Source organism: Emydura macquarii, unplaced genomic scaffold (genome assembly GCF_026122565.2).
Source record: "Emydura macquarii macquarii isolate MOO-44397 ecotype Brisbane River unplaced genomic scaffold, CSIRO-AGI_Emac_v2 contig_719, whole genome shotgun sequence".
In the NCBI taxonomy this organism is placed as follows: Eukaryota; Metazoa; Chordata; order Testudines; family Chelidae; genus Emydura; species Emydura macquarii.
Window position 1 is genome coordinate 18,537,001 of NW_027130856.1, and position 144,179 is coordinate 18,681,179.

The window sequence follows — 144,179 nt, forward strand, 5'->3', positions numbered from 1 at the left end:
TGGCGAAGTACTTATCTGTTATTTAGTGAAGACAAGGTTGTGCGCACTTCTAAAAAACACAAGGCAGACTCCCTCTAGACTTCCTCACCCCAGTGTGACTTGTCCATCAAACGAAGTGCAGCACGCCATACCGTGCATCTGCTCAGAGTTCTAGCTACAGGAGCTAGTTATTTTAAGCCTTCGGAACCTGGGCGTCAGAGGCTTCTTCCCCTTTTGTAGTTTCAAAAGAACACATCTGTGAATGAGTCGTCATGACATACCTCAGCCAGTGTCTGATCTGTCATGATAATGTGGTCTAGTGAGGTTATAGCTCCCCTCCTGGCTTGCAAATATTTCAGAGCTACACACACGGAATTAGACGCCGGGCAATTAAGGCGACAGGCTTTCATGCACAGCCAGAAAAAAGGAACACAAAGGCAGTGATCGAATTCACGTCACTGTTAATAGATTGTGTCTGCGTAGCCCTAGTGCAAACATAATGATAAACTATGAAGAAACTGAGATAAGGGCCGGGACTTTAAGTGTTACAAAGCCACACAAGTACATTCAGGCCAGTATATGATCTAGCCGGCTGCAGCACAACTTTATTTTCTGTTCATACTAGAGCTGGCCTGGGTGACAAAATCTGGGTCTCGGATCAAATTTTTCCAAAGTTCCGGAAGGGGCTGAATCAAGATCCAGGGCTTGGCTTGTTATAGGAGATAGGGCCCAGCCACAACAGTCAAATCCAGATCTAAACTTTCTCAAAACGCAGGACACTCAGCTTCATGGCTTTGACTCCTGGTCCATGTTATGGTCAGTGGCAGAAAACCCAGAAAAGGTTGAGGGTCTCTCCCATGCACCCTTTCCACAGCACCACAGTAAAGTCAAATACTGAGGTTCTCACTCAATTTTTATTGAGTCAAACTCTCACTGACTTTAACGAGAAGGAGCCTGAATAAAGAATAAGTGAAAACTGAGTAGAGAAGTTCAGGATTTGGCTCCATCCCATTGCTTTTCTATGACCTCATTCCCAGTGTGACTGCAGCACATCCCAGTTCACAGTATAAACAGTGGATCAGATTCCTAGCTGGGGTAAGCCGGCATAGCTGCATTGATTTCTGTGGAACTATGCAAATTTACACCAGCTGAGGATCTGGCCCCATATCCTTGTTTACAGAAACAAGATTAGGTTCATGATCACAGGTGTGTTTACTTTAGTCTGTGATCCTGCCAACTAATTAGACGTCAAAGGCATTGTGGATCTCTCTGCTTCTCTCTCCTCACATGGAGCTGCCCTGGGATCAATGACACCCTTATCCCAAGCTACACGAACTAGCTAGGGAAGATATGTTATGCCACCGCCTTTTCACTGCATGGGTGTCACTGCTGGCCTTAATCTATCTCCTTAGCCACAGCGTCACAGCTCCGGTACAACATTTTACGTCCCTTTGTCCTTTAGTGCCCCATTTCCAGGGGTAGCCCAGCCACTTTGCAGCATGACATTTCTGCCTGACACCTGGAGGTTCATTTCTAATTACCACAGTTGCAACAGCCCTTGATATGATCAGAGGTGGCAGGACTGAGGCCACAGCTGCTGGGCTGCACCAGGATCGACCTAATAGCATGATGTGCAGAGCCACAGAAAGAGGTCAGGGTTATCTGAGCTGAATTGGCCATGTGCCTCCTAAGAAGCAGCGCAGTCACTCCCAGATGCCACTATTTTTTTTGAGACCCTGTCAATTATTCTGCCCTTATGCGTAATGTTTTATTGGTTTTCTTTCCTCAGGCAAAAATGCAGTTAGCTTCCCAAACAGGTTTGGATGTGTCAAAAAAAAAAAAAAAAAATCTTGTTGGCCAGATTTACCCTACTTTCACAACGTGAGCATATTCTGATTGCTCCTTTGCTGAGAGCTTCGTTATAGAAGAGGTGATGACCGCTCCCCCCCCGCCCCCCACATCCCCATACAGCCACCCGCTGATTTTCTGATAAATGTAACAACGCAGCCCATTATTGCTCTGCAAAGCGGCCACATAACCATCTCTTACAACAAGCGTTGCACACAGACGGTGGGCAGAACTGATTGAATCCTACATCTCCTTCCTGTTACAAAGCAGATGGCTGAGGGGCCTGGTAATGGACTACAAAATCTTTCATAGGTAGGTCACTGCTCTGACTTTCACCATGTTGGAAGTGACTGAGGGACAATCCAGACCCCGTTGGTCAATGAGTTTTTTCTATTGACTGTGATCCTTGGTATCAACCCTGGCCTGGAACCTGACTATGCTCTCTTCTCTACTCCCCGCCTTAGAGTTGCCTTTGCTCTGACCCTTGGTTCTCACTGCCTGTGTTGGTATCTTGACACTGAGTTTGCCATTGGTAACCTATGTGAAATGACTCTGTGGCTCCTAGTTGAGAGAACTCAACTTGGCTCCACAAGGCTAACTGGATTAAATTCTATGGTCTGGGACACACAAGAGGTCAGACTAGATGATCTAATGTTCCTTCTGGTCTTAAAAATGTCTGAAACTGGTGGGGAAATTTTTTAAAAAAAATCTGCACCAGTGCTGAAATATTTGAAGGCTGTTTTTGTTCTGCTGGATTTCAGAATGGACCAGTTTTTTGGGGTTTTTTTAATTTCCTACATTTTTTTAAAAAAATAAAGTTTTTTTAAAAATAAAAATGTTTTCATTTTTGAAAGTTTTCTGGAACAAAAATATTCAGTTTCAAAACTGGAAATTTTCATGATCAGAAATTTGTTTATTTATCTAAGCTGACCAATCAAGATCGGCAACAGAAAAACAACTGCACCCCTGCACCACAACGAAAGGAGTTTTTGTTGAAACATGGAAGGTTCTGAGAAAAATCAAAATGTTTTTGGAAAAATGTTTATTCTCAAAAAATGTCCAAATTTCCATTGCAAAAAAAAAAAAAAAAATTGTTTTTGAACAAAATTTCAACCAGCTCTGCTGGTAGATGAACATCCATGTCAGAAAACCACCATCACAATTAGAAACTTCACCACGAAGAGTGAGGATTTAAAACTGGCCTGTAGAGTGACCGACCCTCTTGACTGACCCTCTTGTCCTTCCAGGTGGATCTTCCAGCTTAGGATTGAGGCTCGTTGGTAGTGGAGTGTGAGGAAGTCTGTCCTGCAGCTTTGCTGTGAATCCTTCACTTACATAGAACCGTATGTGTAGTGTGCTTTACATAAACACAGACGTTTTAGAAGAAAACTTTGCTCTGCTGATCTTTCTGCCTACGCTGGACAGGCACAAAATTGATCTGAACATAAGACACGAGTGTGGGAGCAAGCAAGGTCATCGTTGATCAGTGATGGAAAGCAAGGAGAAGAGGAGGATTTTAAGGAGATATCCAAAGGAGGAGACAGTGGTCACTGGAGGGCACAGGAAAGAGGAGGGCTCATGAGCAGAGACTTATCCATCCAGAACAATTGACATTAGAGAGACCAACATGGCTACGACAACAGTGCAAATATACAGAGAGAGTACAATGGGGTCCTGGGTTTGGGGGAGAGGGGGCCGCGGGGGGGCCCTTCTAGGCCTGCCGTAATACAAATAATAAGAGATGCTACGATACCGTACATCATTTCACACCTTCCTCTGGCATTTTGACACCTAAGACGTGGCATTAGATATTAAACTGTTAGCAGATATATGCTAAACGTAGCACGACATTATAGCAAGTCTTTGGCCAGGCCCCATGACCTTCGCCATGTTATGCTGGGTGAAGGTGAGTCAGTGGCAGGTTCCCTGCCTGCTGAAATACAACATTCCAAACATTAGCACTCACGTTTTCATGAATTATTTGGCAGGAGCAACTAAAGAGGCTCTTTCCCCTGCTATTCAACCAGGATCACCCCCCTACCTTGCTAATGAAGGCCCAGCCCTACCAACAGAGCAAAGGAGACACCCTGTGGCTTTCGGTCAGCTGGAGAGTTTACCGAGGGCAGCAATTTTCCAATTGCATGAAGAGTTGCCATTAGAGGGTTTAAGATCGCAGATTGCTAAATGACTTAGCAGCTGGAGCCCAGCAGCCTTTGATTGGGCATTCTTTGTTGTCAGAGTATGTGTGTGTGTGCGTGCATGCGTGCCTCCCCGTCCTTTGACTGAAAGAGAAAAGGAAATTCAGTGGTTTGCTTTGAACAGCCCGAGTTGCTCAAAATGATCACAGGTTGCAACATAAAACAGGGGAACGGTTAAAAGGACAAGAGAGTCCTGCAAGACAGGGCCCAACCTTGCTCTCTGGGATCATGGGCACGTCATTTAGCATCCCAAACACAATTTCCCCAGCTGGGGAGAATACTTGCTTACCTGAGAGGGGTATTAGGAGGCTTTAGTCATGAGGGTCCCATTGAGCCCTTCCCTACGCAGTCAGGCAGAGGAAGTGCTCTCTTGTGTAGCCTCCCTATCTGTCTGCTGCAGGCATGAGGTGAATAGTGAGAGATGGAGAGGAGCTGAGCCTTGTCTCTGTCCACCCCAAGGTGCTAGCCGGTGAAGCAGAGCTTTTGTAGGGAGTGGTTGTAGTCTACTTTGGGTCACTTCCCGGCTGGGAGCATGTGGGGAGGGGGAAAAGGCACGGGGCCTTGTATGCGCAACCCGTTGGGGCCAGGTGGTCTCGGTGGCAGCAAGGCCTGAGTTCACATAGCTAGGGGACTCTCTTAAAGCTAACAAACCCCACTGGCTCAAACCCACCCCCCAAATTTTTGGAATCACTGAATCACCTTCCGAGGGTGCCCCCAGTAGGTTATACTTCCCTACTCAGAAGCGCTGGTTGTGCCTGAAACAAGGAAACCATTAGGGGAAAAGGAAACACAGCATCAACGTGGGAAAACACAGCAACAATCTATCTATGTGAATAAGTAAAACACTCCCCACAGAAACATTGGCAATAGCCACTTAGCTCGATTCCTGTCCGTCAGTGTGAATGTCCTGTAAGCAAATGTCCCTTTACCCCATCACTTCCTACGTCCCCCTCTGCTAACTCCCACTCATGGTTTGGTGTCAGTGGGCAGGATGGTCCCAGAGTCTTGAGGTGCACCCGGCAGGCCCTTGGACTCCAGTTCCTTGGACTCGCTGCCTGGTCTTGTCCTGAGGCTCCCCCACCTAACCAGTTGTAATGATGTCAGAGTTATTTAGCGGCTGGTTGGGAGTGGCCTCGCTGGAGTTCACTCAACAGAGAACCCTATTTGACTAGCATCACAGCTGGGGTTTCTCCAGCACTTGGACTCTAACTGATGTGTTCTCAGCCAGTTTTGCATCTGCCATTGTTCCAGAGGCACTTGAAATCCTGATTCTTTCTTAAAACTATATATATAAATTTCTAAGGTTACATAATAAAAACATTTAATGAGTTTAAAAAAAAATCACTGAGGATCCACCACTGAGTCATCTCCCATCGAGGAATCTTCCCACAGATTTTTCATATCAATATTGACTTTGGTTGATTCCTGTCACAGAACTTTAGCTCTTGTAAGCTGGAGAATTTTCCGTCGCATGCTTTGCTGTTGCCCACATTAAGCATGTGTGTCTTTGCTCAAGTACAAGGTGTGGAGTTAGCCAGTTCAAGCTCTCTAACAGGAGGTAAAATCCTAGTGAAGACGAGGCAATTTGTAGCTTTCACATGAGTTTGCAGGTCGAGTCTAACTGGTTTTGGTTTTCAAAACTCACACATTTTACCCAAAACCGGAAATCTTTACAGAAAACTGTTTTTCATTACAAATGATTTGTTGTTGTTTTAAATACAAACCTAAGTTTCCATTGGAAAATTTGAAAGAAACCACAGATTTTTAAAATTTCACCCCGAAAAATAACTGGCATTTCCCCCCAGCTCTGTCTAGATCATTGATGCAGATGTTTCCTTAACTTTACATTTAGCAAAAATTAGCCCTGAGTAAAATTTTCAAAAGCGCCTCCGTGACTTTGGCTTCTAAGTGCCATTTTCAAAAGTGACCTTGGCCCTTCGGAAGCTGAGTCTCATTGATTTTCAAGCATGCTTAAGTTCCTATGTATCTAGGTCAGTTTTGAATATGGCAATTAGGCCCAACCTACACTTACCCGGCGATTCAGCGGCAGTCGATGCAAGTTATGCAAGCTACGCAGAGCAGCTTGCATAACTCCCGTCGACTGCTGTGCTTCCCTTCTGCACGGCGTCTTCACTGCACTGCGCCATACCACTGGAGGGGGTGGTTTAACTGCGTCGACTTCTGGATCAACTGAGCGGGTCTTCACTGACTGCTCAGTCGATCCAGATAGGTCCATCTGACGGCGGCGACTTTGCTGCTGTCAGTGTAAATGTACCCTTAGAAGTCTAAGTCATGTTTGGCGCTTTTGAAAAGGTCACCCCCTCTCTCCTGTCCTCTGGGGAAATGAGAGTAGCTGAGTGGGGCAAACACAGGATCTAGAAGATGAAATATTTGTTTTGTTGCTATGAGTACTGGAAGCTGGTGGGAAACACAGCAGAGAGAAGAGGAAGGTGGTCCCATTAGCAATGGCTTCCAGAACCTGAAAACAAACATTGGTACATTCTCATAAGAGCCAAAGACTGATTAGATCATTTCTTCAATCTCCCTGTCCATGCGGAATTGTTCCTTGTATAGTTATTCGTGTTTGTTTTTATACAGTTTAGTTTTACACATGCCAAGAGATGGCGTTTCCACTGCTTCCCATGGGAGATTATTCCATGGGTGTTATGAACCCAGACTATCACAGATGTAATGCTGAACACTGAGCAGTGACCTATTGCATGTTGTTGCTCAGAACTTCACACCGTATCCCATGGCTGTACCACTTGATTTGGTCTTTCACAAGCCTCTTATAAGGGCATATTGGATCTAGCCAGAGTAATGCAATGCACTGATCCAATTAATGCACTGCACGGCAGACAGTTGCATCCTCATATTTCATTCTCATCATGACAAAGAGAGCAAGACGAATGGGAATGACAACGAGCCTTAAGATTGTAATTGAGTGGGACTCTTCAGATGTTGTCCTGTTGGGAGGACCCTGGGGATCTCATTTTAGACTCCAGCTTGGCGCCCGGAGCTGTGGAAGCTGAAGACAAGAACTCCCTTCGAATAAAAATGCTGCTCTAGTATTTCTGTGTAGTTTCTCACTGGACTTGACATTCTCATCTACTCGCTGCCCCTGGCAAACTTCGCTAGTGGCGGCTCTTCGTCTCTCAGATCCATACAGGGAAATGAAAAAGCCCCATAATATATTTCTTTAATCTAGTTAGGAAGATGACTAGCTGCACTGAGCTGTGCTGTGCAGGAAACTTTCCATAGGTGAGGTTGCTTCACGCATCTCCTTCGGTAAAATTGTCTCTCCGTCAAAACTCCTTGAAACATGTAAACAAAGTGAGACTAAAAAAAAAAAAAAGAGGAAATAAAAAGCTCCTGGGAGTTCCATTTTAAACCTCTCTGGTCCCACTGTTACTGGCAGCATGCCGGGAGACTGCTCTCCTGCGCCACATGCATTTGCAGTCAACAAGGCCACTATTGTTGGAATCCAAACACAAGCACCAACCTGTTTGGACAATTACTGCGCTTGCAATTTAACACCTAAAAATAAATTGCTGGCTTGGATGCAAGACAAAAAAAAAAAGGAATGAGTCTGGATCCCTGGCCATCTCAGTTTGACAACCCTCTCAGCCCAAATCCCTCTTTCTGGTCTCTGTACAGAGACTGTTGCAGCTCCCCAGCCCTGGAAACGATGTGGAGATTTGGGCAACGACACAAGGCACTCTAAATTACAACCTGGCAGCAACCACTATCCAATGGGCGGATACCAGCTGAGGATTGCTGGAGCACAGTGTTCTCCAGCCACACGCACTCTTTATATTCCGTATAATGAGGGCTGAGAAGGGATGATGTTGGCCCATCTACCCCATCTTTATGCCACCTGGAGATCCCCAGCTGGCTGTTTAAGCCTTCTATGCAGTTACTTTATGTCACCACTCCAAAGCAGGGCTCAGGATTGAGCCCTCTGTGCATATTAACAATGAGAGCAAACGTGTCCAAATCACTCCAACTCTGGGTTTAAAACCAGGTTGTTATAAGGCTCATTAGAAAACAGATGTTGCTATTTAATTCTGTTTTAAGCAATTTTTTAAAAAAAATCTAAGGCTGGAGCAGACGCACATTCGTGTGTTCTTCTCAACACTTTTAGCTAGAAGGTCTAATACAGCATCTCAGAGCCAGCTGAATTACACAAAAAGTGATTCCCAAATGTGTTTCTGAATAAATGCAGTAAATTTGCTTAGTTGTTACCCACAATGCCAGATTATTAGATGTTTGTGTGTGTTCAGAAAGCTACCAATCTAGTCAGGAAAATTATCCTAAATTCCCAAAGTTTAATGGATCATTATTCTTCCAAAAATACCTAATCATCATGCACTAGTCTTCCATTTAAAAAGTTTCAGCCATCCAATCACAGAGCAGAAACAGCAGCAATCACACCTTATGAATAGCAAATAACTAAAGCAAACAGTTGTAAACAATCCACAGACTGAAACACACTTGCACAAGCTATTCCATGAATACTTACAAAACAAAAGAGTGATTTAGGGAAGAGAAGATCAGACCACGAACAGCAAAAAAGAAAAAAGGCTAAATTCATCAGCTACTTTCCTTGCACCAAATGAACTGGTGCCAGTCACAGCAACACTACCTTCCTGTCCAATAAATGGAAGGACTTCACAGACACATTCACCCAGATAGTTTATGGTCAGTGAACAGACAATTGACTATATGTCAGGAAATAGTGTACTGGACAATTTTGCTATCAGACATTTCCAGCAATTCTCAAAAGGCATAGTGCCAAGGAAAGAAATCAAAACTAAACTTCACATAAGTATTTGTCTACGTTGCAGGAAGCTGCTCAGAACAGACACTGTCTCCTTATGCGTTCTGGATGGTGGCAGAACGTTGTGGGTGCTCAGCACACAGCAGGACTGGTCAAACATTTTCAGCTGAGTAGTCTCCCAATGTAATTGTGTCAAAATCATGTTGGCCCATCAACCCCATCTTTATGCCACCTGGGGATCCCCAGCTGGAGCCTGATAAACTTCTAAATGGCACTGCATGATGGGACTGCCAGCAAACTGGACTCAATGATCCTAGACGTCCCTTCCTATGTTCCTTTGCACAGGCTGAATTTTACCCCGTTAGACTGTACTTGCAGTGAGAGGCAGAAATATCCATCCCACCCCGAAGCCCCAGAACACCCATTATCTGAATGAAGACATATTCTTCTAAACTGATTTAGCTCAGCTCCAGTTGCAAGCAAGGAAAGAAACTGCAGGGGAGTGACGGAGCCCCGCATTGCAATGTTGCAGTGATCAGCACATTGGGACAGTTATGGGAAGCAGGTAATTTCTCAGGACCATTGAGCCACTAGAGGAAGACCCATCTTGCTTACATCTCATCAGATAAAATCTTGGATCAATTCCTAGATTAGTTCCCCTTCAGCCCCTCCAACAATGTTTACAGCTCTCCAACTTTGATTTAGATTGTTTTCTGCGGCTCTTATCTAAGATCATCAGCAGTTTTGAAGTAGTCACAGGTGACTCATAGGATTACAAGAGTGGTGTTAAATTACCAGATATACGCAGCCCCTATGCTTTATTACCTCGTTTTTGTATCTTCTTTACGGTTTGTGATAGCGATGACCTTATAGTCAGTGGCTGAAAAACCAGTTCAACTTGTTCTCTGCCAAAATAGTAATTAAAACAATTCCTACAGGACATGAAACAAACCTTTTACTCTCCACCATCTTTCCCGTTCCAGTGAGACTCATGAGGAGGGAACAGAATACATCAGCTAGGCAATATGCAAAAAAAAGTCTCCAATGAACAAACTGAATGGCAGGCGGTGCTCAGTCATTTCAGTCATCTGCATTAATATATTAACTAAATGTGGCTTAGGCTCAATTGGATACAAGTTAACCACAGTCAGAAAAAAATAAAATGCCTCCTCCTTTCGCCCCTATTTATACTGAAGCTGGTTAAAAATGGCAAATACGTTTAGCAAAAAAGTGCCTTTTCCACATTTTTCAGTTAAAAAAGGAGAACTCAAATATCCCCCTCCCCCCTTTTTCCATTTTGCCACTAAAAAAAAAGAATGGGGGTGGGGGAGGCAGAGTAAAGAGGGGGAAAAAAAAACCCACCAAGAAATCTCGAGCAGCGACGTTTTGGAGGATTTCCTTCCAAACCTCCCCTCCCACTCTAGCAAATAAAATAGAAAAAAAAAATTCAGATAAAACCAGTTTTTGTTCCAACAATGTTGCAGCCAGCTCAAGTCCACATTTTGGAGGGTGTGTGCGCTTCCCATACAGACCTTCTCTTTCTCAGGGGAGAAGCATAAAGTTATGTTGCAGCAAGTGGGATCCAAGCCTGGGCTGGTTCTACACTGATGCAAGCGCTGGGCTATGGAAGGCCACCAAAGGGGGGAGGGGGTGCCTGTCAGAGGCCAAGCCGGCTATAAAGTCAGCCTCCAACTCTGAACCAGCTTTTAAAAATTCCCCTCTTTCCATCCTACCCCTCCACTAGCTACCATAACACAACACTCCATTGGACGCCAGCAGGAGCACAACCAGATCTGAAATCAGGTCGCTCCTGGAAGGTGCTCATTCAAAGGCTAGACAGTTGAGGTTTGGGTCACAGGATCTGAAGAAAATTTCCAGGGCAGGCAGAGTCTTGAGTGAACAGCTGGTGACATACCTGGATTTCTTCCAGGTACGTGTGGACAATTAGTCTGCTTGCTTAGAGGAGTTCCTCCCATCCACAGCAGCAGGTGCTGTCAGTCATGCTCAGGGTGCCGCTTATTACAACTCAGTGAGGTGGTTAGTCAGCCACTGAGGCAGAAGAGTGTGAGCGAGGCGCTGTAAATCCACCCACGTTGCATCAGGACAAGCAGACAGAGGTGGAGTGCAACGGCAGTTTAGAAATTGTATTTTTGAGAAATCCGGAGGATGATCGTACTAAGTTGCTGGTGAAGCTGGTGTTGCATGGGTGAGCAGTGCCTCTGCAAAGAACATAGAAACACTGGGGATAGGGCACCACCCCCTCAGTGTGCCCCGAGATCTAGCTACCTGAGCATGTGGTCCCTGACTGCCTTGTCATTTTTAATGGGTTGATCCCTCACAACACCACGGGGCAGTAAGGAAGTCCTATTATCACCATTACACAGTGGCAGAGGTGAGGACCCAGTGAGACCAAGTCACTTTCCCAAGGTCACACAGGAGGTCTGCAGTGGAGGGACTTGAACCCAGGTCTTACAAATTGTAGGCCTGTGTCCTACCATTTGGGCCATCCTTCCTCTTCAGGGAAGAGCCTGCAGAGCCTCCCACTGATCCTCAGAACGTCTATGCATTAGAAGAGCCCAACCCCTGCGTCCAATCCATGGCTAGGCAAAAGCTGACACTCCTCTAGGCAACACGGTGTTTTGGAAACGCTTTCGCCTCACTTTTCTGCCTAGCTTTGTAGCCCCCCCTGTGGGTTTCTTCCCATGGGAAGGCATGAGAGACGGGCCTTAGAACAAAAATGGAAATTCAACTTGGACAACACGGAAAAGAGACTCATGGCAGCTGTAATACTATGTTTCCCTGCAGTATGTTATTCAACCACTAGAGGTGCTGTATACAGTTCCAGAGTGCAGACACTGGTAAACGAACCTGGACCCAAGTTGTGTGGAAGCCTATTTATTTCTCTGTAGTTTTAGCTGTTTTCTTTAATTAATGCCTCCGGCTGAAGGAGAACTGTGGATCCGTATAGCATGTCAGCAACAGGGACTCCTGGCAGCAGCTTCTCTCGCCCTGCGCCCCTTCCCCCTCCTCTCCTTCTTAATATGTACGTTCCTTAAGGTTAAAGAAAGTGCATAGTTTATTTCAAGAATGAGCAATTATCTCTTGGATAAATGGGTCACCTCCCTTTTTCCAGGGCAAGATCCCCAATGGACACAAGATATTTCTATTGCTAGTTAAAAATAAAGCCTCAAAAGCAGCAGAAGAAACTCTGGATGTATCACCTCTTTTCCCTTCCCTGCTCCCCCCAAATTCCCTTTTTACTGGTGTCATTTACAGGCTACTAACCAAGTTGAAACATTCAACCTGAAGTCCAACTGTTAAAAAGCAGCAAGGCATTCAGAGCATGCTTCCCCGTGCAATTTTTAAAGTGCGACACTAAGGAAATGTTCAAAAGAGTGAAGCTCTGCCTTTTATATATCCCAGCAGACCTACACTTCCTAATAGACCCATCTAAATCAACAAAGTATTCCCCAGTCAGGGCCGAGACTCAACAAGAACCACTCGGAGGCAACTGACACAGCCACAACTTTCCACTAGAAGTTAATGAACTTTTAAAAACATTTTGGAGAGTGATATATGTGCCAGGCAGCTTAGTGTATCACAGTTAATAGAATGTGTTCATTTCCCAGAGGGGAGACCCCGTCGGAGCTGCCAGATGGAAAGCTATTCTTCCAGTTCTTTTTTCAAATTTCTTTCCTCCCTTCCTCCTCTGGTTTTGGTGGGGAAGTAAAAGAGAGCCAGATCCAGCCTGTACTAATGTTCCATTTCAAAAGTCTGAATATGGGTGGGAAGAAAAAACCGGAATGTTAGACTAAACATAAAAGAATCCTTATTGATGTCTGTGTTTTGATTTGTCCCTGGAGGTCAAGAGATTTTGGGAGTGGCTCAATGGCCTATAGTTTTATGGATACTCATACATTTATGGGTGTGTTCATATGTACACACATGTAGGAGAAAAGTGCTGGCAATCCGTTTGCTGTCATGCCTGCCCATCAGACTTACTGAGCTACTCCATTTATGAAGATGGAAGATATATGTAAATATTCAGCAGAAAAAGCTATGAGGGTGACATTCTCAGTAAGAACTGAAGAATCTCGTGGCTCTTCAGTGAGTGGTTTGTATAAGCTTGCGGTCGACCTTGTTAAGGGAAAGTTAAGGCCAGGGCAAGGGCTGGAAGCTTGCAGTTTTGGAAAGCAGTCAAAATTTCACATGCTCAAAATGAATCACCCCGCAGAAAATGAGCGCTGTATTATGAGTGGTGGATCTGAAGTCAGAGGGCCCATGTTTGCTGGCAGGGCTGATATCGAGGGGACACTAGAGGAACAGGGAATGTGAGCTGCTAACTTGGCAGCAACTAACCAGTCACATCATGCACAGAGCAGTGCACAAGTTTTTATAAAGTTCCATTTGTTCAAGGGAACCTGCATTCAGCTTCACTCTTTGCTAATGAAACAAACATAGCAAAGAAACAGACATGGGGGGGATGTCTTAATAGATCAATACTAACCAGTTTTCATGGGCCAACAACACAACCCTGAGCCACAAAGTAAGAAGGAAAGATGCCCTGCTCGGTGCACTGGGTTTTGTGTTATTTTGAAAAAGAAAAAAATATTTTAAAAAAATTAAACAACTAATTAAAACGAGAATACAAGGCAGAGGCTGGTATTTTAACCTTAGGCTATGTCTACACTGCTCTGCTGTTCAAACTGTGGGAGCGTGAATAGCAGTGTGCACCAAACTGCTGCACTGTAACTCCCCATGTGGACACTGTGGGTGCAAACTACAAGGTTCCTAGTTCACATTAGTGTAATCCTGTTTGAAGAGACTTACTGTTAATGTGAACTAGGAACCTTTTAGTTTTCTCGTGCGTCATTCACATGGGGGGTTACCATGCTACATGTTGGTGCACGCTGTTATTCATGTCCCTATAGTCCAAAATGTGGGGCAGAGTAGACAAACCCATATTATCTATCTCATATTCCCAGCATTGTCCCCACAACCACGCCTGCTTCCCCAGCATCCATCCTCCCCAGCAACATGCACCCTCCCCATCCACTCATATCACCCCACTGTCTTTGCCTGGTCCAACCATATGTCTGCTTAGGAAATATACATAAAAATCTATTTCATAATATTTGCATTTAAAATGGAAGCACTTAATGTGATATATTATTGTCTGATATTGTCATTTTCCAGCAATATTTTGACATTTATAAGTTACTAAGTTATGTGATTTGTATTTTAATTAAAAAGAGTTAACAGAATTAGTTCTTCTGGCCAGCGTCCAAGAACCTTTAAATGTACAGTGATAATATTTTAATACTGAATATTTCATTTCATTTTGTCTTTAAGTTCACATCTGTTCTACGTAGCTGGAGCAAATATTTTAAGCAAGAACAAAGGCTACTAACGGAACAACAACAGTGCTAGGAAAGCTCCACTAAATATTCAAAACTAACAAAAAAAAATCCTATTCCCTTAATAAATATGCACGTAAAGACATAACGATACATGACCAGGAAGAAACCTGCAGTCTGAAGGGTTAAGTGAAGTCATTATAAGGAGGGCTGCCGCTTGGTGCCATGTGGCCCTAATAATTACATTGTTACAATGGCAGCTGTTGGGAGAAGTGTTATTACAATACTGGAAATAGCAGTTACCTGGAGTAACAACTCAGCTTCTTCTGCAAGTGGCTCTAGAGGAAAATGCGTCATTTGGGAGACTTCTGACTTCTACTCTGTTCACATTCTGGGTGTAGGATTTCAGCTCTGTTAGAAAGAAGAAGTGGAATAGTAGTGTGAAATTCAAGGAATGAAACTTCCATCATACCAATCTATCAAAAAGGCACTGGTGCAAACATCTGTTGAGACTATATAGGACAGATCCAGTATATGGTCACTGGATAGAATATATTTGTGATGGAAACGTTTGATCTTGGTATCTGATTTTCAAATCATGTGGATGGTTCAAGTCAGCCCGTGAGATAGATTTCTCACACAAAGTTTTGTTACCTGTAATAAGGTGAGAAGAAAGGAGCCTTGAAAATAGATCTCTACCGTACCAATGACTTCTAGTGGGATATTGGGCAAGTCTGGTCTATGCTTCAGTTTACCCACATGTAAAGCAGGAATAAATATTATCTACTTCTCAAGGGTACTGTGAAGCGTATCTAACTTGTGTGTTATAGAATGTCCTCCAAACTAAATATTGACTTGTGAGACAGGTGACAAATCAAAACCAATGCTATAGAATATGAAAACACACACATGGCTCAAATGTTTTCTTTACAAGGTGGAACTAAACCAAGTTATGAAACCACAAAAATTGCTGCAAAATGGAATTATCCACCACTCAGCAATGCTTATTGCACAGGATTTTAACTATCCCATAACCACATGCCTTGGCTATTCTTGGGATTCAGCAGTCACTGTGCAGCCTCCATCGTAGCTGCACCAGTGTAAAAAAAGGAAAGCCATAATTTGTACTGGTTGAGGTTGCTCTGGTTTTAAGCAGAGGTCCATTCCACCAATTCAATTTTGTCTGTCTACACTAGGCATTGCAACATTACAGCTGCATCAGGTTTTGGTTAAAATTGAAGAAAATCTCCAGTACAGACAAGGCCTGAAAGTAGAAGATCTCTGTGGCAAGGGCTGACAAATACTGTCCTTATAAAGGTTTCCATTATGTTTAATTTTATGAAGGGTCTAGTAGAAACTGAATGATGGATTAATTAGCTAATGTCCGTACATATCTTTGAAAATATAGGGTTGTAGAAGTATTAAGCGTCATTATTGATCAACCCTTCCACTTTCTACTATCCTCGTAAGGAGAACAAGGGTCACTCGATGGAATTAATGACAACTCAACTTAAAACAATCACTGCAAAAGACATTGGCTGCGAAATCCACTGCCACAGGAGGTCAAACTGTCAAATACTGTAGCTGGATTTTATGACCCAAGATATTTGTAGTTAAGGCTTCTAAGGCAGGGGCAATCAGATCTCCTATCCCAGGGTGTAAACTGGTTACCCCCAGAGGTCAGGAATTGATCCCCTTCCATAATGGGTGAGTTATGTTGTCAGGGTTTTTATACTCTCCCCCGAAGCAGGAGGCTAGATCCAATAGTCTGATCCAATAAGGCAAATCAAATGTGCCCCCCAATACTCTGTTTCCTTTGCTGCTGCCATCCACCCAGCTGCGAATGCCAATTTACATCAGGGCTTACAGCTAAACTGAGAGGGGAAATCATTCCACAGCCATGGTAGTGAAACAGTTTGGAAATTGTTAGTTTGGTGAGCCACATGCTCCTGCTCCACAAACAGATGCAGAGACACCATGTGGGATTCTCAGCTGGAGGCAATCAGCCTCGCTCAGTTGAAGTCACAAGAGTGATGATAATTTACATCGCCTCTGAATCTGGCCCACTGTGAGTGGAGCAGGAAAGCAATGAAGTGGTTTAGAAATGTCCTTGCAGGGTTTGAGCTTCAGAGTTTATTCTCCAACTCAGTTTAGCATGGACACAATCTCTGCTGTGCTATCTATTTTTAAGCCACAGAAGCTGGAATGCTGCGTGCCAAGGGAAACCGGGACACCGGCTTGCTATGGAACCTCCCCTTGGATAGTCATTTCCACCACTGCAAAGTGAAGTGAGAGCAATTCTAATCTCAGGGCATTTTAATTCCACTTTACACTGGGGAAAGTGACTGCACAGGACAATGGATAATCAAGCCAATGGAGTGAGGGCTTAAAACCCACGAGCCCCAGCAGGAATAGCGACTCAGATCCAGGCAAGAATTTCCTACCTGCTGCTGGGTTTCCATTCCAAAGAGAGACCCCTTCCCCCATTTGCACCAATAGGTCTTAAGTAAATAATCATTTTTTAGGAGGCATCTCTCCATAGTGCTCAGCAGAGACTCTGATCTTCAGTCTCTTGCAGATTGCACCAGAACGCAACACACACCTACTAAGAGCATGAAATCTCGGAAGCCTTGTTCTGAGTTAACAGGCCCCTTCGCTCAGAAGCACTGAGTGTCCCATACCCACCGGCTCACTCCCAGTGCTATTTTTCCCTCTTCACACACCTTCCTCACTTGCGACACCCCGGCTTTAGGGAGAGTTAAAGAGCAGAAGGTGCCGTGTCTCCACACGTGTGTGACCGATGTAGATAGATAGAGTAGGTGGAGGTGAAACTTGACCACGGTCAATGCCACTGCAGCAGTGTCAGAGGGAGTGGGTTACCATCCTTCACCTGCCCCTTAAACACACCATCGGCAACCAAGCTGAGAAAATGCCACGGGCTAAAAAAATGCCCCAAATACTGGAAGGCAATTGGCCACCTCAGCAGTTCTTATACCTAAAGCAGATTTCGTTAAAAAACCGGGTCGAACATTTTATAGCCAGGGCGGCGGCGTACCGAGGGCGGGGGGCCAGGCCGGCCCTTCAAAACGTGCAGGAGGTGGGGGGCGCAGGAGGCTCTGAGGGGTACCCCTCAGCACCTCCCCCGCCCATGTGTTGTGAAGGGCTGGCCCAGCCCCCAACCCCAGGCCGGGGGGGTGAGGCTGCCCCATCTGAGCGGGCACCAGGCTGTGGGGCTGCAGCGGGAGAGGCAGGCGCCGTGTGGCGGGTAAGTGTGGGGAGGAGGGGCGGTGGAGCCAAGGCTGCATTTGCACCCTCCCAAACCTCACCCCCTCTCCGCAGGTACAGATTCCCCCTCCCCGGGGCAGCTGGGGAGTGGCCCTGGGACCCCTTCTGCCCTGAGGCAGTGGAGGGTGAGGTCTAGGGGGGCTTGGTCCACTGGGCACCGAAGACCCTCATTACACCACTGAGCCAGAGATTTTTCAGGAAGATCCCATGGTCAGAAATCAGAGCAAGGGAGGTTCTCCCTGACCTTTCAAGCCTGGGTAATTGCAGCAGCACCTCTGGAGCTGGATGGAGCCTTGCTATCCATTTCCAGAAACGTTCTGCTGATAACAGGGATTGCTGTAAGTCGCTGAATGAACACAAAGCCTGGCTGTCAGGAGATAGCGGTTGCCCCCGTTTTCCAGATAAAAAGTGATTAAAGACTCTTAACAGGTTCTAAATCTGTTCTTTAGAAATTCCATTAAGCGATCTAATTAGCTAATTCAATTAACTGATGAGGTGATATTAATTAGTTAATGTGGGGGGGGGATTTATAAAGCTATCAAATGAAATAAAAAAAGCAGCACAACTTTAGGCCAAGAACTTCCTTTCTTAACCTCTGCAGTGCCTTAATCAGCAGTTTAATTGGCCATCTGCTTTAGGTAGAGAGTCATTACCTACCACTCCACACCAGTAACCTTTCCTTCCACTCCAGTATTGACTGGCATTTCAGTTCAGCCAATGCCCAGAGAAGGTGTGTAGCTGAGATGGATGGTACCTAAAGTGATTATGTCAATACCCTACCTTTTTCCCTTGGGAATTTCCCCTTCTCAGCTGCATGAGTATTCCCTCCGCTCCTTTCTAGACTCATAGCCTAGGACAGTGAGGTGTGAAGATAAGAATCCATCAGTAAGATTCAGCAAAGCCAACACTGAAGCCATGCTACAATAAGACTCTGCACTTACGTAGCCTCTAATCTCAAAGCACTTTGCAAGCATTCATTTGCATGGCACCCCAGGGATTAGGCAAATATCTACAGTTTCACAGATGGCTATGGAGGCACAGGCACAGAGGGATTGATTTTCCACTGCCTTGCATGGTCATTTACATCAACGCAAAGCAAGTGCATATGGGCCAGATGAGAATGGAAGTGGTTCAGAGCCCCACGGTGCAGGTGTTAATGATGACAGAAGGTGTAAGCTGGAGAAGAACCAGACCCCAAACATCTTCCCCAGCAGCTGAATGGCTGCACTAGGAACAGAACTCAGCAGTGCCACCTCTCAGTTTTAATCATTGGCCAACCAGAAGTAGCTGAAATCTGGCATGAATCTCTACATACAGATTTCTGTCTAGTTATGCAGATACCAGAGGTTCAGATATGATCATCTGGAAGGATAATGTTTGGATGATCTCAACCAAACGTCTGGGTCTCAGTTTCCCGAGCTCTAAAAAAAAACATGGTGATGCTGGTAGTGACCTCCTTCGTACAGAATTTTGATGAGAAGCACCACATAAGAGCTAAACATTATTAACATTCTCTGACCCAGACTGAACCTATGAACCCAGAGGGGCCTGCCCTTCACAGTTCACGAGAGCTCTAAATACATCATCGGTACCGTCATTTTATTCATCTGATCAGGGCTGGATATTAAAGACAATCTATTACTGTAATCTGTCCCCAGGTAAATACCGCTGTGTCTGGGCATAGTCGAGAATTATTTTTGTACAGCTGTAGTGAGATCTTCTTGCAGACTCCTAAGAGCAGGCAACAAAATCAGTACCGTTGCCTTGTGTTCCTCTGATTGTGTGTATCCACCACACGGTTACCTCTGTCCCTTTTGTCTTATAGTCCAGTTATGTCTACTGCTGTTCTTGTATAAGCCATACTGGTATACTAGACCAGCAGAGCCCTCGTCGTGTGGATGCAGCTATACCGTAAAGCTGCCCTTTGTACAGATACACAGCAAACCCATCCCCTCCATGAGCAAAACCAGCTATACTGGTAAAAGTGCAGCTGTACTAGTGTAATTGCATCAACATTAGGGGCTTCTACTGCCATAGCAGTGTCAACCAAGGATCATGCCCCTCTTTACATCACTGACCAACACGGCTATGCCAACAGAAGCTTGTAGCGCAGACGTAGCCTTAGATTGTAAGTTCCGCAGGGTAGGGACCATCTTTTTTGTTCTGTGTTTGTGCAACACAAGGGGGTCCTGCTCCATGACTAGGGGTTTTAGGCATGACTGTAATACAAATAAAGATCAAATATAATATTGCCTACTCCAAACATTCAAAAAAGTCATGAGTCACATTGCTAAAAAAATCATGAGATAAAAGAAATAGATGGGTTGGGTTCTAGTAGATTTCTGCTTGTTGAGCTTTTTAGTAACACACTCAGATCATGTTTTCAAGTTTTTCTCCGCAACCACCTGGGCTAGCTAGCTAGAAAGCGGAGATTCTCATGTATTCACAAGATTCCAGGAGCTGGGGCTTTAAGAAAAGCATTGAATATAGGCAACACTGAGTGCAGCCTCCACAATCATTGTCTCCATCCTGGTTGGTCAAATGCTTTCACCAATGTTCATGTTTGACACTTTGTCTCGCCAACAGACCTTCAGAAGAGAGTGGTGGCAGCGCATGTGAAATTGTTCAAGTTGCTTAATGTGTCCGTGGTAAACTGTCCATGTTTCATGCTCATATAAGAGGGATATTATCTATGCTTCTTTCCCAGAAGTTCTAATAGTACAGATGAGCTAGAATGGAGATGAGCAAACCAAAGGTATTTTGGATCCATGTTCCATTTGATTTGGGGCCCCCAAGTTTTAGATGGGGAAGCAGTTTAGGATAAATGGGTTTGGCCCTTCTGCTTTTCAAATGGAGATGGGGGTATTTAGGGAAAAACTAACCCCTAGGTTAGTTTGGCTCTGGATTCCATTTTAACTAACCTCCTCTGCCTTCCCCCCGCCCAAACGTTTGCAAGTGTTCAAACAAAAGATTTTGATTTGGGTCCATCTGATAAGAAATCTGAACAATCAGCATTCACTTTATACAGTGCTTATGGCCTTCCAAATATATTCCAGACAAGAATTCAGACTGGCCCACAATGGGGTGCATTTGAGATGGAGCAGAAGCTTTCACTTGGAATTTCCCTGGTCCTTGTCACAAGTAGATGCAGGTGAAAAACTCAGTAAAACTCTGTAAAACTCTTTTGGGATCAAAGCTGCAAAGTCTGGGGTTCGGAAAAATACTCTTGGCAGAGGAGATTTTGTGCATGCTGTGAACAATGGGCCAGTCCTTTCTCCCTCTGCCCCCCAGCCAGGAAACACCCCACTATCACCCTGCCTCCCCAGCAATCATTAGGAAAGCGTTTTCAGGTCATGTTAGCAGAATGGACAATGATAGATTCCCAAAAAAGTTTTCTTTGTTGTGCTGAAACTTGGCAAGCACTGGAAAGTGGTCGACAAAAATGCTTCAAAGACACCCTTAAGCTGAATCTCACCTCGTGCAGCATAAATATCAACAACTTCAAAGATACGGCCAAGGCCAGACCTGACCGAAGAGCAGCTATCAATAAAGACTGTAAACACTTTGAGGAAGACAAAAGGCAAAAAACAAATCGAAAAAAGGGCCAGGCATCATACCAAATCTTCAGTGGGGGCCTGCAGATTGCCGTGCGACATCTGTTTGCAATCTTGTGCCTCATGGATCGGACTATGGCAACATCAGAACACACGTGATGCTGTGACATCATCGTCTGACAGCCATACTTTGCACAGCCCAGTACAGGTCTAGATGGGGTATGTCAAGTGATGGAGTGAGTGCGCATTATGTGGAAGTTCCTCCCTTGCCTGTTAGTGTCCAAACTCTTATTATGAGCCTAACTGTGAAGTTCTGGTCTGGAAATTCTTTGAACCCAATCATCCCAAGAATTCAGGGGTGTTTAGATCTGTAGTTTCTGTCCAACCCATTATGAACTGAACCAAGTTGGGATATTCAGCTATGGTTTCGGTGCTGTGGTCTGAGTCCATCTCTAGTCATGATCATATTGATGTCTTATCAACATAGCTCTTTGTATCCTATAGTTATTTATATCACAGCAGCATCTGAAGGCCCCAGTCAGAGATCAGGGCTCCGTTGTGCTAGGCGCTGTACATACATATAGTGAAAACACAGTACCCACCCCAAGAAGCTTACAATCTGTGACAGAGACAACTGGTAGATACAAACAGACCGGAGAAGCACAAGGCAACAGTGAGAAGATTCTGATTAGTGTTAGCAGCGGCTGTCACAGTACACAACTTGACTGCTTAAGCGTATCACAGCAGAGGTGAGTTTTAAGGAGAAATTTGAAGGAGGATAACGTAGTGGATTTTTATGGGGATGCCTCTTTATCCATCTTTTATCATTCTGAATTGACAATGAAGTATTCGCAAGGGCATGCGAACTTTTGAGAGGATCCCTTAAGCTGCAGAAGTTGATGCTAGAGTTCAGCTGTAACAAGAACTTGTTTAGTGGTGCCTCAGAGCAGAAGGTCAAACAGCAGCTGCTTTACCAGGGTTTTTAATGCTTTGTTCACCTCTACACTCTGGTCCACAAAGAGTTCTCTGCTCTCTAGTGGATGTGTTTTAGAATATTTGTTTTGCTAATCTTATTATACATTAATGTTGCAGTAGCACCTAGAGGCCAATCAGGTTGGGGTCCTCTTGTCCGAGGTGCTATAATACAATATCAAAGTGATTCATTGGTGTCTTGTCACAGTGAGGTCTTAAGAAGCACCAGGATATTTAGAGTAAAATAAAAATGATGGCACTTTTCAACAGGTGCAATGGTGTGGAATCAAAGAATTCATCATAAAATTGATTAATAGAATGCCTGGTCTGAAACTGGTCATAGAAGGCCTGGCCTGAAGTTGTAGCCTGAAACTGAAATAGAAGCCCCAGGCTAAACCATTAACAGAATGCCTCAGCTGCAATTAGGATAAAGATGTTAAAATCCCACAAGAGGTCTCTGAACCACACCCGAGAGGCAAGTCTCTGTTATGAGCCTTAAGCCTTATTGAAGTCTGAACTGATTTCAACTGTTTCGATAAGTACCAGTACCTGCCCCTTTGTCTTACTGGCCCCATAGAGACTTACTCCATAGAAATTAGCATTTGAACAGGTATTGTGTAACCACCCATCTTCGGGTGTTAGCCAGGGTCCCTGGAAACCTGATTGTATAATCAAGTGACTCATTGGGCGTTCCTGTGAGGGCGACTGGTGTGCCCCACTGTGCATTGTGATTGTCTTTCCTGTTAAGTATAAACTGTTAATCCAATTCCACTATACGATCAACATGTAAATGAACCTAAGCAACCCCTATATAAGTCTTTTGTATCTGGTAGCCAGGTGAAGTACATTTGCCCAGCATCCAGACATGCTGCTTGACTTCCCTATAGCCACCTGGGTTTTCCCTATGGCTATAGTATTCCCCATAGCTATGGCTATGTGATTGTGTGTGGGTCACAATTAAAGCTGCACCCGATCCAACTTTAAAATGTAGCAGTGTGATTCTTTTCCACGACAATGGGAAATCTAGGCAAAAGTCAGCACAGTTTAAGCTCTGAGGTTTGTTATTTTCACGTAGAGAAGTACTGAAAGATTGCAGATGGTGTGACTTATTTAGAGAGCATAAATATTTCCTCTCTAAAAAACTTCCATTTGGTTTGCTGCTTCTGCGTGTGTGCAGTACTAAAGGGAGTGCTTCATACACTGATGGCGCCTAATGAGCCGAGTAATTGTACTGCATACACGGGCAGTGGTGTGATGGGTGAAGGTTCAGAATTTAGATTAAATAAGCCCTTCAGCCTTGTAGGAGGCAACTGTGTGTAGTGGTTTGAGGGGAGCCAGGAGGGGAAACTAGGAATGCCTGACTTCTAGTCCTGGTTTTGCCACTGATTTGCTGTGTGGCCTTGGGAAAGCCATGGGCACCTCTTCAACTCAGTTCCTGGTCTGCACAATGGGGAATGACACTTCTCTACTCCCACCGCCACCCTCGAAGCATTGCAAGGACTAATTCAATAGTGTTTGTACAGGGTTTGAGGACGTCATGTGAAGTAAACGCTCAGAGGCAAATTCTAAAATGACTCTCTCTCTCTGCAACCTCACGGACATCAGGGTACAAAGCAGCACGGCATTTGGCCCTATATAGTAGCATCAAAAGTTTCTGTCGTACCAAGCAGGAAGCCTTAGGAGACTCTCGGAGCATCTCAGGATGTTCCCACAGGATTGCTGAGACTTCTGGTTTATGACCAGATGAGGAACTCTGGGCAAACAGCCCTTCCTATAGTATTCTGACACTTCTGCTGCTGCTTCTAGCCCGAACAGACAAGACCCAATTAGCTAGCCTTGTGACCCTGGCACCTCGTTGCTATGGCAATGGGTATTCTAGAAAATTCAAAACTAAGAGTTGGGCTCGAGCCAGCAGGTTCAGACCCTATGCAAGCTGCCCCCTAACTCTGGGCATGCTCAGATGAAGAAACGTGGTCCCATACACAGGGACACCAAGTTCATCCCCGGGGACTGAACGTAGGACAGGCAGAGCCCTTCTTCACACGAGCACTCCGATATTACAGCAATGGTGGTCTCAGTAGGTAGCCAGAGCAAAAGAGCTCCCTTTGCTAGAAATAAAAAGCTGCTATAGCGGCTGGAGCCCGCCCCAAAATGGAAATGCGATCACACCTAGTAAGCCAGCACTCCATACTCACCCTAGGACCCAAGTCACCAAGGAGTTCATGCCCCAGCTGCTGACATTTTGCACCGCTCTGGACCAAATTCTCTACCGGTGTAACTCCACCGACTTACATTGAATTACACCAGCAGAGAATATGATCCACCATGTCGATGGACAGCTGCGGAAGGAGGCTGATGTCCTTTCCTGCTCTGGACCAGATCACCCACCTCTAGCGTGCACATTGGTAACGTGCAGTCTTGGGCCAATCGGAAGAATCTGATTGGGATCTCCGTGTGCTACCATAACACCAATAATAAAACCTGCTTAGAACAGCCGCCTGTGTAATACTAAACCATAGCTGGTGATCAGTTTGTGCCCTGACGCATGCAGATTGATGCAATTTCACGTGATAGAATTTGCCTGTTTTAGTCATGTTTCTGGTCTTTTCAGTTCATTAGTATCCCCTGTACCTTTAAAGAACGATCCTCGGGATTAAACAAATTGCATTCCTGTTCAGGGCTTACAAAAGATATTGGCCTCTTGTGGCAATGTGTTTTTGATTTAAAAGAGGAAGTGGCTGATGAACACCCACAGTAAGATAGGCCCCTGGAGATGGTGAAGCTGCACAAAAGTCTCTGCATCTGCAAGGAGAATCCAGGGTCTACAAGACTGGGCTTTATACCACTTGAGCTGTAATAAGAATTTCCAGGGAAGTGTCCTGGGATTTCTCCCACCGCCGGTAGGGAAATAATTTTTTTTTTTTTTTCCAAAATCAAGAGTGCCGTTTCAGGAACAGATTTGTCAGCCTCAAGTGAAGTCACCCAAGAATGTGTTGTACCAACTGGATACACCTGGCAGCCCAGAATCAACAGGGTGCAGCTGTTCTTAATGGTAATCCTAACGTACCATTAGGATGGAAAATATGATCTATTACACAGCAGCTGATTAATGATGGGAACAATGCTGGTGAAGGGCCCAGTTCTCCGCCCACAGACACCAGTGTGACTCCACTGAAGCTGATGGAGTGACAGCGTTGGCTGGGATAGCAGGCTCAGGCCCTAGTCATTTTTGTTGTTATTGTAAATAGGGTCAAGCTCTCTCTCCCACTGCTCCTCTCAACTCCATATCAGCATTTCCAGTGATGGAAAGGATACGGTCGCTGCCTCTGTAGAGCCAGCTGTGACTCCATTACAAACAGAGGAAGCACGGCCTGCACTTCTGAAGAAACTCCTCCCGAGTTTGAGAGCCAGGAGACCCATAAGATGCCGTAGAAGTGACTCTGAAAGCCTCCAGGCCCTAATAGAGAACAAGCACTTTTCTATTCTGGTGTTTAAAGCATTCAGCAGCCTTACTTAGCAGTACATAGTTGTCCATTTAATTCATGAAGCTGGTTCAAAAATCCTATAGGAAGTTTATCTTCCTTTATTAAATTCTTATGAGCCAGATGCCCAGTGGGTGTAAATGGGCTGCACTGAAGTCAAGGGGGTTATATTGACTTACAGCAGGTGAAGATTTGGCCCCACTGGGACAAAGGGACCAGAGCAGGACTGGAATCTGGCCCATTAATTAGAATCCTGCAACCCAGCCCAAACTTGACAGGACCTGACTACAAGCGTCAGGTCCGGGTGGGAAAACAAACGCCCCCCCTCAAGCTTGGTTCAATTCAGTTCTCCCCCTCCTGCCCATGAGGTTGATGCAGTGGCAGGCCACATGTCCCACCCCGGCCAGCCAACACCACTTTGCTACGCGGTGTGTGCTGAGGCGTCTCAGCACCTCTCACACCCTAGCACAGCAGGAAGCGGCAAACGGCAGAAGCAGGGCCCATGGCCGCCACAGCACCGGCCCCAGGGGCAGGAAGAGGTGCCCGTGATGGGGCTGACACGGATTTGGGGAGAAATATTGAGTCAGGTTGGGTTGGAAAATGACTTGATCCTCTGGAGCTCAGGTCAGCTCTGGTGGGCTTGGACCAGGGTCAGGTTCGGGTTGGGCCTAAAGGTTAGGCCCGAGCAGACCTCTGCCATGGATGTTGTAACCATTACATGCTACTTGCATTTCCAAGCACCTTAGGAACCAGATTCATCAGTGAAGCTTTCAAAAGTATCTTTGTCCGTCCTGCTCTGCACAGGTTCTTACCGCTAACTCCCAGCTGTAATATCAGAGTAATGTCTTCTAGTAGCGCGCTGACTGGTGTGGTAGGATGTTCAATTCTATCTTCTGGAAGCAAAGAGGTGGAGAAACAGTCCCAAATTAGAGCCCATAGCTCCTGTAGGGACACCGTGTACATGATTGTATACATGTGCCCTATACGTCCCCTCGTGGGTGACTGCCAGCACATACCGGGTCATACGCAACATCAAATGTTTAGCACAAGTGCATGACTCTTTGTTTCACTCTCTTTGTGGGGTTTGAGCCAAAGCCAATGGACTTCCCACTGAAATCAGTGGGGCTTGGATCTGGCCCACAAGCCTCATCATCGTGGGATCTGAGCATCTCACAAGCATTAGCAAAGCTGTGCTCTCAACACCTCAAGAGAGAGAGAAGTCCCACTGAGTTTCAGAGTGCGAACTGAGGCACAGAGGGGTTAAGTGGTTTGCATGACTCGGGGATTCCGTAGCAGAGCCAGGAGCTGAACCCAGATCTCCTGAGTCAATCACCACCTCACCTGTAAGGCCAATCCTTTTTTCTTGGCTTCCCCTCTGCAGTTCCCACACTCCTGCTTCCAAGCACTATGTCACAGACAAGACCCCTCTCCCCGTGGAGGAGGTCTGGACACAACTCCTTCCAGGACACAGCAGTACCACTCTAGTATTAGTTTCAGTGGCATAATGGCCTTCTCCACGTCTGGGACTGAACATGGTGCCTCAGCACATTCCCATTCCTACCAGCCCTAGGAGCTTGCAATAGATCCTGTGTGCATGTGTCATCATGTGGCTGTCAGGCCACCGGGTTCACCCAGCCCACTGGATGCTGACAAATTTCTTTTTTCATCCTCTTAACCCTTGCCCATTGGATGGTATCTTTCCTTGCACGCAGTCAATCTTATCTACTTATCAGGCTCCCCAGCACTAGAGCATCGGAGCAGAGTCCCCTAAACTCTGGCAACCGACGATTAATACTTCTCGTTGCAGCAAGATTGGTTTACTTGCAAGTGACAGATGCAGCAAAAGTTGTGGCTGAAACAATCAGCTTAGCCAGTGAAAGAGCAAGAGAGTTGCAATGGAAGTCTCTGCCCCCACTTATATTCTAGCTGGGGGATTCCAAAGCACAGGGCAGCTCGGCACCCAGCTCCCAGAGGAAATCAGTGGAGATTGAGAGCCTAAATGCCATCTGTGACCGTCTCCCCTTTATCCTCCTTCTCCTCCTCTACACTCTTGGAAAACTCACAGCTGTAGTTCTCATGTGAGTTAAAATATTAACAGAGTAAGAAACTGGTGGTTCCGATAATTGAAGAACCCTGGAGCCTCTCCCAACTTCTAATTACCAGTTTCCTGCTTGAGGTACTGCCCTTCCTGGCTCTCCTTTCTTTCAACCAATAGGATTTTTTAGGCCTATAGTACTTGCCAGTCCCCATCCCCCGCCCCCGCCTCACATGGCATGATGTCAAATCCTCAGCGAGCCGTCCAGGATCAACAAATATTCCAGTTATCCTCAGCACGACAGTAGAAGCTTTCAACACAGCCAGCAAATTCAATCCTCTGCAGGCTGATTCCTTAGCAGGAGTTCTTTTCGCGAGAACGTCACCATGTGCTTTGCATAGACAAGGTGCTAGACAGAAGTGTTTACTAGAATAAGCTTGGACAACCATATATATCTTGCCACTCACTGCACAAGGGTTTGCCGGAGCATTCAGCGCCCGTTCAGGTGGGAAGGGTTCCTGACGTGTAAGGCATGTGTGGACTTTGGATAAGTAACCACAGCAAAGGTCCGAGAGCAGCACAATTCGCATTAATGTGGATGTGTGTCTCTTGGCACGGACGCTCTCACCCAGCTGACAGGACAGAAGAGACGGGGATCCACAGCTGCTTGCTGCCTGCAGGCACAGGAAATTGCTCATGCAGCCTTGTTCAGTGCTCCAGCAGAAGGGGAAGCCCCCGAGGTTCCTGTCAATATGGCCTGAGTGAAAACTCCTTCCTGACGCCACACTTGGTGATCACTTCACTCTCATACAAGCAAGTGCGGGGACCGACTGGCCAGGAAGCAGTTCTGCAGAAAAGAACCTGGGGGTAACAGTGGACAAGAATCTGGACATGAGCCAGCTGTGTGCCCTTGTTGCCAAGAAAGCTAGCGGCATATTGGGCTGCGTTAGTAAGAGCACTGCCAGCCAATCGAGGGCAGTGATTATTCCCCTCTATTCGGCACTGGTGAGGCTACATCTGGAGCAGTGTGTCCAGTTTTGGGCCCCTCACTACAAAAAGGATGTAGACAAGTTGGAGAGAGTCCAGCGGAGGGCAACACAAATGATTAGGGGGCTGGAGCACAAGACGTATGAGGAGAGGCTGAGGGAACTGGGCTTGTTCAGTTTGCAGAAGAGAAGAATGAGGGGGATTTGATAGCAGCCTTTAACTATCTGAAAGGGGGTTCCAGGGAGGATGGGGCTAGGCTGTTCTCAGTGGTAGCAGATGACAGAACAAGGAGCAATGGTCTCAAGTTGCAGTGTGGAAGGTCTAGGTTGGATATTAGGAAAAACTTTGTCACTAGGAGGGTGGTGAAACACTGGAATGGGTTACCTAGGAAGGTGGTGGAATCTCCATCCTTGGAGGTTTTTAAGGGCCAGCTTGACAAAGCCCTGACTGGGATGATTTAGTTGGGGTTGGTCCTGCTTTGAGAAAGGGGTTGACAAGATGATCTCCTGAGGTCCCTTCCAACCCTAATATTCTATGATCCTAAGTGAGAATCACCACAGTAACTCAGCCAAAGATGGAAGGTTTTTTCTTTTTCTGAATCCTGCTAAGCTTTAGGGCTCAATGCTATCTTGTGGCAATGAGTTCCACAGAGTAATTGGAGATTATGTGAAAAATTAATTGTCTTTATCAGTTCTGAATGGGCTGTTCACCATTTTGTATCTCCTTGTTCTTGTATCTTGAGCAAGATGAAAAGAAGTGCACCATCTACCGCCTCTCTATTATTTGCTAATTTTATATCCTGTTGTCATGGTCCCTCTCAGTCACCTCTCTTAAGGAAAACAATTCCAGTCTTTCTCCATCCTCAGCAGGGGTCTCCCATAAGATCTCTCACTGAAGCGCTGATCCTCCTGAGGTCTAGTAAGCTCACAATCAAAGTGGTAGAGGCACGGCACGGAATATGTGGTCCAAAAGCCAATCTTCTATTCTACTTATTACTAATATTTGCATTATTTAATATAATTAATTACCACTATAGATGTGCATGTCACTTTCCAAAAACAGACGAATTCCCTGCTGCCGCAGAGTTTATAATGTACATTCAGAAAAGGGCAAGAGGAGATGAAGTCTGAAGACAGTATGTAGTGCTGTGGTCCAATGGCTAAAGCACTGGATTAGGAACCCAGGAGACCTTGCTGCTCTGCCACTGAACTGCTGTTGGGCCGTGAGGAAGTCTCTGCCTCTCTTTCCCCTCCCACCCTTCATTTTGCCTTGTCTAGCAAATCCTTAGGGCAGGGACTGTTTGTGCAGTGCCTGCCACACTGGAGCCTCTAGGTGCTACTGCGATATAAATAATGTGTTCATTTGAGAGAGTATCACACACACGCCTGGTTTGGAGTTTTCAGTGACAGGAGAGTTGTTTAAGCACCTCCCAGCAGAAACAGGCTTAAAGAGGTCACTTGAAGTTGGAAAAGCTCTGGTCATGGCAGACAGGGTACATAAAGGATGTCAAGGGGCCTCAGGTTTTAGCTTGGACAATAATACCTAGCTCTTATATTCTGTTCTCATCAAAAGATCTCAAAACACTTGACAAATGAAGTCAATATCAATATCCCCATTTTACAGATGGGGAAACTGAAGCACAAATCAGTGATGTAACTTGCCCAAGGTCACTCAGCAGCCTAATGGCCAAAATAGAACCCAGCTCTCCTGAGTGCCAGTCCAGGCACTAACCATTAGGCCACATACCCCCTTTTAATATATTCCATAGGGCTAAAGATGCCGATCTATTTATTTCATTGCAGACTATTGCCAGCATAAGGACAGTATCATTTCCTGGTTTGTTTATGCTGCATGTTGTGTTTGGCATTGTCTCTGTACGTATCTGCCATCTTCATCTGACACTTTTTAGGCAGAGTCCAGCTGCCTGAAGCAATGCGATCTTTAACATCCCTCTTGCGTTCTTTCTAAAATGAAGAAACTCAGCAACCTCTTGTATCCACAAATAAAGTCCAACTAGCATTTCAAAACAAGCTAATCTAGGCTCAGCATGGATGTGTTTTTATTCAGATGCATGTGGTGCGGGTGTTGCCTTTTCTGAGTGTAAGAGGAGGGTCTGACCGGGTTGTGTGGTGCTGCATAGCTGCAAAAACTCTCAGGGCACAGTAGATTTTTTGCACTAAGAAGCGCTGGAAACCCATGTCACACGGATTAAGCTAGAGCCGTGTGTGTTTCAAAGCCTATACTTCATCCTACCGTGTACAAAGAACGCAGCCACCCTATGTTCTCGCACCTGGGAGTGGGACGTTCACCCTATTCTCGGTCCTCTTTGCTGGCTTCCTGCCTGGCTACGGGCCCGATCCTGGAAAGTGCTGCGTGCCCTCTCCCAGTGAGAGGCGAGAGAATTCAGCCCCTTGCAGGAGTTACTCAGCACAACAACACCCGGGGCTGGTCTCCATGGCCCTGCCATTTGGACGACGGGGGGTGTGAATTGCAGAGCTCACCCAAGTGCTGCGCTCTCCCTGCGCCGCTGGGTGAATGCTGTTAACATGAAGTAACAAGCACCTCGTTTGCCGTAACACAGGGCCTGTTTGAAGAAGACCATGTCAAGGTGAACTGGGTGCCTATTAGTTTGCGCTAGCAGCATCCAGCCAGGGAAGTTACAGCACGGCAGTCTGGTGTGCGCTGCACTTCACACCCCGTAGCCCGCTCTGCAGCACAGTGTTGCCTCGTGGTTCCCAACCTTTTTGACTCGAGGCCACAGATACCATTTTTACAACCCTGAAGGGCCACCAGTCTCTGCCAACAACCCCCACCCCCACCCAGCCGTCCCGCCGGCTGCAGCAGGGAAACCACACACATACTGTAACCTGGTGTGCTCCACTGGGTCCCTAGATAGTGGCTCCCTTCTGCAACCCCGGGGACGGGAGATCAGTGCTCCTGTCCCTCTGGCTCCAGTAGGGACCACAGACCTCAGGACCCAGGCAGAGCGCTTTGCTCTCTGCTGGAGCTGGCGGTGGGGAGCGCTGATCTTCCCTTACTCTGGCTCCAGCAGGGACCCCAGCGCCTATGGACCCAGGCAGAGCGCTTTGCCATGCTCCTTGCTACCGCCTGGGGGAGAGGAGCGTGGATCTCCTGTCCCCTTGACTGCAGCAAGGAGCCTGCACTGGTTTTGTAGCTCCACAGCAAAGCGCTCTGCCTGGGTCCTTAGGCATGGCTTCCTTTCGCAGCCAGCGGGAGGGGAGCAGTGGGCCACTTTGAAAGACCCCACGGGCCACTTTTGGCCCGCGGGCCACAGGTTGGGAACCACACTGTAGATGCAACCTCAGTTCTAAATTGCCCTCCAGCTTCTGAGTGATGAGAGAGAGTCACGCTCCTATGCTGGCCTTGTATGGCTAAATCAGTGAGTGCGGATGCCCTCTGCTGGGGAAGCTCAGAGCAGAAAGGGCAGCCAGTTGAGCAAGTTCCAAAGGTCTGTGCTCTTGGAGCGGAAAGCACCAGGTGCTAGGCCCACCTCTCTAGGTGTGTGTGTACTTTATAGAATTGTGTCATGAACAACTGAGTTAAAAGAACATTAAGGTTGCAAATGCAAGCATTTAAAAGTTCGGGTTGAGAATGCCAGAATTAAGGTTGCCTGGGCAGCTGTATTGTGTGCAATCTTAGCCAACCCAACATCACATAAGGACATAGCCAGAAACAGAACCCAGCTCTGGATCTCTGTCCAGTGCCTTAAACACAGAAACCTCTCTTTCTTGCCCCTCTTCGTCTCATTGTCCCCTCTGGTGCCCTGAAAGAGGCTGGAGTCCTGTTCAAAGTTCGTATGTGATCACATCTTTAAAGATTATCATAATACATAAACACAAGGAGGGCGAACTAAAGTTGTACAGGCAGCCTTAAGTTTGGCATTTCCAAACTCCTGAGTACTTAATTTTGCAACTTTAACATTCTTTTGCCACAATTGTATTTATTTTGGACAGCATTTCCTAGGTTTTTAAAAGAGCAAACTATAAAAACCAGAAATCCCATCATCTGGAACAATGCAGAACGCGCGCGCGCACGCGCACGCACACGCGCACGCGCACGCACACGCACACGCACACGCACACAGACTCAAAGTTTGAACCCAGGACTTTTAGATCTACAGCATAGATCTCTACTACTTGAATTAAAGGAATAACTGCTAGCAGTAGTAGGCTACTATCTTCTATCTGAAATAACTATGAGAGAGATGCACTATATAATTTGCCAGTGATTTACACAGCTACTTGCTAGACAGCAGAGGAATGCTGGAAATCAGGTTTACTGGGTTCAATTCCTGGTGCTGGAAAGGAGTGTCATCTAGCAGGTACAGGGGTAAGTGGTTACCGGGATGCAAAGCAGTGGAGAATCAAGCCCGTTACATCTTGCTGACAGCTCATGAAATTCGTTACACCTCTCTGCCTCCCTACCTCCCTTCCTTGCTCTGTTCCTTATCCCAGAACTCCACACAACTGGTGGCCACTCTCTCACTTGTGCTGCCCTTTCTCCTTCCAAATCAGTTCCCATCTTTAGAGGTCACCTTCCCCCCACATCCTTCTTGTTCAACGTTAACCTGTGGCTGATCTTAAATTACTGCCCCATGCACTGCCACAGTGTCATTAGTCTGGAGGATACTTGCATCTTTCAATGTAAGGGGCTTTTTCTCTCCTCTACGCCACCTCCATACATCAGTTTACCCCTTACTACCTGAACCTAGCTTCCATAAAGCCACCTTCCTTCAGATCCGCCAGCCACCATCTGTAAACCCTTTAGGGCTGCTCTGTACAGCAGATACTCTACAAATAAAATTGCATGCTATTGCATTGTGTCTGCCTTGGCAGCAGCAAAAGCAACAGTGCCCTGCTCCGATTGCTAGGGCATTTTATTTTCCCGGTACAAGAAACCTCCCAGACTGCTCCGTTCTACAGCCAGCTTGTCTGTGTGTCCATTTCTATGGCTTTGCGAGGGTCTGTTTGAAAGCACCCCTCTCGGCCAGCAGAGAGAGGAGTCAGCATGATCAGAAAGGCAGACAGTGCGGTTCAGTGGGCTCTGTGAACCTAAGCAACAACGCTGACTGCGGTCGTTAGCGAGAGGCCTTGACCCTGGCAGAACAAAAGTCAGGACGTGGAGACAGAGAGGGGTAGGAGACAGAAAAGGGGATCAGAGAGGATGAGAAATCAAAAGAGGCCCCCATCCAGCGTGTCCCAGCTAAAAACTATAAAACCCAAAAACTATTAAAACCCAGTTAAAGACACACCTGTATTAATGGGGAAAGGCTTCTTGAGGGCTGAATGTTTAAGAGAGGCTCACATTCAGTTGGTCCCAATAACGCGTCACTTGGCAACCACTCCATCGTCCGCAGAACACGCATATTATTCAGGCAAGCAGCTCTCCGCTCCAGCGCCCTGGTGCCGGTTTAATAGCAGACATGCTCTCTAACTGCCCTGATCACAAGCCACTGTCCACCCTAGGTGAGGTGAAAAGGGACCACAGCATTCCTCCTGGGGTTCCCAGACAACAGTAGCAGCTCCAGCATCCTTAAGGGGCACCATGTGCTCTCCAATGTCTCCAGCCAGTTCTTCCAACTGGAGGAGGGAGGTGTCTAGGGGAGCATAGCTCTTCTCCCCCACACCCTCTCATTAGCTGCAGACTACAGAACACTAGCAGGGATCAGTACCTGCCCTAGGAACTGGGGAAGAAGCCTCTTTAAGGCCTTTTTTCCCCATTTCACACTGGCCTAGTGTGGATGACTAAGATTCACTCTATTGGCTTGTCCCAGATACTATAATCCTACCAGTTTCTCACAGCTAAGGGAGGAGGTTTTTTTTTTGGCCTAGGTGTTCAAGGCCTGTGTTTTTGCTGCCGAAGATATCAGGTTCATACCCCACTGAGGACCAATTCGCCGCACAAGGGCCGACGTAGTCAAGCCCCCCGCCCCCGCTGGGAACTGGCAAGGTGACCTGCTAGAATCTTTCCATCCCTCACGTCTATGGGTCCGAGTCTTGAGAAGCAGACGTCGCTACATCGCTCCAAGCACTGTGGTGACAGGCATGTCCTCTCCCCGTAGGTGGGAGATCAAAGGAAACTAGCCTTGCTGACTCACAGGGTCCAGCATGCCTTGTTACCGACCAGCTCAGATGAGTCATCACCACGGGTGAGTAACATTCAGCATCTGCAGTGCACATTTATGGCATTACTGCATCAGCTGTGTCAGCAGGGAGGTTGTTTGCAGGGAGTAACTATGAACAGAGGAAAGTTGGCAAGCACTGAGAGAGTAGGGATGGGGGAAAACCAGGGTGGGGAAAAATACCTCACCCCCGCAACATCCAAACGCCCCACGTTGCTGGAATCAAACCTTTTGTTCAGTGGAAATATTTGCATATGGCTTTTCCTATTCACTGTGCTTTCCAGCTAGGACAAGAATTGCTGAAACACCAGAAGGAAAAAAAAAATGCTCTTGTGGTGTTGCCATCTGGGACTGGAAATCCTGCAGATCCTGTAAGGAAGTTTGTTCTTGCAGGATTCCAGCTCCGTTTGCAAACCCCAGGGGCCAGATCCTCAGTTGTGTAAATCGGAGTGGTTCCACTGAAGTCTGCAAAGCTCTGCTTATTTACACCCGCTGAGGATCTGGCCTCTAAGAGCTCTGGCTAAGCATCTGGGGCTGACTTTAGCACTTCTGAGCAGCAAAGCAATTTTTTTGCCACTCCTTTTGCCCAACGCAACTGATTTCCATCACTATGATCACAGCACAGCGCACAGGCTGGGCTCAGGATCCTGGACAAGATTAGTGGGCCGATCCTTTGGGATACACCCCAAAATTTAATGGAGGCATTTCATATTAAAGTTTTATGTGGGTTGGGGGATGAGATTTGGGTCCTGCCAGCTTCCTGCTGCAGAAATAGAGCCCAGATTCAGCTTCTTTCAAATCCAGCAGTTGGGTTTATATGGTTAAGGCTGTCTTTGCAAGGAACAGGGGCAAGAAACATGTTTTAAAAAAAAAAAAAAAAAAAAAAAAGAGCTGAGATTCTCCTATCAGTTTATATGAAGTGTTCATTAATAGTTTATAAAGGATTATTAAAATGATTAATAGATATTTTAATTAATGGTTAATCAATTGTTATAGAGTCTGATAACTATCTAGAAACCTCCTACTGATGGACTTATAACTGTCACTAGGACATTCTGCTCAGGCCTAAACATAAACATCTATTCATCATTTATGAACCCTTTATAAACTATTTATAAATGTGGCTGGTTTCCCTTTACATAGTTGGTCCCCCAACTCAGAGATGCCATAAGCTGGGAGCATCAGCGGGTCCAGATGTTGAATCTGCTCTGAACCTTTGGAGTTTTGCCCATGTCACTAGCAGAGCCTGCCCAGATAAACAGAGAGGAAGTGCAGTCGTGCAGGTAGCGGCTTAAGTCATGCTGCGACAAGATTCGGCACTGCAGCAGGAAAGAGCCTCGTCTTCAAACATGGGCAGAAAACATGCTACCAGCATGGAAGTTTGTCACAACTAGATGCAAGCTCCGTCTCCTCTGGCCCCAGTACTGAGCAAAACTGCCAGCTTCATCTATGGTAAAATTCACCTGAAGAAGTCATTCTTGTGGCGACGGTCATTTATAAAATCACATAACTTGTCTGAAACAGCAGGAGGCGCAAGGTGAGTTTACTCAATATTTCTCTTCCCACCGGCACTATCTTCAACGCTAAAGACGGCGCCTATTTTACCTTGGCACCACTAATGCACGGAAGCTATCCTAAGTTAAACACACAGTGAAGGCAGGGCAGTGTGGTTTTACCATGAGGAAAACTAGGCAAGGTCAGCGCTATACCCACACCTGGAGATGCCCTCTTCTAGTCAGACTCACAGGGAAAACTAAAGTACTTTGTCTTCACTGGGTTTTTACCACAGGATCGGTCCTGCACATTAGTCACTCGGAGTTAAAAAAAATACACCATTTTTTAGCAGTAAAGCAAGGCCTCTGCTTGTCGTCACTAGATTTTTTTTTTAACCTTGAGTTGATTGACAGCCAGTTAACTCTAGGTACTTAGCATGGACACGCCGCGCACATTTGATCTAGAAGACTACAAATGAGGGATCAGCATACGGTTTCCTAAAGCTTGCGAGTGTTTGGAGCTAAGGTTTCGACCCATCATAGAAATACAGGCCAGCAACAAAATGTTGATCTAGATCAAGACTTGAATTCCCTGTAGCTTTGGGTGTCTTTAGATCGGAGCCTTGGTCCTGGGCTTCTCTCTAATTTGCATCTTTTGTGATGCAGGGGCATAATATGCCCAAAAAATAAAGAGGAGAATATTCACTGCAAAGCATAATGTTATGCAGATTTGGCAGGGAAATGGAATGAAAGGTTTATTTAGTCTTCTTTCATATGACAAGAGAGGTGATTAGCAACATTCAGATAATCAAAGCCAGATTAGTGAGCTAATGGATAGCTTCAGGGAGGTGGCTTGGTGTAATTTTGAGATGCCACCAGCAAGTGATCAAAGTGGGCACTGATTTACAGTGTGGTCCATAGTTTGCGACTGGTGTCCATAGTCACATTCTACATTGACTCTCATCTTCCAGTGGCAGCATCTGCCATACGGTGTTCTAAAATGGTTCAATGTGGACCATTGTTTCTGAGGTAGGTTGATGCCTGGAAGTACTTTTGCGAGGTCAGCAACTAGGTGTTTGTTTGGGACACAAGCATTATCCCAGAATTCTTTCCAGTATCACGCAGGATTGAATGAGGATGCGTTAAGAGATTTAGCCCAATCTCAGAAAGGCTTGCGAGATTTCAGGTGTGTCTTTGGAAGGTTCTGGAGGTCTTCATGAATTGTTAAGTTCAAGCTGGCCATTACTTGATTTTACTCATGAACTGTGTGCATGTCACTCTGGATTTTCGGCAGAGATATGTGTGCCAGGCAACCTTTGAACAGGAGATGATTTTAATATTCCAGCTATAGGTCCTATCGCAGCATTAAGCTGCACATCCAGAGACCTGGTATGTGAGCTACCCATCCAGACTGGTGCACAATATTCGGAAGTCAAGTATACCAATGCTAGAGAGTCACTGTTTGAAGTGTGTATGCAGCTCCACCCCATGGTTTGCCTGTAAGTTTTCAAATGAGACTAGTGCTGGCTTTTACCTTCCAGAGGAACTTTAAAAGTCAAGCTTCTGTCCAAAGTTACATCCAAATACATCAGATAAGGCTCAGTTCTGATCTGTCGACTGCAAAAGTTGACATTGAATGGCTCCTTGGTGGCACTGGCATTTAGGTAAAAAGACTATTACCGAAGTTCTGGAGTCATTGGGGCAGAGCTTCCGGCACTGAAAGTATTCTGCTATCATACTGAGCTCAGTGGAGAAGGTGTCACTCATGGTGGGAAGGTCTTTGCCTTGTACTGCAAGAGCAATGTTGTCAGCACGAATCAGCTGATGTGAAATTGTGTCAGGCTGGTAAGTTATTAATGTACATGCTGAAGAGCGAAGCCGCTAGCACAGATCCTTGAGGAAAACCATCACTGAGGGGGTGTGCTTTGCAGATCGGCCCAGTCAATGTTCATCACTGTGGTCAGGAGTCCCTGGCATTTGATGACCCCTGGTGCCTTGTGCATACCGTGTCACAGGTGAGAGATTTATCCATCAGTGCTGTTCCGGTTTTTGGACTGTGCTGGAAGCCAGCTTCAATGTGTTAGTAATGGCGAGAACCTGGTCACTGCAACTTTGTGACCTGGTCTAAAACAGGCCCATTCCTTTGGTATAATAGCCTCAAAAGAGGGGTGACACAGGCCCCTAAAACCCTCTCCATCATCTTGCAAGTTGTGGAGAAGAGTGATATTGGATGATAGATGATGGCAATTATTTTTGGTGATTTTCCCTGTTTGAGAAGGGCAACAATTATCCCCTGTTGCCAGTTTTTGGGGATCTTACCCATCGAATGTATGGCAGTGAATAGATCTGCCAACCATACGCCTCTCTTTGCCCCCCAAAAGAGCTCTTTCTGAACCTTCTGGCAAGTCAGTTTTGGTCTCTGTATTACACAGAAGGTGTGAGGCAACAGCACGGGCCATCTCTTTCAGTTGATAGTGTTTTACCAAGTCAGGTGCTCCAAGCTTATGGAGGAGTGCCCAGGCTTTGCAACTGGAATAAGTGAAGTCAAGACTCTCCAGTGTCTCTTTCCATCTTTTCAGGCAGTCAGAGTTCAATGACTAATGGTGCTTTTGCTGGGTCAAGATCACAGCTCGTCTCAAACTCTTTGAAAGATCCTCCTGTCTCCAGCTGCCCACAAAATGTACAGACCTTGCTCTAGGCACAGGAAATGTATTCTCCAGCAGCTTTGATTAGATGGTGAGCAAAGCAGTCATAATTTTCTGGGGTTGGCTTGATACCATGTAGCCCGTCTTCAGCCTCTACAGTATATGCAGCCCAGTTTGCGCTGCAGAAATTCCCGCCCGATATTGGTGTTGATTTAATCAGCAGTCAATTCAATTCAGTCAGCACGTAGAACGGAAGTTTCCATGCACAGTTTGCGAGGCTTGCAGAAGAGCACCGCTATTGTGTTCCGCAGAAAGCAGAGCTGCAGGTTGTGTTCAGTATTCCACCCAGCTGAGCGAAAAGTCCCTCATTGTTTTGAGTCAAAACGAAGGTGGACGTTTATGACTGAAACTCCATCTGTGAGTTGCTCACCAGCTGCATTGCATCTGTTATAGCCCCAGTGTGAGTGGTGGCTATTAAAGTCACCAAGGTTCCCAGCTGGATGTGAAAAAATGGTAATGTAGACTTTGACCTTTCAAAATTTGGAGGTTCGTAGACATTCATTATGGTCAGTTGCCTGATTCTTATTGCAGCAACAGAGATTACCATGACCTTAGATTCTTCTAGGACAGAGCCATCTTTAAGACTGTGTCTGATATACGTGGCAGTAGGTATCACAGTGTTTCACATTATTCCCTGTGGCAGTAAGTTATGGCTATCCATTTTGTATGATACAGCTTGCTTATGATCTGCAGCATGAGTTTCTTCTAGAGTAAGCATGTCAATTCCGTTCTCCTTGAGAACTCTTAAGAGATAGTCACACTTTGCATGTGACAGACCTTCCACGTTAAGTTGGTACCCACAGTTCTTCCATGCTGCCCCAAACAAAGGCTCATAATAGATTGTGCATTACCAATCATACAAAGAGATCAGCAAATTGATATCTGGTAGCCTTTTGATGACATCCATTGTGTTAATCAATAATATGTAACCAGAGCCCCATGTGAAGGCTGTCGTCTTGCTCGCTTATTTTGTAAACTGTACACACGTGCATGCTTTCTATAAACAAGAGATGGATTCAACTGTTTGCAGAGGATTCAACTGTTTGCAGAGGGAGCCAAGATTTAGCTATTAAAGAAAATCTCAGGCAAGAATGGAATTAGTCTCTGGTTGAACCAAATGTTTCCCTCTTAAAAAAACCAGCAAATGAATCAAAGTCATGCTAAGTCAGTCAAATCACCCAAACACACACCAGCATCACCAGTTTCCCTTGGTTTTATACCACTTCAGGAGAGCAATGCAGCTCTCTCCCTGAGTGGAGGAAAGCAGTCTGAAGGGCCGCCTACCCTGTGCAGAGTTTCCCAGGTGATTGCTAGTCAGCTTCAGAAGAGCTCCACGCAACAAGAGCTCACCGTTGATTTCAGTTACACGTGTGCATGTCATGAGGACACTCAAGTCTCTACTACGCGCACCTTGTGTGGCCCCTTCTCCCCTGTGCAGAGTGTGTGCAAAATGCCACCAAATCAGAATTCCTCACTTGCTCACACTGGTGGCAGCATTCAAGACCCACACTGCAAAGAGCTGAACTCAGATCTTGCTCCCCCATTTTGCCCCATGCTGGCAGCACAAAGCAGGCTGAAATCTGTTTAATTAGCTCCCCAGGTGGCATAGACCGGGCATAGTGGCTCCCAGGTTACCCTCCTTCTGATCCCCAGCATAGAGCCATGGCTAGGGAGTGGCTCCAACTGGCAGATCCTCAGCTGCCACAATGGCCTTTTGAGAGCTGTTACCAGCTGGTGTATCTTCGAGCAGCCTTGAGACAGTTCTAATGTTATGCTTTTGGGTCAGACTGGTGCCGGACAGCCTCATGAACAGAGAGTCAGCAGTGTGCCCTTATTGCCAAGAAGGCTAATAGCATATTGGGCTGCATTAGTAGGAGCATTGCCAGCAGACCGAGGGAAGTGAATATTCCCCTCTATTCAGCACCGGTGAGGCCACATTTGGAGTACTGTGTCCAGTTTTGGGTCCCCCACTACAGGAAGGATGTGGACAAATTGGAGAGAGTCCAGCGGAGGGCAATGAAATTGATTAGGGGGCTGGAGCACAAGACTTATGAGGAGAGGCTGAGGCAACTAGGCTTGTTCAGTTTGCAGAAGAGAAGAATGAGGGGTGATTTGATAGCAGCCTTTAACTACCTGAAAGGGGGTTCCAGGGAGGATGGAGCTAGGCTGTTCTCAGTGGTGGCAAATGACAGAACAAGGAGCAATGGTCTCAAGTTGCAGTAGGGAAGGTCTAGGTTGGATATTAGGAAAAACTTTGTCACTAGGAGGGTGGTGAATCACTGGAATGGGTTACCTAGGGAGGTGGTGGAATCTCCATCCTTAGAGGGTTTTAAAGTGCAGCTTGACAAAGCCCTGGCTGGGATGATTTAGTTGGGGTTGGTCCTGCTTTGAGCAGGGGGTTGACAAGATGACCTCCTGAGATCCCTTCCAACCCTAATATATTCTATGATATGTGAAAGTGGCTTAAACTCATCTTCATACCCACCTCCTCTTCCAAACTGCACTGAACACAAAGAAGTTAGTCCTGGGGATCTGAATCCCTATGGCTCACTTGTTCTAGGGGAGTCACATCCTCCTTTTCTACCTCAACTGTTTCGTCCAAGCCACACATTTCTTGGCAAATTTAAACTACAGGCAGTAGACAAAATGTTGGAATTGGATGAGGGCAGTGGGCGAGATCACCCTAACGTGGTGAGACATGCCAAAGGATTTCTGGTGATCACACTTGGTTAATGTGATCTGTTTAGATTTGTTACCTTTGCTTTGTGTGTCCGGGCCCTTCAATAATCTAAGGACTGTTCTCGGCCGAGACGGGCGGCCCTTTTGTGCTCATTGCAGCACAGAGTGTCTGAGGCGGTACATGCACACACACACACGGTGATCTCCCCCTGGAGACCTCACTTGTGTTTGTTCTTGTCATCCTCAGTTTAAAATGAAAGTAATTCAGACGGCGTATGTGGTTCTGCGTGTACAGATGCACCACCTTTAGGACCTCAGCTTTGCAGAGCTCTAGCAGTGCCGGAGACCCCTGCCACAGCATCACCCTGGGGCATCACTGCAGTATCAACTGCACTCCTGTAAGGAGTGCCACTTCCTGAGTCACCAGCACCACGCCCTGCAGATGCGAAGGTTTTTCTTGGGTTGTCTCCCAGTCACGTACCAGCCACTCCCAATCTCGCTTCGCTGTGGAATTTGATGCCAAAGCTGGGATGACTGGAGGCTACGGAACTTGAAACTTCAATTGATAATTGCTTCCTTACTGGCTTAGGGACACAGGCAGCCCCATCCATGTGGAGTTAACGCTGAGCTATCCCGGGGAAAGTCACTCTTCAAATCCATGTGTCACCTCGCCCAGTATCGGAGACAAAAAGATCATTTTGCTGTTTAGTGTCTTATGTGGATACCGAGGGCAGGAATAATTTCATCATCCACCGGAGACCCAGTCAGGATGTGCTCAGCCTCCACCAGCTCCTATGAAATAAGCCAGAACGAGGTAGGGGATGGAGATATTCTGCTGGTAGCCTCATTGATTGAGTTTAGAGCTCACCTCCCCAAGGAGTGCAGACTCAGAGGCCAGCCAGTGCCTCCAGGGATGTAGAAACAAACACGCCATCCCGTGATCCAGGAATTGCCGAAGTGGACTGTACAGACCCTGGGGATGTTGGAGAGCAGTTCCCCAGAAGCCTTCTTTATCGGATGCCCTCCCTTTATAGGATCCTCCATTAACCAATCCTCCATTAGTAGCCAATGCATGGATGGATCCATAAGTCCATTCTCCCCTATGGTGAGAGACGAATTCTCCTCTCCCCTAGCTTCCACTGTAGCCCCCAATCCTCCCACGAGAACCGAGGATGGAGCTATCTGGGAAGCAGTATCACTCAGAGGCTAGGACACTGGACTGGGAGTGTTATTCTTAGCTCTGCCACTCACTTCCTGTGAGACTCGGGTGAGTCACTTCATCTCTGTGCCTCTATTTCCCCTTGCACTTTTCATCTTGTCTGAGTACAATGTAAGCGCTTCAGGGCAGGGCCTGTCTCTTCAATGTGTACAGCGCCTAACCCAGCAGAGCTCTGATCTTGGTTGGAGCCTGCAGGAACAGCAGCAACAAACAAAGAAACAGGAAGCAATAAGAGCCGCTTCACGGAGGAGCCGCTTTCACAGCGACTTTCAAAATGTGTGGGGATTTCGCAGCCCATCGGTGCACCCCCAGGAGCAGCGTGCCCATCGGGTCCACCGCCAGAAAAAAAAGGGAAGCAGCAACTGAGCTGCGGGAGAGCCTCACAGAGGTTTCTGAGTCTGGAGGGCTCGGATTCAGCACACTATGGGAAGGAGAGGCCAGCTGATCCGTGTTCTCCACACTGGCTTCATTCGTTAGCCTGCTCTGAGCCTGGGAAGCGCTAGATACTATTATAGCATCACAGACAGGCCAGGCAGGGCCTGGAGCTCTCGCAGACAGGGAGTGCTTGGAAATGATCCTGGCTCCGGAGAGCAGAGCAGAGGCAGGGGCTTTCCGCAGCAATTAACCCACTCTCTTCCTCCCCCATTCCCCCACGGCGCTGGAGACAAGAAAAGCAACAGTGGCGGGTGGTGCAGAGACTGAACTGGGATAGAAAAAGGGACAGGGACGCAGGTTGCTGTAGCTCACTGAAGCATGCCACGGCAGCTGCCCGGCATGGCCAAGGGACTGAAATTACACGTGTGGAGCATAAGGTCCCCTCCCTACACGGCCTGGTTGCTGGGCTCCACATCCCAAGGAAGAGCACTTGAAACTCCAGTGCGGGGGTGAGGGAGGACAGTGCCAGACACCTGGTTGTGCAGGCTTACATCAGCACAGGCCAGGCTCCGTAGGCCGGGATCTGCTGTCTGAGGCTCCCGACGTGTGGAGGAGAGTCAGATTCGGCCCTCTGTCACCCCAGCGCAGAGGCACCCTGACTTCAATTAATTGGCCTTGTGGGGACGAACCTGGCTCTGTTTCGTAGGGGCAGCTGCATGGCTGGAAACAGGGTCCCCCTGGATTTAGAGCCGTGTCCCCGACTGCAGCAGGCCACCTCCTGCGGGCAGGGTCCCTTGGTTAAAGATTCTGTTGGCTAAATGCACAGAACCGGGGCTGGCCCTCGTGCAGGACCGTAACAAACAGGATCAATCATCGGACCAGAGCCAGCACAGTGTGTGTACGGAGAGCTCGGACCCTGGGGAAGCCAGCCTCCATCCTGGGGCATTGTGGGTCCAGCAGCAGCGCTGGGCAATGGCAGATCAGGTTTCGTGCTCGCTCTCTGACAGGCCCAGCACGGAGGTTGCTTTCCCTCAGGCAGAGAGCCATGGGGTGTTGGCTTCAGAAGCGGTCCTGGCTGGCTCCAGAAGCCCTGTTCCTCTTAGCCAAGAGATGGTGGCAACGGGCCCTGAAACGGCCCACGCCCTGCCCGGAGTGGCAAGCCAGCCCCTGCTGGCTCCAAGAAGAAACGCCCTGGCGAAGGTCTGCAGAGAGCATGGAAAGGCACGTGAATCAGTGCCTGCCGGGGAGCTGGGAAGGAGCCTTGCACAACGTCCGCCCCGGGGACGCAGCTCCGCAGGCATTCCACTCAGGCCAGCCCTTGTCCTCCTTCCCAGCAAACCCGGCGTCTCTCCTCCCGGTCTGCAGCATGACCACGCTACCATCTCAGCTCAGAGCCAGTCCCCTGGGCTGCTGGGAACAGACGCTAGGCCAGCTCATCAGCTGGGATAAATCAGCCTCGCTCCATTCCTGACCCCTGCCAGTCAGCTTCACACTTTATATATAAAGCACTTGACTTGCACGGAGTTAGGCCATTTATGCCAGCTGAGGATCTGGTCTTCCACGGTTAAAAACAAGTGATTTCCCTTTAATCCCTTATAAAAACGTCTTGTAGTATTCCACAGTAATCGCCCAGAGTGCTGTAGCGAAGCCATTGTAAGCGCCATCAATCAGGGCCATTACTGTAGTATTTTATAGTGTGTGGAGCTGATTGGCTTCAGTTGGCAATGAACATTTTTTTCTGGAGTGGTAGAGAGCTGGAATTCCAGCACAGTCATAAATTTAAATACAAATCCTGCAAAGGAGGCTATTTTTATAGCAGTTGGGGGCCCCGTTTCCTCCTCTTTCTGGGCAACACACAATACTCCTCTTTCCAGGGTTTTAGATATAAAAGCATTTATAAGTCACGGCATTATACTTGCCCCTTTGCTAGGATGCAGCAGACTTTGGGGCTACGAAGTAGGTCAGGTTCCCCAAGACAGAGAAAAATCAGTGATAAACTAAAGTATTTGCTAGTGTCATTTGTTTGCAAGACGCACACAGGTCCTGGAGTCAAATCTGGATCCAAATCAACCCCAAATTTGATGCTGGAGAGAGAGGCCATGAGGAGGGCACAGAAGAAGGGTGTTTGGGCCTATTTTGAGTGAAAAGATGCAAAAAATCAACAACAAAATCGGTATTGGTGAAAAGTCAGGTGAAAGCTGAGTTTCCAATCAAAATTCCAACATCAAAGTCTGAAACCCAGCTGGTCCAATGGACAAGCTGTGTAACTGCTCCTCCTGCTGGTATCTGAGCTGCATCACATACCTCTGGCCAACAGGCCCGTGGGAGCTCCAGGTTAGAGTTTCAGGTGGAGAACTCTGCTCTGGTATGGCAGTTCCTGTCCAAAATCTATCTAGGCCAGTGCCCATCCCCAGCCGTGACCAGTGCCCGACGCTTCAGAGGAAAGTGAAAGAAATCCTCATAGTGTTTCCTTGCATTCTCTCCCGCTCCAGCAGCTGTTATAGAATCATAGAATATTAGAGTTGGAAGGGACCTCAGAGGTCATCTAGTCCAACCCCCTGCTCAAAACAGGGCTAACCTCAGCTATATCATCCCAGCCAGGGCTTGGTCAAGCCTCAGCTTAAAAACCTCTAAGGATGGAGATTCCACCACCTTCCTAGGTAACCCATTCCAGTGCTTCACCATCCTCCTAGTGAAAAACTTTTTCCTAATGTCCAACCTAGACCTCCCGCCCTGCAACTTGAGACCGTTGCTCCTTGTTCTGTCATCTGCCACCACCGAGAACAGCCTAGCCCCATCCTCCCTGGAACCCCCTTTCAGGTAGTTAAAGGCTGCTATCAAATCCCCCCTCATTCTTCTCTTTTGCAAACTAAACAAGCCCAGTTTCCTTAGCCTCTCCTCATAAGTCCTGTGCTCCAGCCCCCTAATCATTTTGGTTGCCCTCCGCTGTACTCTCTCCAACTTGTCCACATCCTTTTTGTAGTGGGGGGCCCAAAACTGGACACAATACTCTAAATGCAGCCTCACCAATGCCGAATAGAGGGGAATAATCACTTCTCGCGACCTGCTGGCAGTGCCCCTCCTAATGCAGCCCAATATGCCATTAGCCTTCTTGCCAACCAGGGCACACTGCTGACTCATGTCCAGCTTTTTATCCACTGTTACCCCCAGGTCCTTTTCTGCAGAACTGCTGCCTAGCTCACCGGTCCCCAGTCTATAGCTGTGCATGGGATTCTTCCTTCCTAAATGCAGGACTCTGCACTTTTCTTTGTTGAACCTCATTAGATTTCTTTTGGCCCAATCCTCCAGTTTGTTTAGGTCACTCTGTATCCTATCCCTACCTTCCAGGGTATCTACCACTCCCCCTAGCTTAGTGTCATCCGCAAACTTGCTGAGGGTGCAATCTACCCCATCCTCCAGATCATTAATGAAGATGTTGAACAAAACCAGCCCCAGGACCGACCCCTGGGGCACTCCGCTTGTGACCGGCTGCCAACTAGACATGGAGCCATTGATCACTACTCGTTGAGCCTGATGCTCTAGACAGTTCTCTATCCATTTTATAGTCCATTCATCCAACTCATATTTCCTTAACTTGCTGATAAGAATACTGTGAGAGACAGTATCAAAAGCTTTGCTAAAGTCAAGGTATATCACATCCACCGCCTTCCCTACATCCACAGAGCCAGTCACCTCATCATAGAAAGCAATCAGGTTGGTCAGGCATTACTTTCCCTTGGTGAATCCATGTTGACTGTTCCTGATCACCTTCCTCTCTTCCAAGTGCCTCAAAATGGATTTCTTGAGGACCTGCTCCATGATTTTTCCAGGGATTGAGGTGAGGCTGACCGGTCTGTAGTTCCCCGGTTCCTCTTTCCTCCCTTTCTTAAAGATGGGCACTAGATTTGCTTTTTCCCCAGTCATCAGGGACCTCCCCCAATTGCCACAAGCTTTCAAAGATAATAGCCAACGGCTCTGAAATCACCTCAGCCAACTCCCTCCATCAATCAGGACCATGGGACACCTGGGGGCACACACAAGTAGGAGCTAGCTCCACCCCTCCACCAGTCAGGAAGTGCAATCAATCAGGCAGCTCTTGCCAGGATCCCATGTGTTGCTAGGAGACTAACACTGCTGCAGCTGGCTCCCTGACAAGTGATATCAGAGAGATATGGATATGGGGTTTTGAATGCAGTTCTTGGCGATTATATAGCACTTTACACTCCTAGATCTACTGCTTTGCAAAAGTGGCTACAAATCATTATCCTCATTTTATAGATGAGGAAACAGAGAGGAAGATCCAACAGGAGGTCTGCAGAAGAGGTGAAGAAGCCCAGGTCTTGCAGCTTTCTGGCCAGTGCCCTGTGTAGTGAATCAGACTAACTATGCTACACTTGCAACATCTGGCTAAGTGGACAGTCAGTCACGTTGGTGGCCCAAGCTTTTCAAAAGCACACTTTTTTATTTAAAAAGGACTGTTTTAGTAAAATGAAAATTCTTACCAAAAATGTGCCAATTTTCTTCAATTTAACCTGAAAATGAAAATGTTTGGACTATTTATCACCTTTCTCCAAGAGGGAGAAAAGGAACGCCCCCCCCCAAATCACCTCCCATATTTTGAAGTACACACAAATTGTTCCTTTTCGTAAGTTTCAGAACTAAAAATCGAAAAAGTTTGAACAATTTTTGCAACAAAAAAATCTGTACCCATTTTTCAACCACCAACCTCTATTACCAGCCCTCTAGGAAATGGGTCAATGGAATGCAGTAGTGTAAGGCTATTCTATTTCAGGCAAGAAAAATTTTGAGGCGTTAAGAAATCCAGAGAGGAGGGTTGAATAAGAGAAAGATTAAAATCCAACAGGGTAGAAGGAGATATAACAGTCCTAAGAGGCAGCGTAATTAGATTTCATATTTGAGAAGAATAGCAAAGAAATAGAAACAGCTGGAGCAGTTTCACAAGGGACTGTTCAGCAATCTGAGGCTTAAAAAGATAAGACTCTTGTAGTTTACATGACAGAAGAGGCAGGGATAAAACAAAAAATTATAACCTACAAATATGCGATGATAAATGAGATATAACTAGGACAAATGGAATGAATTTGAGAGGGGAAAATTTAACCTGAACAAGAAGAACATCCTGACAGAGGTTGACTTTTTGCCTCTCTCCCCCAAAGAAATTGGAAATGACTGATCCATTGATACATTTAAAAAACAAATTAGACCAAAAAACTGGTTAATTTACAACAGGAATAACCCTACAGTAGCAATGAGAGGGAGCAAGAGACCCGATAGATTTTTCCATTGCTAGATTTCATTATTCGCATCTCAGGATACAACAGTCCAGGTCCTCCAACAATCTTGCCAAAGTCTTCCAAGCTTAAAGGTAACAAGGAGGACCTGATTTGAGGGGTCTGGAAAGGAACGCTGATGTTTTTTTACACAGTACTTGATACAATGAGGCCCTCATTTCTAGGTCAGGTCTTTAGAAGGTACCAGAATATCATCATCATCATTCCTATTTTTTTCTATGTTAAGGACAAGCCAAAACCAATCCTTTATAAGAAATACCATTTCAAAGCCTTAACAAGGCCCATCTTTATACACTAAGAACCGTGAAAGGCACAAACCATTATTTTGCAGCAAAAGTCACTTTTTCTGTTGTTTCAGAAAAAACCAACACAGTAGGAGCACTAATTTTCATGACATTTCACATGCTAGTCTGAGGGAATGCACTTTATAGCGCTTGTTTTCAATTTTTAATTATTGGCTTTTTCCTCCTTGTAAATTTCCATATGCTCTCAGTGCATTTAAGAAACAATGATGGAACCCTCTTGTAGCTAATTTAACACCTGTACATGCCCTGGATGGTAGCTAAAGACTCATGTATCCTAATGGATAATAAAATGTCTCCCTTATTCCAAAAGAGGTAAGTTTGCATCCAGTTATGGTAATAGTTTTATTTTAAAAAGTCTCTTCCTCCCCCCCCCACTATAATGAGGGATTAATTTTGTCCATTTTTCTAACGCATAAAAAAAATGTAATACGTTATCCAAAATATTTTACATCTCTCATAACTAAGCTAAAAAAAGGAATAGTTTAGCGCCATGCGGATGGGATAAATATACCCTCCAACAAGTTCGAAGAAGGTTTGCCATTTAAATGATCATCTTAAAGGAGACAAAAGATGGCTAAGGTTGATCATAATCCCACACAAGGGAGCTCTGAATTGGGAAGGGGAATCAAGTTAGCCTGGTGTGTGTATTGTTTAGCCTGGTAGATTAGGTTATGCCTTTTCGCAGGTAGCTATTTTTCTAGTCATCCCCCTCATCAAGTTGTGTTGTATTTTTAAACTGGTTTTCTTTTTGATATACACAATATTTTCAGCTAACTACACACGTCGTATAGGATGTTGTCCTGCCAAAGGGCTATTTAATTTAGGCAAATGATACCAATCTCTGCATTTCTTTCACTGGTCAGATCTTTTTTCCATCTGCCTGTGACAGCCTCATGAAACTTATTGAAGTCAATGGAAAGTCTTTGCCAGATGTTCATTCTTGGTGACATTGAATGCTGGTGGCAAAACTCCCATCGGCTGCAATGGGAGAAAGATCAGGATCATCTTTTGGCTCCCCCATAACTTCCTTCAAAAATGTGTGCAGCAAGGAGATCCTATTAGAAAAGACCAGGTCCATCTAGGACTCAAACCTCATTCTTCACCATTGTCATCCTGATGCTAGGGGCCAGATCCTCAGGTACTCCTGAGCAGTGCTTAGTGCACCAGATGAAGACAGGACAAAGGTGGCTAAGGAGCAGTTCACCCCCAGGGCAAGTTAGAGGAACCTCTATGCTGTTCTAAATTGCCCAGGCAATAGGTGCTGGTTCACTGGTCCAGGATCACCAGACCACAGCGTGTTCCCACCATGCCCCCAACACTAGGTAGAGCAAAGCATGTGGCATAGAGCTCATTGTATCAACTTTACATCATCCAGGGATTCCCCACTGCCAATTATTTAAACCACCTTTTCATCTTCTGTGTGCTGGTGGTACAGCCCAAAGGGTCTGCCTTTTGATTCAGCTCCAAAGTCTCTTTTGTTTCCTACATCCTCCAGGTCTTTTAACCTGCTCACGTCCACCTTGAAACCATCCTCCGCATTCACAGTTATCCTGACCTAGTTGCCAAAACCTCTTGTTCATCTCTTTGTTTAATTGCAGTGTAGACACACTCACCTGGGGCTGGCTGGTGTCAGCTGACTCAGGCTTGTGGGGCTCAGGCTGAAGGTCTATGAACTTGCAGTGTACACGTTGGGACCCTCTCCACTTGCAGGGTCCCAGAGCCCGGGCTCCAGCGCAAGCCTGAACATCTACACTGCAAGTTTATAGCGTGAGTCAGCTGAGTCAGGAGTTATAGCCTGGAAGCCGGAGTCAGTGGACACAGGCCGTCTGCGGACATTTAATTACAGTGCAGTTATACCCTCAGTCACCTCTCGTCTTGAGCATAACCGTTCTGTCCCCTCTTGTGCCCCAAACTGGAAACCCTCCAGATATCTTTTCGGCCACAGATGGTAGCAGGGGATACCTTCAAGCCCCAGGGATCCATTACAAAGTCTCCTATGCAGTCTGAGGGAGCCTGAGCCAAAGCCTGCTGCAGTCACTGGGATGTTTCTCATAACACTGCATCATGCACAAGTAAACGGATCGTATGAATAACGAAACCTCAGAACAGGAGGGCTCAGAGCAGTACTTGGGCTAGTCAGTCTTCGCTAAGAAGTGTGCAGGTGATAAAGTCTGCAAGTTAGAGAAGATCACTACTTACAACTGTCCGAGGAACTAGATAGCTCAAAGATTTGCAATGGTCTGACTATAAAGCCTGCCGTTTAGTCACCAATTCAAATCCAGCTTAGGTTGGTAGAGAATTAAAGATGATCACACAGGGGCTGTTTGGTGGCCTACAAAGAATAATTCTGCTGCTTCTGGTTCTGCTTATGTAATGGCCACTGTCTTGCTGACACACCAGGGAGCGAACTGGGGACCGCCAGAGCTACAGCCATCAGCTACGGCTCTTGGTGGGCTTTAAAAGGATCATGCCCTCTGGGGAGCAGGCACAGAGGGAGACCTGTAACACACACTCACCAGTGAGTTACACTTACAGTGCCACAGCATAAAAATCGCTATTGCAAAGAGTACCCAGGTTCACAACCTCAGCTGAGATAAGGCTGAACTAGTCTCTGTATACAAGGAGGTCCTGGGCAGATCAGGGCTGAGGAACAATAGTGGAGAAGCTTGCACTGCAGCTATAGCTGTCCTCTCTCTGATTAGAAGATTTCCATCTCCAAGACCATCAATCCAATATATTACATAAACATAAATCATTAAAAGTTAAGCCAGCTCTGGGGTGAAGCACAGTAGCTGTTTCATAGAGCACAACAACAGTTTGGAGCAAGAAGTGAAGAGCACCATATCCAATTTACATGAAAACAATCTCTGATTGTGCATCCATATGCGGGGCAGGGGGTGTCGTCTAGAACAGGAGAAGGTATTTGTAACAAATAGTTTGTTCAGTACATTTCCCCTCTTTTTCTGTTTTGCAAATTACCTGATTAGCATACAGATTTCTCAAATTCATTCTTTCGATAAAATTATTCACCAAATAATTTTTGTGAATAATTTTGGTCTGAAGATTGTTCACAAGCACTTCACAGTTTTATCTAATGATTAGAGATTGGTTTCGTTAGGAGTGAATGTTGCTTTAATTTAGGATTTCCTTGCTCTTTCAGTTTTTGCATTGTTTTATACTTGAACAACTTTTATGTTAGTGTTTTGTCTAGTCAAAAACAAATAATTTAAATAATACATACTACTGTGCATTTTCAGTGTACACACCACACACACACACACACACACACACACACACACTGGAGGATTTAGTCATGACTCCATAGTTACTATTGAGTTATGTACTTAATATATACTATTCATAATGTGTGTGTATTATATTATGTTTACATAATTGTATGCTTAACATATATAATTAGCACAGACAAGACAGGTATGGATGTACATATACATAAATATAGAGATGAACCAAATCCATACAAATCAGGTTTGAGTCAAAACTCTGGACCACCTTCCGGCTTCCCAAAATTCAGAATTACTTGGGCAAAATCAGAACCCCCCACTCCACCATAGAGTTAAGTCTAATCCCCAGACTACAGTGATATATTTTATGTATTTGTGATCACTTTTGGTCGGGGATTGTCCACTCATATTGTGTGTGTCTGTGTGGTGGACAATCCCCGACCAACAGTGATCACAAATGCATATTTGTGATAATCAAGTTTCCTTTTATGGCCATGTTCATGTTGTGGAAATATACTGTATCAGATCAGATCATTACTTCATTGTTGAAATTTCTGAGATAAAGCGAAAAACTACTTGTCTGAAAAGGGAAGGGGGGAAAAAATCACCAGGGTAAAGTACAGCGTGTTCAGTAGATTCCAGTCCCTTGGCTGTCTGCCCAATGACTTTCCTGAGTTGAGCTCTCCTAGCAACCAGTCCCCAGCCACTTGAATTTTTATGTATCACTATGTCTGTAGTGATGTCATGGTTTCCATAGCTACTATCAGCTGGAGGAACTACGACACTTATGCTGCTAAGTAACTGAGAAAAATTGACCTGACTGAAAATATTTCAGGCAACTATCGGAGATGCTTGTTATTCAGCTCACACGCCTGCACCACACGATACACGCTGCAATGCTTTTTGCTGATGGAGTCATTCTTCATGAGTGCATGGGTTGCTTTGCACTCACAACTGGAGGCAGACACGGCGGCTCGCAGAGCAGCTGCTGCAGTATTCTTTCTTATCTAAATGCTTCACTTTAGAAATTACATATTGTTCTTAATTAAAATCCCCATCCCACACACTGCCCAGCCCCGTCCAGTTAGAACATGCTTGTGCGGAGATGAGAGACAATCCATTTGTCATATGGTGACAACTTTTGGCATCAGGAATGAAGCATTTCAATAAGAGAAGGCTTTGATCCTATTCATAACACAGTATTAAAATAATTGCTAGCTAGTCGGAGATGGCATGCATTTTCAAAGAGTGTGCAGCACTATTGCAAAAGGTTGGACTGGATCTTTTCTGTGGAAGCCAGTTGGGAGGACACTACAATTTTGTTTAGTGATCAGCTTTTAAGCGGCGGCTTTGTTAACAAAGAGGAGGGAAGATGAAAGAAGGTGGTCCAAACATGTTTCCCCTGCCCACAAATGGCATAGAACCACCATACAACGTGTTTACAATATTGCAGCAGATAGGCTACTGCAAGCAGAAGTTTCTGCTCAGTTTATCTTAGCGATCTTCCTCCAGTACTTTAGATTTCCTAAATGGAGAAAATTCTAGGTCGTCCTCTTAGAGTAGGCGCTTTTTGTCGTAAAACAGACAGATATAAAGACAAACGGAGTTCTTTCCATTGGGTAAGCATGCTGGGGCTGAAATCCTGCTCCCAGGGAAATCAATAGCAAAGCAATTCTCCCCTCCAGAGTTTGTCACAAAATCCTCAAAGGGACATAGTTTTTTCTAGAGTTGGCCAATAAATGGTTTTATCATGGGATTTTGGAAAGCACCTAAGTAAGCCCTGGTCTACACTTACCTGGAGATACGGCCGCAGTCGACAGGAGTTAAGCAAGCTATGCAGAGTAACTTGCGTAACTCCTGTCGACTGCTGTGCTTCCCTTCTACGCAGCATCTTCACTGCACTGCTCCAACAGGAACTGCGTTCCCATCGACGCAGCGCTACGCCACTTGAAGGGGTGGTTTACTAGCGTCGACTTCCTGATGGATTGAGCGGGTCTACACTGACTGCTCAGTCAATCCAGAAAGATCGATCTGACGGCAGCGACTTTGCCGCCGTCCATATAGACATACCCTGAGTTAGGAGCACAAGTTCCACTGAAACTTAATGGGGCTTGTGCTCTTAATTCTTTTGGGGTGTGTTTTTTCACGTAAAGTTAATTCAGGTGATCCATGCCAGGGTCTGAGTGACCTGGGGTTAGCCCAGCCCAGCTGGGAGAGGCCATGCTGCAAAGCCTAACTGTGTTACTCTCCTCCCCTGTGTGTCTCACTAGGAATTCTGGGCACACAGCCTAGGGCTCCGAGCGCAGCAGTGAGATGAGCTGTTCTGAGTTCCTCCCGATGAATTGTGGGAGAACCGAGCTGTTTTTCTGAGCACAAGGGAGGAGTTAAGGGAAGGCACTGGAGGATTACTATCACTTAAGTGGTTTAGCCTGTGTCCTCATCACAAGGTGGGCAGGCAACCAGCGGGAATGAAAACAGGACCCAGGCTGAAAACCACCACCAAACTTCAGTGAGAGGTGTGCATGGGGGAGAGGGAGCAGTTTTAGAGACAACACCCAGATTAAGAGTCCAGATTAATGCTGTAGTGAAAACATGCACCCAGGTGCTTTTCATCTCTGTTCACAATTTGCCAGCAACCAGCTGCAACAGCTTTCAGTTGTTTCTTTGTTCTTCCTTGAACAACATCTCAGATTAATTTTCGGTCTGTAGGCTGATCAATTCCTGCAACCCATGTAGTTCTTTGGTAATCCAGAACTAGTGATGCAACATCCCACCTCAGTGGTACAGATCCTCCTCCTAGCTTCAGCCAGCTTCTCTTTCAGCCGCAAGTTAGATGTTGGCCTTATACAAACGACACACCAAAGGGAGCCCATCCAAAGCTCTGGACATGCTGGGTGTACATTTAGCACCCAAAGATACAAAGTACAGCTCCCTGTGTCTGAAGGTTAGGTTCTCTGGACCCCCAGATGCCTTTGTGGGTGAAGCTTGACAACAATGCTGGAACGCAAACACACCACCTCTTTCATTAGGAGAGGCCACCATAATTCTGTCTAACTCTTCTAAATGTAACACTGAAAATTTCTCACGTGATGCACCCAGGGATAGAGGCAATCAGTTCTCGGACCCAGACAATCATACGATTAAGTTCTACTCTCCCTAGCCGTGGCTACACCCTTTGTTAAAGCAGATTTTAAAGTATCTGTGCACTGCAATATCTCTTGGCTTGAAGTGGAAGCAACAGGACGTTTAGCAATAGTTTAAACCACATAATCTTCTTCCACCTTTTGTTAATTCCAAACAGGAGTGTAAATGTGTAGCAATCCCACCTAGCTTTTAAACAATACTTCTCTTCTGTACAGCTCAAAGCATTTTACAAAGGATGCAGGTGTAGGAAGGTGCAGTGGCCTTCCTCAGAGCCTGGGCCCGAGGAAGGGCCGCAACGACCAGCTCAGATAGTGGAAGGGCCGGCAGGCCAGTCTGCCTGGCAACCAGGTAGCCAGCGAGCGATAGGCCCCGCCGGCCAGCCAATCCGGCAACAGAGCGGCGGAGCCTCAGCTGGGGCTGGGAGTATAAAAAGCAGGCCCCGCAGCTCAGTGAGGAACAGGCCGCTGCTGGAGGCAAACGTATCATCCCACCGGCTGCAGCGAAGGCCTGAACTTAGCCGGCTGCTGCCCCAAGCGAGCGCCCCCTGGAGCAGAGACCCCAGGAACAGCCCAAGCGACCAGGCCCCCGAGACTGGATAGGGCCTCCGGGCCCCCTAGACTGGACTGAGCCACCAGGCCCCAAGGACTGGAGCGGGCCTCTGGGCCCCAACGATTGGACTGAGCCCCCCGAGCCTGAGGGCTGGGGGATACACTTGGAGGCCAGCCCTGACCTGGAGGAGCTGCTTGACGCTGAAACTGCGGAGCCCTGTGACCTGGAGGAGTTGCCTTCTGCAGAGGAACCCCAGGAACCCTGCGACCAAGAGGAGCTGCCCTCCGCCGAGGAGCTCCCCACCTTGCCACTGCTGGACGAAGAGGGTCTGGTGAGCCTGCCGTGGGCCACGTACCCCAGCAATCCTGAGGGCCCCGAGGAGACAGGTACCTGGGGATATGGGGAGGAAGTGGCCATGGGACAGCCATAGCCCGTGTCTGAGACAGGGGCAAGCCCCGTCGGCATGTTGCGGCGAGAGCCCTGCTGATTCAGTGGCAACGCCTTTGCCACTACTAGGGCTCTGGGCTGGGACACAGTGGAGTCGAGTGGGCCTGCATCTGCCTCCCCTCCCCCCTTGTCCTCGCCACCCAGGGAGTGATTAGTCCCCTGCTCTACTGACCAGAGGACACTGCTTGCCCGCCCGCCCTGCCTGAGGGCCCGGACTATGACTCCTATGGACGCTAACATTCCCCTTTTTGGAAGGTGCAGTGGCCTTCCTCAGAGCCTGGGCCCGAGGAAGGGCCTCAGCGACCAGACCGGGTAGGAGCCCGTCTCACAGCAGGTATCATTGTTTCCATTTCACAGATGGGGAAATGGAGGCACAGGAGGGGAAAATGACTCTCCCACTGCCTTGCACCATGTCAGTAGCAGAGTCAGATATGCACCCCAGGTCTCCTGAGTTCCAGTCCAATGCCCTAAGTACTGGAAGATACTGCTTCCCCAATGCAAACCCACAATGTAGAGAAGCTGCATCTGTCCACATAACCTCCCATCATATACAGGCCCTGAGTCATCACATTTCAGGAAGTGTTGTCCCAGTCAGAGCAGTGAAGGGAAGTTGAGAGACTTGGATTCTTTTGCTGATTATGCCATTGGCTCACAGGGTGGGATTTGGCATCTCACCTAGTGTCCTATGCCTCAGATTAATCATTAGTAAAATGGGTCTAATGTTTGTGTGCTTCACAGGATGGCTTAATATTTGTAAAGCGCTTTGAGATGTAGCCTATTACAAGGTATAGATGCTGAAACTATTATTGTTAGTTGCTTGTCAGATTCATCGCTGCAAACAGAAGTTAAGACTTGCATTCAGTTTCTTGTGTTATTTTCCAGGAAATAACTAGATTTGCTAGAGAGTGGCTGCTGCCAAGGAACGTCAGATCCACTATTTTCAGGAATAATTCTGAGTAATTTACAGCAGCCAAAACGTGAACGGTGCTCCTCCGGGACATTGCAAGTGGTTTGCAATGGTGCTGTAAAGTTTTTAATGTGCCGTCATTTTATTTTAGTTGTTAACACAGATGTTTGTTGAAACATAACACTGCCTATTACAATCTATCAGACATCAGTGCCAGACTGCTCTCTCAGTCACTGAGACATCACCACATCAATCACTGAGACAACACCATCAGAAAACGGGTGTTAGCATCTCTCTCAGGTCTGACACATACCTAGAAAGGAAGGTCCAGGATGGTCAGAATTGGGAGCACCAAAAAAAATCCATGCATATAATTTGTTCAAGAAATTACCATCGTTGTACACACCATCCCAGGTATTTGCCTGTGCAACAGACCAGCTCGACATCCAACTGTCCATTTGCATAGGCAGCTATCATGATCGCATGCAGAATTCCGGTAATTGCTTTAACAAACCCTGTACGTGACCAGTGGAAGTCACTGCAAGCACCTTGGGGCAGGGACTGTCTTTCTGTTGTGTCCGCACAGCGGCTAGCACAAATGGAGTCACAGTCCTGGACTAGGGCTCCCCGGACCTATGATAATACAAATAACCATAAAGTCACTAGATATTACAAGGCCTGGAGCTTACAAGGGTTGTTAAAGGATTGATCATTTATAGAGATAGCGAGACCATCCAGACTAAAAAAAAAAAAAAAAAAAAAAAAATGTACAAGGGATATAAGATCTCATGCTTCAGGGCATAAGTCACTAGCTGATGGGAGGTAGGAAGGAATCTCTTTAATGGATAGGTTATTCTTTAGTTGTCCATTACAGGGTTTCTTGCACTTTCCTCTGAAGCATCTAGTATTCCTTCCTGCTCCCGGGTCCCTCCTCCTCATTTAGCTTAGGGAACAGCAAAGAAGTGACAGTAGGCAGCAGAACAGCCTGTGGGAGAATGGTCATGGAGTTGGCCAGGACAGGCAAGAGGGTTAGTGGCTAGGAAGCCACCCTACTTGGAAATAACTAACCCCCAAACATCACAATACAGTATTTGTGATTTGTGTGGGGAAGACAAGCGGAAGGGCTAGTTGACGCTGTGCAGTGGGTGTATCTACAGCTGGCAGCCAGGCCACCTTGTCCTATTATCTAGTTGCTTGTACTTCACCCATCTCTGAGGTACCAACCTGTCACATGATACAGGGTACATCTACACTGACAGCGGCAAAGTTGCCACCGTCAGATCAATCTAACTGGATCGATTGAGCAGTCGGTGAAGACCCGTTCAATCGACCCAGAAGTCAATGCAGTAAAACCACCCCCTCAAGTGGTGTAGTGCTGCATTGATGGGAATGCAGTTCCCATCGGCGCAGTGCAGTGAAGACGCTCCGCAGAAGGGAAGCACAGCAGTCGACGGGAGTTACTTGCGTAACTCCCGCCGACTGCCGCCGAATTGCCAGGTAAGTGTAGACCGGGTCACAGCTTAATCTTGGTCTAGTTGGGTCTATATGTGGAAGCGGACCCACAAAGAGAAACCAAGGTGTTTCAGGAGGTGACGTTTGTAATTAATTCGCTGGTGCACTTCCCTCTGCAACAGTGCTGAACTAATGCTTCAGTAGGGACTCAGGGTGAAATATCCTGGGAACTGCAGTCAATCAAGACCTCAGGGCACTTTTCATAAGATTCAGGGTGTTCGTACCAGTGTGCTAGCTACGTTCCACCAACTTAAACTCCTCCTGCTGTTTTAATTGGATTTCACTGCCTAACCATAGAGCTGCAGATAGTGTTGCTGTGCATTGTTAAATAGCAGTCCTATTCCAGGCAAGAGGTGGCTGCATTTTGCTGACAGAGGAAGCCATTACATGTCCTTTATCTACCTCACTAGGGTGAGGTGAGGTTTCATAAAATGCCTGTAAAGCATTTTTGGGATCCTCAGATGACAGGCACAGAAGAGTGACAGAGGGCTATGACTGTCTCTGTTCAAGACTGTAAGTGATGAACTCCTAGAAGTGACTCAGTCTGAAAACTGAACGAAAACCTGTTCAAATACAGACCCACGCTACCACTGTCACCCAGTGATGAATGGGGCCTCAGCACTCTGATATTCTCTTTGATTTAGAGATCAATCTCATTCTGAATGTCATGCGGGAAATTGGGGAGTTTGTTCTTACATAGGAGTAGGGCCGGATTAACTCTCCCGTGGGCCCAGGGCTATTAGATTTTGTGGATTAGATTCTGTATACAAGTATTTTTCCTAATTTAAGACAAAATGATCACCGTTATGGCATTGAGGCTATTAACGCTGTACTCAACTCGCCTTTCAATGAACATAAAGCCATTCTGTGGTTACATTTCAGTCTTAAAACAAGTAGAACAGTGGGGTTAGCAACCAGTGGCACGAGAGATGATTTTGAGCAGCACTCGCACTCACACCAGGCCCACGTCATGTGGAAGAGGGGCGGGGGGGAAGGGGCGGGTCCTGGAGGGCGGAGCCACCACTGTGTGGGCACTGCTTGGGGCTGGAAGAGGCTCCTGGCCAGGGTGCTGGGTCCACATCACATGGGAGAGAGGCGGAGGGAGAGAGGGAGGGAAGGGGCGGGGATTTATTTTTGCAGGGCCCCCCTTAGTCCAGGTCCTGGGATTCAGCCCTTAAAGCCCCTGCATTAATCCGGCCCTTCATAGGGTGACCAAATAGCAAGTGTGAAAAATCAGGACTGGGGGTAAGGAGTAATAGGCGCATATGTAAGAAAAATCTCCGAATACTGTGACTGTCCCCATGAAATCGGGACATCTGGTCACCCTATTCTTACATGACCAGGTTTGCAAGGATGCTCAGCCCCCACTAGCTCCCATAGTCCTAAATGAGAAGGCAGCCCCTTTGAAGATCTGGCTCATCTCCACACTCAAACTGCCATATATACATGCATGAACTTGAAAGTTTGCCATTGTCTTGTACTTATTAATATTTTGGCCCACTTGTTTAGTTCCAGAGTGGAATGTCTCCGTGTCGGACACTCAAATCCACTCATTGCCCAAGAATATTCCAAACTGGAGATTGACAGTCTCTCGTCTGTTCCCTGACGTTTAGGATCATATAGTCTGTTCTGATAGGTGGGCTGTAAAATTGGGGGAGGGGAACAGGAACTAGAAAGTCAATATTGGTGAAGATTCAGGATAATACATATTGTCTAGAAAGGTATGAATTCCCAGAACCAAATTGCAAATAGGGTAATTTGCACAGTTAATTTTCATATCCTGTAAAACCTGTGGATTTAGTCTATCACAACAGCTATAGCTAGGTAGACCATAGCTGGTAGGAGATAGAGACCACAGTGGGACTCAGGAGAGGTAGGTCCTATTCTTGGCTCTACCATTGGTCTGCTGGGTGACGTTTAGCAAATCTTTTTGCTGTGCCTCAGTTTCCTCATCCGTAAACTAGGGATCATGACAGTGAGCCCCTTTTCTTCTCTGCATCTCACAGCACTTTGCAAAGGGCTATATGAGAGCTGTGTATTATTGTTACTAGATAGACTTATTACTTCCAGTTAGAACACACTACCGCTCAAATTACCAGCTAGGATCCTGTCTGTCATGGTATTTATTGTGATGGAATACACCCCTATAGTCACACCTTATACATCATTATAATAATCATTGTACAAGATATGCCTTGTGAGATAGCAGTTAAAAACTCGTACTTTGCTGGTCAGTATTGTCCTGAAAAAAAGTGTGGCAAAGCTGTATGTGAAGTTAAGAGTCCCCTGTATTGTGTTATTAACACATGTTCCAAACCCCACAGCTCTGCCCAAGCAGAAGTCAGCAGACAGGGCTCTCCTAAACAAAGAAACGTGTGCTTGTCCTAACTTGTATTTATGCTGACTCATCAAGCAGGAAGGGGAAACAAAGGAAGTTCAAAGAGGTGAAAAAATCCAGGGAACATCCCTCCATAGAGACTCTGTTTCCTGATCTCCGCTGGCAATGATTTTCAAGAGAGGGATTGAAACTATGAAAAGGAGGAACAAACACCCCAAGGCACACCTCTTTTCCCCCCACCCGCTGCTCATCGCATTCAGGGCGCCTGAGAAGACAAAACGCAACTGGGGGTGGAGTCCTGACCTAAAGAGTTTGGTCAGTAAGACTGTGAAAGCATGTGGTGAGAAAACTTTAATATAGTTAATCAAATTAGGTACCAGTAAGCGTTATCATTATCTTCTTGTAACCATTTCTGACTTTTATGCCTCACTACTTGTACTCACTTCAAATTTCTCTGTCATTAATAAATGTGTTTTATTGTTTCATCTGATGCAGTGTGTTTAAATTGGAATGTCTGGGTACTCCATTTAAAATAATCATCTGGCACATTATTCCCTTAAAGGAATAATGGTTATAATAGGTTTGTACTGATCGGGAGAGGGCTGGGCAGTACAGGACATACATTTCTGGGGGAAGATCTGGGACAGGGGAGGGTGCCAGGTTACCCTGCAGTATAAACAAGACTGTGGCGGCACAGGAGCCAGCCAACAGAGCTGTAAACAGGGACTTTGAATGGGAGTTAGCAAGGGGAGTTTGGAGAGGGAGTGTGCTGTGTTCTAGTATTGTTGTGGTGCTCATTGTGGGTTTGTTTTGGTGGGGCAGTTTTTTGTTTCTCACTGACAGTACAATGAAGATGACTGGATGTGGAAGCTGTGGGATGTACATGATCCTGGAGAGGGTACCAAAAAAGAGCTTTGTTTGTATGAAGTGCTACCTGATAGAGCCGATGGATGGGAAGATCCGGGCCTTGGAGATGCAGGTGGAAACTCTGGCTGAGTTTAGAAGGGGGTTCGAGCAGATGATGGAGCAAAGGCATGAGGAGGCTGAAGGGAAAAGCCCAGACCTGCAGATGGAAACAGGACCAATGAACTCTGAGGGGAGGCTGGTGGGTGAGGAAAATGGCCAGTGGAAGCATGTGACTACGAGAACCAGGCAGAGGAAAAGACGGGCTAGTGAAGGAGTAATAGAGCTCAGGAACAGGTTTGCAGAGCTGGAAAATGAAGGGGCACAGCAGGTAGTTGCTGAAGGTGGGAGCGGGACAAGGAAGAAGAGAAGAGCAGCTAGTCCTATACAAAGAGTGGATGAGCCAATGGAGATAGCACCAAACAAGAGCCCCAGGAGGATCCAGGATGGGTTGCAGAAGATTGCAAAGGAGAACAGAAGACGAGAGGATTTGCAGCCAGAAAGAACAGGGGAGAGGTTGGAGAATCGCACCGTCACCAGGAAAAGGCAGGTCTATGTGATTGGGGACCACCTGCTGAGAGGAAGACAGGCCTGTAACCAGAGGTGATCTAGAGAACAGAAGGGTGTGCTGTCTGCCAGGTGCTAAGATATGGGAGGTGGACCTGAGGCTGAAGAGGATCCTAATGGGAGCGGGAAAGTATCCACTGATTGTCCTTCATGTGGGTACAAATGATACAGCTAGATTCTCGCTGGAATGTATTAAAGGAGACTGTCAGGCTGTGGAAGACTCTTAAGGAAATCGAGGCTCAGATGATCTTCAGTGGGATGTGATAGCTGACCGATTCCTTCACCAGGTGATTGCGGAACCAACAAGAGGGGGTGCCATTTTGGATTTGGTATTGGTTAGTAATGAGGACCTCATAGAAGAACTGCTTGTAAGGGACAACCTTGGTTCGAGCAACCATGAGCTAATTCAGTTCAAACTAAATGGAAGGATAAACTAAATTAGATCTGTGACTAGGGTCTTTGATTCCAAAAGGGCTAACATAAAAAAATTAAATGAGTTAGGGAAGTGGACTGGACTGAAGAACTCATGGGTCTAAAGGTGGAGGCGGCTTGGAATTACTTCAAGTCAAAGTTGCAGGAACTATTTGAAGCCTGCATCCTGAAGAGGAGGAAAAAAATTCATAGGCAAGAGTTGTAGACCAAACTGGATAAGCATGCATCTCCGAGAGGTGATTAAAAGAAAGCAGAAAGCCTACAAGCAGTGGAAGATGGAAGGGATCAGCAAGGAAAGCTGCCTCTTGGAGGTCAGAACATGTAGAGATAAAGTGAGAAATGCCAAAAGCCAAACAGAATTGGACCTTGCAAAGGGAATTAAAACCAATAGTAAAAAGGTTCTACAGCCATATAAATAGGAAAAAAACAAAAAGAAGTGGGACCTTAAAGCACTGAGGATGGGGTGAAGGTTAAGGATAATCAATGCATGCCCCAATATCTAAAAACATTAGCCTCATTAAAAACTGAGGCAAAGTATTTGAAGAGCTTAGAGATAGTGTCAGGGTGGCTAATGGGATTGAGGATATAGAGGTAGAAATTACCACATCCAAGGTAGAAGCCAAACTCGAACTGCTTAATGAGAGTAAATCGGTGGGGGGAGGGTGTCCAGATAATCTCCATCCAAGAATATTAAAGGAACTGGCATGTGAAATTGCAAACCCATTAGCAAGGATTTTTAATCAATCTGTAAACTCAGGGGTTGTACCGCATGACTGGAGAATTGCTAACAGTTTCTATTTTTAAGAAAGGGAGAAAAAGGTGATCCAGGTAATTACAGGCCTGTTTGTTTGACCCCAGTAGTATGCAAGGTGTTGGAAAAAATTTTGAAAGAAAGTAGTTAAGGACTTTGAGGTTAACAGTAATTGGGACAAAATACAACATGGTTTTACGAAAGGTAGATCATGCCAGACCAACCTGATCTCCTTTTTTGAGAAGATAAGATTTTTTTAGATAAAGGGAATGCAGTGGATCTAATTTACCTAGATTTCAGTAAGGCATTTGATACAGTTCTATGTGGGAATTATTATTTAAATCGGAAAAGATGGGGATTAATATGAAAATTGGAAAGTGGATAAGGAACTGGTTAAAGGGGAGACTACAATGGGTCATACTGAAAAGCGAACTGTCAGGCTGGAGGGAGGTTACTAGTGGAGTTCCTCAGGGATTGGTCTTGGGACCAGTCCTATTTAACCTTTTTATTACTGACCTTGGCACAAAAAATGGGAGTATGCTAATAAAGTTTGTGGATGACAAAGTTGGGAGGTATTGCCAATACAGAGAGAGACCAGGATATCATAAAAGAAGATCTGGATGACCTTGTAAAGTGGAGTAATAGAAATAGGATGAAATTTAATAGTGAAAAGTGCAAGGTCATGCACCTAGGGACTAATAACAAAGAACTTTCGCTATAAGCTGGAGACGCATCAGTTGGAAGTGACAGAAGAAGAGAAGGACCTGGGTGTATTGATTGATCACAGGATGACTATGAGCCACCTATGTGATGTGGCCATGAAAAAAGCTAATGTGGTCCTAGGACGCATCAGGCGAGGTATTTCCAGTAGAGCTAATGAAGTGTTAGTACCCTTATACAAGGCATTGGTCAGAGCTCATCTGGAATCTGTGTGCTGTTCTGGTCTCCCATGTTTAAGAAAGATGAATTCAAACTGGAACAGGTGCAGAGAAGGGCTACTAGGATGATTCAAGGAATGGAAAACCTGCCTTATGAAAGGAGACTCAGAGAGCTTAGCTTGTTTAGCCAGCATAACCAAAAGAAGGCTGATGGGAGATATGATTTCTCTGTATAAATACATCAGAGGGCTAAATACCAGGGAGGGAGAGGAAGTATTTAAGTTCACCACCAATGTAGACACAAGAATAAATGGATATAAACTGGCCATCAGTTTAGACTTGAAATTAGATGAAGGTTCCTAACCATCAGAGGAGTGAAGTTCTGGAACAGCCTTCCAAGGGGAGCAGTTGGGGCAAGAAACCTAGCTGGCTTCAAGAACGAGCTTGATAAGTTTATGGAGGGGATGGTCTGATGGTCTAAGCGTAATTTGGCAATTGACTGATCTTTGACTACTGGCGGTAGATATGCCAATGGCCTGTGAAGGGATGTTAGCTGGGGTGGGTTCTGAGATACTACAGAGAATTCTTTCTGGGTGTCTGGCTGGTAAGTCTTGGCCACATGCTCAGGGTTTAGCTGATCACCATATTTGGGGGTGGGAAGGAATTTTCCTTCCAGGGCAGATTGGCATAGGCACTGGGGGGTTTTCACCTTCCACTGTAGCATTGGGCACGGGTCACTTGCTGGTGGATTCTCTGTACCTTGAAATCTTTAAATCATTATTTGAGGACTTCAGTAAGTCAGTCTTAGGTTGGGGGTCTATTCCAGGAGTTGGCTGGGTGAAGTTCTGTGGCCTGCATTGTGCAGGAGGTCAGACTAGATGAGCATAATGGTCCCTTCTGACCTTATAGTCTATGGTAAGAGCCAAGGTGTGGCTGGCTGCAGCAAACTCACAGACATAGCTGGGCGCGACTAACATGCTGGAGGCAGTTTGTGAGCAGACTAGGCTGGAGGCTACAGAAGCAAGACGGTGTAAAGGGCACCCCAGGTTACAGGGCAGGGGTGACATGGATACTCAGTCTAGATTGTACCCTGGTATGTCACACATCACAGTGATTGATGTGATATCTGAGCATCTCCTAAAACCCTTAGGCAGTAAGGAAACGCAATCCCTATTTCACAGGTGAGGAACCAAGGCACAGGTGTTCAGTCACTCACCTGAGGTCACACAGCCTGTCTGCGGCAGAGCTGGCAACTGAATGTCAAACTCCCGAATGCTTCTCCATTGCTTTCATCACGAGACCCTGCCCTTCGTCTCCCAGGCAGTACACCCAGACAGAAATAATCTGCTGTGCTGCTGGATTTGGATGACGTTCAAGTCTGCAGTGCTTTCTAGTCATGATTTTTGTCTGCTGATCTAAATGGCCTCCAGGCAATCTGAAAAATCCCTAGACAGACCCTGCTGAGTACAAAGAGTGAACAGCCATGGGGAACTGTAGAAAATTCATTGCTATTGTGGGCCATCTCCAACCACCAAAGCATCTGAAACGTAAAACCTAAACAGAACTTTCTGCCACCAACTCCGCTCCATTAATCACCTCTCAGCCTTCCAAGGACCACGCATGGGATGATACAACGTACGACAGACTCAAAATGAGGGAGACTCTCCCAAAAATTATTCCTGCGGGAAACCTAAAATAATGTAGGATTCTTTCCTTTAGCGTGAATGACTCCTCCTAGAACCTTCCTTCCAGGAGCCTTTATTCCAGATGCAAAGAACTTTGAGTGTTACAAAAAGTGAGGAGACACCAAATGTGTGTGAAACGCAGGACATTCTGGGACTAATGTTAGTGATGTCCCTCAAAATAATGGACATCTGAAAGGGAGGGATACATTCAGCATCATAGAGGAGTGGCAAAGAGCCCAATGCATTCAGTCCTTGGGTTTAGCTCTGTTTAGTTGCTGGTCTCATGTAATCGCCTCTGAAATTCATTTCCCATGTATGTCAGGGAGTTCTGCCATAAGATAATAGACTTCTAGGAAAGGTGCTGGTTGTGCTGCAGGGGGGGGGGGGAAGGGGGCGGGTCAAGCTTAGATCAATGACTTGTGGGCAGTTCTCATTTATCCTGACTGCACCAGTTCCCATCAAGCTTTGCTTCCCAGATCCTTGATCTGTGCTCCTGATTTCACGGATTTAGTTTGCACTCTATTTTTGTGTGTGTCCTGCTGGTGCAGAGACACTTGCAGAACAGCTGAGCCCATTTATCCCACAGGCCTCCTTCAACTCGGCAATACCAAAATACCCCAAGGGCCCACAGAAGCTCTATGGGCCTGATCCAAAGCCCACCAAAATCAATGAGGGGAGGGGGCTTTCCAGTGATTTCAATGGACATTGTATCAGTCCCCAAGCCATTACTCTCCAGTGCCAATTGGTATTGCATTAATGCCCCATACCTCTGCTAAAAGTAGCTGCTGCCCATCCCAAATTTGCACAGGCCTTTTCTGAATCACGCAAGCCTATAATCGGAACAAGACCACCCCCTTCGTGTGAGGAAACCAAAGTACTTTATGAACACTCATTTCTACAACCACAGGGTGGTCTACTGCAAACCTACGGCCTGGATTCCTCCAAATTTTGGTGACCTTCTACCCTCAAGATACCCACACAAACACTCCCTTCTAATTCACCACCGCTACAACTTCCCATCTGACTCGGACCCCTCCTCAGTTGTCTGCGTGCCAGACACTCAATACACTCTGCCCATCTGCCTCCTCCTCCTGGGCCACGGGCTACCAACTGCTCTATGTTACGGGGCACTCCAGCTTGTGCCACGTAACGCATAGCAGGGTAATGTGCTCGGGAGGAGTGCCCACAAAGCTGCCTCATTATCTTCCTTCAAATCCCTCCTTAAAACTCTCCTTTGCTATGGTGCCTCAAAACATTCGACATCGTGTAGGCTGCAGACGTGCTAAGATCACTGCCTATCACGCTGACCAACATTGTCTCATTGTTTCCTCGGTCTCCCCCATCTGTTGCCTCTTGCCTTATAGATTGTAAGCTCTTTGAGGTAGGAACTGTCTTTTTGTTGTGTTTGTACAGCACCTAACGCAATGAGGTTTGTGGTCCATGACATTGGCTCTGAGGCACTATAGAAATACAAATAAATAATAAAAATTCACTCTGGGTGGGTGGCAGGATATGTAGGCAAGGACAAGGGTAGCTAGCCATGCAGAACTTCAGGACTAGCCACAGCTTCTTCTCAGTTCAAAATGTATTGGCTACTAAATCCTCTCTCAACTCCCCCAAGCAGAGATCCAAGGACCTGCTCTCAATCTGCTCCTACTCACACAACAGGCAGATGGGATTTATCTGCATTTGACAGATGAGACAATAGAGACGGGTCAGCTTTTTCAGAGGCAGGCACAGCTCTTCTCTCTGTTCTCACCAAGGTGTCTCAAGCTGTCATGCAAAAGCTGAGGCACTGAAGGAAAAAAAAAAAAAAAAATCAGCGTTTGCTTTTGCAAACTTGGCTGATGCATGTGACTTCGCCAAGGCCACAGAGCAATGAACAGAGAGTCAGGGCTAGAACTTCCTGACTCCGAGCCTCTGACCACTGGACCACACGGTCATCATGTCGTTCTTGATGCTGCAGGGCCATCTCCCATCTCCAAAAATTCAGGAGGGAAGAGTTTAGGGATCTAAATATCAGGTTTGACTCCTGCAGGTTCAAACCACAGCAGGGTCACCTTGGCTTGCTCTTGCTAGGAGGTAGCTAGGTGGAATTCTAAGCAGTTTACTATGCAGAAATCTTTCAGAGGAGCCCTTAAAAATCCAGGCCCCAGCAGCGCCAGGTGGGTATTAAAGATTTCATGGCATTTTTCATAACCGATTTTAACCCAAATGCTCTCTTAGGCACAAATTGCCCCCAACACACACATGCTTTGTACTTGCTGCCTACCTAGCTTTTACCCTTCACACAGGTGTATGCACGTATGCATTTGTTAAAGACCTTTGGAATGGAAGGATATAGTCTATAAATGCAAAATGGGATTGTCCTGCAAGCGAGCCCTGTAGGGCGTGGAAGAGATCAGAGACTATTCAGTGAATTTTTGGGTGTGTGGATCTCCAAACCACAACGTTCCTGCAGAGGGAGCGAGGGAGGAGTTTGGAAGTCATAGCAGAATCCATTTGTTTGGCAGCACGCTTTGCATTTCCAGAGCAGCTGTTAGTCCCCCGTGTTCCTCTCCCTGTTTCTAGCAGCACGGTGAGACAGCCACAGCCTTCAGGCTACACTCGCAGCAGTTTTTTAATTAGGAAGTCAAGAATTAAGGACCTTTCCTGTGCCGAGCTCTGGAGATTACTCACCAAAACATAGATGTCGATACACTGCACGACCCTTATCTGTACGTTGCTGATGTGGGGGGATAGCAAGACACTCCTCAGTGGAAACAGACCAGTCTGATAAGGTCTGTGGTTGTCTGTAGGCTGCTTGGCAGATGACTTTTTAAGGTCCCCAAAATGACTATTTCATTTTCTTCTTGCCCCGGCCCAGCTTTGCACATAATGCACATTGCATTAGACCTTTCAGCCAAGACAACCTCATCAAGTGGATGTGCGATTAGAGGAGAGAGCAGCACTTTGGGCAGAGCAAATTGAAGCCTCCGACTGCTCTTCCATTGCGGCTGCTCTGCTGGCACAACCTGTCAGGATCAATGGACCATTCGGACATGCCTAGAACAGTCAGTCACTCAGCAGGTGCCTTCTAGCCAGACTTGCCTTCAGCCCCTATTCACCTGCAGCCAAGGGGTTAAACGAAAGGACCTGCTAGCACTGCTTGCACTTAAAGGGTTTGATCTGGGGTTTGGATACAAAACTGCACCTCACAGCGTATAATGTGCACGCTTCACAAGTTGTGTACCTAAGGGCAACATCTAGCCCAAGTCGACCTGGTGTAAATCAGCTGCCCTAACAGACATACTGCCCGAGTATTGTAGCCATAAGTGGAAAGGCAGCCCAGTCTACTAGACAGGGCACTGGGTTGCCACTCAAGGGACATGGGTTCTATTCCCACCGCTGAGCGACCTACTGCAAGTCAGATCTGCTTCCCTGCTCACATTTAGACTGAAGGCTCACGGGGGCAGGACTGTCTCACACCATGCTTTGGGGCCCTGATCTCTGTTGGGCCCCTGCCTGCTATTGGAATATAAATACTATGTATTTTACATAGGTCTAGTGCCTTCCGTCCTGAGGAACCCCAGCGCTATACAACTGGCTTACGTACAATACCATTGAAACGGAGCCCACTGAGAGGTGAGGAGTAGCAGATGGGCACCATGCTGTCCAGCAACAGGGAACACCTGCTAGTACTGAAAATCTAAATGGACATTGAGAGAGAAAAAACAGGGGCACCCTATTCCCCTCTGAAATGTCAAGGGACACTAGGCATCTTTTGAGTAGGAAGGAGGCAAAGGCAGGTCTCTGCTTTGAGGAGAGAAGCTATGGGCTCTTTAACATCCCTGGAGAGCAGATGGAAGGTGAAATCCTGGCTCAGTCAATAGCAAAACTGCCATTTGATTTCACTGTGACCAGGACTTCACCATAGGCCTTCGGTTCTAAGGGCCTGCCCAAGTGATTTGAATCCCAAGTGGATGGAATTCTATTCTACTACCGTACCTTGGGAGAATGAAGGGGCTTTGATTTAATGGCTAGTAGATACACCAGAGCATGCCCCACTGCTGTCAAACTTCAATTATTTCACATTGTAATCCTTCCTAGCTGGACTTTATTATACAGGAACTTAGGTGACTCAATGGAAGTCACCCTGCAGGGCAGGACACTCCCTGGCTGTTATGCAGGAGGTCAGAGTAGAGGATTGTAATGGTCGCTTCCGGCTTAAACAAAAAAGGATGAACCCATGAAGTTGAAGGGTGAATTCTGTCATTCTGGACAATAAGTTTATTATTTAACTAGGCCTGTCTGTAATGTCTCTTGAAACTGAATATTTCCAGTCTCACCACACACTTCCCCTCCCCCCGACTATTACTGAAGGTTGTAAATGACGGGCTTACATCAAAAGAGAAAAAGGTTGCTTTGAATAACTGCTGTTTGGGCTATTGCTATAGTTGTGGTGGTTTGTTCGCTATTTTAAGCAAGACACGAAGGGAGGAGTTGAAGAGCTAGTACTAGAAAAGCTGCCTGGAAAACAGCATCAACTTTGGCTGGGGTTCTTCAGCTTTTGTTTTGTTTCTAAAGCGGTCTCATTAGAAATAGGGAAGTTGTTTGACCACAACATTCAACCGTCACTTATTGCAGGGGGAAGAACTTGACCTAAATATGTCAGGGGTGAGGACAGCTGTGTAGAAAAATATTCTCCCTCCTGCAAAAAAAAAACAAACACAAAAGCCACAAGGGAATATTGTAATTTTCACTTGAAAACACGGGGGTAAGATGCTGGACTGAAAGCCATGTAGATTGCAACCCTTTGTGTGTCTAGCTGACAGGTACAGAACAAGCACAACATGGACAGCGAAAGCTCCCCTGCCCTGCTTCATCAGCTCTGGAGAGAAAATAGTGCTAGGACTAGAGGGATGGTAGAACATCCATAACTATTTAGGTCCACGTTCAATGCTCCCTGAAGCTAACGGTTGTCTTTCCATTGACTACAATGAGAAGTCGATCAGCACATTGCTTCTTTGCAGTTTGTCAGTGACGGTGGCAAAAGATGGCTAAATTAGCCAGCAAGGATTTTTAATAAGTTTGTCTAGTTAGAGGTAGTACTATATGACTGGAGAATAACTAATGTCATAGCTATATTTAAGAAAGGGAAATAAAGTGATCTGGACAATTACAGACATGTTAGTCTGACCGCAGTAGTATGCACGATTTTAGAATGAAGTGTGAAGGAAAGAATAATTAGAAATGCATAGAAGTGAATAGTAAAAGGAGATACAATGTAACATTGGTTTATGGAAGGCAGATCATCCCCGACAAACCTGATTTCCTTCTTTGCAAAAATAGGTGATCTTTTAGGTGAGGAAAATGTAATAGATCTAATAAACTTGGACTTCAGTAAAGCATTTGACACAGCACCATATGGGAAATTATTAGTTAAACTGGGGAAGATCAGTACAAGAACTGTAGGGTGGATAAGGAATTGGCTAAAGGGGAGACGGCAATAGATTGTGCTGAAAGGAGAATTATTGGACTGGAGGGAGGTTATAATGGAGTTCCTCATGGATCAGTCTTGGGACCAATCTTGTTCACTATTTTTATTAAATGACCTCGGCACAAAAAAATAGGAGATGTGTTAATGAAATTTGGGAGGCATTATCAATACAGAGGAAAATCAGAATGTTCTACAGGAAGATCTGAATGACCTTGAATAGTGGAGTGACAGAAATGGGATGAAATTCAATAGTACAAAGTCATACATTTAAGGTCTAATAAGAATTACTGCTGCAAGCTGGGGATTTATCAGTTGGAAGTGACAGAGCAGGAGAGAGAGAGAGAGAGAGACCTGAATGCAAGAGTCAATCACAGGATGACTATGACCCACCAATGTGATGCAGCTGTGAAAAGGCAAATGCGATCTCTGCATGCATTAGGCACACACAAAGCAAATTCAGTTTATTACTTGAGTTTCACAGGCATAGAACATGAATAATTTTAAAGGTATTCATCTAGCTCTACAGAAAAACTAGCTCCACAGACAAATGCAAGACATGCAGCACCACAGAGCATTTCTCAGAGATCTAACTGCCTACACATTCAGATAAAAACTGAACTTGACACGATTACAAAAGAATCTTTCATCGAGTGGCTCAGACAATATTACAGCCTATCGGAAATGCACTGGGACCACCAACTCATTTCTCACAAAAATTGAAAGATAGCAACAGGTGACCAAAGCTGAATTTGAACAGGTGACACAATGTGAGGGGTTCTGAATCCTGTTATTTCCGAGTCATCCTTCCTGTGAATATTTATATAGCTAAAAAAAGGGCTGTTTCTTGAGACAGAAAAGAGCCATTTTACTGCTAGAAGCACTTTTGGCTGCTAAAATGCTGACGTTTATCTGTCAAACATTAAAAATTACCACATGGTGCATGTATACAATTTTCCTCTGAGGATGGAATTGTGTTGCATTTGCTGGCAGAGATGGGGAAGTTTTATTTTAGATTAGTGGCTCTCCAATATTTTTTCCTATTGTCCATGGATCATTTAAGGGGGACATTCGGTCATAGACCATCTTCCCTCTCAACGCCCCAGTCCATCATTATGCAATGTTCAAAATTCAGTGTTCTGTAGACTATGCTTATAGGCTTGAGAAACCACCAGTAGTTACTGGACCACAGCTGGAGAGCCACAGTCTTAAATCCAATCTGCTATTCACTAAAAAAAAAAAAAAAAAAAAATCACTTTTCTTATGCAAAGTGGGTCAGAAACTAGTGTTCGGCTGGGAAGAATTGGAGGCTCAGAGCTTTAAGAAAGAAAAAAAGCACCAAAAGCAGCTAGCTTTAAAAACAAAACAAAAATGGCTCCTTATATTTACCAGCCTAGTGAGCCCTGTATGAGATTAATTAAAGAGAACAAAACTATAAAGCAAGGAAGAAATATTAGGGCAACAAAAAAAAAAACCTATGTTGCTTGATTCCTAATTATACTGTTGGCCTTCTGTCTAATAGGTTGCTTGTCTTTCTCTGCCATAATGTAATGTAGCTTGGATGTAGCATGTTCTGCAGGTGACGCGTATGAAGCCATGTCTATCTGCTACACAGATGTTTGATTTTGTACTGGCTCTAGATAGCCAGATTATTTTTAGGGGGGAGGAGGGTAAAAGCTGTCCTTGAGCACTAATAATTCTCTTGTGCCACAGCTGGCTGAGTGCTTTGAGCCAGAGTCAGTCTGACTGGGAGTCATTATCAGATGCTTTTCTCCTCAGTGCCTCCAGTGGTGGAGAAACACAGATTTGTACATGAAATCATTTTTGCTCTTCTTATTTCTGCATCAGTTCTAGGCGCTGGCATGCACATAGTCTGCTCAGAGTACAGACAGACACACAGGCTGTGTAATGGTGGTATTGTTTGGATTGCTCATTCCCATCACAGCATTCACCACTGACACCAGGAAGTTCACAAAGGTTTTGCAGGATGGTTCCCTCAGTGAGACTGAGGAAGGACCACTGACTAGAGAGAGGGCAGCCCAATGCTTTGGCTACAAGCCTGGGAGACGGGCGAGCTGGGTTCATTTCCCTTCTCTGCCACAGATTTCCTGAGAGACCTTGGGCAAGTCACTTAGCCTCTGCCTCATTTCCCCATCTGTAAATTGGAGGTTCTTCCCACCTCCGTCTGAGGGCTTCTGGGGAGATAAAATACACTTTGAAAAAATGGTGAGGTGCTGAGCTATTAGGGTATATATTACAACAGGCTGGGCAGAGCAGCAGCAGCATTGGGTGTCCCCGGCTCTAACTTTGCTCTCAGAGTAGGATCCATATTAGTGGCTTTGGCTAGCTGTCTCCTGTGCGATTCTCTCCTTTGTGAGGATGCTTTGACTGAACTAGAGTCTAGACCAGTCACTCTTAACCAGGAGAATGCAGACGCTTGGGGATATGCAGAGGTCTTCCAGGGGGCACATCAATTCATCTAGGTACTTGCCTAGTTTTACAACAGGCGACGTTAAAAGCACCAGCACAGTCTGTACAAACTAAAATTTCATATGGACAATGCCTAGTTCATACTGCTCTATATACTCGACACTGAAATGTTCGCACAATATTTATATCCCAGTTGATTTATTTTAGAATCATGTGGTAAAAAATGAGAAAGGAAGCAGTTTTTCAGGAATAGCGCGCTGTGACCCTTCTGTATTTTTAGGTCTGATTTGGTAAGCAAGTCGTTTTGAAGAGATGAAAGCTGGGGTACGCAAGACAAAGCAGCCTCCTGAAGAGAGGTACAGTCGTCTGGAGAGTTGAGAGGCCCAGGTCTCGATCGGTGGCTCGCAGCATGCGCCACTCAAGGGTGCTTGCATGTTACGCAGCAAATGTGTGTTTGCTTCGGAGTTGAAAACGTGTTTCCCGAGCCGCGCTCTAGGGTTGGGAAATGGAAGCGTTCGAATCAGCCTCATTGCTGAGGAAGCAGACGGCACAGGGCACCACCTTCCCCCCCCCCCACTCCCCAACTTTCCTGGCAGCAGATCTGCCCTGAGCCTGGCAGTGCTTGAAGCAGCTGCTGTCTCTGCCCTGCAGCAGCTGCTTCATCACAGGGGAAGGAGGAGAGTAGTGACTCTGGCTCCTCCATTGCCTACTGCCCTCCAAGCTGTAGCAGCCCCAGGGAGCCCACGGACACGAGTTTGACTGGCTATGCCTGAGAGCGAGGAAAGGAGGCTTCCCTCCCCCATACAGCCGCCCAGAGCAGCCCAGTGGAGGAGGAATTAGAGAAGCTGAGAACTTCCTCGGATTAAAAGCCGTTCCACTAGTGGGGTCGACCAAATTTCTCCACCACAATGGAGGAAATTTGTACTCGCCGTGTACCACAATGGTTCAGACGGCTGCCTTAAACTCTGTGGCCAGAATCAGTGAGCATTCACGGTTTAGTTCTCTTTCAATACCATGCAGTAGTGGAGCACAGCTAGGGTTTCGCTATTTCGTCTACAGCAAAGATATTCTTTCCTGGCTTGGTAGCAACATATGCTTATGAAGCAAAGGCCAGAGAAAACGGATATGGTTACCATAGAGCAGACGCCTACCGGCTTTCTCAGCATGGATCTGGAGCGATCAGAATTTCAGAAAGGAACAAAACAGAGGAAAACTCTTAGGGCTTGTCTACATGGTGAGTTATACCAGTATAAGGCAACGTGAGAATTTAAGCAAGTCTAGTTACACCAGTTTAACTCCCTGTGTGCATGCTCTTACTCTAGTATAAGAGGGTTTTCTCCAGTTTATTTGATGTTGCTTTGGAAGGAGGTTTAAGCTAAAACAAAAAAACCCCAAACCAGCCACTCTGATTCTGGCATAAGAGAGTATCTACACAGGGGGATTATACCAGCATAACTAGAGCACTGAACTATACTGGTATAACTGGAAACATTTTCCCTGTACACAAGCCCTTAGTGGCTGAGATGGATGCAAGAGACAAAAAACCACTCACCAACATCAGTCAAAACCAGCAAGAGCTGGGGAATCAGCTTTGGTTTGAGCAACAGTTTATCTGCTCTTACTTAAGCTGAACCACTTTTCCCTTCTCTCCCAGGTGATGTTTTTTGCTTGGGGTTTTTTTTGTTTTTTTTTTTTAATCAGGCCCCTTTTAAGTCAATGATTGGCTTTGGGCCTGATCCAAGTGCCTCAAAAATCAACTGAAAGCCTCCCTTTGACTTCAACAAGGTCCGGATCAGCCTTTCAATGAGGAACAAAGCACTCTGCAGAGTAGCATGGTGGCTGAAAACCCCAGACTCTTTGTTCCTGCAACTCTCATTTTCCAGCTGTAGTATGCTTCTCGGCAAAGACAAGTCAGCAAATGCCCAGATTTATGGAGTTCAGCCACATGGCGACCTCTTTCAGGGCCACACGAGCAGCTAGCATTTGAAGCCTTTTACAGTATATGTAACATGGGACAACGTGCACTTTTCCATTAAAGATGTAAAGCCTCTCTCTAGTGAAGTAGGTGTCACCTTGGGTCTTGCATATAGATGTGCCTTGTATGACTTCCATTGCAGGTTCACTTGGTTGGCTTCGTGAAAGATGCCGTCTCCTTCCAGTAGGTCAAACCTCTTTCTCAGGGGATTCTGAACTGCCTCTCACCCAGGTATCTAAATGCCAACAGGTTTCATCAAGGGACACTCTGTTGACCCATAATTTGGTATCACTAGGAGAAGAACTACATTGCTCGTCTATTAAACATAGTGAGGAAGACCTGCTGTTGGAAACAACTTGGACATTTCCAGTTTCCGCAGGCTTGCAGAGACAGAGTATCGGGACAATAACATATCATCCTCCATAGTACTGAGCACTTCCCCTAAGGTAGCTGCTGCAGCTTGTATTGGAAAAGGGAGGGAAGGGGAAAACCAGAAGCCAAGAATGGATGGAGAAGATGAAGTGTCTCATCTCTTGGGCAGGACCAGCATTGTATCATTACCTTGGGTTGGCGGGCTTGACTTTCCTTTCGCACCCAATGCTGTAATTCTATTAACTTCAGTGGGGTTACTCCGGAGTTACAGCTGAGAGAGGAATCAGGCCTATAGTTTGTGTCCTTGTTCTGAGGTGTAGGCAGATATAGGCCCACAAGCATCATTTCCACTTTCTAGTGACAATATTTCATATGGAGATGGGTGGGAGCGGAGGAGGATTGGTTCTTCATCAAGCTTTTTTACGAAGATGCTGTTAGTTCCCTATTCAACTGCACCCACCATGCTACATTCACAATGTGGAAATGGCATGCCTGCCTCGGGAGCTCATTACAGGTGCTTCAGGGTAAGCAGAGGGGAATGCAGCATCAGATCAGACAGTGTGTATGTGCTCAACTTAAAATTCCTAGCTACATCCTGGTTTGAGGCGGGAAGGTGAGGGAGGATTCTCTGTGATACTACACCAAGGCTCCCTGCCATGAAAATAGAACGCCACCAGCTGATTCCAGTAGGAGTGCTTTGGTGATTGAAATGATGTGCACAGCAGAGAACAGCTTGATTAATTCATGGGAACTTTAAGTACTTCGGGCTCCATTCATCTGGAATGATCTGTAGCCTTCTCTGCCACGGGAGTTACAAAGCGTCCCAGGCTTCAGTTCCAGGCGATCTATTAGTCACACCCCCAGAAGTCAGCACAGCCACAGAGCTCCTTTTGTTTTAAAGATGTATATGGCTGAGCTACTGAGCTCTAGACAAGGGCAGGGACTTAAACAGGCAGCTGGGCAAGAAGAATGGTGGATGGGAGGGCATTTCCCTAGAGAAAGCGGGAGGGGAGGCATGTGGATAAGTCAAACCATTTGTAAGCAGTTTCATTGTTTCTATCTGGAAAATCATCATCATCCACCACCACATAAGTGTAATGAGGCACCTGGCCAGGTCACCTACAGGGACTGAACTCAGAGCTGGTGGATCTACTTGTCAAAATACCTTTTGGGGAGTGTTCATAGAAATTAGAGCTCTTCATTCAAAAAAGGTCACCAGTCAAAAGTCATATTTTGGACCATTTCTGATCATGGGTCACTGTTTGAAAAGGATTCCAACAGCTCCTCGGTGTCATAGGCTCGGGATATTTTGATAAAGGTCTCCTGCATAAATCCCCCTCTCCCCATGGCTTGGGACAAAACCACTCACACTCCAGTCGTGCGTGGCACAAGGAAGGCCATGGGACTGAAGAAAAAAAGTCTATTCATTTGCTTTCTTGCTTAAACAAGCCACCGTCATAAAACCATAACGGAGGAGAGAGGAGACATTCCCTGAAAAGATTTAGCGTGTTTTGATAGCCTAGTGCAGCATTTAACTTGTGTCACCCACAATGGGGTTAGGTCAGCCATAGCCTGACCTTCAACCGGGAGCACGGCTTGGAGGTACCTTCCTAATTTTATCAATGGTGTAAAACATAACCTTGAGGATTCATGTTAACCAGCGCTCTGAAGTCTGCAGAGACAGGTTTAAGTTGTGTAACATCAGGTCAGCTGACCGTTGTTAAACCCTACCAGAACCCTAGGTGTTTACCACAACCAGCGACACACTGTTAAAGGTGACTTGTAATTGCATGCAACGTCTTGTTTAACGTCACGCTAATGAACATGACCCATCAAGGATGTTGTGGCATAGTGCCACCTTGTGGACTCGGTGAGCATCTAACAGTAAGTTGGCTAGAGAGAGACATGGAGATGGACAGAGCTTAAGCATTCCCTGAAGATATTGACTCGGGTTGGTTTCCTCCATTGTGGCCTTGACATACTTGTTAAATGGAACCAGAAGCTCCCAGGCCCCTCAAGAATACTACAACCTTCCTCAAGAATACTACAACCAGCTTCTAGCACATCCCAATTTTCTCCTGAGATAAGCCCTAGGTGAATCCCACAAAGGTAAAATATTTGCTTTTCAGAAGTATTTTTATGAGCCTTGCTGGTAAGCGGGGTGATCAACTTTCTATTTACTGAAAACTGGACACTGAACACTGGACCCTCCCCCACCTCCTGCTCTGCCTCTTCCCCTCCCCTAAGGTTCTGCCCCTGCTCTGCCTATCTGCCCCCTGCTGAGGCCCCATCCCTGCTCACTAGCTGCTCTTCCACCTTCCCTCCACCACCCCCTATTTTCCCCCCAGCTGGGCTCCCTCTACTCTAGGGGGAGCGGCAGCTTGATGCAGAGCCTGCCTGCCCACGAGATGCAGGTAGGAGGCCAGCCCAGGCTGAGCAGAGGCTGATGTAGGTGATGACCCGTCGCCTCCCCCCCACCCAGCCTTTTGGTGACCGGTCAGTACTTCTGACCGGACACTGTATAGGTCCCTCTTTGATCAGACTTTCTGGTTGAAAACTGGACACCTGGCAACCCTGTAAGGTACAAGCCATCTCCAGAAGAGAAGATCGCCCTCAGAAGCAGGGGTAACCCCTCCAACTGGCCAGTGATTTTGGAGGTGGAGTTTCATTGAGCAGCAGATCCTTGCACTCCAGATGCCAGGAGTGCTTCTTTGACCTGCCTTCTCTAACACGCGCACACACACACACACACACACACACACACACACGTATATATTTATAAATAAAATCCAAAAACCTTCCTGAAAGAAGGCACTCCGCTGTACACAATTCTTCCCTCGGGAAGAGGAAGAGCGAGAACAAACCATAAGTAACAAACGTTAGCCCCGTTGCTCAATGCACTGCTGGAAGACACCCAGCCACTATGGCAATGAGCATGGTGTAAGAACCTGCATAGAATCATTTTGACAGGAGCTTCCCATTAACCCACTCCAAGCCCTACTGGAGCTGCAGTACTAAACTATGCAAAATCTTTTGCTGGTGTACAGGCTTTCAGGAGGATATTTTTCACCCGTGGTATGTTTTAACACAAAGTTCGGATAAAGCCCTGGGGAGAACACTTTCTGGTCGCTCAGTCCAGCCTTTGGCATGCCACGACCATGCACAAGAGACGGCCCAGGATCAGAGAAACCCTGCACTTGGTGGCTTTATTGTGCGCGCACAGAGTAAAGTCCTGGTGAACGCTCACTCCCAGCGCCAGTAGCACAGCACCCTTTTCAAAACTCATTCCAAAGTCACTCCAAGAGTGGTCTCCCTGGAGAAAACTAGGCAGAGATCTGGATCTGTAAAGGGCAGCCAGGCAATTGTTTTGATCAGTTCAAACCCATTAAGATTTTTCTATAATAAATCTTGGTGTCCCCCGTTCCCTTTTGTTTTTAAACACCCCTTTTGAAAAGCCCACCATCCGAAAGCCAGAATTATAGCAACTGGCATGTCCACTAATGCAGGCTGCATGCAGCTCAGGGCACTGGCTTTGTGTGCCTAAGTGAATAGCACTGCCCTCTAGTGGCTGTCCCAAAAAGAGGCTACAGGACCTACTACTGGTATTAGCTAAACATGTTCTTTATTTTACAGTCCCAGGTTCAGAGAGATGAGACCTGTGTTCTACTTCCTAGCAGTGGGAGTAATGGCTAGAGCCGTAATTGGGTCTCTTCCTTGTATTTGTTGCAGAGGCTCCCTCCAGAACCTGTCAACAGGATTTTAGCTCGAGAGTATCTAGAGACGGACGCAAAATACTCCCTCCCTTCGGGTTGAATGACTGCAGTGTGACTGGCAGTGCTGGTGCTGCTCTGCGGCTGAACAAGTGACTCCATTTCAACCCCCAGTGGGATCTCCGCCCTAGAGCTCTGCTGGGTTTCTTGAGGCTGGTGAACTGCTGAAGTTTGAGGATGAGTCTTAGGCCATGTGAACTGGATGGGGCAGTGTGGTTAGGGTGACCAGATGCCCCGAATATTGGGACTGTCCCTATAAAAATCAGGACTTTTTCTGATATAGGCGCCTGATTGTTCACATGACCCTAGGGATGGTGTTCATGCACAAGCAGCCCAGATTCTATGGCCTCAGCTGCACTTAGTCAAGTTTTTGGAGTGCTTTGTAATCAACCCTCACTGGCTCTGTTCTCCACATTCACACCTGCACCGGGACAATCAGGGTGTGAGGTGGTTAATGGGACAAAGGGGGCCTGTCCCTACCTCCCCCTCTTTGCATGCCTCATCTTTGTGCTCTTTGGGCCAAATTCAGAGCTGGTGTAAGCAGGTGTCCCTTGAGCACGAGGGGTGGCACCCATCACCAACACTAAACCCGCCAAGGTTCTCTAGGGCACAATTCCTGCCCTGGCCCCTCTTGTTCCAGTGGGGTAAGGAGGATACTGCAGCCCTTGACAGAGGTCCCCCTACTTCCTGCTCGTGCACCGGCTTAGCTATGCTGGCCAGCAAACAGTGGGGGGCAGACACAAGACTCCAGCCATCTGCCCACCTCCAAGCCACTTGCTCACGGCAGGGACTACTCAGCGAGCAGCGCTGCACTTACTCAGCCAAGTGGGGCAGGGACGAGTTTATTTCCCTGCTGGGCAGAGTAAGACGAGGGCTCCGTGACGTCTGCTGCACTGTTAAGTATGTCGTCACAGCAGAATTAACTCAGGTGATTGGCACCGGCGTTAGCCCAGCCCAGGTGTGAGAGGCCAAACTGCAAAGCCCTGCCAGAGTTAGTCTGTCCTCAGCGGTGCTACGCTCTCCTGTGTGCGTCGTTAAGAGTTCTGGGGGCACAGCCCATCGCTCTTAGCATGGCAGTGAGCGGAGTCACTCTGATGCTTTCCCACTGAACTATGGGAGAACTTGTCTGTCCTCCGGACATGGAGAATTATGGGAAGGCACTGGAAGTCTATGGACACTTGATTTTGCCTGCAGCCTCACTGCGAAGTGGCCAGGTTACCGGCCCTAGTGAAAGCCTACCTTGAGTTTTAGCCTCTGGCCCCTCCCAGGCCAGCTAGCCCAGCTTGCAAGTACCACTAAACCCGGGTGAGGATTTTGTGAGTGGACAGGAGGAGCGTTAGGAGCCGCACCTAAGCAAGAGCCGGAGCGAACAGTGAAGACAGACACTTGCATAAATTTGTTACTCAAGCAAGCCATGATATTCTGAAAGTACCTGCTACGTTTTGGAAGAACGTGCCATCACTTACAGGATATTACTGGTTTAGCCTTCCCAAACAGCCAGGCGTCGGCCCCACCCTGAGGCCCTGCACCCTCCTGTTGCATCCCACTTTTCCCTGTTGGCTCCAGCCAAGCAGGCGAGCGCTGCTGCAGCCTCTCCCCCGAAGTGTGGGGGGCTAGGGCAGGCCAGCCGTTAGTTCTGGACTCAGGGCGGCTGGGGCCCCACCCAGCTGCTGCTCGGGTTGCCCAGTGCTTGGGTAGGCGACTCAGGCCGGCTGATGTGCTGGGATTCAGGGTGGAGGACCAGCAGCTTGGGCCAGCAGGCAGATTGGGACTCAGGCTGCCCGGAGTGGGCCATCTGGGCCGGCAGCTTGGGTCAGCTGGTGTGGGGCTTCCACTGCTGTGATGGGGGCTTGGGGCTTGAGTGAAGGGGTGGAAGGGGCATGACCATGAGCTAGCCTCCCAAACCATGGATTCACACACCACCCGTGCCTGCAGATGTGGAACAGATCTCCTGCTCCTGACCAAGGGCAGAAGAGGCAGTGCAGGCCAATGGCTCTCCAGTTCCTCTTCTTACTGGCGCGAATCCAACAGGATCAGAGGCAGAGGGGACAGAGGGTGGGTAGTGGAATACAGATCCAGTTTGAGCTGGTACACCCAGAGAGCGGGGGGCCAGAAGCTGTAGGAAGGAGTTCAGGGAAAGAACAGCAGGGTCTGAGAGAAAGCAGACCCCAGGTGCTAGACATAGGTTCCCTTGGGCCTGGGTTCTCCTAGCAGCCACTGATGGACGTGGCGCAGACTGGACAGTGGAGCAAAAGATTGTCTGGGACAGTCATCCGCTAGGACTTTGATATCACGGAAGGGGAGGACTATAGTGACCTGGCTGGAGGGCCAAACCACCAAGAGAGAGCACCCTGAGTCACAAAGAAAGAGACAGCAGGATGCCTGAACAAGCGACAGAAAGGGACATTGGACCGGGAAGGAGCTAATCCCCAGAGCAGCCAAGAGGAGGCACCCTAGCAATGCGAGCACCCCATGACAGACAGCAAGAAGCAACTAGCGAGGTGTTGGCCCGCACTGCCTCTTACACCCTCAGTTGTGCTCCTATGAACAAAGCAGCAGCTTTGGCAACCTAAAGGAGTAGCTGCCAAAGTCCTTGGCACACAGCTCTGAATCTGCCGCACGTCAAATGCAGTATGCAGTTCTACAAACACACACACACACACACACACACACACACACACACACACACACACACACACACACACACACACACACACAGGACAAGCTACCAAAATGAAGGGTGGGGCAAAAGCTCAGTGCAGAAGCAAACTAAAGCAATGGAAGTAAATTCCTAAGCATGAGTGAAATTAGAGAGTTTTCACTGTACAATTCAATACTTGTAGTGTTGGCCAGCTCTTGTAATAAAGCTCAGCAGAGAGGCACAAGGGAACCGGAGAGGTTTGGACTGAATATGTGGGGCTAGAACTGGGAAAAAAAATTTTAGCCAAATAGTTTGTTCACCGAAAAATGCAGTTTTGACCTGAAATCATGAACTCAGGTCAAATTCAGTGACTAGATTTTTGCCAAACAACAAAAATAAAACATTTTGAAATGAAACATTTTGTTTCAATTTGTTTAAAAATATGTGAAGGGTGAAAACGCACCAAGAACATAACAAAATGAAAAAATGTTTTGCTTTAAATAAAATGTTTCATTCAGCTCCAGAACAAATTTTTAGTTTTAAATTTTGGCCAGAAAGAAAAAAAATCAGTTTTGGTTTAAATCAAATGCTGGTGAAGCAAATTTCTCTCTCTCTCTCTTTTTTTTTTTTTTTTTTTTTAATTCCAGGGAAAGTTTGTAGAAAGTTTTCAGAGGCATTCTCCCAGCTCTGGTAATGACCATATAACAAACAAGTAGACCCAATAAATAAGGACCACATCAAAGAAAGAGCAGCTCCAATAGAGACCATATATTTTCAAAACAATACCCATGCCTGAGAGCTCTTCAGAGAACCTCATGAGGTTCACCAAGACCCATAGACAAAGACAGCACCTACGTTCCTACACCACAAGCAATCACATCCTCGCCTCCCTTATTCAGAAGCACTCCATCGCTCCAATATTCAGATAGAGACAAGAGTAATGACATAGTAGCAGAAAAGAAATATGGCACTGAGACCTCTGAAGATCTTAAGGATTTAAGATACTAAGAAAACCATTATTCATATGCTGCTAGCAATGGCAGATTGTACGCCAGAAAGTGCCATCAGGCAAGCAAGTTATGCAGCAACCTATTCCTGTTGTTGTTAGGGGGCCTAATTGAAAACATAAGTGCAGGGGAGTCTATTGCTCTCTCTGCCTATTATTCAAGGGTCTGCATGACCTTTTGGAAAATCAGATACCTGATTAACCATCAAGGGAAGAGAGGAAGCACAGACTGCATTACACAACAAAACATTTTAAACTTCCAGAATAAGAGGAGATCATTCAAGCTCATCAGATCTGTCTGCAGCAAAAGGAGATATCGTTGAAGGCTAGTTTATTAGGAGAAATGTAAATAGGCGTTATGGTTTTCAGGCCTTGTAGGCCCAGATCCCAGCCCTTTCAGGTGCTAAGGTGTGACTGTGGTTCAGCCTGTCTGCAGCTACGGGTTTTGATCCAAAGCCCACTTAAGTCTTTCCAGTCACTTTAGTAGGCTTTAGGTCTGGCCCACAGAGCAGGGATGTCAAGGGCTCACCTAATCCATCCCCCTGCACTGAAGCAGGATTAAGTATCCCTAGACCATGCCTAACCTGTTTTTAAAAACCTCTAGTGACATGGATTCCACAGCCTCCCTAGGTAACCTCTTCCAGCAGAGAACTATCCTTACAGTTCGGAAAAACCTTTCTACTCTCCAGCCTGAAGCTTCCAGACGTCAAACAAAGCTCATTACTTTTTGTCCTTCCATGAGTGGATTTTAGAAGAATTAAGCACCCCTTCCAGACCTCTTCGCGTGGTTGTTGCTCTCCTGTAAACTCTCTCCAATTTGGTCACATCTTTCTTCAAGTGTGATGCCCAGAACTGGCCAAAGTACTTCAGGTGAGGCCTAACCAGAGCCCAGTAGAGTGGAACAATTGCCTCCCTGTGTTACATACACTATTCCTGTAAATATATCCCAAAGTGACATGTGCCTTTTTCACCACAGCATCAGACTGTTGATGCATTCAATTTGTGATCCACTACAACCCCCCGATCGTTTTCTCCAGTCAGTGGTGTACCGCGGGGGAAGGCGGGAGGGACCAGGCCCCCGGGCACTGGCCTGTGGCGGGGGGGATGGGGACATGGGCGGGTGTAAGGCCAGCTCATCACTGCACGCAGGAGGCAGGGAGCACAGGGAGGTTCTGAGGGGCACAGAGCCCCCCCTCCCTGAAGGGCCGGGCTGGAGCACACTTACCCACCGCTCCAGCCCCGCAGCCCGGCTCCAGCTCAGATGGGGCAGCCTCACCCCCTGGCCTGGGGAGAGAGGGGGCCAGGCAAGCCCATCACAACACATAGGGGGCGGGAGGGGAGAGACGTACAGGAGTGGAAGCGGGAGTAGTCACCCCTCAGCCTCCTGCTGCTTAGCCAGTTATTTCCCCATTTTGGAGCTGTGCATTTGATTTTTTCCTTCCTAAGTGAAGCACTTTGAAATAATATGAAATTCAATAAAGACAAGTGCAGACCAATTCTCCAATTTATCAAGAACATTTTGAATGCTAACTCTTACCTCCAAAGTGTTTGCAGCCCTCCCAGCTTCGTGTCATCCCCAAATTTTATATGCATACACTCCATCATCCAAATCATTAATGAAAATACAGAATACCACCAGACCCAAGACAGGCCCCTGCTGGACCCTATTAGATATGTCCTCCCAATTTGACAAACCACTGAGAACTACTCTGAGTATAGTTTTTCAATCAGTTGTTCACCCACCTTTTATTAATCAAGCAAACTAGGGAAATGGGACCTCATGAGAATGTCATGTGGGACTGTGTCAAAATCCTTACTAAAGTCCAAATAGACCATGTCTACGATTTGCCCTGTACTCACTAGGCTGTTACCCAGTCGAAGAACATTAGATTGGCTTAGCAGGATTTGTTCGTAACAAATCCAGGTTGGCTATGACTTATCACCTTATTTTCTTACAGATATGAACAAATTGCATGTTTAGTTATCCAGTATCTTTCTGAGTATTGAAGTTAGGATGACTGACCTATTACTGCCCATCCCTCCTTTTTAAAGATAAGTACTATGTTTGCCCTTCGACTGTCCTCTGGGATTTCACTTGTTTAAAGAGGACTTCAGACACCAGCGTGACGATAGTCCCATTCTTCTAGGGATGGAGAGCTCTCACGAAGTCTAATTTTCAATTTTAAAAACATGAAGCTACATATTATCACTGAACTTTACATGCCAAGAGAGATTCACCATAACCCATCAGTGTGTGTGAGGTACACTTCCTAACTTAAATTCTCTAGTATAGCAAGAGGACCCCCTTTGTGCAGGACATGCCAACAACACTATATAAAGGGGGAAAGAACTCACATGTTCTTTGGGAGGTTGACAATTTCAATGAAGGTATGATGTATTTTTCTTTTAAAAGAGAGCACACTAAGGTGATTACCTGTTGTTCCCAAAGAATCACCACCTCCCATTGTTAACTAGTATTGTTTCCAGTGTTCTCTGGGAAGCACTGCTTCAATTTAGTAATTGCCTTTTGGGGGAAATCTATAGTTTTTCTTGTTTTTTGTGCTTCTGTCAACTTTACCTTCTCCCACAACAGTATTTAGAAGAAAGCCAAAGTTGCTAGTTGAGGCACTGATAATTTTATCCGGTTACCCTCTTTTTTTGAATAAGCCATCTTACCCCATCACACCTATTTGGAATGTTACCAACAACATGTCCTTGTTCATCCTGATCACAGCAGAACTTTTCATAGCACAGGAGATTTACTTACAACAGGTAACAGGAGCTGTGTGAAACTTACATAACGAAACCTAAACCACTCCCCCTCCCCCACCCAAAGCTTTGAGGAGGTTCAAATTCAGACTTCATAACTTGGGCCCCATTATTTGGTCTCCCCCTAGGCCTTCCAAAAACATGAAGTAGGGGTGTATCCTCTCCCCTATTTCCAAAGAGGGCAGGTGAGAGTATGCTCAGAAGAGATGCACAATTTATTCCTAACCCTTTGTAAAACTTGACAGTTTATGCATTATTGTAATCGGAGTTTTCTAATTTGAAACTCAGAGGAAGGAGACCATACAACCTGAACCTCAAGCAAATCAAATTCTCCCAGAGTTTCTTACAGCTATATTCAGTATGTAATTTTTGAGTACTTCAGGGACACACATATTCTACATCAGAACCCTCTCTGACAGAGTTACTATGGTTTAGCAGCCTAAGATGAGACCAGGGATTTTCCAAGAATCTTACCTTTGGCTGGACTGGACCTGACCTGAGAGCTGGTTTGTTCTGTATGGTTGGGAGTGGTTCTCTAGGGGCCAGAGAGGCAATTTGTTGCCTCTCTTATGGGATGCACCTGAGAGACCCCAGGTGTCCACCCTTAAAAGGCTAAGACTATAAAAATGAGTCATGCAAATCTCTCAGGGAATGAGTGTGAGAAATCAGTCTGTCAGTGATCAAGGAAGCCCTGGTTTGATAAATTATCAGAGCTTTGACAGTAGGCTACAAATAATAAAAGAATAGGAATTGGTAAAACTAAGATTTAAATCATGGGTATTGTTAGTAAAAGTCACAGACTGGTCATGGGCAATAAACAAAAATTCACAGCCTATGATTTTGACTACAAATACCAAGACTAAATCTTAGCTGCTTCCGGGACACCGCTGCTCTGGGGGGCCCCAGGAGCCGATGGCTGGCCCAGCTCTGGCAGCAGGGGCTGTCGGCCCCTGGCTGCCTGTTGCCCTAAGGCCCCCTGGGGACCACTCTCCAATAGCCTCCAGGGTTGCCCCCCGGGTCGCTGCTCCAGCCATTCCTGGGATCACTGCTGCCCCAGGGGTCCCTAAGGCCACCCCCAAGACCACTGCTTGGGTGCTCCCTGGAGCCAGCTGCTAGAGCAGCCAGTGTGGCTGGCCATGAGGCTGTGCCCGCCGCAGCTGGCCCCCGGGCTGCTCCACCGTGGCCACTGTGCCTGGCCCCAGGGCAGCCCAGAAGTCAGCCGCACCAGCCGCTGCAGAAGTCATGGAAAGTCATAGAATCTGTGATTTCTGCAACAGCCATGACAGCCTCGCAGCCTTAGCAATAGGCACATCAGACTAGGGGCCCACCTTGTTTCATATCCTCTCTCTGACAGCAATCGCTGCCACTAGTATAGGTGGGTGCAAGAAACCCCATAAAGGACAATTATGCAATAAAACACACACACACACACACACACACACCTAGAAGAGGTAGTTTTTTCCTAATCCTGGGCAGTCAGTGGTTAGCTCTTATGTCTTGAACCAGAAGGATTTATATCTGTATTCCTCCTGCCACAATCTCAGCTCTGACCTGGCTTGTCTGATTAACTGCTTTACTTGGAATATGTCCGTAAAACACAACAGTTTTAGAACTGGGGGTTTCATTTTTAACTAATCTTAACGGGTTTTTTTTATCCTGCATTAAACTTTGATGGCCATCACTGTATGTCAGAAATATTGCCTTAGCGGTCACGGTCGTCCATGGAAACACTTAAAGTAAATCATGGAAACTTTAATGCATGCCTGAACGATGTCTTGGGTCCAAAAGTAATTCTTCTAAAGGTAACCTCTTTAAGCTTAATGTTTGGCATTCAATAGGTTGTGAATTTTGCCTGCTTTCAAACTAACTGAATCCAAGAAATGTAAATGTATTACTCATGCACTGGTTCATTTGTATGCTCATTGCTTCCCAATCTCCCTGCAAATTTATTTGAAGCTTCTTTATTTAGCCTGTAAGATGTTTCCTGGCTCTTCCCCCAGAATGTTCTGGATCAATATGACGCCACTAGCTGCCACAGGGTAGTCTGAAAGCCAGGCAGAGGGCTGGAGCTCAAGTTCATGCATTGCAAAATCAGCCACTCAAAAGAAAGTATTGACAACGAACAGTGAAATTCAGTACAAGGTGTAAGCTTTGCTTGGCAGGTGCTCATGTAAACAGACCCAGTGAAAACAGGGAAGTGGAATTATTGGTGATCGGGGCAGCTAAATGAACACAAAATGCAGCTAAGCCAGGGCTCAAATTGGGAAGAAAAAACCCCATAGAGGAACTCAAATTCCACCCACAAACCAAACTCCACCCACCTGAAATGCCAAAATGAGACTCCACCCACAGTCGAATGTGCTGATCTTCAAACTTTCATTGCCCCTCTCCTTGCTCACATGCTTTGATCAGCAGTGAAATAGTTAATTTCAGTGTTTCAATTATTGTCCTAGGTCATCTGACTAATGCTGCACTAAAGTGATCATAGGCAGTTTGTACCGCTCAGACCTATTGTTTCAAGCTGTCTGCAGACTTCAGCAGACATTGTAACATTGGTTACACTTGGGGTCATGCTTTGAAGGTTTTCACAGCCATAAGAGTTACAGGTTTTTTTTTAAATGGAAGCTGGGATTCTGGAAGCCTGACCGCAACCCTACAGTTGCTGAGGATCTGGCCTATTGAATTCAATGTGCTCCTATGAAAATCCCTTCACGTAAGTCCTTGCATGCTCATATTACAGCAGATCTTCACCTTCTTTAGAGGGATAAACTTCATTCTCTCACAGGTGCGCATTATATTCTTCCACAGTACTCCTTTATGGAGCTACAGTCAGTGGCTGGATGGCTGGCTTGGTTTGTTCTGCTTATTACATTTTCTTTGCCTTCAGGTGCTGATCCCCCTGATCTCTCCTGCCAGCAGCAGGATTTCACCCCATCTCTTGAGAATGATGAGAAATGATGTGTTGAAATTTACAGGCCTTGCAGAGTGCTTGGTTCACCACAAGGACCCTAGGGGACAAGCGAACAAGCAGATTACTACAATCCATAACTCTCCGGAGAATCTCCAGCTGTTCTTCACCTCTCCAACTGTGGTATTGGTCATTCTGTCTGGGCCTCTTTTTACTTTGGGAGCTGGTGAAAAATTGCATGATGCGGAGTCTTAGGATGAAATAGCATCACGATGGCAACATCAGAATTTTACACTCCTACTTCTCTCAGGTGCCTGATTTTAACGCAGTGACAATTCAGTACAAACTGGCTGCAAGACCCCAGGTTACTAACAAAATCCCTCCTTCCCCCTAGTCCACCAAACAAGCCCAAATCTTCTTGGAGCAAGAGCATGGACACAAAGTCAAAGAGCCTTTCCTCACAACCACAGCCCTGTTCTCCAATTCCTCCTGTTCACACCCCACCTCGAGACACCTTTGCCCACACTACGATTCTAATCAGGCTGTTATCACCAGACTATCCAAGTACCTTCCAGAAGTGCACTAAGCAACCTGATTGGTATCTGGCATATTTGGGGCTCTCTCTCTTTCACTTCCCAGGGAAAAATTGGAGGGGGGGTGGGGTTAATTTCAGGATGTTTAAAAATAAATATAATATATTATATGCCCACGCAGCTCAAGGAAGTGTGCTTTGCTCATAGAGCAGAAGGTGGTAAGGTTTGTGATGGCTCCTCATTCCTTTGAGAGTTTGCGCACCAATCCAACTAAATAACTTTGCAGGGAACAATCCAATTTTCATCTCTTGCTTATTCTTTTCTCCATGTATAGTGTACCACCGATAACCAATGCCCTCTGCCATCCCTAACCCCTTGCAATGAAGTCTCTTGACTTAAAAAACATTTGTTCAATGCTTCCCTTTAAAAATCAAGTGAATTGAATGCTAGGAAAGCATGCCACAATGACAGCCCTGGAGAACGGAGCCCTCTGTTTAGCTAAAGAACACCGATGTGCTCAAATCCTATTCTGGAAGAAGCAACTCTCTTGGCAAGACAGACATGTATTTTCCATGCTCACTCAGACCTTAGGTTCCCTGATGAGATTTCCAACAAGGAGGCTTGATTAATACCAATTGTTTGGGGGCAGGGTGCATTGTGCTGTGAAGACTTTTCTTGTAGGAATAGTATTGAGACCACTGAACTTTTTCAAATTGGCCACCCAGATGATGACAACCTTTGGTCATTATTGGCATGGGCCGGATTTGACATCAGAAGTAACTCCTCTGAATAGATGAGCTGAAATCCTCTGGGGTGGTCATGGATGAGGAAGAAGGATGTGGCAGGGAATTGTTAGAGAGAGCCCTGAGAAATATTGGTTGAGTACTTCTATTTAATTATTCATTCTGCTTAATTTACTTTTGGACAAGATAAATTGTCCATTGACTGCACGTTCTAGAAGCAACTCCTTCCCGACAAAACGGACTCGGCATTAAACGTTCAAATAAATGGATGCAAGCAAAGAAAATTCCTCCTGTCAGATTGATCATGTCAGTGTAGAATTCCTGTATGGATGCCAGAACTGACAGAAATGTAAACAAAAGTGGTACTATTTCCCAGCTCAGATTCGTTTCCATGTTTTTCTCTTTATCCCTGTTGTGTGTTTACTTGTTTTTTTAATGTAATTTAGTGCTTGTGAAAGATAGTGTATTGACAGTTCCGGGGACTGAAGAGCGCTGTGTAACAACACAGGGGGTACAGGTGGCAGTGTAGTCTAGTGACTAGGGTACTAGTCCAGGAGACCTCGGTTAGCTTTGCAACTGACCTGATGGATCATCCTCAGTAAGTCACTTCTCTCTACTGACTACTTCTTACTGTGTGTTTGCACAGCGCCTAACACAGCAAACGGGGGCTCCAATTGCAGTAGTGGACTCTAACCACTATCCTAATACAAATAATAAACAATACATTGATGGAATTACACAGGTGAAACAATTTCATTGTGTCCTATATTTTTTGAACCATTGGCTCGTGACAAAGACTTTTAGGTGAACAGTGAATATTTTCTCTGTAATCTCAGTCCTTAAACTGGTGGCTGTGATTCTAGTTTGGAATCATTTAACCTTGATTTCCAAGATTTTAAAATAAACATGACCCAGCTTCACTCAGCAAAGATGTGAACATTCTTCCAACGCAAATATGTGAACCTAGCGCATGCTACATTAATTTTATTTTCCTTCTTTCATCCTGATTTAACTGTCCACTAGTAATTCTTTGCCTCTAGGCAAAAGCCAGTACAATTTTGTCTCTAATAGGAATTGATTATGTATGCACAAAAAAATAATTAGAGTAACAATATATTTCACATTTCATGCCACTCAAATTATAAAGTGAATGTTTTATTGCAGAATTTCTCAGGCAGTGGTATGATTTTTGCATATTTCCTTCTACTGTAAAGCTGCAATGTACTTTAGATGTGCAATACATTATCTTTGTTTGAAATTTAAAATGTTCCCATGCTCTAGCACATCTATATCATCTCCAACTCTGCTCTCGTGAGCTAAGCAGTCAGGTCTGGTCACTAATTGCACGAGAAGCCTCCAGAAAAAAATCCTAGCATACTCCAAAAAGCAGAGGTTAATAGGGTGGCCTAGTGGGTAGCCCTGTGGCCTAAAACTCAGGAGACCTAGGTTCTAGTCCTGTCACATCATCTACCTATGCTATGGTTTCCCCCTCTGTAAAATGGAGACACTGTTGTTACCCTCCTAGGTTTTGCCAGCAAGAGATAAATAGTAGGTAGGCAGTATTAAATTATTATTTTCTCTCTGAGTCAGGCCCTACTATAGCATTAGGGGGCACTGTGTTATTGGAGACACTAGCCTGTCTTGCCCTTCATGTAGTCATGTGCACCTGTATAAAAAGCTCTTCTTCCGATTCTGTAGCATTTTACACCCACTTGGCAAAAGGCTAAATAACTACACGGGGCACAAGGCAGGCGAGAATCAGGCCTTCCATCTTTCTGAGGAGATGAAAGGTACTGATCACTCGGGCTCATGAAGGTGCCCAGCGTAATGTCTGTGTGAAGAAGGGTATTAGGCCTGATGTCCTGCCCAAGAATTACCATGTAGTGTTTCCACTATATTCTGTGCACGTTTAACGGGGAAGAATGGTATTAAAAGTGTCATTTTAATATGACCTATGGAACGTTTTGGAGTGGCCCATGTCAAATGTATGTATTACTGCACATATCTGCATAAATATGCAATACATTAAAACAATCCCATGCCACTACTCACAGGAGACTATTTAACCCTGGAGTCCTGGCTTCCTTCTAGTGTGGGTTATGGCATTCTGCCTGCCTACACTCCCCAAGCAGTTTCAACTGGATTGAGCATTCTTCTGCCCTTTCCCATCCTAAACAGTTTTGTATTGTGCACACGTAACACCAACAGACACCGGTTGTCATCAGGCAGGATCAAACGAAGGAACTCTGGAGCTTAATGCATAAGCCTCAGGACACATCTCTCTTAGCCACGGCTGCAGAAGACTCCCCAATCCCCAGCTGATCTGTGTGTCACTCGAGGGGGACAGGGTGCCCTACCAAGCAGGCGTGGGTTACACACAACTAAACTGCTCCTGCACCTCACCCTAGAGGTGGCTGCATTTATTAACACTTAAAGGAGAGAATTTTCTAAGAGGTCTGGCAGAACCAGGACCCAACTCACTGGGAGCTGCATCTCTAATTATGTTAGGCCCCTTTGAAAGATCCCAGTATCAGCAGTCCCACTATATAGCTCTTTACAGCCTTAGGGTTACGTTACAAACCTTAACTAACCCATCCGCCCAGCCCCCTGTGAGGCAGAGCATTATTTATTAGGTAAAGGTTGAGGCTGCTCAGTGTCGGCATATACCAAAACCCCTAGGGTGCCAGTAGCATGCCAGGGGTACGTGATGCAGAGGCAAACACTGTAGGTGCTCCAGCAGTTCAGCCTCATAGGTACTATCCCCGGTGGGTCCCAACAGTCCCCCGGACACATGGCTAGGAGAAAGGGCATTTTACCAGGGCTCTCAGGAAAGGGAAGGTTGCAAATATCCTAGTACAGAGGGTTAAACAGTTACAGCTCTAGGGGAGCAATAGCGGCTCTGGTTTGGGCCCCTGGGGCAGTCCAGTGGAGAGTCAGGACTCGCCAGCCCTGTCTTTACTCAAGCAAATAGAAGCTTTTGGGTTTCCAAGCCGGGCTCAGTTAGTGTCTCTCATTGGGGCCCCTCTGCACTGGCTCCCTGCCCAGCCACTGCTGCTTCCCCACAAGTCCCGCACAGACTTGCACCCAGCTGTAGCATCCAACGGTCCCAGCCTGGTCCACACACGGCTCTGCATACAGTTACTGCGGGTTCTTCTCTGCAGCTCCTGGCTAGCCATGTGGCCGCTGCTTCCTAACACAGCCTGGCCATTCCCTGGTTCAGCACCTTTCCCCTACATGGCCAGGCGGAAAGGTATATGCAACGGGGAGGGGAGCTGTAGTCCGCTGCTTTTAGATCCAGCACCATTATCTCCATCTTGCATCAGAGCTCTGCTGCTGCTGGATGGGAGCGGCCATTTAAAATGTTAAGTATTAGTATTATAGGGCTAGGTTGCGGCCTGGGCTGAACATCTGTGTGGGTGAAACCAGCGTACAACCCCCCCCCATCTCCCCACACACACCCTTGCATAGCCTCCTCAGACATAGTACCCAGGAGCATAGGAGTTAATGGGAGGTGAATGCCCGCTACTCATCCTATCCCAAGGGGATGGGGCCTGGGCAAAAGGAGTGGTAATGTGCTACTGATATGTGTAAGCACAGATTGTTGCCCTCATGGTCTCTGAGGAATGTTTCTTTCCCTGTATGCACCACCCAGACACAGCATCAAAGCACAATCTAACCAACAGGTATTAAAGGAGATGAGCAATCTTAAAGGTTAGAGCCTGGACTGGAAAACCAAGGAAGCACTGGTTAAATTACTGCAGCAATACAAAATCCTTGGCTCTCATGATAAGGTTAAAAACTGAAACCTCAACACAGAGCAATGTCAACCCAACATGGGAAACACAAGACATTTGGAAAATCCTAAAATCCCCTGCCTGGGCTGCATAATAAAAACACTGCAATAACTTCTCTCAACTCACAAACAATTTTTGAACTTCATTCTCTAGCCAATTCAATCACTTATTTTATATCTGTTGGAACTCAACTTGTGCAAAAAATACCCCTCAGCAACCCGTTTCATTGCCTGCCAGCATCTCAACGACCATCATTTTACTTTCCAAAAGACATTTTGAAAACCCTTGGACATCAAAAGCATCCAGCATGAGATTTACAGATGCTGGATATTTGCAGATACAGTGTTCTGCCAAAATATTGTCATGCTTCCTAGTTTCAGATTTAACTTCCCCACTAGTGTTCAGTATTATTTCTTCAAGATGGAAATTGGCCTGTGTCCATCTGTTATCCAAGCTGAGTTCAATAGCTCCTACAAATTGCTATCATCCACGCTACTCCAGCTCTGCTGTACCTGGATAGCAGTGGTGGAATATATGCCAGCCCTCATCATCATTTACAAGCCTGTCTAGTGTACAGTTGCTTCATAAATAAATTTCCCCTTCAGTGCCCTCCTGTAGTTCACAGATCTCAGACTAATCTGGCAGGGGCTTGGACTGTTTAATAGTGAGCAAAGGAAAGTTTCTGTCATTAAATGATCCCTCAGCTCTTTGCAAGACTCAGAACGATTGTTTGGAAACCCACGGGACAAGGAAGGCTCCCCTGCATCGCACAGCAGGGTTTGAGATAAGATACGAGCTTGCAGTATAGAAAGCTGCCCAGTAACATGTAGCCGTGGATGTCCCTCTGGGCTCTCTCCTTGGCCTACTTTTCTTTGTACCATGTATAAATAAATGGTCTACCGGAAGCTTGTGACAAAATCACAGTCCTGAGGCGCCCCAACAGCAGCATCTTAGCATATTGGGTTCCTTCTGAAACGGCCTTTGTTGGAATATTGGGCCAGATTCTCAGATGGTGAAGTTAATGGAGCTATGCTGATTTACACCAGCAGAGGATCTAGACCACTGTATTTAGTTACCTCTTGTTGCCAACCCCGACACCAGAATGATCATAGCTAATTTTAATGTTGGTGGAGAGGGGACGGAAGGTCCCTCCTAGACCCCTTCGTCAATTCATGTTTTGTCCAAGAAGCAAGTTGTTTAATTAATGGATATTTTTTACTGAGGCGACATCACCTGTGACGTTTTACTGACCATGGGAGGAAGTGCTGTTGATTGATTTGAACAGGGATTGGCAGTCAGGACTCCTGGGTTGCAAACTCCGCGTTGTCTGTTTGGGTGACCTTGAGCAAGTCACTTAAAATCTCTGTGCCCAGCCTACTAACAATGGAAGCATGAAGCACCTGACCTGTAACTCCCATAAGGCACCACAGAAATATTTCCAAATCAAAATATTTTGGGCTTTTGGTATTCCCACTTTAACTTTAAAAAAAAAAATCAAAATTTTCTTTGGATCCACCCTCCTATTTTCTGATCAGCTCTAAACTCAACCTCTTCTCTTCCTAGCTGCAAGGAGGACAGAGGGATTTCCCTGATCTCTCCCTTCCTCCTGAGTGCCAGTGCCACTCTTACCCAAAGGGCTGTTTGGGGGAAGATCCCCTCTACCTTGTTCACGCCGATCTGGTAATTTTGTCTGTGCTGCTATAATAAGTGCCTTGCATAGTAGAGCCCTGCAACGGGACTGGGATCCTCTGGGTCGCACAGGACCTGCTGCCATAATAGCGGGAGTGGGTAAAATGTACTTTGTTTCGGGCAGGATTGGGTGAGCAAAAGAAAGCCAGACTGTGGTCATTTGTGGGAAAATACCAAATCTCTCAGTTTATCAGAAACAGGATTTCAGCAATGTAAAGCAAGTTTTTCCTTTTTTTTTTTTTTTTAAATAAAGGTTTAAATTTAAGTAAGAGATTTGATGTCTGTAATAACAGGAGTTAAAGTATTTATTTATACGGTTTAAACAAGATTTGTTTTATTTATTAGTGGTAAAAACTGTGGCTGAATTCCATTTATATACATAATATATTAACCAACCGTTTTTGGGAGTGGTTTTTTGGGGTTTTTTAGTAGCATGGGGGAATCTGTCTCTCTTGTGGATCTAACATTTTTGCGGGTTGGAGGGGGGATAAAAATGAAAGGAAAAATGCGGGAGTGGGTGTGGGATTGGGGTGGGTAGGACTGGGAGTGGGTATTGCATGGCAGAACGGAAGCGGGATTAAAAAAATAGTCCAGCACAGGGCTTCACTGCATTGAACCCAGCCAACATAAATGCAGTTCTAAGGATCTGTAAGGACTCCAGAGAGCCACACAACAGTTCCAGAAGTGCAGTGGGCTGAGGCTCACTCTTCAGTGAGTTGCATGAGATCTAGCCACATGAGTCCCACGCAAGTCAGCAAAGCAGAATCCCCTCCAACTGTACAAAATTCAAATGAAATCTGAGATGGCCTGAAAAATGCCTGTCAGAAATAGAACAGGGCTGTGCTCAAATATCCTTCATGCTTTACTAATTTGTGAATCCATTTCACTATGCTACCCAGTGCCAAACTTAAACCTGCTGATGACAGTGGAGTGACTGATTACTAGGGATTAATTTGACCTGCGGTGTACCCGTCTCCCAGGTAACAAATACGTGTCCCATCACATTCCCCAACTGTGAAAGTCACTGATGAGCAGTGAGCATGTATAAGCAGTGTGTGCATTTAGATATCAGCCGTTGTGCATACAGACGGTGGGTTTCAGCAGAGCAAATTCATGACTGCAGTGTCGTTCTCTAGGCTTTCAAAAAGACAACATTTTAGGTGAACCCACCATTAGCCAGACTGTGTCCTAGTTTTCAAAAGCAATAAAAAGTTACAGACCGAGTAGTCTGGTGGTAAGAGCAGGCACTTAGCAACCAAGCCCATGGGGCCTCTAGTCCCGGCTCTACCAGCTATTTGCTATGGGATCTTGGGCAAGCCTGTGACAGCTAGTGCCTCAGTTTCCCTATCTTTAAGAAGGGGATGATACTTGTCACAGGGGGTTTAAGAGGCATCATTGGTTAATACTTGTGAAGAGCTCACAGATTTAAATCAGGACTGGATGTCTTCGTAAAAGATATTCTATAATTCAAACAGAAGTTATGGGCCTGACACAGAAATTACTGGGTGAAGGTCTGTGGCCTGTATTATGCAGAAGCTCAGTTTAGATTTAGGTCATAGAATTTATGGCCAGTAGGGACCATCAGATCATCTAGCCAGATCTCCTGTATATCACAGACCATTACATTTTGCCCCGCTACCCCAGTATTGAGCCCAATAACTTGTGTGTGACTAAAGCGAACCTTCCAGGAAGACAGACAGTTTTGGTTTGAGGGCATCAAGAGGTGGAAAATCCACCACTTCCCTGGTAGTTTATTCCAGTGGTTAATCACCCTCACTGTTAAAAATGTGTGCCTGATTTCGGATTTAAATTTCTCAGGTGTTAACATCTTGTTCTATTTTTCTGATAGATTAAAGCAGAGCCTGTGCTAGGCATAAGCAGACTAAGCAATTGCTTAGGGCCCGAGCAGCTCATAGGGACCCACTATTATTAGTATGTATTGTGGGGGGGGGAATATCCCAAAAATATTCCTGCTTAGGGCCCCCAGTGGGTTAACACCAGCACTGAACCCTTTAGGATCTGATATTTTCTTCCCATGAAGATACTCAGGCACTGTAATTAAGTCACCTCTCAGTCTTCTTTTGGACAAGCTGAACTGATGGAGCTCTTTAAGTCTCACACTGTAAGGCATTTCTGCCACCCCTCAAATCATTTTTGTGGCTCTTTTTTGCACACCCTCCAATTTCTCAAACATCCTTTTAAAAATGTGGACAGCAGATCTAGACACAGTATTTCAGTAGTGGTCTCACTGGTGCTGTATACAGAGGTAAAATCACTTCCTTAACTCCTACTGACTACCTCTCTGTTTATACAGCCAAGGATTGCACCTGCCCTCTTTGTCACAGCATCACACTGGGAACTCATGTCCACTTGTTTGTCCACTACGACCCCTAAAACCATCTCAAAGTCACTGCTTTCCAGGATACTCTCCCCCATTCTGTAAGCATTGCCTGCATTCTTTGTTCCTAGATGTATAACTTTGCATTTGGCTGCATTAAAACAATCTTTATTTGAATGGGCCCAGTTTACAAGTGATCCAGATTGCTCTGTATCACTGCCCTTTCCTCGTCAATATTTACCACTCCGCTAATCTTTGTGTCATCCGCATATTTTATCAGCAATGATTTTATATTTACTTCCAGGTCACTGATGAAAATGTTGAATAGCATCAGGCCTAGTTCTGATCTTGGTGGAACCCCACTAGAAACATTCCTTTTTGATACTCTCATTGACAACTTCCGTTTGAGATCTGTCAATTAGCCAGTTTTTAATCCATTTCATGTGTGCTCTATTGATATAGTGCTAATTTTTTTAAGTTAGAATATTGTGCAGTATTACAGCAAATGCCACAAAAGTCTAAGTATATTACAACTACTCAGTTATCTTTAACAAACTTGTAGTCTCAAAGTATTAAATCAGATTTGTTTGACAAGACCTATTTTCCATAAAACCATGTTGACTAGCCTTAATTATATTCCTATTGAAGAATCATAGAAATGTAAGGCTGGAAGCAACCTAATGAGGTCATCTAATCCATCCCCCCATGAAGAGGCAGGAATAAATGTATCTAGACTTTATCCTTTAATTCTTTATCAACTGAATCCTGTGTCAGTTTTTCCATTATTTTCCTGGGATTAATGAGAAGCTAACTGTCCTATAGCTACTTGGTCTTCCTACTTGCTCTTTTTTAATATTGGCATAACTAATACTCTTCAAGTCTACTGAAATTTCCCTAGTATTCCAAGATTTATTAAAAATTAACTTCAACAGGCCTCAGCCAACTCTTTTAGGACTCTTGGTGCAACTTATTTGGGACTGCTGATTTAAAAATGTTTATCCCTAATAGATGTTGTCCTAAATCCTTCTCAATTACTAATGGTCTGGAAAGTACTTCATCATCATCATATGATACAAGTATGTCATCCTGTATCTTTCCAAATATAGAACAGAAATATATATTGAACACATTTGCCTTTTCTGAATCATTATTAACAATTCTACTATCTCCATTTAGTAATGGGCCTACACCATTGCTAAGATTTCTTTTGTTCATAATATACATAAAAACACCTCCTTGTTGTCATTAACCCTACCAGTCATGGGGTTTTCCCTGATATTCTTCGCTTCCCTTATCAATTTTCTGCACTTCATAACTTCTAATTTTATCCAATGCTATCTATGATGCCGTCTAGGTTATCATAATGGTCGTTTCTGGCCTTAAAAATCTATGACTCCTTAGATGAGTTAAAGAATTATATTATTCAAATATGCTATGAGACTATGTCAGAAATGCAGACTAAAGTGATTGAATAGATGTGACATCAGGAATAAGAGGGGGATATTATAGTTGCACAGCAGGAGGTGGCCGTGAGGGGGCCAGGAGAGGGAGAGATTTCTGGCAGCAGAGAGACAGAGGAACCGGCAGCTGGAAGACAGACTGAGTCACAGCAGTAATGAAAAAAGAAGGATCTTTTCAGCTTGCACTTATTGCCAGTGTGTGCATCCCTATTAATAACAATAAGCTGATGGTGATGGATAGCGCTTGGATATGAATTACACCAACATGCATGACTTTTTCCTATAAATAACACTAAAAATACTAAAAATGTATCAAGCTTACATAAAAAAGAAATCTCTCCCGAGTAGGGGGTCACATCCTCAGCTGGTGTGAATCAGCCAAGCCCCATTGAAGCGAACAAAGCTCTGGTGATTTACAGTTGAGATGAGTATTTTTATTTTAATGTTCCTTTACCTTAAATAAAATAAACTATAGACTGAAAATTGGTCTCTGGCTTTAACAAGTGCTCGTCACTGACCCAATAGATAAGATCAATCAAGTCAAATGGGTATTGTTTGATGAGAAAGTCCAAGCGAATTCAACAGAATGACACCCCCTGCCACTTAAAAAAGTGAAACATGGAAGTTAGCCCCATCTCATTATGGGGCCAGATTCTGATCACTCTTATGCTGGCATAAATATGGAGCAGCTATTGACTTAATTGAAGTCACTCTGAATTTACACTGGTTTAACCAAGATTAGAATCTGACCCATAATGAGTTGCGTTCCTGTGGTAATTTAGTCCATAACAGCTGGTTTTTAACCTTTTTAAAAATTATTTCACAGCAAGGGATTATAAAAATAAACTATAACAATCTTCCCATTTCGAGGGAATGTAGAGTTAGAGAAGGCAGAAATGAGGCGAAGACCCATGAAGTAAAAAAATACTTAAACTTGTGTAGCATCTTTCATACAAGGTATTCACAGCATTTGAGAAGCCTCACAAGAAGCTCAAGGAAAAGTAAATATTACCCTCATTCTACAGCGTGGGAAACTGAGACACGGTCATGTTTTGTCTTTCAGGATCCCCACATCAGAACCAAGAGCAGAACCAATTCCTGCCATCTCTCAGCACATCTTCTCTAACTACTAGACAACACTGTTTCTTCTACAGTTGCTAAATACTACAGGCCAAATTCTGAGTGGGCTTAGATGAGTTTTTCTCCATCCTTTCTCAACCAAACAGCTATTGACATTGTACAGTTTGCTTAATTATGTGGCTTAGGATTTGGCCTGGGATATTTTGTACTCTGGCTCTTGAGAACATAAACTGTAGAAGGGTATTAGCAACAGTGTGGGAGACAGGACTCAGTCCCCAGCCCCAGTTTTGCTACAGGCTCAGCTGCTGTAAAAGGAGATTGGATTCTCGTTGCCACAAGGGAATCCTCAAGTTGCACAATGCTGACATAGCTAGCTCTACACAATCTGCTGCTGCCTGCGCCACACAGGGAGAGGTCACCATGTCAGAGGTGGGAGGGGTGAAACACATGGTACAGCTGCTCTAAAGGTACCTCAGGAGTTGTTTCAGCCCCTGGCTGACCCAGGATTTGGGGATCAGAAAGTGTCAGTATTGCTGGTCTCAAGCAGCTGATGATAAGTTGCCCCCCTCCCCCAAAATCATGAGATGAGCTTAAAAAGGAGATTTTTTTTTTTTTTTTTTTAAATACATTTTGGGTTCTTTTGCCTGCCTTCTGGTTTATAAACTGCTAGTGGTCACATTTTCAAGCTTTACTCCATAACCATCAGAGCAAGACACTTTAAAAAAAAAAAAAAAAATCAGACGCATGAAAGCTGAGATTCTCACATAACAAGACTCCAGGAACTGGGGTTTGAAGAAAAGGCACCAAATATCCTGAGATCCACAATAAAATCCCAGGAGTTGACAATACTGCCCCCTTACGCCCCCCCTGCACCCCTCCTCAGCTGTGCTGTTTGACTCTATTGGATCAGATACTCTGCTGCTTGCCCTTGGAGTGTAAAGTGGCTTTATAATGCACCCAAATCCCAGTGGTAGAATTTTACGCCCACTTTGCAGAGGAGATGACCGATCACACAGGGCTCAAGGCACTGTAGAAACAGGCCCACCCCACCGATCATATTGTAGTAACAACACCCAGTCGGGCGTCCCATTTTTTTTCTGAAGAGGTACATTTATAGACCTACCTCTCTAAAGCTATCTTTAGGTTGCTAACATTGCAAGTGCTCTAAAATTAGCTCCCTCTATTTTGACACAAATCTTTTCCTTCTGTCTTTGGAACCTTCAGCCTCAGAGTTACAATGAAATAAAACAAAGACTTGGTTTGCTCTGCTCCCTTCTTCCTGACAGAAATAGACTCTGGGGCTATTTTTATCCTGGAGAATACACAAGGCATGTCCAATTTACCACTGCCAGTAATAAATACATCTCTAAGAGGGTCAAGAAGCTGCTGTAAACAGTGATTAGTAATGAGACCATTCTGTTCTCTTATTATCGTAGAGGCATCATTATCTAACCTCTAATTTCATACTTCACGTCTGATCACATAAAAGCTTTTACAGAAAGCAGGCAGGGTTGTCTGTTGTGCTCTGCACATTTCTTTTCCAGGCCTCATGTTTCAGACTTGACCATTCAGTGCAATAGGAATATAAATAGCTCTTACCATGAACTCCCCCACAGCAGACTGTGAAAATACAGTTTCCAAGGATAGTACCTCAGCGTTTCCTGCCACTGCCATTTGTGGATGACATATTAGCAGAAGATTTAGTCTCCTAATTATTTTTCAGAGGGATATGCATTCCACGACACTATTTACAGGAAGTGGTGTTTATAACATGGGTTTAAGTCTTTATTTTGTGTTATCCATCATTATTGGTCAGGTATATTTGTGTGGTTCTTATCCTGGTGCATCTTCATAGGATTCAGCATCTCACAAAGATCTGTGAATTTCTCCTCAAAACTGTGGGGGTGATGTGTACTAGCCCTATTTACAGCGGGGGGAAATGAGGCACAAAGATTAAGTGACCCGCCCAAGGTTACACAGGGAGTCTGTGGCACAGCCAGGTATTGAGCCCAGGTCTTCTTAGTAATAGTAACAGGCCACCCCTTCTCTCCCTCAAGAGCCACCCTTCTTTCTGAATCACTGCCGAGTCTTTCTAATCCAAGGTGTGCATCACAATAATTCATATCACTTAACAAATATATGCAAAGTGCTTTGATGATGCAGTCAGATTCATGCAAGGGAGGTGTAGACTGCACCAGCTAATCCTCCTCCATCCCACATGGCATTCACCCCAAGGGGCCAGGCAGTGATACCACCTTCTGCTCAGGGCCAGACAATTTAAATCCCTTCTAGTGCTCTACAGAAGAACAAGATGGCACCCTCCCTTCTCTCACCCTCTGCACCACAGAGAGGTATTTTTTGGCTCCCCCCTTCCTTTAGCACCCCCCGTGCAGGGGAGGTTTCAGCCACCATTACCTCCTTTCTTGGTGGACTTTTTCCCTTAGGGGTTCTTAAAAGGTTAAGTTTATTACAGGATCAAAACTAGATCCTGAGGTCTCTGCTCTGCCCTTGCTCAGGGAAAGTCAGTGTAAAGTAACTTGAGTAAAAACTGAATGAAACACAGTGAGGACCTCAGGATTTGGCCCATATCTTGCTGACTAACGTAGCCGTCTGCATGGAACTGGGGAGAGGAATACAGGCTGAAGGTGGAAAGAGTTTGGAGGAGGCACCAGGAAGCCAGTCTATGTGCACATAGCTGGAATGCTAGTTCCAGCAGCACCTCTGGAAATAGGTCTCTTAATAAAGAGCCAGTTTAGTTGTGCAAACATGGAGTCCTCTCATGTTACTACCCAGCACACAGTACATGAAACCATTATTATGAATGTGCCGCTGTCTCAAACTCAGACACACGGACTTCACTGCGCAATGCAGCAGCAGCAGATGCTATTTTTGGAAGGAGAAAACTCCTATTTGGACATAGAATCTGCACCACAAAATTACTCCATTTGGATAGAAATGACAGATGCGGGCACAAGGAATCACACTGGAAGTGCCATCGTTTTGCATGATGAGCCCAGCTTTAGAGTTAAGAGAGTTGACCTACAATTAAATCATTCTCCTAGCCCATTCCACCCCCACCACTGCCACCTAATTTATGTTAGTGCATTTTTAAACACGAATGAAAAGTGTCTTGGAAACTGATATCCTCAGTCTGTTTGCAGTATTGGTCCCTAGAGGGGGGAGAGACAAGATGGGGGAGATAATATCTTTTATTGGATCAGCTTCTGTTGGTCAAAGGGACAGTTTTCAAGCTTTAACCAAGCTCTTCCTCAGGCCTGGAAAAGAGAACGCAAGTGTCCAAGCTAAATACAAGATGGGGCAGTGTGACGAGGCTACACTCACCATGTTAGCACCTCCTGCTGGCCGCCACAGGGATTAGCTCTGCTGCTACCTGATGAGTCCTCTCCTGGGGGTGCCTTGCCCATCCTTGTCACCGCCTGCAGATCCGCTTCAGCCCAAGTACTGCAGTGTCCTCTTCACGACTCAGCCCTCCTGCTGCGTCACTGTCCACGTTTTCCCCCTTCCAGGCGAGGGAATATCTCAGTTCTAGAGTTCAGCCACTTCTTCAGTCAAGTGTCCAGCTGCTTCCCAGGGGCCTCAGCGCCTTCTTTGCCCTCACCTCAGGGCCTCTCCATGCCAGTCCTAGCAGCCAGCCAGGAGCACCCTCTCGCTCTCCTGTTCTTGCCCAGCATGGCTCTGTCTAGGGTGCTCACTTCCCTCCACCTGCAAGGCACCCAGTCCTCCCTCCTTGAGCTCCAGGGAGTCACTGACCTGACTCTGCGGCAATTTTTATATAGGCCTGCTGGGCCCTGATTGGCTGCTCTTCGCAGCCTCTCTCTAATTGGCTGCTTCCTGTGCAGCCTTGCTAGAGCTCTATTAACCCCTTCCCTGCCAGTATGGGTCGCCACCCCCATCACAGGCAGATTGTTAAACATAAGGGTTTTTCACATGTTGTGTGAAGCAGGCAATTAACACCTCAGCAATCCTAGGACAGAGGAGTGTAGTAGGCAGCAGGATGTGTTGCAAATTGTTGTAATAAGCCATAAAAACCAGTGTGTCTGTTAAGTCCATGGTCTTTCGTGTCCAGAAGAGTTATGAATTTAAGTTCCCAGGCTTGTCTTTTCCTGGTGTTGTGCAGGTTTCCTTCGAGGACGAAGACTCAGCAGTCAGCAATGGAGTGATTGCTTTGTGAAAAATGTTCCTCCACAGGTGATAGGACATTTTTTTTCTTTTATCATTTTTCTGTGTGAGTTAATTTGAGAGCATAGTGATTGTTTCTGGTTTCATCCACATAATTGTTGTTGAGGCATTTAGTGCACTGGATGAGGTATACCACATGTTGTCATAGGCATGGGTAGGACCCATAGCTCTTGAAAGGTGTGTTGTGGGAGGTATTGAGCATCATAGCAGTGGTACTATGGTTGCAGGTTTTGCATCTGTTGTTCTGGCCATGGTCTGGTGCCGCGTTGAGTTGGTGTGTCCTGGTCTGGGGGGAACTTGCTTCTGATAATCCGCTTGCTGAGATTGAGGGGTTGTCGGAAGGCCATAAGAGGGGATTTGGAAATATTTCTTTCAAGTTGTGGTCCCCATCAAATATGGGTTGTAATTATTTAATGATACCCCATATGGGTTCCAGTGAGGGGTAGTAGGTGACAATCAAGAGTGTGCAGCCAGTGATTGGTTTTGTTTTTCTGTATTGAAGCAGGTTGCCTGAGGGTATTTGGGTGGCCTGTTCCATGAGTTCTACTCCTCGGTCTGATCACAACACGGGAAGAGCCTGAGCAGCAGCACAAGAGTCCCCGGCTAGCTACCTCAACACTTACCTTGAGAGATGGGGTTAGAAAGAAGTCCAGTTTCAGTGCACACTGACCAGTGTGATGTATGTTTCTTCTGGCCAGAAGGAGCATACCCTGGGCATCTGAAACCCATAGCAGTTCAAATCCCAGAGAAGCCCCCCACTCATGTGACAGCTGCAACCCTGGCCAAAACCAGGGATTAAACCGGGTGGTCTCCCTAGTTAAAACCTCTATCTGTTCTGAGTTGGAGAGTATAGCAGATTCTCATCCTCTGTGTACCGGGTACAAAGGGGGACATTTATTACACACTGACCAGAGTTGCATGTACAGCCCTTGACCTCTCCTTGCTGAGCCTGCCAGCAAGATGGCCAGCTAATATCAGCTACTGATGGCTAGCACCTCATGGTAGAAAAGAGACTGAATTCTGCTGGAATCAATGAAAAAGGAAATTCTGTCATGACAATGCTGGACACAGACAGATCCTTGTAGTTCTCCCAGACTAACTAAAGACAGCCTGTGCTATCTAGTATCATCAAGCAGGGTCTCTCTAAATCCTACTGACTACTCTGCTGATTACTGTCCAGTGGAACCAGGGACCACAGACTCATTTCACACATACAGCAAAGATTGCCTTCATACAGTGATGGTTCACCCACCCACTCTGCTTTGATTGGCAACTTCCATTCCAAGAGGTAGATCAAAGGAATATTTTAATTGTGTCATATTTGATCCGTGAGTGATGAAGTCTCTGAAACATCTGGCAGAGGCTGAAATGGCAGCATCCCACAGCTGCCGCTTTGGGTGCAATTCAGAGCTTGGGAAGCTAGAGACCTGGGGCCAGGGTTCCTGGCGTGACTGTTGCTCTAACTCTCATTTAGCAGCTGTATGGGCACAGTTGGAATGTTTATGGGGCAAATCGCTGTAAAAAAACACCCTGTTTGAAAAAAAATGTATAAAAACATCAAAAAGACAAACGGGGCCAGCTGCAAAATAATAATTAAAAAATTACTTTGTAGTGTTTCCAGTAGATCTTTTATACTAAGAGGAAAGAAATATATTAAAATGATTACTGTGCCATATTAATATTTTGTACTGGTATAAATATAGAGCATGTAGGATTGTTGCATATAGTTATGGAGATGTGCAATGTACTAAAAGGTCCCATGGCACAATTCCAGCCTTGCAAACTTCTACTTGCTTAAGGCATTTTTTCTGATGGGTAAAATATCATTAGTTTTTAATTATTATTCATTATTATGATCAGGACAAGCAAACAGATTTTGGCCTACATTTTCAGAAATGAATCAGACTGGTGGGTGCCCAGTTTGAGACATTGTAAAGTGGTCTCTGCATTTACTGAAAATCAGACCTCTTTATTATAAAGAGCTGGACACTCAGAAATAATTTCTGAAAATGTAGGTCTGAGCTGGTAAATGTGCATGACATTTTCTACAAGGTTGCCCTATACCCCAGAGTAGAGGTGTTATCCCCAGTGTTCTGGTCTAATTCCAGTATGAGTAATATAGCTCGGAGGGAAATGGTTTTCCTGCACTGTGAAACTGATTGAGATTTCAAAACATTTCCCATTCCAAATCAGGACGAAACTGAGACCTTTTGAGGGTTTTGTGAAAAATGAGAGAAACCCATCCATCCCCGAATAGTCTCTAGCGCAGTGATTAGGGCACTCACCCGAGGTATGGGAGACTGAGGTTCAAGCCCCATGCCTGAATCAAACAGAGTACGGACTTGAACCTTTGTGCTCCAGCCATCCCACATGTGCACACTAATCCTGGGGCTATTGGATAGTCTGGGTAGCTTGCCCTTCTTCTCTCTTCCTCCCTCTCTGGCTTTGACTAGCAATTCTATCCTAGCCCTGCAAAATCATTCCCCGGTGAAAGTTTCATTGAAACCGATGCATTATCTTGAAAAGTTTCGGCATCAACATTTTCCTGTGAAAAACCATTTAGTCAGAAAATGCCCAACCAGTTCTAATGAGTAATTACATTCTGCATCACTAAATGCCCCCCCACACTCTCTTTCAAATGGATATGACATTCATCATCACTTCTTGGCTTAAGCTGTTGTGTAAGGTTATGCTGCCCTGCTAAAAGGTGCCACATTTCACTCCAGAGGTGGCTGCATTTCACTGGTGAGTGATGGAAGGGCACACAGGAAAGCTGGTGACAGAGCCAAGAACTGATTCGAGATCTCCTGTGGCCCAGTGCCTCAATGACAAGGTCATCTTTCCTCTCCTAGTGCCTTTTACTGAAAGGGAAACAAGGTTTTCTTGCTTAGGCATTTCATCAGGAAGGCTGTAGCTGTAGCTATTTATGTCACACTTTGATGTGCAGTGGCATGTCCTCATATGCAAGAGGTGCCTGAAATGGCCCAGTCTGGCCTGTCTCAGATTTAAATACACTGTGCTGTAGGATGCTGACCTTAATTCTGCCTTGCTTGAGGATACACTTTCCCTTGTAGGACAAGTAGCATACCATGTTACAGCTGCAATAATGTTTATGTTCTGTGGCTGAGGTTAACGGTTGGTTAGGGAACCTTTTCCACCGAGGAATAAAAGGAAAGCCGGGGAGGTGCAGAAAAGTGAGGGGCATATGGAGCAGGACACGTTGTTTTGAGGAGCTGCACATAATAAAAAGTCGTCACCCTGCATTGGATAAGGTATCCCTATCCGTGTGATTTGATTTAACTAATTCTATGGAAGGAAGCGCAAGATATTAAAGACCTGACTGTGGAACCTCAGCCGAGTAGTGCAAACGGCTTTGAGGGGATTGCTCACCTGTGTAAGTACTGACCTCTACCAGGATTCCCCAGTTGGGTCCTGCAGGCACACACCAGAACAGTCTTTGCACAGGGAGTGCTGGCTCCTACACTTAGGCTGTGTCGAAAACTTTACCACCATAGCTGCCACTGTTTCAGCACCACCAGCTTTACCCATGGTGGGAACGAGAAGATGGGGCAGACATGGATCTCGGCTGCTCCCAGTATATTAAGCACCATGGACTAGATTCTCAGCTGGTATAAATCAGTGTGGCTCCATTGAAGGCAATGAGTTTTCCCCCAGCAAAGATTTTTGGCCCCAGATCCTTGTGTGACCCTAAGCACCCTGCATTCACACCCCACACACTGCTGTAAGAATCTTTGTACAAAATGCACCTTGTGAGGTATCATTTGAAAACTAATAACTCACTGATCATTAATATTCTTTTATAACGTTTGTAGATAGTGTATATTATGGATATGTGCTAGAATTATGATTCAAGTAGGTTTAAACCAGGCATGTCTGCGGGAGTTGGTAAAAAGGTCTGCCCTAAACAATGGAACATGAGTTTACCTCAATTTACATATAAGCAGTAAATGGGACCATCAAAACAGCAGGGAGAGGAGATTGCAGGTTACAGAACGATTTGCATTTTAGCAAACACCAGCAGGGGTAGAAAACAGCAAGAAGCTTCCTTCACCACCTCTTGTTGCCTTCCCAACAACTTGAATAAAGTTGACTTTCAGGGGTAACCGTCAGAGGAATCCATTTCAAAGGTTCACTGGACTATAAAAGTAAGGGTCAGAACACCCCCCCTCCCCCCAAGTTATCTCTTTTGCTTAAGAAGACAAAGGAACCAGCACTTTGGGCTTCTAGAAGAGACCCTGACCAAGGGGTGAGCAAGGGAGGGATCAGGGAAGACCGGGGTGAGAAAAGCTATCTTGAACAAAGCCTGTACCTACTAGATTAAGTTTTAGACTTTTAGATGCATGTTCTCATTTTTATTAGCTTGTAATCCTTTCTAACTTTATCCTTTATACCTGAACTCATTTAAAATCCTATCTGCTTTTGTTAGTAAACTTGTTTTACTATTAGTCTAAAGAAACACTGCTGTGTTTAAATTAACACGTTAATTGTCTCTTTACAGGGACAAACGGACCTTATTGTTCCTCTGAATGTTGCAGGAATGGGCTGAATATGGCAGAGCGCAAGGGTTTGGGGAAGTTCGGCACTGGGGATGTGTTGGGGTCACCTGCTAACCTAACCAAGTCTGGTACAGGCAAAAGCATGTCTGCAATAATGGCTGGCAGGCTGCTGGGTTCAAAGTGGTTGAATCGGCGCTGTACAGCTTACAGAACACGAGGCGCACGCTGGCTGCAAATGTGTCCCAGGCTAGGAGCAGCAAATGGCAGACGCATTTGGGGGCATTCAGGGTTATGACACAATCGGTGACACAACCTCTCACTGGTCTGAATGCCACCCCACAGCACGACAGTGGCACAGTCAGCGGGATTTACACACCGCTTGCTCCGTTTCCATGTCAAGCCCGTGGCAAAATAGTTTTAAAGGAATCTCAAGTGAAAAGGCTGTGAACAGCCAAAGAAATGGAGTGGTTTTTGTTGTTTTCTGTTTGTTTATTGCAGGCAAGGGACATAGAACAAAGGGGAGAAGTCGGAAGCAGTTAGAAGGGCTGTGTGCACGGTGAGATCTGTCAGCAGCTGCTCAGAAGTAAACAGAGCTAGTGGCCATGCAGCACTCGTATGCCATGGGGCAGGATGGGGCACCTGCTCCAAACCCGGGACCTGAGGTCCCTTTTTCTCCTACAGGGCATGCAGGACTAAGCAGATGGTTCCCCAGATGACCCAGCAGAGGCAGTGGCAATGGCAAGAGGTCCAGAGCCGTGGAGGCTGGAGTGAAAACGGCTGCCAATGGAGGAGACAGAGGGAGCTGGACGCCGGTGTCTGAATGAGGAGGCAGAACGGAAGAACGGAAGCTTGCTGACCGGGACAAACGCAGGCAGCTCGGACAGAAGAGGAGGGACAAGTCACACCCCTCGGATCCAGGAGGAAGCACATAATGGAATGCCTGACCCGGGACCAGCAGACAAGCAGATGTGGGTATGATGGACCCCCGCGCTCTGCCTGTAGCATGAGGTATTATGGTCATCCAAGGTTATTCTGGGATTCTGACTGGGAGAAGTGTTTTTTCTAGCTGTGTTATTTTCTGTAATGATATGGCAGGATTGCGTCCAAGGGCTCAGCTACAAGCCAGCCGTAGCCAGACTCAATGGTTGAGGGGGAAAACCTTGGCTAGGGAAATGGAGGCAGTGTTGAGTGTGCCTGAGGCACAGCTAAAACGTGCTGTGGCCCAAGATCTTCTAGTAGCCATGGGCCTCTGGCCCAGCTGGGTAAATAACTGTGAGCCAGCACTCCACTGAAAGCAGGGAAACTGAGGCTGGAAGGTGCTATGGCACAAAAACTGCTGAGTGTACGCAGACATGGACACAGCTGAGAACTCCTCTAGGAGCAGGGCAGACTCCAAGTGGTAAGAGGACTGGTTTCACATCTTAAGGGGTGACATCTCTTTACTGTTCGGGGTCAGGGAAACTGAGGCATGGCTAGATGCAGCTGTGGCCTGGGATCTACTAGATAAATAGCTGTGGACCAGCACTCCACTGAGAAAAGGGGTGAGTGTCTGACACAGCTAGGAAAGCTGTGGGCCAGAACTCCACTGAGAGCAGGGCAGACTCAGAGAGAGCTGAGTAAATGACGTCAGGGCTGACGGAACGCTTTGCTGGCCTGGGAGACCCAGATGGGTGTGAAGCAATCACTGGGGGAGTATGGATGTTAAAGAGGGGAAAAGGTGCCCCTCAATGTATGGGTTTAGGATGGCTATTTCAGATGAAATTAAACACATTGAGGTGTTGGAGAATAGTGGATCCTAACCTGCAGGGTTAGCCTGTGGCTAATTCTCCTACAGCTCTGGAAGTGGGGAGATGTATCCCTGAGCACCTCCATACTCACATGCTACATATTATTGCAGTAATCTTTGTACAAAAATATGCCCTGTGAGATATTATTAGAAAACTCATAAGTCAGTAATCATTAACATTCTTGTGTAATGTATGTGCATGGTGTGTATTAAGAGTTATGGATATATGCTAGAATTATGACTAAAGTGTGTTTAAACCTAGCACGTTAGGAGGAGTTGGTAAAACAAGTCTGCCCTAGAGAAAGGAATATGTTTTTGCTTCTCTGACCAACAGCCTGGTCATCAGGCAGAGACAAAGAAGGTAGATTTACAGATCAGGTAAACCAAGGTAGCAAGCTAACAAGTGGGAAAGGAGAGAGCATGGTGTCTGGGCCTCAGCAGGAGAGAGAAGTTTGGTCTGGGTTTTACTTTTCAAAGAATACACTGCAAAGGTTTACTAGTTTATAAAGCCCATGACGCACTGGTGATTAGTATAACTGTGAAATGTCCGTTTTAACACTATATGAGCACATATGGATACTTCCTGATACTACAGTCTGTGATGAAACAAAGGGAAAAACAGGTTCCCTCCCAGACAGGAAGGAACATTACAGCTGTCTGTCTCCAATGAGATTAAGCAAGGTGTGCCCAAAAACAAGGGAAGCCCCATTTACACAGAAATCAGCAAGGGGATGGGGAGTCTACAGGAAGGGAAGAACAGCACGAAGTCATCCGGCCTCTTGAACTAAAGTCATTGAACTTTGAAAGTTATAAGTAGAGACAGAAGCCATTTTGGCATCCATCACTAGACAGACCCAAGGGAACAGAGCTCTTGCAAGCTGAGAAAGATGGGTCCTCCAAACGGAGAAGGTGGGGCTGAAGTCTCTGTGAACTGAATATAGGTCAGAAACCTGCTCAGGCAAAGATCTTTCACCTTTGAAGACAAGGGAAGCCAGAACCTTGTACTTCTGTGGAAGGTCCTGACTGAGGAAAAGTCAGCCATGGCTGGGAAGGAGAATGACTGGTGAGAGAAGCCATCTTGAACCAAGCCTGTATCTTGCCAGATTAAGTTTTAGACTTTCAAGTGCATGTTTTCACTTTTATTTGCTTATAATCATCTCTTCTTTTATTTATTTTACTTGGCATCACTTAACCTAGGTCCTGTTGTTAATAATTTTTTTTATTTTTACTATAAATCATCTCAGTGCTGTGTTTGAAGGGAAGGATGTATTTACCCCAGGTCAGTTAATAGGCTGTAATGTACTTTCATATCTTTAAAGCAGCAACAAAGCTTATTATTTCTCTGATCTGTCCAGGAGAGGGTTGGACATTGCAGAGTACAGAGCTCTGGGAAAATTCAGGACTGAGAGTGTGTTGGGGTCACCTTATTGGTTGTAACCAAGGCTGGTGGAAGCCACAGTGTGGTTGCGGGGTGTAGACAGGCTGCTGGGGTCGGAGCTGCTAAACCAGGGCTGTCTAACACACAGACACTCAGAGTGTGACCGGGATGCTTGTGGGCTGGCTGTACACAGCCCAGGCTGGGAGCTACAGCAGCAAAACATTGTAAAGCACCCTGATCCCCGTGACTCCTCCTCAAAGCAGATTGACATGACAGAACTTAAAACATCAGCACCTTGTCTACAGTCACGCTCCCACCATTGCTGCCACTGGTGGGTCTGAAATGGACTTAACAATGGCATGAAATTTTAGCAATACTTTCCTCACGTGGACAAAAGCTTCAGTCAATCATCATCATCATGATCAAGGCCAGTCCCAAAGGCATGTAGCCTCCTTGAAGGTCAAACAGCACCTAGATTGAACTCTAGATACAGTAGAACCGCAGAGTTATGAACACCTCGGGAATGGAGGTTGTTTGTAACTCTGAAATGTTTGTAACTCAAGAAAACGCTATGGTTGTTCTTTCAAAACTTTACAACTGAAGATCAGCTTAATACAGCTTTGAAACATTACTATGCAGAAGAAAAATGCTACTTTCCCTTTATTTTTTTAGTAGTTTATGTTTAACACAGTACTATACTGTATTTGCTTTTTTCCCCCTTTTCTCTGTGGCTGCCTGATTGTGTACTTCTGGCTCCAAATGAGGTGTGTGGTTGACTGGTCAGTCCGTAACTCTGGTGTTCATAACACTGAGGTTCTATTGTACACCTTTATAATGGTCTGGTTTGATATTCAGTCTACGTCCATCATTGTTGATCTTATCATGCCATTGATGTTTTTGGCAACCATGCGGTCAGTCTCTGTGTATTGGCATTCCTTGGTGAAAGCACTTGTCTTTCATTTGTCTTTCATCTAATAGTGTGCCCATACCAAGAAAGCCACCAGGACTGAACCAGAGCTGACTACTGCAGTTGCTGGGTTCAGCTACGAAAGTTTCCTCATGACCGATCGTGTTCTGCTACTTAATACAGAGCAGCTGACAAAGACGACAAGAATTGAAAACTTCAGTTCGCCACTCTTCAGCCTTCCTCCGTGCCCACATTTCACAGCCGTACAACAGAGTTGGTATAAGCATGGTTCCATAGATCCACAACTTTGTGGCAAGCTTGATATCACAATATCTCCCCAGAGGCTGCTGACGGGCCCACAACATGGCTGCAGCTGCTGCTATACAAGTGCCACATCTTCTGAACATCCTTCCAGAATTGTCTATGACACTTCCCAAGTATTTGGCAGTTGCCACCTGCCCAATATCCTGTCTGAACAGGTTAATCTAGAGTATGGAAAAGGTCAGGAACTTAGCTTTATCTGGATTGATAACCAGACCAATGCATGCCACTTCTTGCCTGACTAGATTGACCATCCAGCTGCAACAATCCACAGAATTGAGCCAACAAGGCAAGGTCATTTGAGCCTTACGGTGCTGGCCTACAAATTGCTGTAGCCTTGGCTAGCTGAGAAACATACAGGAGTAAGATTCTGAAAAGCTTTTCCACATTTTCTTAGAAGTCTTTCTAAAAGGGAAAAAGCTTCTTAATGTGGGGAGTTGGAGGAGAGGGGGGGAAACTGGAGGGTTTGCATTTGAACTCCTGAGAATTTGTTTTATTCCGTTCCCCCTCAGGCTGATGGGTAGCTGTTCCGATGTGTGATGCCTGGTTCTATCAGTCAGAGACATGATTGATGTAAGTGGACATGACAAAGCTGAAGTCCAGCTCCAAACTTGGTTCTTCCCGTCTGGGGACATGCCACCAGGCTAATGGGGGAAGGTGCCTTTAAAAAAAAAATCCATTCCTTTCAATACAGCAGGGCTTCCGGCCAACATGAGAGACCTACAGCCCGAGCGAGCCGGACAGGCTAAGTGAGAATTTCCCGTCCACCTCACTGTGCCAGTGAGTGCGTTCTTATTTGAACCTGCATTATATTACTGGACTATGCTTCATCCTTTATTTCTCTATTTTAACCTAACGACTTCCCATGCTGTGCTCCACTTGCCTAATAAATCCTGCTCGGTTTTAAAAGGCAGTTTGGTATCACTGTGAATACTGGCTAGGATGCATTAATCCCTGAAGAATGTACACGTCTCTAGCCAGGATTTTATGTCAGCTGGACTCGCTGAGCAGAGCGAACGGTGTGAAGCAGGAATGCGTCACATACTGATTTGGAGTACTGTCTCCAGTTTTATGTCCAGTTTTGGGCCCCCCACTGCAGAAGGGATGTGGAAAAACTGGAGAAAGTCCAGAGAAGGGCAACAAAAATGCTTAGGGGGCTGGAGCACATGACTTATGAGGAGAGGCTGAGGGAACGAGGCTTGTTTAGTCTGCAGAATAGAAGAATGAGGGGGGATGTTATAGCAGCCTTTAGCTACCTGAAGGGGGTTCCAGGGAGGATGGAGCTAGGCTGTTCTCAGTGGTAGTAGATGACAGAACTAGAAGCAATGGTCTCAAGTTGCAGTGGGGGAGGTCTAGGTTGGATATTAGGAAAAACCTTTTTCCCTAGGAGGGTGGTTACCTAGGGACGTGGTGGAATCTCCATCCTTAGAGGGCTTTAAGGTGTGGCTTGACAAAGCCCTGGCTGGGATGATTTAGTTGGGGGTGGTCCTGCTTTGAGCAGGGGGTTGGACTAGCTGACCTCCTGAGGTACCTTCCAACCCTCATCTTCTATGATTCTATGCTGGAGCCCAAAGCCTCAATCTAGGAGGCCGTGAGGCTGTGTGGCCTCCCCTGGTGAAAGAGTGAGACCCCTTGGGGGTCTGGCCCACTAAAGGGTTCCTCCAAGAGACTGTTTAAAAGCTGGGGCGTAGCATAGATCCTGTGGATCTGTAACACTGTTTACAGCCGCTGAGGGTCCGTCCCTCCCGTTTTAGTGCTCTCAGATTGTTTTTAGGCATGCAGGTTAGGGTTAGCCTGTTAATAGGTGTTTGTTTCATGCTCCATGTTATCCATTTGTCAGATGGTATAATGGTGACCATTGTACACTTTACAACTGGTGTTTCTGGCTCACAGCACTATTTACTAGAGGACAAATCCTGAAGTCCATACTCAGTTTTGCTCCTTGAGGCTACATTCGCACTGGCTTCATAAGCTAAATAACGGCTTCTGGCTTTGGCTCTGACCTGCAGAGACTTAGCTGTCCTGTAGCTTTAAGGCTCGTTGGGAAGTTGAGCTCTGTCTGTCTTCTCAGCCTCGTTAATTACCACAGGCCATGCTGGAAGGGCCTCACTGAGCTGCATACTTCACTCTTGCCAGCATGCTTCGGAAACCCAGCTGTTCCTTTTCCTTCCTCTAGTCAGTTCCTCTGCTTGAGTGAGCATCTGTGCAATCAAGGAAGTGAGGTGGGACAAGATACCCTCTCCCATGTGGCTCACCCCCTTTCCCTTCTTTGACGCTGTTCGTCTTGCCGCAGCCGCTGCAGCGACTCCTCTTCAGGGCTGGGGATCCACAATGCAGGAGGCCAGCAGGAGCAGTATGTGCAGCATCTTCTTCCCACGCCCAGTGGAAAAGCCAGCTAGCCTAAGAGTTCATGCAGTCTTCGGTTGTATAAACGATTCCATGGCCCCTCCCGCGCAGGAGAAGCCCCTCTCCTTAAAGTGAGTCGGCCAGCAGTGGTGTCTGGGGAAGCCTGGACAATGCAGCCCCCTTGGAGCCTGCTCTCTGGGCGTCACAAGGGCACCAGCAGCCTGCGACAAGCTTCTTTCCCCTGGTAGCTAAGGCACCAGGGCTGAAATCTTTATGGCAAGGCATTGGTTCTGCTGCAGGTACGGTGACAAGGCAGATTCATGGAAGCTGCCTCAGTGTTACCTTCTGAAAACTGTCTCAGGGAACTGGCAGCAGGCGGCTAGGTGAGTGAGTGGGCTCCAGTGGGCATGGGACCAGCTGCTGCAGCATCCAAAGAGGTAGGAAAGGATTTGGGACAGGGAGACAGTGAGGAATACAGACAGGATTACAGATTCATAGATTTTAGGCCAGAAGGGAGCATTAGACCATCTAGTCTGGCCTCTTATTTAACCCAGGCCATAGAAATTCATGCAGTGACTCCTGCATCCAGCTCATCTCTTGTGGCGGAGGAAGAGCCTGTTTTTTAGACATCGGTCAGACCCTGGCTTAGAGAACCCACCACAACCCCACTTTGTGAACTCCACACTGGCACTGTTGGGGGCTGCGGGACCTGGGGCCAGAGTAAATAAAAGCCAGCTCGGTGCCAGGTTTCAGCCATGCAGCCCCACTCAGTGGTCAGCTGGGACGCAGCTTGGCTCTCAAAGCCTACGCATGCTGGAGTGCTACTAGAACAATCAGGACATGTCCTTATCCTGGGCGAAGGTGGACTGCTCTAGGTGGCAAGGGTGTTTAATAGGGCTGCTCCGGTTAAAATGATCAGCAGCTTTGTAGGTATCATTCTACCTCCATCAGCAGGTCCCACCTAGCCCGGAGATTAGCAGGGTACATCAGTGCCAGAGGCAAGGGCATCCAGCCACCATCATTCCTTGGCCTGTTTGTCTACTCTAAACCTCTCCTCCCCCAGACCCATTGGAATCTCCCTCCTAGACTTACTAAGAGTTTTGGAGCCATGTCCACATGACCAGAGATCATGATTAATGCCCTGGTACTCTAAGAAATGCAGTGTTGTTTTTATACAAATAGCCCTAGGGAATGGAGCATGATTTCCCACTACACTACTCCTGGCCTTCAAAATAACCTCAGCAGCAGTCTCTTTACAGATCTCTCTCCTCAGTTCTTTCCATCTTATCAACACCATGGTCTCAGAGCACCTCCCTGGGTTTTCTAAAATTATCTTTTTTACATCCATTGTATAATTTCAGTTCCTCTCCCTCCATACAATCTTATAACTATTCATAATTATTAATCACAGCCCATGTCTCCCTTAAATGGTTTTTTCTTATGACACACCAGTAAATCTGGGCAATGGTTTAATAAATATACAAGTCTTTGCCCAGGTCAGATTCAACCTTAGTGACCCACTTAATGCATCTAATGCTAAAACCTTCTGTGATGTTGGCCTCCTGGGGAGCTGTGCTGAGATAGCTTAAACAGGGCAAACTACAAAGAATGGGGCAGGCAAAGCCCTTAATAGTGGTAGTTTTTCTTCCCTAAGATATACCAAGCCAGCAACAAACAGCTTCTGATGACCTCACTGGTCATTCAGTAGACAAAACACAGTTCCCTTAAAACTATCCAGCCCTTTGGCTAGCACCCAGACAGCCGAGTCAAACATGATGGGGATTCCTGGAAATCTTTATCCCTCGTACGTAAAAAAGTTCTACTAATCCCAAAGGATCGGACACATTAACAAACAGGTCAATGAATAGTTCAGATCTTACCCAAATACACACTTAAAGCCAATGCTTGTTAACTAAACTAACATTTATTTTAAAAAGGGAAAGAGAGTAATGGCTAAAAGGTCAGTATACATACACAGATGAAAATAAAGCTCTTAGGTTAGTTTTAAAGTAGAGATTATAACTGAGTTGCAAAATTCTTAAATTGCAAAGTCTCTGAAATTACCCAAACAGCTTGGAGGTTATCAGCCCTTGTTTAGAACTTCTTTGTTAGAAATCCAGTCCAGAGAAATGAAGACATGAAGACGTGTAGAGTTTGTTCAAATTCTCCCATGAGAATTAGCAGGGTGATTCCAGGCTGGTGCTGGGATCTCAATCTTGTGATCCAAACTTTCCCTGATGAACTTGGACAGATTTGAGATAAATAAGGATCTATCCAGGAAAGTCTTTTATAGATCCATGCAGGTTGACCGATATTTTCTTGACAGCAGGGGTCTCCTTGAATAATTAATAGAGGATTACTTGGGACTCTGAAGTATCATCTCCTATGTCCTATGCACACCAGTAACTAGTTACATTAGCACAAGGTAATTGGCCATTTACAACCATTCACAGGTATTTACTACCTAAACTTCAAAAAGAAATACAAACAATAGTATTGTTACATTCAAAATTCCATCTAAATGTTCATATGTTCCTTTTGAACTCTTAATCAATAGTCCAGTGATAGACAGGAAAGCAGTTTATCTACACTGCTAACCTCTAACAAGAGATACGTAAATAACATCAGATAACTACCAATAATACACGTGCATATCAAAGCTCTAGTCTACTTATGAGGAATGACCCTCACTACCATTGTATTTTCCTATATCTTTAAAGGTCAGATCTGGGCCATGCAGCTTGCAAAGTTGCTTGGCTTTTTCAGGCCTAGCATCACACCTTCCATTCACAGTTTATAGCACCTTCCATCCCAAAGTGCCATTCACAGCTTTACCTAATGGGATGGCTGGGTTCGAAATGCAGCAGGCATTCTGCACGAGTGGCTCCATGCACTAGATTCTTTAATGAAGGCAAAGGAAAAAGCAAAGTTGCCAAATGAAATAATGTAGTGGGACTGAGTTAAAATTTGACCAGGACATCAAGCACAGACAGAGTCAGGCCTGAGACTAAAGAGGGCTTTAGCAGCCCAGGATGAACTCGTAAACCAAAAGGAAGGAGGAGGTTTCATGTAAGAGGTGCTGGTCCATCTGTGCAATTTTCAGAAGGGTATCTGTAAAATTCTCCTTAAGATGCAAGGGCAACCAGATTCACTTTCTCGCCAAGCTGCAGAACCCAACATGGGTGAGAGTCAGCTGAAGCAAGCAGCACAGCATCTTGGCTTTCCCCTGTAAGCCTCTGGCCTCTGCTGGACGGACACCTTGCATCCTCTCTCAGTCAAGAGGCATCGCCATTAGACTCAAAGAACAAAATCATTCTCATTAGAGACCGTGTATTTCACACAGGGATGTTAGCAAGAGCGTCTGTTTCCACCAAGAGACACTGTGCCCATGTCAGTGTATGAGGGAAGGCAGCTGCCCCTCGCTGCAACCTTGAGGGAGAGCAGGTGGTGTTTGCTAGAAGTTGCAATCTGGGGTCTGGGGGAGCATCATCCGCCGGATGTGCTTAGTCAGTATACCCCAGGGGAAAGCATGGCCACACACCCTCCCTGACCAACCCACCCATTGAAAGCCTTGCTGCCTGGCTGCTGTCCGGTTGTTGGAAGAAACACCTCAGGCATTTTGTGTTGTCCCAGTCTCCTTCGAGGTACAAAGCCACATTTTCTAAAGAGCTGAATGACCCCCATTGGGCAACTTAACCATGGGGTACTTCTGAAAATTTGGCCTGTAATTTCTAACCATGGGGACCCATGCCCTGGACATAGACAAGTGTAGTCCAGGACTAAACCTAGCCCCTGTGTTTCATTACGGTTTAATTTGAAAACTATGAAGCATATTCAGCTGTTCTGGTTTTAAAGGCAGCTGTTTTTCTAGCTGAGATTATCCCTCATTGTGGCAGTCACGTACCGATGATAAATGGGAAGCAGCAGAGTTAAAATCTCAAAAACTGAGCATGTTGGCTGGGAGCAATATTCACACACACCTTCCACATTTATCTCACACACACACACACACACACACACACACACACACACACACACACACACACACACACACACACACACACACACACACACACACACACACACACACACACACACACACACACACACACACCCCCTTCAGTCAAGCTAGGGGAAACAAAAGGGCTACAATGAATCACCCTCAAAGCAGAACCGATGTCACTGGAAACAAGAACAAGGTGCCTGATGGCTTCTTCAGCTTTGTGTTGGCCCAGTGGAGAATTTGACAACCCATCCCACAAAATCCTGCTGCATATAGAGGTCTGTTTGTATATAAACCTTCTGAGACCCCCACCTGCCCTTCAGCCCAACTTCCCATACACTAGTGTGTAATTATAGTATGGTAGCAACTATACAGCAGTTTTTGTAACAACTCTATTTCCCACAGAACATCGTGAACAAAATGAAAAATATTTTGTTTAATTAGCTTTTCTGTTGATTTTTTTTTTTGATGAATTTTTTTTTTAAACTATGTTTTTCATTTCCCTCCATCCCCTGACACTGGAAGAAGAGATAGGAAAAAAACATTTTGCAGGGAGGCAGAAGTAGGGCAGAAAGAATTGTTTAAAAAAAAAAACTTGGAAATTTTTGACCAACATAAACATTTTCCATAAAAAATTCTCATTTTGATTAAAAAAAAACCTTTATCTGTGGGGGAAAAAAAGGTTTTGACCAAAACAGAGTCAGCCATCTTTCCATGCAACTTTGATCAAAAAGCTTTCAGTGGAAATGCAGCCACTTCTGGGCTGGGAGATTGGCAACCTTTGGATGCAGAGTAGCAGAGGGAGGGGATATTTTGGCCAAGGAGGCTGGGGCAAATCTTTGCTCTGCTTAGACAGTAGAAACCTCCTGTCACTTCTTTATCAGAGCAGGCAGGACTCCTGCTTTTAAGGTCTAACTTTAGAGACCCACACTGAGTAACTGTAGGGTACTTCAGAACCACAAGGGCAGTCCTGGTATATTTCCAGCCATGTTGATACTCACGTGAGGGGGAGCAGAGTCCCAGTAGGCTGCTTCCTAGAGAGAGGAAAAGCAAGGCCCGCCTGAAACTGCTAACTGCTCCACCTGCAGGATGATACCCTCTAAATGATATTGGGGGCAGAGTTTGGAGGAGGAGGGAGGAGGAGGGAGCATGTTATAGGCAGTACAAGCTTTTCAGTGCCCCATAAGCTTGATATCCCTTCCCCCAATGTCCTTAATAAAGGAGTCATTTTCAAGCAGTGCCACATACCTGTGCTGGGGAATGAGGGAATATAAGCAGTCTCCTTACCCCTCTGCATGGGTTACCCACAGTGCCAGAGCCTGGCTGGGCTGCTATGTCCCATCCTGTGCAGGGCGTGAGTGGGCAGGGGTGGGGAGTGTTGGACTCCAAAACTGAGGTCCCCTCATCACTAATAGAGACCTACCCTCTCTTCCCCCCATTCCTCCCCAAAAAGAAAATTTCCAAGAAAAGGTCGGAGAGGAAAGGCAACCACCATCCTCATCCCCTGGAATCCTCCTCTCCCCTTTTTGAGAGAAGAATTGAGCCTCTTACCAGCCACTCCAGCTTGTGTGGAAGACTCCAACTGTGCCTCTGGGCTAAGTTTACATTTTCACTGAAGTGCTGGATTTAACAGGGGGGGAAACATGAAGGATGGAGAGGACTGGAGGCCAACATCTTTTATGCATGAGCCACATCCATGTTAAGCACCAGTTACCTTTCCCACAATCCCAGCTGAGAAACAACAGAGCTTTCCCGCCACAAACCCACCTTTTGTGAAGGGCTTGGAGTTCCATGAAGCTAAAGTTACCGCTGACCAAGGGGAGGGGGGGAGTACAAGAGCCTCAAAGCCAAGAGGGTTCTTGTAAATATTTCATACAAAAGCTCTCACACGTGCAGTGATCTTGCTGGCAACGGACTCATCTGTTTGCCGCCAAGTCAAATATTTGGGCCTTCTCTGTGACCGATTATTTTCATTAACATTTCCCATTGTTGCTGCCACCTGTGCACTTCAATCGGAAGCAGCTGTAGGAGGACGGCTAGTGCAGACGGGCTGCTGGGGCTGAGCCAGGTGAGATGACATGGTGGTTAAAATGCAGATGACGAGGACTTTAGGCCAATTCAAATAGATAAGTGAATCATAGTGTTCTGAGGTCTAGCATCGTGTTCTCTTATAGCATTCTCGGGTAGACGTATGAAGTGTTATGTTACAGGTACTAGGGAGTATTGTTTGTTTGTAAAAGTTAAGTGCATGGCTCTACTTTAACACACAATGAAGACTTTATAGACCCACAGGCCCTGATTCTCCATTGCGTTGTATCTTGTGCAGTGTCTTCCACCTGGGCATTGTGGAAGTAAAACCCTACCAGATCAGAATGGTAGCATCTTACACTCACTCTGCATGGTTGTAAATGAGCAAGGCAAGGGAGAATCAAACTCAGGCTTTCAATTCAACCCAGGGACAAATACTTGCCTAGATACACATGGAAAACATATCTGCCAGTTACTCTGCACTTATTCACTCCATCCCACTAACATTAAGTCTCTTATAAACCACTTCCTCCTTCCAATCAAAGGATGTAGATGGAAGAGACAGGCTAGCTTTCCTTGACTTCAAATATAAGAACGGCCATACTGTGTCAGAGCAAAGATCCATCTAGCCCAGCAGCCTGTCTGCCAACAGTGGCCAATACCATGTGCTTCAAAGGGCATTAACAGAAGAAGGCAACCAAGTGATCCATGTCCTGTTGTCCAATACCAGTGTCTGGCAGTTGGAGGTTTAGGGACACCCAGAACATGAGGTTGCATCCCTGACCGTCTTGACTAATAGCCATTGGTGGACCTATTCTGCATGAACTTAGTTGTAAGCCTGGTCTACATTGCCGCCAGCGGTCAATAGAATATACACAAGCTACATAAAGTAGCTTGCATACCTCCTCTTGACTTTCTTATGTTGTCATACCACTGTGTCTTCACTGCACTGCGTCGACCGGAGACACCCTCCAGTTGACGCAACCTTACTCCTTTCGGGGAGGTGGATTAATTGTGTTGACCTGAAAGCACTTTCAGGATTGATTGAGTGGGTTTCCAGGACCCACTCAAATGGATCCCGCTGCATCGATTCCCAAGTCACCGCAGTGTAGACATATCCATTAGTTTTGCCATCACAACATCCTCTGGCAATGAGTTCCACAGGTTGACTGTGCATTGGGTGAAGAAGTACTTCCTGATGTTTGTTTTAAACTTGCTGCCTATTCATTTCATTGGGTGACTCCTGGTTCTTGTATTATCTGAAGGAGTCAATAACACTTCCCTATTCACTTTCTCCACACCATTCAAGATTTTATAGACCTCTATCATATCCCCGAGTCATGTCTTTTCCAAACTGCACAGGCCCAGTCTTTTTAATCTGGCATGGAAAAACTTCCATATCAGGTGAATAATCTTTTTTGTTTCCTCCTCTGTACCTTTTCCATTTCTAATATATCTTTTTTGAGATGGGGCAAACGGACCTACATGCAGTATTGCAAGTGTGGATGAACCATGGATTTATATAGCGGTATATAATATTTTCTGTCTTATTCTATATCCTTTTCCAAATGGTTCCTAACATTGTTAGCTTTTTTGACTGCCACTGCACATTGAGGGGACATTTTCAGAGAACGGTCCACGACTCCACAATCTCTTTCTAGAGTTAATAGTTCATTAGACCCCACATTTTGTGCATATAGTTGAGATTATGTTTTCCAATGTGCCCTTCTTTCATTTATCATCAGATGAATTTCATCTGTCCGTATTGTCCAGTCACCCAAGACTGTGCGAATCCCTTTGTAAGTCTTCACAGTCAACTTTGGTCGTAAGTACGTCGACATGAGATACGCTAGTTGCATAACTTAACTAGCGTATCTCATGTCCACCCAGTGCAGCAGTGTAGACCAGGCCTCAGATTGGTTACCTAAAAAGAATGGCTCAGATGTAGGAATCTCTCATGTCCTCTGTAGTGAAGCTGAATGAATTGTTTGCATTCATCTTCTCTGCAATGACCTTGTCTTCCCTGACTGTTCCTTTAGCATCTCGATCGTCAGGTGGCCTCACTGATTGTTTGTGAGGCTTCCTGCTTCTGCTGTACTTTAGTTTGAGTCTTTTGATAATTGCTCTTCAAATTCTTTGTTGCCCTACCTAATTATACTTTTACATTTGACTTGGCAGAGTTTATGCTCCTTTCTATTTTCCTCAGTAGGATTTTGCTTCCAATTTTTAAAGGATGCCTTTTTACGTCTAACTATTTCTTTTACTCTATTGTTTAGCCATGATAGCATTTTTTGGTCTTCTCACTATTCTTTTTAATTAGGGGTATACATTTGAGCTTTTATTATGGTGTTTTTAAAAAGTTTCCACACAGACATTTCACTCTTATGACTGTTCCTTTTAATTTCCATTTAACTAGCTTCCTCATTTTTGTGTAGTCCCCCTTTCTGAAGTTAAATGTTACTGTGGTCTGCTTCTTTGGTATTACCCCATCCCCAAGGATATTAAATTTAATCATATTATGGTCACTATTACCGAGCAGTTCAATTATATACACCTCTTGGGCCAGATCCTGTGCTCCATTTAGGATTAAATCAAGAATTGCCTCTCCCCTTGTGGGCTCCAGGACTAGCTGCTCCAAGACAGTGATTAGTAGTGTCTAGAAATTTCATCTCTGAAACCGATCCTGAGGAGACATGTACCCAGTCAGTATGGGGATAGATGAAATCGCCCATTATTATTGAGTTTTCTAGTTTTATAGCGTCTGTAGCATTATTTCACAATGACAGTCACCAGCCCGGTCAGATGGTCGGTAATAAATTCCTACTGCTATACTCTTATTATTCACACATGGCATTTCTATTCCTAGAGATTCTATGGAACAGTTTGAGATTTTAAGATTTTTACTATATTTAACTGTATGCTTTCTTTAATATACAGTGTCACTCCCCACCAGCACAACCCATTCTGTCATTCCTATATATTTTGTACCCTGCATTACCAGGTCCTGTTGATTAGCATTGTTCCACCAAGTTTCTGTGATGCCTGTTATATAAATATCCTCATTTAATACCAGGCACTCAAGTTTACCCATCTTCGTATTTAGACTGCTAGAATTTGTATACAAGCACTTAAAAAAACCTGTCACCTTTTAGCTGTCTGCCTTTATGTGATGTAATAGAATGGGACTCTCTCATTTGACTGTTTTTCTTCAGTTTCTACCTGTGTTCTACCAACTGCTATCCTCTACTCTTTACTAAATTATAGAGAGCCCCTATTAATAGATGGGATGTTTCATGCCAAACCACGTGCTCCTCCGCACCTATCGGCTTTCCCCCAGCTGTTAGTTTAAAAACTCTTTGACCTTTTTAATTTGACATGCCAGTAATCTGGTTCCATTATGGCTTATCTGGAGCCCACCCTTCCTGTATAGGCTTCTCCTTTCCCAAAAGGTTCCACAGTTCCTAACAAACCTAAACCCCTCCTCAACACAACCATCTCAGCCACACTGAGACCCTGCCGTTGTCTATCTGTCTAACTGGCCCTGCATGTGGGACTGGAAGCATTTCAGAGAATGCTACCATGGAAGTCATGGACTTTAATCTCTTACCTAGCAGCCTAAATTTGACCTCCAGCACCTCTCTCCTATCCTTCCCGATGTCACTGGTACCTACTTGTACCATGACCACCGGCTCCTCCCCAGCACTGCGCATAAAAGTCTGCCTAGATGTCTCAAGATCTGCAACCTTGGCACCCAGCTGGCCCAGCACATGACCTCCCAAACAAACTGGACTATATACTACAATCAAACAGCAAGCACACAAAGACCAACCAACAGACAACAAACTCACCCCAGTGGTCACGGAGTCACGCCTCCTTCACCTGGAGAACTCCCTCGCAAAACTCCCCCGTTTGCTGCTCCTGTTCTCTAGCTCCTCGGGCTGCTTCAGAGCTGACAAATGCCTGGCATAGTACACCATCCACTGCAGCCAGCATGGCTAATGGAGAACAAGCAGCTAGCAAGACAGAGGATGCATTTATTCACAAGATCTCACATACATGATTAAGCCGCTGCTGCCTACTCTGTCAATTGTATTTCTAAGGCACTTGATGTCTAAACATGGTTATACAGAGATCACATTAACACTGGCTTTTACAAGGCACTAGAGTGGACTCCCTTATAGGTCTGCTAGCTTTCTGCCATACGGGTGCAGTCTTATTTTGAAGGGCTTCAAACTGACAGCTAGTGGCTGCGTGAATCCCAAGTGGCCATAACTTTCCTGCCTCTCTGCTTCCACTGCTGGAATGAAACTTTGGGTTTGCTTGGCACATAAACTTGCCACTGCAACACCGGCACCCCGGCACTTTGTGCCTATGGCTGTCTGGACTGCATACACGCCATTACTGCAGTCGTTGGCCCCGGGTAATAACCAGGGAGAGAATTCACCATCTTGGGTTAAAAAAAAAGTGTGAATGAAAGAAGCCCCTGCCACCAGTTCATCAGCAGGAACCCACCACCCGGTGGAGCAGTGGTATATAAATACCATGCAGGACCCTGGCATTGCCGCCTCTCCAGTCTCCTGGCAATGATGATGCTCTCCTTTCCTGGGTGCTGGCTCAGACTAGCCTCTCTCTTGGCTCCTCTCTGAAGTTGTTAAGATTCAGCCACAGGCTGGAAGGTGCTTTGAATTTGGATGGACTGGGGGAGGGGGAGGAGGAAGAGATGAGGGCCTACAAGGAAGTCCCTATATTGGGGAGGCTGATCAGCGTCCCCAAGGTCAAGATGTCAAAAAAACTGTTACACCTGGATCCAGGGTTTAGCCTTAGGCCTCAAGTAAGCCACATGGCCATGGAAGCACCTATGTCCCCACCCGCCACTTCTCTCTCACTCAATGGGCACTCACCCGCCAAAATGGCTGCGCCTCACTTCCCTATCCTCAGCCCCATCTAACTCCAGTGCCAGCAACCAAAGGAAGCAATCTGACCCTTCCTGGGCTTGATCCTGCCATGTCCTCAGCACTCTTGAATGCCCCCTGCTCCCATGGATTTAAGTGGGATCTGAGGACCCCGGGCTCTGCAGAAGCATTCAGCACCTTGCCGATGGGGTTCAGCAGCTCTGAGCACACATGGCAAGGCCTCACATGATGTGTAGTCATGAAGGGAAGACGACAACCCTCCATACTTGAAACTGCAGAGCGAATTGAGAAAAACAACATGGAATCATCACCATAATGTGACAAGGACACCACAGCTGGGTTAAAACTCACACTGCGATGACACTTAGTGTTGTCAATTGTTGTCTGCATGTGTGTCCTTCCAGTGCGCATGCTGTCCCAGCTCTGCAGATAACCAATATAGCAAACCACAATTGGATTACCCAATCAGACCAGATATCTGGTTCAGTAACGAAGGCACCAGGCCAGGTTTATTGCCAACGAAGCACGGTAAAAAGCACCCTATACATGCTACAAGTACACTTAATACATGTATGCCTGTGACAATAGATCAGCTCAGTAAACAGCAGGACTTTCCGTTCCTCACTTGACCAGACAAAGACACTCCCTTTGAAACCGTCTTTTATACATGGATACAAACAAGTTGCATATTGCCCCTCTGACGTGGCAAAATACAACCCTTTACCTTGTACCAGATGGTAAGATCAAAAACATCTCTAGCCATCACATTGTCATCCTGACCTTATCTTTAAGAGGGGGCAGTGTGTTCTCATTAGCTTTGGGTTATTGGGATGTTCTGGTACCTTTCTCTGGAAAGTGCTTGTGCCTAACACTTCTTTGGAATGTGTGTGTTTGCAAGTTTCTGTGAGTCTGCCAGGATTCACAGCCTGACCGTGTTGGCCCAATCCTGTTTTCATGAAAGAACAGAGCCACAACCCCTCCTTCCTCTCCAACCCCTTTTCTACCAAGAGGCACTTCAGCCTGATACACTAACTTTAATCAAAAGCTAAAACCTCAACTGATTCCTATTGTTCTACCATTTGAAATTTTCACCTCAGTCTTTCTAAAATATCTATCTACTGCATAACATTCAAGTCTGTCTGTATTTTGTATAATTCTATTTGGTTTAAGATTGTAAAACCACTCCACTGACCATTTTATCTGTTAATTTTACCCACTCTCAATATATTTGTAAAAACCCTGTTTTAAGTATAAAAAGCCACACTGTGAAATGTAATATACCTACCTAATTGTGAAAGATACTGGCAAAAATGAAATAATGTTTGCTTTAAAAATAATATGTGAATTCTTCAGCTAGGAGTTGGCATTGAGTGATTGAAGTGTGAATGGTTGAGCAATCGAGGTGGATGTAGACAGGGAGAGTGATTGAACAATTGGTCTGAGACAAAATAGATGAAGAAAACACCAGCCTCACCTAAAACATTTGAGGGAAGAAGAAAGGAGCGAAGATAATCAACTGGCCGAAGAGGAGTCCACCCTGATAACTTTGGAGCCAGCCCATTTCAAAGGACAAAATCTGATCGGGCTTGCAACAATGTGGTTGATTAAGGATCACACCAAAAATCCAGTTGCAACATGACAGTGCAAAACCCATAGACTTACATGGGGTCTTTTCCCTATAAAATGGGACAGAAAGATGAAGGCTGGAGGTTCGGGTCTACATCACCACACCAGCCAGGAGTACCGATGCGCATTGGAAGGACCTTGCTCCTCATCCTTGTGCTGTACTCACATGGCCAGTGACTACCACGAGCACCAAGAGGCTGGTAACTATACCATCTGTGAGACCCCTATGTATGTTTGTCTGTCTCCCAGTCTGTGTATGCCTGTCAGTGTGAATGAAAATACCAATTGAAACATGTGTCAGCGAAGTATATTTTAAGAAGAATCTCTGTAATTGTAGTATTGATACAATGTTGATACTGTTTTCCTAGTATTTACATTATTGATACTATTTCACTAAGTAAAAAACAATACTGATGTTATTAGTGTTGATACTTTTTTTTTTAAATTGATACTATTTACCAAATTTCTGTATTCACATAAACTTGGCTTGTTGCCTTATCCCCTGAAAAAAGATCCTGTGATATTTGTTATTTGAATAACAACTGTTGCTAACTTCGCTTTATAACAGCAGGGGTTGATGGCTACTTTAGCTCAGGCCTGGCCTGTTATACTAGGCCTCATGTCTCAGGCCCTCACTTTCTACTACACTTAGTATTTAGGAACTTGGTTTGTGTCCCATCCAAAAGACACAGCTTTACTTTTCCCAAGCCATATTGGTGCATTCATTTGGTTCTAATTCAGACACATGCTGTCCTTGGTTTTCCTTTAGACTTCAGGAGGTGCTGTGTGGGCTCTGCACTTCTGAAAGATCAGTCCTCAGGTGCACATCCAGAGTCATTTAGCCTTCTGAAAATGTAGGGCCTGATTTCCAGAGATGCCATGCATCCATAGCTCCCCTGCATTTGAAAAAGGAACTGTGGATGCTCAGTCGTCCCCCCCCCCTTTTTTTTGGGGGGGGGGGGGGGGGGGAGGGAAGTTGGGCCGTACACCTCATCAAAATGGTCTGGAAGAGCTATTTGGGTTTGTGACAATATGCTCCTGGCTCCTCCACCTGCTTCCAGACAGAGATCCTGACCATGGGCACCTCTACCCAAGTCCTGGTATGGCTTTGCAGAGACTGTGGCCTGCATTTCCCCATCACAGAAAGCCAAGCTGGGGAGACCATCCAGTGTGAGAGAAGCCTACTGGTAGAATCTCTCAGGAGGCAGATGGGAGAGCTACAGGAGGAGGTGACAAGGCTGAGGAGCATCCACGCACACAAGCAATGTGTTAAAAATATGCCTATGGGGACCTCCCAGATTGAGGAAACAATTCAGCTGTAGTAGAAAGTGAGTGTCTGAGATATGAGGTCTAGTAGAAGAGGCCAGGTCTGAGGCCTGAGCTAAACGTAGTTATAAAGCTGCTATAAAGCCAAGTTAGTGGAAGTCAGGGTGCAAGCCTGCTTGTAAGGCCACAGAAACTGGCAAACGCACGCACTCCTAAAAACTAGGCCCAGAATACTCACACAAGCGCATTCCAGAAAGGTGGTACCAGAACAGCCCGATACCAAGAATGGTAGTACACTCCCCAAAGATAACAAGGACATACTAACCCTTCTGAAAGATCAGGTCATGATGACAGGATGATGAATAGAGATGTTCTGATCAAACCACATGTACAAGGTAAAGGGTGGTAACTAGCCACGTCAGAGGGGCAATACGTAACTTGTTTGTATCACTGTATAAAAGAGGGTCTCAGAGGATGCGTCTTTGGCTGGCTGAGGGAAGACGGAAAATCCCACCATCCATTGAGCTGGTCCATTGTAACGAGCATAAAGGTGCCTTTGCTGCTGAATCTGGGTGTGTGGGGATTTATTGGGCAGTTTGAGCGGAGACTGTTGTACTGGCTACCTGGCCAGAGCCAGTGCAGCACACAGAAAGAACACACACACACAGAGCCAACACCTGCCCACATCAGCTGGACAGGACTAAAGTGGCACCACCAGGGGAGGAGGAAATGGCTCCTTCCCAAGAAGGAAACTGGCTTCTGGTTACTTCTTGCAGGAGGCAGTGCTCCACCCCCACTCCCAACCCACCACCCATAGAGATTTAAAAAAAAAAAAAAGTAAAATGTATGCTACCCTGGCAATGAGGGATGAGGAATCTCTCCCAAAAGGTGGAGGAAGAGAAGCCATGTTCCATGAAGGCTGGGAGGATTGTGGCCAACGAACCCAAGAGGAAATGAAGGGTGGTGGTGGTCATGACTCCCTTCTAAGGTGGACAGAGGCATCCATCTGCCAGCCTGATCTGGCACCCCAGGTGTGTGCTACCTGCCAGGGCCTATATCTGAAACATTATGGAAGGGTTGGTTTGATGATGCTCCTCCAGCCCTGAGTACCACCCCATGCTGCTCAGCCATGTGGGCAGTAATGATACTGCGAGGCATGACCCTGAGCAGATCAGCAGTGGCCAGAGGGCTCTGAGAGGAAGGGTGCAGGAGCTGGGGGCACTGGTGGTGTTTTCATCAATCATTCCAGTCAAGGGTAGGAACCCAGGCAAAGACAGACACATCCTTGAGGTGATCGCATGGCTGAGCAGATGGTATCACTAGGAGGGCTTCAGCTATCTCATTATCAGATGCTGTTCCAAGGAGGACCGCTGAGCAGAGCGGAGATGGGAACCACCTACCAAGAAGGGGAAGAGCATCTTCGGGTACAGACTGGCTAGCCTAGTGAGGAGGGGCCTTCAGCTCCCAGACATCTGTTAGGAAAACAACACAGCAAGGCACCGATTATCCAGCAAGTTTTTGGAATGTTGGAGGCAGCTTTTTATTACAGAAGGTGGAGAACATGACTGGGGAGAGGCTGTTCTAGATTTAATTCTGACAAACAGGGAGGAACTGGCTGAGAATTCGAAGGTGGCAGGCAGCTTGGGTGAAAGCGATCATGAAATGATGAGTTCACGATTCTAAGGCATGGCAGGAGGAAACCAGCAGAATAAAGAAAATGAACATCAAGAAGGCAGACTTTAGCAAACTCAGGAAACTGGTAGGTGAGATCCCATGGGAAGCAAGTCTAAAAGGAAAAAAAGAGTTCATGGGCATTGGCAGTTTTTTAGACACACATTAAGGGCACAAGAGCAAACTATCCCAATGTGTAGGAAAACTAGGAAGCATGATAAGAGACCGGCCTGGTTTAACTAGGAGATCTTCAATGACCTGAAACTCAAAAGTCACACAAAAAAAGTGGTAACTAGGTAAAATTACTAAGGATGACTATATATTTAATATACAGAAGAATGAAAGGACAAAATTAGAAAACCCAAGGCACAAAACAAGATTCAACCAGCTAGGGACATGAAGGGTAACAAGAAAACATTCTACAAATACATTAGAAGCAAGAGGAAGACCAAGGACAGGGTAGGCCCATTACTCAAGGGTGGGGGGAGACAACAGAAAATGTGGAAATGGCAGAAGTGCTAAATTACTTTGTTTTAGTTTTCACTGAAAAGGTTTGAACTGATTGGACATCTAATATAGGGAATGCCAGTGAAAATGAGGTAGGATCAGAGCTAAAATAAGGAAAGAACAAATTAAAAATTACTTAGACAAGTTGGATGTCCTCAAGTCACCAGGGCCTGTACATCCTAGGATACTCAAGGAACTGACTGAGGAGATAACAGAGCCATCAGCAATTGTCTTCAAAAAGTCAAGGAAGATGGGAGAGATTCCAGAGGACTAGAAAAGGGCAAATACAGTGCCAATCTATAAAAAGGTGAATAAGGACAACCCAGCAAATTACAGATCAGTCATCTTAACTTCAGCACCCAGAAAGAGTGGTGTAAATAATTAAGCAATCAGTTTGCAAACACCTCAAAGATAACAAGGTGATAAGTAACAGTCAGCATGGATTTGTCAAGGACATATTATGTCAAACCAACTTGATAGCTTTCTTTAACAGGGTAACAAGCTTTGTGGATAGGGACAAAGCGGTAGATGTGGTGTATCTTGACTTTAATAAGGCTTTTGGTACTGTTTCATATGAGCTTCTCATAAACAAACTAGGGAAATTCAACCTAAATGGAACTACTATAAGGTTGGTGCATAACTGGTTGGAAAACTGTTCCCAGAGAATAGTTATCAGTGGTTCATAGTTGAGCTGGAAAGGCATATCAAGTAGGTCCTGCAGGGATCAGTTCCAGGTCCGCTTCTGCTCAATATCATCATCAATGATTTAGATAATGGCAGAGAGAGAGAGTACACTTATAAAGTTTGAGGACAATACCAAGTTGAGAGGGGTTGCAAGTGCTTTGGAGGATAGGATTAAAATTCAAAGAGATTTGGACAACCTGGAGATACAAAGTACTCCTCTTAGGAAGGAACAATCAGTTGCACACATACAAAATGGGAAATGACTCCCTCGGAAGGAGTACTACAAAAAGAGGTCTGGGGGTCATAGTGGATCACAAGTTAAATACAAGTCGATGGTGTAACACTATTGCAAAAAAAGCAAACATCATTCTGGGATGTATTAGCCAGAGTGTTGTAAGCAAGACACGAGAAGTAATTCTTCCACTCTCCCTGTGCTGATTAGGCCTCAACTGGAGTATTGTGTCCAGTTCTGGGGGCACCATTTCAGGAAATGTGGACACATTGGAGAAATTCAGAGACGAATAACAAAAATGATGAAAGGTCTAGAAAACATGACCTATTGAAAAAAGATCGAAAAAAACTGGGGTTTGTTTACTCCGGAGAAGAGAAAACTAGTGGGGAGGGAACATGATAACAGTCTTCAAGTACATAAAAGTTCATTATAAAGAGGCAGGAGATAAATTGTCCTGTCCTCCGTGATTAAGGAGAACAAGTAGTAATGGTCCTAAATTGCAGCAAAGTAGATTTACGTTAGATAGCTGAGAAAACTTCCTAACTGTTAGGATTGTGAAGCACTGGAACAAATTACATAGGGAGTTTGTGAAATCTCTGTCACTGCTGGTTTTTAAGAACAGGTTAGACAACACCTGTCGGGGATGTACATAGTCCTGCACCAGTGCGGAGGGGACTAGACTAGATAACCGATCAAGGTCCCGTCTAGTCCTACATTTCTATTATTTTACAATTAAACTTTTGAGGCTAGCAGAGGAAAGCACCAAGAACAACACTAGGTGTTAATACATAATTTATAGCAATACCAGGCTACAAAAGCCTATTCCAGTCACACCATTACCTCAGAGCCAATGTGTAAAGCAAATTAAAGTGAGCATTGTGCTGCTTTTCAAAGTCTTATTAGATTATTTCAGATCTGTGCTTGACATTTCACACCTGAGCAGCAGCCCTCCAGTTAAACTGTAGGCAAAAGCACTTAAATAGGATTAGGACTCCTAAAAGAGATTATTTTTGCCAGGTATCAAAGGGCTCTATTGAGACTGGAGCCTGGCACCAGGCCCAGAGGGATTACTCACAGTTAGGCTTTGATCAATAGCACTGCAAACCACAGGCCACCCTGTGTCTCCCAAACCAAGCAGTCCCTGCAAAACAGCAGTGTCTTGAAGACGGCACACACTGTACCACCAGAACAGCTGGTCAGACAGCTCCTGATCCCAGCTGACTGCTCAACTGATCAAAACATGCTGTAAAGAAAAATCAACTTCAGGTTGAAATAGAAGAAATAGGATCAAGGGAGCTTTCTTTTATTTCTGAATTAAACCCTGGGGTCTGACGCTGCCTGGCATGGGTGTAAATGATGATACAAGGCATAAAGTGGTGCTAGTGTTTAGATCTGGTAGCATTTTACACCCCCTTCCCACAAGTTTAAATGACCACACCCAGTGCAGAGTACAATCAGGCCCCTTGCCTTCTATCAAGTTGAATAAAGCAGGTATATTGAGTGGAAGAGATACACACGGGCCCTACAGTGAGACTATGCCTACACTACATCCTTTATAGCAGTGCAGCTGCACTGCTGTAGCACCTCTGGTGAAGATGCTCTAAGCTGACAGGAGAAAGCTCTGTCGGCTTAATAACTCCTGTCTCTGTGAGAGGTGGTAGCTTTGCCCGTGGGAGAAGCTCTCCCATCAACATAGCGCTTTCTATGCTGGAGCTTAGGTCAGTATAATTTACATCACTCCGGATGTAGATTATGCGACGTAAGTTATATCAAAGTAATTTGTAGTACAGACATAGCCTGATGAAAGCTGTCGGCTTTCATTCCTGGAATGGGGGTGCTTTGTGCAAGGAGTTTGATGGTCTCACCTCTGAAGACTGCCAGTAATAAGCAGAGGACATAATGCAAACATCAAGTATTATATTGTATTTGGCAGATTCCTGATGCTTTAGAGAAGGGTGAGGAATCTCCATAAATGCAAGTAGCTAGTTATACAATGCTGCATTATAGAGGAAGGGGAGCCAGTTACTTCCTGTCTCCTGCTGCCAGTCTGGGCATGCACTGAAACTTAAGGGTGGAGGATAGAGCCCTGGAAACTTTGTGCCCAATTTATTATTACAGCCTCTGCAGCTACATTTGATCATGTAAATATCCATAACTTACTTTCCCCATCCAGCTGATAGATCAGTGTCCTGGTAACAGAGCAAAACCAACCATGAAAGCCCACTGGGGAAGTGTACAGGGGTTCACCGATAATTTACCCTGATGATCCATATAAGCTATTACACTTACTATGATCTTGTCAGGAGGTCCGAGAGGATGTGTTTCAGTCAGCACTGTCAGTTGGGGGTGCTGGTAAGAGATGGATGAGCTGCAGACTGTACTGTGGTAGAAGGCATCACAAGAGCGGCTGATCTGCAGAACAGCAGTTGAGTGACTGCAGGGAAAAGTCAGCATGACAAGGAAGCAGCACCCGAGAGGGTGGTGAACAGATCAGTTAGTGCCTTGCCCTGTGGGAGACGGGGACTGCTCAGCAGAAGATACTTAGACTAAAAGGGTTCTTGGGACAGGGACCATCTCTTTGTTCTGTGTTTGTGCAGCACCTAGCACAATGGGGTCCCGGCTCATCACTAGGGTTCCTTGGAGCTACCACAATACAAATAAATAAATAAATCGAGTCAAGGGGCAAGAGACAACAGCAACTGAAATATTAGAGCCATTAGAGTACTTTGGGTGAGAGTTTAGAAGGTGCCAAAGGGAGTCAGGTGCCCAGCATGATTCCCAGGACTGACAGTGGGGCAGGAGGGCTCTGACTCAGTACCGGTACTCACTCTCCAGGCTGGGACCGGGCAGGTAAATAGGCACAGGCAGAGAGACGGAAGGGCTGCAATACTCCCACTCAGTGGCACAGCCTGCTCCAGCCTCCTCTTCTCCACGTGGAGCGGCCAGCAGGGAGGAGGAGAGCAGGGACTCTGTGTGGCCAGGGGACAGAGAAGGGATACTCCCTTGGCAGCAGCTGGCACAGCAGTTCTGGGTGTGCAGCCAGAGGGCTGAAGCATAGCTTTCTGCTCCATCATCATCTCCCACCATTGACCCTGCGGCTGCGACCACCACATGCTTCATGCTGACACACCTTACCCAGTGCTCGTTTATTGAAGTGGTGCGGGGGCGAGCGGGGAGCGCGGCGGATTTACTCCCACATGGGTTTTACCCTGGGCTGTAATGCACGGAGTGGATTTGGGCAGTTCCTTGGTGAGCCCAGGAATGTTCACTGCGCTCGGACCCTGCATTTTTAGAGCAAGTCAAGAAGGGATACACTTTGCTACACATCATTCCCAAACGCAACCCCGTTCTGTTCCCACCGCAGCGCACGGGGCCAGCCAAAGGGGAGAGGCCTTTGGCAAACAAAAGAAAATGAACTGACTCCTTTCCCATACAAAGGGTGTGCGAGAGACACGCGTCTCATCCCTCCACAGACAGATCCTCCTGCTTACCAGCCAGTCTGCCGCAGTTTATCATTTCAAGAATATTTTTGCAACAAAAAAAGCTGGAGACTCTACTCCTCCCTTTACTGGGCTCTGAGGCTGGCTCCTAACAAAGGGTGTGGGCAAGTCCCCTGTGCTTCCCCCTCCCCTCCAGTTCATCAGTGGAATGTCTGCAAAACCCAGCTTCCAACTTTCCAGGCCACGCACTGAGAAAGTTCTCCAACAGCCTGAGGCAGACACTGGTCGCCCATGATTTTTACACATCTTGGCTAGATTATTGCAATACATCACTCTGAAAAATAACCTCGCTGTAAGATCTAGTCCGTGCGACACACCAAACATGCCGCTGCCAGAACTGGAACTCACACAGAGTGGACACTGGGCCACGGCCAGTGCAGCATGGGTGTTCCACCTAACCCTGGGCAGCGGCAGAGGAAAAACGCTACCGTTCTGATGTGGCAGCATTTTACTTAGTCACGGAGTCAGAGTCTAAAGCCAGAAGGGACCACCAGCTTATCTCGTCTGATTTACTGTCCAGCAAAGGCCACCACCGGCACACAGCACCTGCATACGAAACCCAACAAACCAGAATTAGATCGACGTATTCCAGTCCATAGGAGACTAGTTTATTACGTGCCACAGACAGAGAACAGGAGGGACGCTGCTGTACCAGTGCCCAAGGCTCCTTCAATGGCAGGGAAATGATTAAGTGAGGTATACCCAGATAATTCCTTGTACCCACATGCTGCAGAGGAAGGGGGAAAAAAATCCCCAAGGTGACCTAGGGGAAATTCCTTCCCAACCCCACATGTGGCGATCAGTTAGCAAGAACCAGCCAACTAAGCACTTGAGAGAGAGAATGCTTGGTGCCATCTTAGAGCCATGGCCCCTCCTTGTCCAGTGTCCTATCTCCGATGCTTCAACAGAAGGAGATCGTATACACACCCCACCTTCCCATGGGAAATCCCTCCCTGATTCCTGCAGCTGAAATCCTGATGCATGAGGTTTTAGGAACACAAGACATAAACAAGAAAAGAATGGTGGGGCAGCCAATACCTGCCCTTCCCCGCCGCATCACACAATTGTACTCAAATTTATCCAGCTCTCTTAAAACTAATGAAGTTGTTTGCCCCCATAACTCCTTTCGGGAGGCTGTACCAGAACCACCCTCCGCTGATGGTTAGAAACCTTCTGATTTCCAGCCTGACTTTGTTCATGGCCAGTTTATCCTCATTTGTTCTTGCACCAATGTTGTCCTTTAGCTTAAATAGCTCTTTGCAGAGAGTAAACAGCAGGGAGGGCAAACACATCAGAAGGGTAATCATATCCCCCCCCTCAGCCTTCTGTTGGCTTGGCTAAAGAAGCCACGCTCTTCCAGCCTCCTCTCATAAGACAGGCCCTCCATTCCCCTGATCATCCTCGTAGCTCTTTTCTGCACCTGAATAACATTTGGCCCGGATGTAGGTGCCGCAGCAGGGTGCAAGGCAGTACAGCCTCAGCCCCTCTGCATGCCATACCACTTCAGAAAGTTATACCTCCTCCAAAAAATGCTTATCACATAAGGCTCCAAACCTGCAATGAGTTCCATGCAGATGGGCTCTCTGCAGGCATGAGGTCTTATGGAAAGGAAGTGGTTAGGGTACTAGCCATGGACTTGGATTCAATTCCTTGCTATGCTACAGACTTCTGATGTGACCTTGGGCAAGTCACTTAAGAGATTGGGAACTTAGAGATAGTTGCCAGGGTTGTGAGATGCCTCACCACTACCTGCCCTTAGCATGAAGCAGTCTTGTCTGGGCCTGCTATAGCTCAGCTCTGTGAAGCCAAGAGCCTCTGGCCACACACGCACTGCCTTCCAGGTCTCTGCAGACCTCACTCTTTCTGTGCAGGCTAGTAACAGGCACACAACAACCCCTGAATCCCTGGAGCGTTCCCTCTGCAGTATCCGGCCCCTGTCACTGGACACTCACAGAAATTACCAGGTGAGTGGTCCTCAAAGGGACAGTGTACACACAGCTTAACTGGCACAACTCAGGATCAGTTCCTTGATAACACAGCACTAATGTATTTATATAGAAAAACAAACATGAATTTATTAACAAAGATTAAGTGATAAGTGAGCAAGCACAAGAACAGGTTACATATAAAACAAAAGGTATCAGATGCTTCTTAGAGTCTAAATTTAGCCTGCTAAAGTTAAAGCCGTTGTCTAAAGTAGTTTCTCGCCTAAAGCAAACTCCCAGTGTCACTAACCAATGTGGCTAGGGTCCAGCTTTCATGAATGCAAAAAGCATTGTCCTTTTTGCTTCCTCAGTGAAGGATCAGAGGTGTCCTTTTGCCTTCCTTGGACACCCCAGTCCATTATCTTTGTCCCCAGAGTCAGGATAACTTCCTCCCCCCAGTTCCTCTCCCGTGGTGCTGGCTCCAAGGTGTCTTCATATACTCCTGTTTGTTCCATATGCAAAAGACTTCCAACAAACACGGCCCTACCTCACAAGAGTGTCATGTGACTCATACTGCGGGGCTCAGACACTCCATTAGGAGCTAGCCTGAGACCACTTTACATAAGTCACTGCAGTTATCATGATAGCTTTCACTAACTAGCGAGGGACAAAGCTCCATATCCCACTTCCAATCCCTGAACCATCCAGCCCCCTGAAGTACATTTTCAACACAAATGGACTTGATTCTCCACTGCCTTGCACCTTGCCTAGACTCTTACAAAACATGATGATATTATTACAATTTACTTGCTGAAGTGTAACCCCCTCACATTGATGTATGTGACTACACAGGCTGTCAGGCAGCTAAGAATCAGGGTGCTAATGTGTCTTTGCTTTGATCAGATGCAGACAGTAGCTTGGCTGAGTACAAGTACTTCCTTTGATTAAAAGCTAACAAACATTCATCCCTCTCCCGATGCCAATAGACAAAACCTGGACCAGCAAAACTGACTCGTTTGTGATGTAGTTCAGTGATCTGTTTCAAAACATTCCAAAAAATGCAAGGCGTTATGGATCATCAAGAAATAAGCTGATAAACTGCATTTGTTTAAAACAAAAAACCTAAATCATGGACATGCCCATTATTAATGGCAGGTGTTGGAAAGTTACATATAGTGCACACAGATTTTTATCCATAGCTATTCTTCAATAAATTGGCAAAGACACATCACTGCACACAGAACAGGAGACAGAAATGAATTAGATGTTAACCACTTGTTAGTTTCCTAGAATTGTAACCCTGAAAAATGAGTTTGGGGCTCTGCTATAGTAACCTGCTTATGGCCCCCTTAGTCTGTTCTTCCAGAGATAAACATTTCTGGGGTTGTTAAGGAAACACTAAAAGGACACAGATGTAACCTTCCCATAAAGTAATTGACACAGTAATTGTCTTTCCAAAACAGAATATCTTTTTATTTATGTAACTAATAATCCCTACTACAATATGATCAAAAAATCCTAAACAAGGCACAAATCTGAGACACAAATCCCTAATGACATGTTAAAGAGCATTTAAACTACAAAAGCATATAGTTTAAAGGAGTCTAAACGAAGCAATTTGTTTCAAGTGGCCAATTTGCAACAAATTGCTGACAGCGGCTCATAAAGTGCTTTAAAATTTACATAGATATGTTGCAATTAATAACAGAATTTTATGCATTCTTATCAACACACACACACTAACCCCACATAGTATCCTATCCCATACTTATACTAAACTACCATTAAAAGAATATTAAGCTTATTCTACAAATCTGTTGCTAAAAATCACTGCTGCTGCTGTTCAGTTCCTTGTCTGTCTCTGCTTCGCTCCAGTCTTGCCTCTCCTTTAGCAGCAGCTTTTCTGACCTCTCTTGCTCTCTGATTCTTCCCACACACTTCCCTCCTTCTCAGATGCAGATGCTGGACTCTGAAACTCTTGCAGGTAGCTGGCCCTTTTATGCTACATTGTAGCCCTCACCTTATATAGCTTTACTCATTCTTAGAAGCCATTACCTCACTGCACATGCTCAGTCTTGACCGTTAGCTCAGAATTCTGATGGACAGCTCTGACCTTTACAACAAGTTGTGATGGGTGTGGGTGGGTTCTGGCCTGCTAGCCACTCAAGTAACTGACCACTCTGTCACCCCTTCCCTTACTGCACATGCTCAGTAGCACTTTACTGTGGGCAGTCAGGTCTTTGCCTGGGCTTGTTTTGCAGGTCCTCACTTGCCATTGACCTGGGAGCTGTGATTCTGCTCAGCCACACACATATACTTGGCTCTTTGCCAAGGTTTTTTTTTTTTGTTTGTTTGTTTTTAAAGAAATCCTAAATTCTTACTGAGCATGCTCAAGGTTTGCAGCCTTCATCGCAGGGTGGAGCATCTTTTGCTTCTTCAGACTAGAGACCAAAATACAAAGTAGAAACAGGATAATTTCTCTAGTAATAGAAGACAGATGGATGTACCATCAGCTGATGAAAAACGACAGAGAGTGGGAAAGAAAGCCGATAAATCAACGGTGAAGGTTATTGCCATAAAAGGCCAGGAAGACCAAACACTCACCAAAAGAGAGCAAATTCAAACCAATGGTCGATCAGGGTTCAGAGTGTTAGAACTGTGACAGCTGAGCAAAGCCTGAGTGAAATAGGAACTAGAAAGTAATCTGTCACTGGCCAAGAGAAGATCAGATGAGCCAAGGTAACTGCTCTATGGACATATGGTGCTGGAGGGAAACGGACCTGGCACTTTGAAGCTTTGGAGACAAACATCTTGGATGTGCTGGGGTGTCTGAGCACATATTGAGGCCATGATCCTGTAAAGGGTTCTCCCCGAGACATGTGGATCCCTATATTCTGGTACAGTCCCTCTGAAGTCACTGGGACTCCTCTAGGTGAGACTGGAGCCTATCCCTTGCCATCATCATGTTTCCTTGTGCCCCTCCCTCCACCCCTTCAGGTCTGCATCCACCTGTTGCCTCTTGTCTTAGATTTACATCGAGGCAAGGACCTTCTTTTTGTTCTGTCTTGGTGCATGGCTAGGCCCTACCACAATACAAATAATAAATAGGAACAATTCTCTGCAGCCAGGATCACTGGAGGAGTCCTCATGCCATGATCTCTCCATGGTTTGAATGCTGGAGAGCCTCTGATTGCTGTACAGCTGCAGAGACTCTAAGCACTGGTATTGGTGCTTAGACACCAAGGTGATCGGGGCCTTAGAAATACCTTAGATATGAGGAGGTTAGATGCTGACAAGCATTGCAATTGTTTAACTCTTCTCATGTGACCTATCAATGCTGAGGTGGCCGTTAAACAACAAGCAGTCAGCATCTTTATGCTATTTTAAAATACAGCCATTAAGATCGCAAAAGCCGACATTAAAATAACGACGAGCCAGATTCTCTTCTAAGCTGAGGTCTGTTTGGGGCAGCCATCAGGGATCCAATTATGGCTCTCTGCTTGGATTTGCACCAGCCCCAGCAGAGCTTAGCGTGGCTCTGCCAGTTAGTAATGGTCCCCCAGGGACCACTCTTACACCCTCTGGGGATTGCTGGTAAGCCATGCACTATGGCCCATCTTCTCCCAATACCGGCTGTAGCATAAGAGGTGTATCAAGAAGGGGAGGTGGCATTTATATCAGCTTGAAACAGATGAGAACTCCCCCAGTTTGGGGAAATAAATTCTCAAGTGGCCAGATACAGTCCGATTTCAGTCCTTGTGTGACACTAGAGCAGCACAACAGGGGTTCAGAACAGAGGAGAAAATCTGGTCCTCAGTTACAGCGGGTCAAAGGTTTTTGAACAAGAGTTTTTTCAAACAAAACGTTTTCATCCAAAACCCAAAAAATTACCCAAAAAAATTATCCAAGTGATCAAAGTGGTCAGTATTCTGCAAAAAACCTTGTGCCTCCCTCCGCCACCAGTTATTTCACAACACAAACACACAAAGTTTTTATGAAATCATTATCAAAAAGGCTACTGCATTTTTGTTTACCAAAAATAGTTCAGTGAACAAAATATTTTGATACCATATTGATAAAAATTCCTCTTAAAAAAAAAAAAAGCCTTTAAAAATTGCAAAACATGAAAAAAAAGGGGGGGGGGAAGGGTTGCTTTCAACACTCCAAAGTAAAAAGAACTTCCACATTTTTTGCAGAGATACATTTTCATTTTTCCCTCCCCTTCAATTTTAGTGGTTGCTACTTCACTTTGTGTGCCCAGTTTTGGGCTGTTCACCAGATCTGGAGGACTGTATTTTGAGCCTATTGCAAATTCCTCTATCTGTCTTCTCAAAATGTTTTCCTCTGCCTCCATTACCAAAGTGCGATGGGGCTGTCAAGCAAGGTTGCTTGCCTTTCCCCATCAGCACGCACCAGTGGGTCAGTTTCCCTGCCGCAGCTGGTGATGGATTCAGGAGAATCTGCTGCTTTTTGGTCCTCTGCATGAGTCCTCCCTTTCTGGGGGTAATGAAGAGTCCAACATATAACAAAACTCCTTTTCCCCTCTCTCCAGTTCCTTAAGTATCTTGCCTCCAGGGGTTTCCACACTCCCTTTTCCCTTCCGTACAAGTATTCAGCAATCCTGGGCTCTCCCTAGGCTAGAGTCCCATAGCCATCAATCATCATTTCGCCTCTAGAGGGCAGTGGTTTCCAAAGTCTTTCACACTTTATTGCAAGGGTCTCTGCACCACCTTCAGCCTGTAGTGGGGTCGGCTGCCTCCCATATGCCTCCTCCTGGCCAGGGATGCATCAGCAGTGCTCTGCTAACCATTTCTCCCTCAAAGAGCTTATTAGACAAGCCCACAAAGATTCTCTCATCCTTTTACCCCTTCCTCCCCCTTTCTCAGGGTCTGAGTTTATTCACATAAATCAATCTCTAAAATAAACCTCAAAGTCCCAAAGCACCGTCCATCACTTTCACCCTCTTTCAAGGTCACTCCCAGGCTTCCTCGCTTGTAGGCCCAGGTCATTCCCAGCAGACACCAATTCACCCTACTCAGCCCTTCCTGTTTAGGGCATTTCCTGCCTTGACAGGCCACTCCCAGGCCCTGCCTCACATTTCTGGTTCCTAGTCACCCACTGCCTGGCATCCAGCTCCTCCCTGCAGAGACCTTTCTCTCCTCCTGGGCCTCCCCCTTCATGGCAGCTACCTGCTGCCCTTTATAGGGAATTACCTGATCCACCTCAGATGCCCCTCTTTAGTAATCAGGGTTGGCTAACTGCAGGCCCTCCAGCCCTTAAGCTGCAAGCCACTTTGTTACAAGGCCCCATATCCTCTCTGTTC

General features: G+C 45.9%; 1 long non-coding RNA gene across 1 annotated transcript; it reads right to left on the bottom strand.

Annotated features, from left to right (window-relative positions):
- Window positions 1–12,280: 12,280 nt before the first annotated feature.
- On the bottom strand, window positions 12,281–87,166 carry LOC137149323 (uncharacterized). The gene is made up of 3 exons (XR_010918746.1): window positions 86,976–87,166; window positions 14,466–14,573; window positions 12,281–12,579 (listed from the first exon to the last, which is right to left on the bottom strand). It is a non-coding gene; the product is annotated as an uncharacterized lncRNA (long non-coding RNA).
- Window positions 87,167–144,179: the final 57,013 nt, after the last annotated feature.